Source organism: Xenopus laevis, chromosome 1L (genome assembly GCF_017654675.1).
Source record: "Xenopus laevis strain J_2021 chromosome 1L, Xenopus_laevis_v10.1, whole genome shotgun sequence".
NCBI lineage: Eukaryota > Metazoa > Chordata > Amphibia > Anura > Pipidae > Xenopus > Xenopus laevis.
The window spans coordinates 21,614,143-21,758,321 of record NC_054371.1 but is presented as its reverse complement, the minus strand read 5'-3'; the positions used below and the strand labels follow the sequence as shown (position 1 = coordinate 21,758,321).

Sequence of the window (144,179 nt, the reverse complement as noted above, 5' to 3'; positions counted from 1 at the left end):
CTTTATGATTAGACTGCTGGTCCCTGGGACAATGATTGGATCAGGCCAATTAGGCTCAGCCAGTGGGTGGACACATTGTGCCGAGATCTGCTTGTTTGCTGGACTTGCTAAACGGGTGGACCTCAGAGCCAACTTTAAATTAAGGGATAACGACTGGCTTACTCTAATTCCAGGAGGAGTCAAACATTTAATATCTCAGAAACGAAGAATAAAATAATAAAAACAGAACGTGAAGCAGATTTAATAAACACAGACTACAGTTTGGGTGCATTTGATATCAATTTTTGGAACATGCCTTATCTAAATATGTCTCTTTGGCGTGAGAATGAATTCCCCCTCCTGGAACCTTTCCTTAAACCAGAGACACACGGTTAAAGAAACATTACCTGCTGTGGGATCTTCTGGGAGCAGATTTGTTACATTTTTACAGCATTCTCCTATTGCAAGTGTCTATAGGAACAGGAAGAACAGACCAAGTTCTGCTCTTTTATTAACCAAAAATATTGAAATCTATTCCCATATACTTGCAATTGCAAAAGTAGGGTCAAAGGAAGGGGAGTGGGTGTTACATTGATCCAAATTCCTCAACAGATAAAGCGTAGGTTAATAAATTGTATTCTATATACTCAGCCATTGCTGCCTCCTTAAGCAAAGGGAAATTATTTCTTATAAAGCAGTGAGTTGTGTCACACTAATGACATCACTAACCACAGGTTATAACGATGACATCACTAAGCTCTAAGGTTATTTGCAGCTTTAGAGTATGGGACCTGTTATCCAGAAGGCTCAGGACGTGGGGTTTTCCAGATGTTCTGGATCTCCCTACCTTAAGTCTACTAGAAATTCATATAAACATGAAATAAACCCAATAGGCTGGTTTTGCTTCCAATAACGATTAATTCTATTTTCGTTTGGATTAAGTACAAGGTACAGTTTTATTATTACAGAGAAAAAGGAAATCATTTTGAAAAATTTAAAAAAAATGTGATTATAATTAGGGATGCACCGAATCTAGGATTCGGCCAAGATGCTGCCTTTTTCAGCAGGATTCAGATACGCCCTAAACCTTGCACTTGGCCGAACTGAATCCGAACTCTAATTGGGGCGGGAAGGGGAATCACGTGACTTTCCATCACAAAATAAGGAAGTAAAAAAATTTTCCCCACTTTTTCCTTTCCTGCCCCTATTTTACATATGCATATTAGGATTAGGATTCGGTTCGGTATTCGGCCAAATCTTTCACAAAGGATTTGGAGATTTGGCTGAATCAAAAATAGTAGATTCGGTGCATCCCTAATTATAATGGAGTCTACGGGAGACAGTCTTTCTGTAAACTGGAGCTTTCTGAATAATGGGTTTTCGGATCCCTGTATTATAATTGTATTTTTTGTTTGTCAGCCTCCAGAGGCATAAAACTGAGTGTGCTGTATGTATTTTGCTATAACAGGTAACTATAGAATGTCTCAGCCCCAGTGGCGGAACTACCGGGGGGCCCACCGGCGGTTCGCGGGCAAGCGGGGGCCCAGCTGCAGGGGGTAGTTACGTTACTGCTCAGCCGCTGACTTACAAGTCTTTCTGTAGGCCAGGGAGTCACTGGGGCTTCAGCACTGAGGAAATGGGAATGTGAGTAGAATGGATGTTGCATGAGCTCCCAGGAGATTAGGCAGTGTGAGCACTTTAAACTTGTGGAGAGAAGCTTAGTTTCATTCATGTCTCCAGAGCTGCAAGATGATGAATGGCCTGCGCCTTCAAATTAACTCCAGACAAAGGGAGTCACGTGGCCGTTCCTACGCGGGCGAAGGTTTCCACGCTCCTGTATAAAGAAAGCTGAATTAAGGCCGACGGGTCTATAAATGGAATTTTTATGTACCGTATTTATTGCCTGCAAACTATTCTCTACTGTAACAATAACCTTTCTGTGCTGATATCCTTAACTATAATGCCATTTTAATTACAGAAATCCACTTTATCATGCACAGACTCACAGAAATTAGAATATTCTATTAACCTTTTTTATTTGTTAATAATGGAATTAGAAATGAACCCTAAAAGTAAGGTAATTAGGCAGAGCAAAGCTAAGGGGCCATTTAGTACAGTAATTGCAGATATGTCATTAGTATACAGTATCTAGTACAGGGATGGGACCTGTTATCCAGAATGCTCGAAACCTGGGGTTTTCCGGATAAGGGATCTTTCTGTAATTTGGATCTTCATACCTTAAGTCTGCTAGAAAATCATGTAAATATTAAATAAACCCAATAGGCTGGTTTTGCTTCCAATAAGGATTAATTATATCTTAGTTGGGATCAAGTACAGGCGACTGTTTTATTATTACAGAGAAAAAGGAAATCATTTTTTAAAAATTGGATTATTTGGATAAAATGGAGTCTACTGGAAATGGCATTTCCGTAATTAGGAGCTTTCTGGAAGACGGGTTTCCAGATAACAGATCCCATATCTATAGTGCTAAGTCTAAAGCAACGAGACCTGCTGAGTTATCAGGAATAGGTTTCCCCACTCATTCCAAGCATTTTACATAGAAGAGGGATTTGCCATGTTGCTTACCTGCTCTATGTGATTCCTCATAAACGTCATCAGAACAGCGCCATCTAGAGGTCAAATATAATACGTACCAGTTCCCAGTTTAGCTGGTTTTGTTTATTGAAACGCTGGATGTTTTCTTATAGTCGCACTTGATTGTTTTGGCTGACTTCCACTAAACAATCATTTCAGCAGTACCCAGGCTCTATTGCAAGAATGATAAACTGCAGGAGCGGCATCTGGATTTATTGGCAAATAGAAAAGAAGAAAATGGAAAATATATAAAAAATATGTTCAGTTTATAAACTTTGTTTCACGCAAAAGTATCTTTTGTCAGTTGTGTTGCTGTTGCATTAGATCATGGTATTTGCTTGTGTTGTGATACTTTGAATGATTTCATTGGCTGCAGGTTGGCCCAACCATGAAAATATTCTCATACGCTCATTGGCTACTTATTAGTTCTACCATATATATATATATATATATATATATATATATATATATATATATATATATATATATATATATATATATATATATATATATATATATATATATATATATATATATATATATATATATATATATATATATATTCTCTTGCTCTGATTGGCTGCAGACCATGTGAATGTTCTCATGTTCTGATTGGCTGCAGGTCAGCACAAAATAGTCTCATGCTCTGATTGGATGCTCATTAGGCATACCATATAAATATTCTCTTGCTCTCATTGGGTGCAGGATGGCCCAGCTTTGCCAATATAATTCTCTAATTGTCTGCCAGTCATCCCAAAGATAATCCTAAAATCTTACTGGCTGCAAGTTGGTACGCCCCATGTAAAATATGCTCATGCTCTGATTGGTTGCAGGTTGGTCCAACCAGGTAAACATTTTAGTGCTACAGGTTTCTATTGTATTTTTCTATTTACACTTCCTAAGCTTCCTTAGCTTTGCTGCTCCTCTCAAATACAAATATCAAAGGGGCTGTTCACCTTTAAATTGACTTTTAGTAAGATGTGGAGAGTGATATTCTAAGACAATTTGCAATTGGTTGCATTTTTTCTTATTTGTGTTTTTTGAGTTATTTGCCTTTTTATTCAGCAGCTCTCCAGTTTTCAATCTGGTTTCTAGGGTCCAAATTCCCCTAGCAACCATGCATTGGTTTGAACAAGAGACTGGAATATGAATAGGAGAGGGTCTGAATAGAAAGACGAGTAATAAAAAGTAACAATAACAATAAATGTGTAGCCTTACAGAGCATTTGTTTTTAGATGGGGGGCATTCAGAAGATGGCAAATAATTAAAAAAAACTATAAAAAAAGATTGAAAAGTTGCTTAGAATTAGCCATTCTATAACATACTGAAAGTTAACGTGAAGGTGAACCTTTAAGAGTTACAACCCACTAGTGATACTACTAACCAAACAACATTTACTGACCTGTAATAGCAGTGCGTGACCACGGATAAACATTGCCCTTCAATTCTCAATGGGTTTTTAAAGCAAAAGGAGTCAAATAAAAAAAAAATGCCTTCCACGCACAAACCTTGCTCTGGGGTTAAGTACTTGAGCAGAGATTCCACTGCGTAATGACATATCTAAAGGCAAGCTGAATTATGATTATTTCCATCTGGTATATGATAATAAAGGATAACATATGGCCACTCTGTGGATACAAAGCTTCCTTCTTTATTTCAGCACAGCAGTCAATCATAAACCATTCAATGACTCTGTACTATTAGTATGTAATCCACTTAAGAGAATTCTGATGTACTTGTCACTACGCTCACAAATGCTGACGCTCCAATATGGTGAATTGCTCATCTCATTGGTTGACGTTTTACTCTGGACAGTGTTGTGTTTTATGGACCAAATAACAGTTGGTAACAGACTCACACTATAACGATTAAAGACTTGTACTCTGTGCTATAACTTGAATGCCACCGATTTGCTACAATTCTAGCTTTTTAAAATGTGAAGTCCATGGGATGTGGCCCAAAGAACTGGATCAGTCAGGCAAATTTGGGTAAGCTTCGGGGGTTTAAAAAGGCTGGGTCCGAAAAAAAGGGGTCTTGACTCCCGTGTCAATTTTGACGCTCGTATCAATTTTGACATGCCGTTAAAGTCAATGGGCGTCCAAATAGTGTTGACGCAAAACGGTTTTGACGCAAGCGACTTTTCCCACACGCATCCAAATTTTTATGATGCCAGGAGTTTTGCAAATGTATTCGCCAGCGCCGAAATGCAGAAATTCAAATGGTGAATTTATTCGTCCATCACTAATGAAGATATCATACAAAGAAGCCTATGGAGCACTTGACCAGATGAGGGTCTAAAAGATTCCTTGGAGGGCCATATTTGTCCCCCCGACCTCCAGTTGGACATTCCTGGTCTAGACTTTTCAGCAGTTTCAGCCTCCCATCAATGATTTCCTAGTTTCTTAAAGGGTTGTTCACCTTTAAAGTAACTATTAGTATGATGTAGAGAGTGATATTTTGAGACAATTTGCAATTGGTTTTTATTATTTACAGTTTTTGAGTTATTTAGCTTTTTATTCAGCTGCTCTCCAGTTTGCCGTTTCATCAATCTGGTTGCTAGGGTCCAAATTATCTTAGCAACCATGTATTGATTTCAATAGGAGACTGGAATAATGAATAGGAAAGGGACTGAATAGAAAGATGAGTAATAAAAAGTAGCAATAACAAAAAATCTGTAGCCTTACAGAACATTTGTTCTTTGGATGGGGTCAGTGACCCCCATTTGAAAGCTGGAAAGAGTCAGAAGAAAAAGGCAAATAATTCAAAAACTATAAAAAAGAGAAAATGAAGTCCAATTGAAAAGTTGCTTAGAATTAGTCATTATATAATGTACTAAAGTTAACGTAAAGGTGAACAACCCCTTTAAAGGAGAAGGAAAGGCTAAAATTAAGTAAGCTTTATCAGACAGGTATATATAAATAAATCAGTAAACCCTCAAAGTAATGCTGCTCTCAGTCCTCTGTCAAAAGAAACACAGCATTTCTTTCCTTCTATTGTGTACTCATGGGCTTCTGTATCAGACTTCCTGTTTTCAGCTTAAACCTCCAGGGCTAGGGCTTGAGCATGCTCAATTTGCTCCTCTCTCCTCCTTCCTTTTCCCCCTCCCTGCTGTAATCTGAGCCCAGAGCTATAAGTGAGCAGGGAGAGACTCAGGCAGGAAGTGATGTCACACCAAGCTAATATGGCAGCTGCTATCTTAAACAGAGAGAGCTTCTAGAGCTGTTTACTCAGGTATGGTAAAGCATTCTACAGAATAAATAGTGTTATAGCTTGCACTATTGTGGCTAATCTATTGACAATAAACTGCTTCAGTAACTTTCCTTCTCCTTTAAGGAGTAAATAGTCAAGCTAAATAGTGTTTTATTCTTTGTGAACGTTTACAGTGAAACTTATCTCTAATTAAATATATCTTTCATTATTATATATTTATTGCAATATGGGTGCCTTCATAACATCTAGAAGTTCCTGAAATGTTCCCCAACCAGTCAGGCCATATGATCCAGCTCCCACTTATAGTAGCCCCCTTTCCCCTGTGCTGAAGTGCCAGCGATAATGTTCTTGTTCAATCACCCAATAGGCTTTCCAATACTTGTGAGGAGCGACTCATACACATTGCTTGGCTTTGGCACTGTTCTGGTGCCTTCAGGCTGATGCATAAGGTTATTCATCTGATTGACAGAAGCTGCCCTATATTGTTTCAAAGTACCTTTGTTTGTATCTAAATTAATTAACTTGATATAAATATTGATATGTCAAAGATATTTACATGCTAGACCACCTTTAGTGTTTTCAACAAGTCTTCACTCTGGAAGTTGGAGAGACAGCCCTACTTGTGAGTTTGTATACTTTGACACTTGGTTTGTGACTGTAGATGGATCTAAAGGTGGCCATAGACGTAGAGATCCGCTCGTTTGGCGATGTCACCAAATGAGCGGATCTCTCTCTGATATGCCCACATTGAAGTGGGCGATATCAGGCTGATCTGATCGTGGGCCCTAGGGCCCAATGATCGGATCAGAATGGATCCGAAATTGGCGGTCAGATCGCAGGACCGCATACACGCACAGATGCTTGACCGAGACCTGATCTGGGGATCATTGATCACTGTGGTAAGGTCTTACTAGCATTTCATACTTCTATTGTACTAGTACTGTAGTACCAAAATTATTTAAACACCACCCTTTCTAATGTCTTATCATTAAACTCAGGTTAATAATATGAAGTTGGTTCTGTATTTGGGGCAATTGCAGTGCACAGCATCGGAATGGGGTGAGCCACTATTGGTTTGGGTAGATGAGTCAGAGTCAGGCCTCTGTACATACATGTCAAGTTCCTACACTCACATCTCAGAATTTTTTTTTTGCATAGTCCTCCCATAGGGGCATTATTGTAAAGAAAGAGGGAAACATGGAATTGTCAAGAATGTAACATTTAGTGATAACGTGTTCTACAGGGGCCCTTGCCCAAACAAAGAAAAATAGCCAAACACCAGTCTTTCTCCACCGCTGAACTTCACAGTCAACATAACAGTTTCTGGCAGGTAGAATCTCTAATCTCATCTTCCAAACCCAGCCTCCATTCCATAGAGTTCTTTACTGCTCCAGGGTTCAATGGTGAACCATTTACACCACCGCACGCTCCAAACAACTCTTGGCATTGTGAAATGTAATGATAGACTTGACTGTGACTGTTTGCCCATAAAAAAAAACTGTACTCACAAATAGTTCTTGCGCTGATGTGATTCCAGAAGGAGCGTCTGGTTACTTTCAGCCATATTGTCTGCCAGGAGAAGATACTTTTGGCCTCAAAGTCTATTCATAGGACACCCTCTATAGCAGTGATCCCCAACCAGTGGCTCAAAAGCAACATTTTACTCACCTACCGCTTGGCTGTTGCTCCCAGTGGCCTCAAACCAGTTGCTTATTTTTGATTTCCAGGCTTGGAGGCAAGTTTTAGTTCTATAAAAACCAGGTGTATTGCCAAATAGAGTCTCCTGTAGGCTGCCAGTCCACATAGAGGCTACCAAATACCCAATCACAGCCACCCAGGAATTTTTTTATGCTTACGTTGCTCCGCAACTCTTTTTACATCTGAATGTGGTTAAAAAAAAATAGCCAGTGATGATACAGAGAGATAGATAAACCCAACAGTAAAATATTTGCCTGATCTCTCGTTGTCAATGGGACCATAAAACTTTTCCGCATGCTGATCTATTAAAGGAGATTAAACCGTAAAAATAAATATGGCTAAAAATGCCATATTTTATATAGTGAACTTATTGCACCAGCCTAAACTTTCAGCTTGTCAATAGCAGCAATGATCCAGGACTTCAAACTTGTCACAGGGGGTCACCATCTTGGAAAGTGTCTGTGACACTCACATGCTCAGTGGGCTCTGATTGGCTGTTGAGAAGCTAAGCTTAGGGGTCGTCACTAATTATCCAGCAGAAAATGAGCTTCCCCTGTAATATAAGCTGATGCTACAGGTTTGCTGATTATTAAATTCTGATGCTAATTGCACTGGTTTCTGTGCTGCCATGTAGTAATTATCTGTATTAATTACTAATCAGCCTTATATTGTGACATTTCTATTCTATGTGTACTGTATATTGTGAGTGGGTCCCTAAGCTCAGTAAGTGACAGCAGCACAGAGCATGTGCAGTGAATCAGCAGAAAAGAAGATGGGGAGCTACTGGGGCATCTTTGGAGACACAGATCTTTACTGCTAAAGGGCTGTGGTTGCCTTGGGCTGGTACAGAAGCACAAAACATCATGTACAACATTTCTAAATTCTAGCTACTTCTTTAGTTAGGCTTTAGTTCTCCTTTAATGTGGCAATTAGCACTAAACACAGTTTTTATGCAGTAGCAACTAAGCTCCCGTTCATTTCCCATATAACAATAATCTTCATTTCCCCTGTTAAAATATAAAACTCTCTTGGGATGACGGAAAAAAAAATAGAATATGAAAAGAACAAAAGAATTTTAAATGTAAGTGTAGCAATTTCAACATGAAGACACAAGATCAGTCTAGCTAAAAGATGTGAATGGAATAGAAATAGGAAGGGTTTTAATGACATGAAATCCCAATAATAATCCTATGTTGCTTTAGGGATTGGGGTGTTACTGGGTGGTTTCCAGTTTGCATTTCCAAACAGTAATGTATTCATGTAAATCGGGGCCGATCATCCACGTTTTCCAAGTTCCTTCCAGCTCTGCAAGGCGTCTCTTAGCTGAAGTGTTTATCGCCACCCAAATTCAAAAGCCTTTATACTAGTACAGGTATAGGACCTGTTATCCAGAATGCTCGGAACCAATGGTTTTCCGGATAACAGATCTTTCAGTAATTTGGATCTTTATACCTTAAATCTATTAGAAAATCATGTAAACATTAAATAAACCCAATAGGCTGGTTTTGCTTCCAATAAGGATTAATTATATCTAATATTTTTATTATTACAGAGAAAAAGGAAATCGTTTTTTAAAATTTGGAATTTTGGAATGGAGTCTATGGGAGACGGCCTTTCCATAATTCTTTCTGGATAATGGGTTTCTGGATAACGGATCACATACCTGTATATTGTATACACATACACACACACATATATATGATAAATATTTAGGGATGCACCGAATCCTTCTGCCAGGCCGAACCGAATCCTAATTTGCATATGTAAATTAGGGGCAGGGAGGGAAATCGCGTGACTTTTTGTCACAAAACACGGAAGTAAAAAATGTTTTCCCTTCCCCATAATTTGCATATGCAAATTAGAATTAGGATTCGGTTCTGTATTTGGCCGAATCTATTGTGAAGGATTTGGGGGTTCGGCCGAATTCAAAATAGTGGATTCTGTGCATCCCTATAAATATTACTTTGAAGCTGATACTACATTTAAAATTCAGCCTATGGGCCTCCAGTTGGACAGCACTGATATAGAGGCATTAAATAAAGCAATTTCATTGGCTATAGCAGGCCATACAGGGGCCAACTCAGTCCCTCCATGCCAAGCCGGCAGCTTCTTCCATACCATCCAACATCCGAAAATTGGAAAGAGGGACAAAAAGTTTTGCTGCCCGTAGCACAATGACATAAACTGGGACTGTGTCCTCACCCAATCTCTGAACCTTCCACTTTATGTTCCATCTGAATTGGCTTAGCGTGTGAGTGACCAAATCGAAAACATTTAGGTTGGTGTTATTTGGTAGGTGGTTTTTTTTATTACATGTTGTAATAATGTTGTGAATATGTTAAAGGTGCAGTACTTTTAAGCTATGAGTTGAACGAGAAGCTGGGCAGTGCATGTTGGGATCTAGTGTTGCATTTCATACCAGGGGCTGTTTCCAGTACTGAAATTGGAGACACGGGACAGGTGTATTGAATGGTCTCTGGCTGGTTGTGTATTGGGGGGAAAATGTCCCTTTAGCAGAAGTCAATGAACTCGCCAGAGAACTTTATTTTGTGTGGTGAAAACTTTAAGTGGGGCAATATATGTCTCGCTTTTATGACATCTAAAGCTGGAAACCATGTCTTCATTGGCTCCTAGTGATCTCAGTGGAAACTGTTTCTGCCTGGTTAACGGGGCTCCTTAAATGGATTGTTCACCTCCCAACACTTTTTTTCAGTTCAGTTGGTTTCAGATAGTTCCCCAGAAATAAAGACTTTTTCCAATAACTTTCTATTTTCAACGTGTGACTGTTTTTCTAATATTGGAGTTTAACTTTTTTCCTTCTAAAGTAGCTCTGGGAGAGGGTGGGGGTCGCCGACCCTTTAAATTGTTCTTAATAGAATCCCTGAGTTTCATGTTAGAATTGATACAATAGTTGCTAATACTCCAGCGATGCTGCTGAGAAATGTATCAACTAATGTAGCAAAATTGTAACTGTTTAGCATCTGCGCCTGAATTACTGAGCTACCAGATTGAAACACCGGAAACAGAAATATTAAACTTAGATTTTGAAAAAACAGAAAAAAATAAAAAATGGAAGCAATTGAAAAAAGTCTTTATTTCTGGGGAAAAATCTGAAAACAACTGTTTGGAAGGTGAACAACCCCTTTAAAGACACACTATTATCCAAATACAATATTCGGTATTATGTTCCCTTTAATTCTTCCACACTGTATCTATGTAATATAAACATAGTCATAAACATATATCTCTGCACCTGGAGGTTTGATTTGAGCAATGTGGCCTAGGGCTCTGGAGCAAAGGGTTTATAGTCTCCAATTCTTTAGTTGTGTGTCATCATGTGATATATGTTTTTATAAACGTCTTACTGTTCTATAGATACATATATAAAGAGCAATGGAATCACAAGCAAAGGGCAGCCTTATACGCCCACTAGTTACCTCCCACAAGCCCAGCAGTTACCCCCTAGGGGCAAAGCTCTTGTTAATGTAGTTCCCAAAATGTACTCACCAGTATCGAATACATAAAGCCAGGACTGCGACTATAAGTAAGCCAATGCATCCACCAGCAACACGAATAAGTATTTTCATAGGGATATCTGCAACATGACAAACACATATGTTACTCATTATATAACCAAGTGCTAGAGAAATGCATGGGGCAAATTCACTAAATGACGAAGCGCATTTTCGTTACTTCGCCGATTCACTAACGGACGCTGGCGTAAATTCGCTAGTGTTACTTCGCACCCTTACGCCCGGCGAATTTGCGAAACAGATGTAACTACGCAAATTGACTGACGCGCGAATTATTCTGAACGCTACCTTTTACGCCAGACTTCGTTTGCCACCTCAGACCAGGCGAAGTGCAATAGAGTAGATAGGGATTGCTTCAAAAAAAGTTAAAAATGTTTCTAAGTCCCAAAAAACGCTGGCGTTTCTTATGGGTGATAGGCTGAAAAAGATCAAAAATTTTTTTGGGGCTCCCCTCCTTCCCCCTACATTTCCTAACTCATGGCACCTTAACTATACAGTGGGCACATGTGTAGGGCAAAATAAAAATTTTATTTGCTGTTTTGAAGGTTTCCCAGGCTTGCGTAGTGGTGCTACATATACCTCCATTGTAACTTCAATTTGGCGCCGTATGCAAATTAAGCATCGCTAGCGTAACTTCGCTTTGCTTGGCAAATTAACACTAGTGCAACTTCGCAACCTTACGCTTCCCCTGAGCGCAACTTCGGATTTTAGTGAATTTGCGTAGCGCTGGCGAAAATACGCCTGGTGAAGTGCGGCGAAACGGACGCTGGTGCAACTACAAATCTTAATGAATTTGCCCCATCATGAGTCTAACATGGATTCCTCATCATATAAAGAGACATTTTAGTCTAGAGCTGAGAGGGAATAAGTCCTGGGCCCACAGAATCAAAGGGGCCTCTTGGCAGAAAGATGGAAACTTAAAAAGGAAATATTACATTGTGTAACAGTTAATGAAGGAGAATAAATAATGAATATAAGAGACAGATAAAAGCCACAGAAATCTTACCAATTCCATATACACTGATGCTGTCAGTAATCTGGATGGGATGCCAATCTGGGGGGAAAAAGGAGAATGTAATGAGTTCAGGAAAGAAACTTTAAGTTCAGTGAATAGATATTACTGTTAATACAGTCATTTAATTAATAAATGGACAGGAATAAAATATAAAGAATAATATGAAGTGTCACATGGGGGAAGCTGATGGTCTCCTGAGATGGAGAGAAAAGGAAAATAACAGACACTCAGTATTTAATAATGATCCAATTACCTATTTGTTTCATAGTATCAGTTGTTGTAACCTCTGCCTCCTGATCATTGGGTCCTATAAGAAATAAACACAATTAGTTGGAACATTACAATAACATTAATGTAATTAAAATAAAATCATGTGTACAGGCTAATATACATTATATACAGACACTATTCCACAGTTACATCCCCTTTTCCTTACACCTTCTCACATTACTATACATAATACCTATCACTCACATCCCTTTCTAGATAAAACATAAATATAAATACAGGATACGTTACCATCCAGTCTACCAACTGGGAAGCCCGTAGTTAAAAAGATAATATTGATGAATAATAGAAATATAAGAGTTTTGCTGAAGATAAAACTTTGCATGTCTGCTTAGTTCTCTCTTCCGCTCCAACTGACGAATGTGTTGTTTGTGCTCAGGATACAGGATGGTGTCACATGTCAGCGCATTGTGATGTCACAGCTAGGGATGTAGCGAACGGCGGAAAAAATGTTCGCGAACATATTCGCGAACTTGCGTCAAAAATGCGAACGGTTCGCGAACGTCGCAAACCCCATAGACTTCAATGGGAAGGCGAATTTTAAAAGCTAGAAAAGACATTTCTGGCCAGAAAAATGATTTTAAAGTTGTTTAAAGGGTGCAACGACCTGGACAGTGGCATGCCAGAGGGGGATCAAGGGCAAAAATGTATCTGAAAAATACATTGTTGACACAGCGCTGCGTTTTGTGCTGTAAAGGGCAGAAATCACACTACGTCACTCAGGTGATGTTTCTGGACACGGAATGTGAAAAAGCTCACACAGCTAGGTGGCACTTGGTTAAAGACTGGGCAAACAATGCCTGCAAGGGCAACGTATACAGTAGTGGATACGGAATATATTATTGCTGCTGTAAAAACATCACTCAGGTGATGTTTACGGACACGGAATTATTATTGTTATTTAGACAGAATGTGAAAAAGCTCACACAGCTAGGTGGCACTTGCATACCTCCCAACTGTCCCTCTTTTGACCACTCAACCCCCTGTCCCTCTTTTGTACTGGAAAGTCCCTCTTTTCTCTGCACTGAACAGCCAGAAAAAAAACAGTTTCTAACTTAATTAGCTTTTGGCAGAGAGCTCAGAACAGCTAACAGGTGCAAATAAGATACTTTGTAACAATTTTGACTCTGGTTGGTGCTGGTAGTGGTGAACTACTAGGAGGAGCAGCACACCAGTCCCTCTTTTCTCTGCACTGAACAGCCAGAAAAAAAACAGTTTCTAACTTAATTAGCTTTTGGCAGAGAGCTCAGAACAGCTAACAGGTGCAAATAAGATACTTTGTAACAATTTTGACTCTGGTTGGTGCTGGTAGTGGTGAACTACTAGGAGGAGCAGCACACCAGTCCCACTCCCCAACACAGCTAGACTAATAGCACTGGGCTCTTACAGTAGCAAAGTAAAAAAACAAAAAAGAAAATAAAAGCAGTCCTTACAAGGACTATTGGGTTACAGGCAGCAGTCAGCAGATGAGAGATCAGCAGCAGTGCCCACAGCAGCTACATACAGAGCACTGCAGTAGAAGGTAGATTACTAGCCAGCAAAGCTACCTAACCTAAAATGTCCCTCAAATCCCTGCAGAGTTCTGTCCCTACAATACAGAGCAGTATCAAGTAGATTACTAGCCAGCAAAGTTACTATCAACTGTCCCTCAAATCACTAACAGCTCTCTCCCTACACTAGCTCTTCCAAGCACACACAGGCAGAATGAAAAAACGCTGCAGGGCTTCAGTTTATATATGGAAGGGGAGTGGTCCAGGGGGTGTGGGGGTGGTCCAGGAGGGAGAGCTTCCTGATTGGCTGCCATGTATCTGCTGGTCTGGGGTGAGAGGGCAAAAATAAGCGCCAGCTAAGGCGAACCCAAATTGGCGAACGTCGTGCGACGTTCGCGAACATTCGGCGGACGCGAACGGTCGATGTTCACGCGAATTAGTTCGCGGGCGAACAGTCCGCGACATCCCTAGTCACAGCTAATAGTGTCACATGTCTGTGCATTGTGATGTAATCGCTAATAGTGTCAGTGCTGCAGTATGGCCAGTAAATGTCACATAACAGTTACATAGAATGCCAAATGAATATAAGAATAAGAACTAGGGATGGTTTATGTGAATAAAATACACTTATAATAATAATAATAATATCATTATAGTTGTTCTGTAGTTTTATCTTTCTGATTTTTTTGTCTGCCCAACCTTTCTGATGAAGGTTCTGCCATCTTCTGTGGCACAACCCAGGGCAGCAGGCCAAAAAAAAATTTCGAAACGGATGCATTTTATCAACTTTTACAAATACTGCCTGAGTTTTGATTAAATTAGCGTGAGATTGTATAAATGTTTTTATAAACCAGTAAAGAAGCAAATCCTTTATTTCAGCATTTAATGAGCCACCCAAGCTCATTCTACTGCACGTTAGTCACTTCCAAGAAGTAAATATTTTTGCAGCTTTACGTGTAAACATTTAAGTAGCTGAATGTTGACGTAACCTATAGTTTGTTGAAACGAGCGATTAACTTCTGCTTTCATAAAATGGTTTAATAAAACTCTTCCTTGGACTCCTATGAAACCCTTTCCATGGGAACAAGGGAGTGAATCGATTCCGGGGACACCTCACTTCAAACAGGCTGAGCCGAGGGCTTGAGAACGACTAAATTAAAAATCAATCGTTTGTTTGAGATAATAATCAGAGGTGTTTTTGTAGTGAAAAGAGCCATCCAATCCCCCAAGCAAAAACACAACATGTCCAGGTTAGAGAAACACTGGCCTTAATCACACTACTTAATGCAGCCGGGCTGTAAGAGATACCCACAGACCCAATGTTTTTGTTCCTTTCAAACCTACAGGCTGTAATTTCCTCCATGGAAAGACTATGCCCCGGAGTGACCGTAAGTAAACACTGAGACATAAAGAAATGGAATTTGCAATGTATAGCCCTCCCTGTGTCTAACAGTTCAGATTTTAAAAAGTCTACTTGTTATCCCCTGTGAAAAAAAAATCTTTTTGTTGCATTAACCTCTAACCGTTTGTATTCTTTCACTCAAGATATATGGTGAATATTATTAACACAAAACTGTTCCATTAAGTGCTAGGAATGGCTCATTCCAAGAACTGGTTTTCTTATCAATTTTTTTAAAGGAACAACCTTGCTGGAGCTTCTTTTTCATTTTTTAACAAAATACTTGGGAAATATGAAAGTGCAGTGTGAGACTGGCCCACCTGGATGCCAGGAAAAACCCCAGTGGGCCCAGGTATCAGTGGGTCCTACTGCTGACCCAACAATTTGGCCTGGTATAGCTATCCCATGGCCAATTTATATATATATATATATATATATATGCGTCCTGTGGGTATCAGCACTCGATACTTGGATGAGTTTGAGGTGCAGGATCAAATTAATGATACAGGTAATGTAAGGATCAGCACACTCATTTGTAGAAAAGCAAAGTGTATTTTATTTCAACACAGCATTGTGTCCAACGTTTCGGTTCCTCCTGGGATCCTTGATAAAGGAACCGAAACGTTGGACACAATGCTGTGTTGAAATAAAATACACTTTGCTTTTCTACAAATGAGTGTGCTGATCCTTACATTACCTATATATATATATGTGTGTGTGGAAGGAAAAATGGTACTATGTAAAGAGAAGATACTAGGAAATAAAGTCTGGAAAGTGGTTTGGTGGTGTAAGGTTTACTGTGTACATCTGTTTAGGTCCTGGGACTTCTAATAATCCCACCATCTAATTCTGTTGTAGTTAGTATGTAGTAGTATATATATATATATATATAATCAAGAATGTCCAACCTTGAAGGTCAAAGGTTCCCTGCCTTGAAGGCCAAACATCAATCTTCTAGATTTGGTGTAAATAAAGCACCTCAGGCAGACCTTGTTAAACATGTTTTTTTTTAATATTCTAGACTAAGGTTTTCTGGTGGGCACTTGGCACCCCACTCCAACACTTTGAAATCGCCCTATAAAGTAAGTCGCAATGCCCCCGTGTACAGCTGTTTAGGTCTAAGGCTTCTAATCCCACCATCTAATTCTGCTGTAGTTCCTTCAGAGATCATTCACAGACGTAGATATCTGTAATCACGATTGTCCAACCATGAAGTTCAAAGGTTCCCAGCCTTGAAGATCAAACATCAATCTTTGGGGTTTGGTATAAAGAAAGGGCATCAGGCAGCCCCTGTTCAACATTTTTAATATCCCAGACCATATTGAATTAATTTCCAAGTCTTAACATCTAGCAAGCTTGGGGTTCTAATGTAATTACCTTTCATTCCATGCACAACATTGGAATGAAATTGAGCATCCCTGCAAAATACCTCTTCTTTTACATTATCCCTTTGAATTTATCTAATGGAAATATCAAGAGAAGAATTCATACACAATTGTCCCTAGTTTCTTGAAGCTGAAATAGCACAAGCACACTATACTGTCTATGGGGGCAGATTTACTAAAGGGCAAAGTGACTAACGTTAGCAAAAATTCGCCAGCGTGGCGTCATTTCATTACTTCGCCGATTTACTAATGGACGCAGGCGTAACTTCGCTAGCGAAGGAGAAAGACTCTAGCAGTAATTCGCTCCCTTACGCCTGGCGAAGTTGCACTCTGGCGAAGGGACGTAACTACGCAAATTCACTAAGATGAAGATTTTACTGAACGTTACCTCTTGCCCCAGACTTGCCTTCGCCACCTCAGACCAGGCGAAGTGCAATATCGTAGATAGGAATTCCTAAAAAAAATAGTTGACAAGTTTTCTAAGCTGGCGACTTTTCTTTTTTCAGGGTGATAGGCTGCAAAAGATCGTCATTTTTTTCTGGGGTACCCGGCTTCCCCCCAACATTTTCTAACATATGGCACATAAACTGTACACTGGGCTCATGTGTTGGGCAATATAACAACTCTATTTTCTTTTATTAAGGTTTCCCTTGTGTAGTGTAATTTATTGGGTGCAACATATACGTCCATTCAACTTAAACTTCCCGGCGTATGCAAACTAGCCAACGCTAGCGCAACTTCGCCAGCGTTCGGCGCCCTAGACGTAACTTTGGATTTTTGTGAATTAGCGTTGTCCTGGTAAATCTACGCCTGGGGAAGTGTTGCGATGTGTGCGAAGTCTACGCTAGGGCAAATTCGGCGCTTAGTGAATCTGCCCCAATGTCTATCACTGGTCCTGTTACAAAAGGACATGGGCTATTGGCAAATTCGGTGTAACCCGGTGGCATGACCAGCTGTATATAGGAGTTAGTAGAAAATTGTAGGCATAGCTGCAAAACAACTCCCTAACTTTGCCTATACAGGGATAACTGCAGGCAAAGGAATACTTTCAAGACAAGTCGATAACTGTCTTCCCTTATTAAAGTCTTTTGAATGAAGGGATAGGAAAACGTGGAGAGGTTGGGAACAGATCCTAAAAGAGGTGAAATGGATAGAAATGTAATTTAGAGTTTAGTGACTACAGTAGCAATTAAGTGATTTTCTTAGACGAAAGAATGGCAAGTGCAAAGCTATGGGGATTTAGTAAAAGGATTAAAAGGTATAATCAAATGAGATAAGTGAATCTTGCCAATAACGCGGCTAAACAGACGCCAATACACTTGCGTTGTACTTGCAGATCTCCTTTATTTTCTTTCCCACTCATTTTTTATTTATCTATTTATTGCCCATTTGTATTGTGAGCTGCACATTTCACAACTTGGTTATAATATACAGTTGCTGATTCAGAAGTAAATCCAATCGGATTATAGGTGTTTGCCCCTAGCTGGAAAAACATTTTGCCAGTGCCTCCTCTCTTTGTAAAATGTCTCATCTCTCTCCCACCTTTTGCTGACATTCATTATTGTCTTTGGATGAGATTCAGCTCAACCTTTGGATGATTCCCCCCCCCATATAAACACTTTCCAGCTCTTCTCTATGTGACCTAGTTATTGTCTCTGTCAGCTAGAGCTTCCTTTTGTCTGCATGTTCTAATCCCATAGCTGGAAGATCATTTACCGATGGTGATAGAATTGGCTGAAAACACTGACGAAGCAGCGGTAATTAATAATTCTTTCAGCCCGAGGCATGGATTCAATAACAGATTGTGAAAATCCTTTTTTTGGTGAAGGTTCTTGCATTCATGAGTAAAAATAAATGACATACGGAGAACTGGATTGCCTGGGAGTCTGAACATCAAGACGGATTAGTTACTAGAATGAGATCAGCCATAGAAGTCAGCAATAACGTGCTGGGTGTCACCGAAATGTTTGCCAAATATACGCTATAAAATGACAGATATTTAATGTATCATGGATGTTTCAGTGAGCCTTGCTTTCTTATCTATATTCTGATACATTTCCAATACCTGACGGTATTTTAGATATTGGCCTTCAAGTTCTGAAGTTCTCTGAAATTAGTTTATAATGTTTTTCACCAATGGTGAAATTCCCTCCCAAAATGCTTTGGTAAATAGGCTTCAAAATTATTTAAGTGGAGGTTTTAGTAAACCTACCCCAAAGTGCCAATGGCCGTTTATTAAGAGTTCAGGCAAATAAACTGCTTTTAACTGAACAACCCCAACAAAAGCCTTGCCATTCCTGGGCTCTAACTAGACACCAGAATTAAGGCCCTCACTAGTACCAGTCCCTTACTGGGGATTCCAACAAAGAGGCCAAAATATTTGCAATGGTTCACTGTACCTTATGCACAAACAACCACCATTTTGGAGTCCTTTTTAGCAGTCTTCTGCTCTTTTCTACTTGCTCCATCCAGAGAGACTGCTCTTGTCTCTGGCAAAGAAACTTCCACGCAGGACCCCCTCATTCCTAGCAAAAACACTTCCACTCAGGACCCCTATAGTGTAGAGACTCCCCTCTTTAAAGGGTAGCATGTTCTCCCCAAATAAAGCCTAATTATCAAGATTATAGAGTAAAAGGCCACCTTTTCCTGCCAAGCCAAAAAACAGTGAAACCGCTGTAGTCTCCTGGCAGATGCACAAATCTCAAAGCAACACACACAAGTGCCACAAGTGCCCAATGTGGATGCACTCACCAAGTAGAATCAGTAGTCCAGGTGCTCCGGCCCCAGGCCCTCAGCTTAAGCTGGCCATCGATGCAAAGTTCTGATCGTATGAATCCTCGATTCATGCGATTTTCGGACCATGTGTAGAGAGTCACGACATATTTTGTCGCATGGAGATCGGTCGTTTGGGCAGGTTAAAAGTTTTCTGTTGGCTCACGATAATATTTCTGCAGTGGGAGACTGTCACCAGCTTTTGTCGGACATAAACTTTCGTACGATTGCTGTGAGGGGCAGAACATGGTCTGATCTGTTCTTTTACTACTTTATTTAAACTGAAGGTTAGTGGCAGTTCTGGAGATGGGGAGGTCCGTTCGTTCGTCTGATATTGCAGGTAAATCTGCACGCCTATGACCACCTTTAGGGAGCTGAAAACCATTAATTATGTCAAGAAGCAGATGCTGGCCTCCCGGCAATGTAGGAAGTCCACAGGGCCACAGATATAAAAGTAAAAACTACTTTTATTTAAAAAAACATGATCATCTCCAGAGGCCCTACGCATTTCGTGCTCAACTAACACTTAGTCATGAGCACGAGTCCTGACATACATGCCATGGAGCTTTAGCACACTAGAAAAGGGTGTCAATCTAATTCCCTATAGTTCCAACCACCATTAGCCATTTTTGGAATGGTTAGTGGTCTGTGACACAGTCCGGGTGACACTAAAAAGATGAGGCAAGACAAGGAACTGGTCTACTGATGAGCCCACATTTTTCAAAAAGAGATGCAAGAGAGGGAATCTTTTTAGCAAAGGAGGGAATACAGGGTTATGGAAGATAGCTCATAGTACAAGTTGATCCAGCGACTAGTCCCATTGCATCTTGGAGTCAGGAAGGAATTTTTCCCCCTTTGAGGCAAATTGGAGAGACTTCAAATGGGTTCTTTTGTGCCTTCCTCTGGATCAGCTATCAGTTAGGCAGGTTAAAATTGAGTTAAAAGGTTGAACTTGATGGATGTGTGTCTTTTTTCAATCTAACTTACTATATTACTAACTAACTAACTAACTATGTTACTAACTAACTATGTTACTATGCCAATCCAGACCCATAGTGATATTCCTTCCTTTGGCCCCTAATGCAACTGACACTACTGTGTTACAAGTGGAGGGGATTTAAAGCTTGTAAGCTCCACTGAAGCAGGATCTTATAAACAGTCTCTGGGAATGATTGTATAATTTGCTGGTGCTGTATAAACAAAAGATGGTAGTAATAAAAAGTAATTCCGCTTCCTATAGTGACTCATAGTTGCAGGATTACAGAGAAGAAATAATTACAAATGTGTTCATATAATACTTGCTTTATGTGATGTATAAAGAAGATATCATGCGCAAATTACTCTCACAATGAATGTCAGTTTTATATCTAGCTCATTAAAAATAATAAGAGGCAAGATGATAAAAAGGAAAGCTATAAATGCCTTATTTTCCCCGCCATCTGTCCGTACGCTAAGTCACTGGTAGACACACTCATTAAATATTAGCGTGGCCTAATCCATTGCCAGCAGAGTAACATTGTCCCGAAATTGCTGGCACAACACACAACACACAACGTTGTCTCACTTTTATTCTTCTGCTTTTGCTTCTGATTTAATGAACGTGCTGATTTAAATAGTTTAAAAACGGACATTTTTATGAATGCTCAACCCTGACAAGTTGCTACAAGAAAATGGTTGTTAGTGAGAGAAAGCAGATGATGTGACTGCTGGGGGTCCCAGGAGATAGACAGGGCCCAGTGGCTACTGACTCATGAGCAATTGCAGTATACTGTAAGTCTATGGAAAAGTTAAGGTGGCCATAAGATGATTTTTGTTTGTGGCACACAAAGCCTTCTAGTTACCCCACTGTCCATGCTAAGAAATATAGCTTTTAAGTATAGGTATGGGATCCTTTATCCAGAAACCCAGAAGCCCCGGATTGTGGAAAGGCCACCTCCGATAGCTTGAATTTGATCCCAACTAAGATACAATTCATCCTTACTGGAGGCAAAACAATCCTATCGGGTTTATGTAATATTTTTAAATATTTTTTACAATTATTTTGAAGTGTATTTAAGGTATGGAGATCCAAATTATGGAAAAATCCCTTATCTGGAAAACTCCAGGTCCCAAACATTCTGGATAACAGTTCCCATATCTGTATATGTTTCCTTCTAAAAGGGATGGCTTGGACAGTCAAGGGGTCTGCTGTATGCGTCCAGCTCCTCCCTGGCTACAAGCAAGCACGCATGGAGGTGGGTTGGTCAGTGGCTGAGGGTGTGAGCGGCTCCCACCGCTTTATGTGGTGATAGTCTGGAATTTTTTTTTACTGTAGGCACCCAAATGTGCTGCTACTGCATGATGTCTTTCTAGCAGCTGAGTGGTGAGGTGCCAGAAGTAATGGAAGAGGGTCATGGTTCAATACCTGTTTCAGGTTCTTGGAGACTCATCTGACTGCCCTGTACTTATAGTTAGGGATGTACAGAATCCAGGGTTCGGTTTGGGATTCGGACAAGATTCAGCCTTTTCCAGCAGGATTCCGATTTGGCTGAATCCAAGTGCCAGGCCGAACTGAATCCAAATCCAAAAAGTCACACAAACAAGGAATTCAAAAATGTCTTAACCGTGCAATGCATGCCTAGTTCTCTTTCACCCTTTCCCCCCAAATTTACATATGCAAATTAGGGTTTGAATTCTGGTCAGAATCTTTCACAAAGGAATCTGGATTCAGACGAATCCTTAAATACTGGATTCGGTGCATACCTACTTATGGCACCAGACTAAGATTTATGGGTTTAAAGGGATTCTGTCATGATTTTTATGGTGTCTGTTTTTATTCCTAAATGACACTGTTTACATTGCAAATAATTCACTTTACTACATTTGTAAAATTTTATTCCAGAACCAACAAGTGTATTTTTTTTAGTTGTAATATTGGTGTGTAGGTGCATCACTTTTGCCTGGTCATGTGCTTTTCAGGAACTTCATGATGGAACTGCTTTTAGAGCAGTTTTTAGGCTATAGATTCTCCTACTCAATGTAACTGAAGGTGTCGCAGCGGGACATGGATTTTTACTATTGAGTGCTTAGATCTTAGATCTACTATCTTGTGTTGAGGAGCTGCTATCTGGTTACCTTCCCATTGTTCTGTTGTTAGGCTGCTGGGGGGGGGGAATCACTCAAATTTGCAGTACAGCAGTAAAAAGTGACCTAAGTTTATCAGAGCACAAGTCACATGACTGGGGGCTCCTGGGAAACTGACAATATGTCTAGCCACATGTCAGATTTCAAAATTAAATATAAAAAAATCAGTTTGCTCTTTTGAAAAATAGATTTCAGTGCAGAATTCTGCTGGAGCAGCACTTTTAACTGGTGCATTTTGAAAAAAACATGACACTATCCCTTTAATTACTGTGCCTGGAAATGCCAGCAAATGTGCCCCACTCCCCCTAATAGTACAGATGGGATAGAAAACACAGAACTTGCCATTGGTATTTCAGGCATCAGTGAAACACATAATATAGATTTCATAATTCCATTTTTTTCATAAAATATCCTAAGGAGTGCTATACGTCTCCTCATTATTTACATTCTGGAAATGGCCACCCTCACCAGGAGCTCCCTTTCTGCGTGGACGACATAGCACTCGCTACTAGAATTTTTTTGCAAGAATAGTATTGTTTTTCCATTTCTATTCGCCTAAACAATTTTTCCTTTGATAGGTGCCCTTTAAACTCCATTATGGGGACCAGTAGCGCTTGAGTTGAAAACTCAATGGGAGACAAGTGCCCCTGTAGACACCTCTGCTCCAAGCACAGAAATCTGGTGAATCTTACAGAAATGGCAGAATTGAATGAATATAAAGAAATTAAATATCATTTGTAAAACCAACAATTGTAGGAAAATTGTCCTTTTGCAGTTCAAACTGTGAGCGCTGCCCCGGGACAAGTTAACGCTGGTTTTGTTCAAATAAATTACTTCTGAAATTGGATGACAATTGTGGTTTTGTTTAAAGCGAATATAATCTTTCTCTTCCTCCCATCAAAAAACATTAAACAAACTTTTTTTTTATTTTTTTGCATTGACTCAATCTTAAATATCGTAGCATGGAACTGGATAATAATAATTAGGGAAGTCTTTTTTTTTTAACGTGGATTCGGTTACACAAACCTTTACACGACTTTCTGCTCTGAACTGTTGCCATCAGCGTTAATTAGCAAAATGGCTATCAAATGTCTCGTAATCAAGTACAACTTTGCGGTGAGCCGGATTTTCTTTTTTCAGGAATATGGGCAGAATTCTCAGCTAAAATTATGTAATATTCTATATAACAAAATAAAAATTCCACATGACCTGATTATATATATCTGGTGTTAAAAAGCATAAACACCAGTGGTTCCTTCCGGGATTTGCCCAGTATCGCATGTCATTGTAAAGACTTTCTATGGAAGGAAAGGAAATATGTCCTGGATTAAGCACTCAGAGAATATCCACATTCACAATTTAGAGCACCAACACGCAACTGCTAATTATGTATAAACTGTGTATAGAAAGGCTTTTGTGTGCATTGGATGAATAGGCTATTTCCAGAACCGTTTATCCTCACTAAGAAAATATGTTTCCAAGTTTACATTCCTTTTTCCCCTTAAATGGCATCATAGTACCCAAAGGTTGGATATGAAACAAATGCTGGGGATACATACAGCTATGTTAGGGTTTGGGGAGCAATCTGGGACATTTTAGACATGTAAATAGGTGGCCATGAGCAAAGTTGGCTTGTAAGTCACAATGAAATAAGCCTAGGTATGTTTGGGGAGGTATAGGGGCCCCATGAGGCCCTAATTCATATACAATTTTAATAAATATTGGAGAAACAAGTCAACCTCTAAACATTTTGCGGGCCTGAAAAATAATTTGCTTTGGGGCCCAGTAATATCTAGTTACGCCACTGGTTATAAATAAGGTAGGTTCCAGTATAGAACCTAGAGAACCTAAAGCATAGAAGACTTGCATGTCAAATATTCCAATGCTAAGCCAAATCCAAAATACTAAAAACATTTGGCTGAATGTAAACACTTGAATATCCGGGTTTGAACACAATTGAATAATTTGTTATATCTTGTAACATTTTTTGGCATTCAGTTCAGTTCAGAATTGGTTGACTAGGCAATAAGGACTTTTATGAGCCCTGGGGAAAGTGCATGGATCCAGTTGCATCCCAAAGCGAATCCTGAATTTGGTACACCAAATTTGGTATTTAACCATTAAAGAGGACCCATCAGCCTAAAAAGTTATTCCCAATCCTATTTTATCACATTGGTCAAGCAAAATGAACTTTGATTGCACTAAATAAATTATTTCCTTTGGTCTGGCAACTCATATTTACAGGCCCGGATTTGCGGCAAGGCCGCATAGGCCCGGGCCTAGGGCGGCAAAAAAACAGAGGCGGCATGCCGCCCAGCCGCATTATGGGGACGTGTGCGTCCCCATTAAATTACAGCAGCTGCGCCAGCTTTTTTTTGCCGGCGCGCTGGGGAGGTGAGGTGGGCGCTAGGACCGCACGGCCGCCTGGTCGGACCGCGCGGCCTAGGGGCGCCAGTCATTGAAATCCGGCACTGCATATTTATAACAAGCAGGCAAGAGCCATTTTGTGCACACTGTTATTAAAACAAGCCTTGCATCATCTCAAAATCTTATTTTTGCACCAAAATAGGGGACCTGATGTCCATCCCCAAGCCCTGGATGCACAATTAAATGCTGAAGAGAACTGGGGAAATGTTTGGAAAGTTGTGACATGTCGGAAGTGCTGAATGGAAAGTGAAAGTAATTGCCTAAGGCATAGAGGAGGGGCAGACAATATTTGATTGACAGCTGAGATTCTTAAATGAGTTTACAACAACTATGAATGTTTTAATAAACAAAAGAATTTGGATTTCATGTTTAATTTAAAAAGGACTTTTATTATACAGCTTTTTTATTTCTGGGTGAAAGGTCCCCTTTAAATGTAATGCATATTATATTAAACACATAGTTATGGGATGTCATATCAGGTTAAATAGAATATAGACTTTGCAGACACAAGATCCCTTTTATGCAGGTCTTAACACTCTCTGTGGTCCCTGCGGTATCTCCCTTGTCCTTATTATGACTACTAGATTTTCTGTCTACGTCCGTCCTTTTTCTTTATGTATTTTATCTGAGAGGTTCCATATTACTAATGTATGTGCATTGTCCCACCTTGCTCTTGGAATCAGTCTACAGCTTCTCCAGGGGTTTGTTAAAACAGCAGCCATCCCCTTAGCTCTTTTCTACCCTCAAGATTACAAGCAGTTAATTTTCCTTGAAATGGAACACACATCCTCGTACATGCAGCAGCAAGAAAATCTTTTACAAATTTGCATTTTGCTAACTCTCTAGTTGTCTCCTGTGCATGGTCCTATTGAGTTGACCTTTTACAGGTACATTTTCTTCAGACTTAGGAAGCATTTATAACCCCAGACTTGATATATTTTAAAACCATTTACCTTACTTTGAAAACGTAAGGTGTTCCCATAAATGTTGCTAAAATGTGTGATATTTATGCAAATTTCTGCTTCAGAGGTCTAGTCCCAGATTACTTATTAGGACTGACAGCAGTTCACCCCTTAGGCGCCTCTTCTCCAGCGTGAACAACCCCAACTTGGCCAATCTTTCCTCATAGCTAAGATATTACTTTTACCAGTTTAGTTGACCTTCTCTGGACCCTCTCTAATACAATAATGTCCTGTTTGAGCTCTGGATTTGAGACCCTGGTCAACATTTACAGTAATTTGGTGGCACAACCAAATACCAAAAATCAAAACATTGGAATTATAATTTTTTTTCCAGTATAACTAAACTAACAACCCAATTTGAACACATTTGGGGGAATGTAATAAAAGTCAGTAAAGGAAAAAATGTTCGCAATGCGAAAAGTCATGCCTTTGTGCAAACAAATTTTCCAGAATTTAGTACAGGTATGGGACCTGTTATCCAGAATGCTCGGGACCTGGGGTTTTCCGGATAACGGATATTTCCGTAATTTGGGTCTTAATGCCTTAAGTCTACTAAAAATTCATTTAAATATTAGATAAACCCAATAGGCTGGTTTTGCTTCCAATAAGGATTAATTATATCTTAGTTGGAATCAAGTACAAGCTACTGTTTTATTATTACAGAGAAAAAGGAAATCATTTTTAAAAATTTGGATTATTTGGATAAAATGGAGTCTATGGGAGACAGCCGGAGCTTTCTGGATATCGGGTTTCCGGATAAGGGATCCTATACCTGTATAGATTTTGGAAACTGGAAACTGTTTAGCGACCGCTACCAACAGGGGAAGAAGGTTTGCGAATTTTATAGTTTGCGCCAGAGCGCAGTGAATGTAATAAAACTTCTTACTGAAAAAGTTGTTATGGTTGTTCCAAAAGATTACGACTCCTTCTACCTCTTCTTAAAAGTGGACAATGCGCAATTAAAATTCGCAATGTAATAACCGTTTAAGGAAGAGTATTACATTGCAAACTGTTATACTCTTTGCGACTTTTATTACATTCCCCCTATTGAATGTAAAAAAACTCTGAAATTTTAAAGAAAACTGGACCGGGAAGTAAAGATTGTTTATTGGTATAAGAAGGGACAACTGTCTGAATTCTGTGCCATCTGCTCAGTCAAGTTGTGTTACCGCTCTTGGTCAATGTCAATAAGTCTAAGTGCGATTCAGTTTATAAATATAATATTATGAATGTGGAAATTTATAGCAGTCAGTTCGTTTCGATTAAGAGGTTGTAAGTATGCAGCCACCTGAAAGAATCTTTGTCTGTTGCCTTCAAAAAAGACATTTATGAGCCAGGTAAGAGCTGGCATTTTTGGAAATACAGAGGCCAAGGCAATTTCCTCTACCTGGGACTAAGCAAGCGAAATGTATCCTGGAACACAGATACCACCATTGTGCTCCTTTCACTGCCGGACAAATGAGAGGAGTTTGTTCACACAGCTTCTTTCTTCAGGTGTCGGGCGCGAAATCCAGCCCTATGTGTAGTTTACACGGCCAAGTTTTGTGACAGGCCCAGTGCCCCCATCTCCTACATTAACCATATACCTAACGGGAAGAGAAAAACAAATAAAAGAAAACAAAAACAAAAATAAAGCTTTGGTTTATGTTGCAGAAGGAAATGCGCACTGTGCGCCGACTCATGTGGCCGTGGCTCCCTCTAATCTCCCGTGGGCGCCATTTTGTCAACATGAGTCTGGTTTCCTGGGTAAACAGAGAAAGCTTCCTGGAAAATACTGAGCAATGGCGAATGATTGATTTCACTTCTCTGGAACAGATTGGACATTTCTTTTTTAAACCTCAGAGATTCACTTCAGGGTTGAAAATCTAGATAAAGATACAAGGGACATATAATGTGAAGCGGATATGAATATTTTATACTCATGGCTGCAAATTTATTGTTGTATTTCAACACCCAGCACCCCACCGTTGGAGTTGGTAGGAGTTTCAGTTAAACTACAGTGGAAGGCTGCAGCTTGGATATCCTTGATCTAATTTTCTCCTTTAAATTGGATCTCTGATTTTCCTACATTGCCAGGAGCCCCTTCGTCTCTGCCTCCAACCCGGTTCTCTTAAGAATTTCTCATCTCTTAAAAGCCAATACGACGCCTGTCTCAAAGCGCCGTCATTCGTCTAACTCTTAACTGATTGTCGAGCTCTTATTAACTGTCGGCCTGACACTTTTATACCATGTCAGAGTGAGAGAGACGGTGGCTGGAAGAACACGGAGATACTTTAATATCTTCTAAGACCTACTGATTTTAAAAAGAAAATCTAAAGTCCAATATATATAGGGGGAAATGTTGTAGAGATGTGCCTGTGTCAGTTTTCTTTTAATAAAATGCTTTTGATTGAACTGCAATAGCCACAGGCACATCTGTACTTATCCTCCCTATTCACATTGACCCTGCTGTCCATAGTCTTTCAGTCAACCCGCAGAGGTGAAGGACATCATATAGTTACGTGACAGTTGTGAGCAGCCAGAAGTAGGCTGGAAGAGGAGAGACTGCTAAAGTAGCCCAGGTACAGGGAGTCAGTGCCCAGATTGTGTCCTGTAGCTCTTGGGTCCCAGTGTAAAGGAACCTGCTTAAAGGAGAACTAAAGTCTAACTGAAGAAGTAGCTAGAAATGTTCTGAGCTTCTGTACCAGCCCAAGGCAACCACAGCCCTTTAGCAGTAAAGATCTGTGTCTCCAAAGATGCCCCAGTAGCTCCCCATCTTCTTTTCTGCTGATTCACTGCACATGCTCTGTGCTGCTGTCACTTACTGAGCTTAGGGACCCACTCACAATATACAGTACACATAGAATAGAAATGTCACAATATAAGGCTGATTAGTAATTAATACAGATAATTACTACATGGCAGCACAGAAACCAGTGCAATTAGCATCAGCATTTAATAATCAGCAAACCTGTAGCATCAGCTTATATTACAGGCCAACCTCATTTTCTGCTGGATAATTAGTGACGAGCCCTAAGCTTTGCTTCTCAACAGCCAATCAGAGCCCACTGAGCATGTGAGTGTCACAGACACTTTCCAAGATGGTGACCCCCTGTGACAAGTTTGAAGTCCTGGATCATTGTTGCTATTGACAAGCTGAAACTTTAGCCTCGTGCAAGAAGTTCACTATATAAAATATGGCATTTTTAGCCACATCCATATTTAGGGTTTAGTTCTCCTTTAAAGAGACCATTGAGAACATATTGTCCACACTACAGTGTCAAGGGATCATTTCATATAATTAGTATATTAAATACCCATAGTGGTTTAGATACAGACATTTTTGGTTTTATGTATTTTGGGTCAATGCTTTTTTCATGTTGAGCCCACATGTATCTGGTCTCTTTTTGTACCGCTGGTGGTCTCATTAAGTTTATACTGAACAATCAACAGCAGAGGAGTTAATTCTAACTGCTGATTAGTTGCTATCAGTTACAACATAGTTGCGCTTTTTAAAAGCCAACAAAATCTTATCCTTAAACGTGAATATATGTATAGGATCCGTTATCCAGAAATTTGTTATCCAGAAAGCTCCAAATTATGGGAAGGCCATCTGGCATAGACACAATTTTAAGCAAATAATAAAAAAAAAATTAAAAACAATTTCCTTTTTCTCTGTAATAATAAAACAGCAGCTTGTACTTGACCCCAACTTAGATATAGTTAAACCTTTAAATGATTTATTTTTTTTCCTTGGATCTGCCGAGCAATCAATTAAACATACATGGTGTTGTAAATAGCTGCATAGACTCACACCTTGGGGCAGATTTATCAAGGGTCGAATTTCGAAGGTAAAAATACTTCTAAATTCGACCATCAAATTGGAATACTTTGGAATATCGAAGTCGAAGTTTTTTTTACCGAATTTGACCGTTTTTTCGGTCGAAGTAAAATCGTTCGATCGACCGATTAAACCGTTTGAATCGAAGGATTTCAGCGATCGTTTTTTCTTTGACTTCAAAAAAACTGCTCTAGAAGGTCCCCATAGGCTAATATAGCACTTCGGCAGGTTAAATATGGCGAAGTATTGAAGTTTTTTTTTGATGGTCAAAGTATTCAAAAAATGACTTTTTAAATTTTTTTACTTCGAAAATTCCCTCAAATTCACTTTGACCCTTGATAAATCTGCCCCTTGTGTCTTGTACCCTTTTGCTTTTAGATTGTAAGCTCTTTTGAGCTGGGCTCTCTTTACCTCTTATGTTAGTTGTATTTTTGTATGTAGTCTGTATGTTACAGCACCGCAGCATATGTTTATGGTTTATTGTTATGTGTTATTAATAATAATAATAATAATAATAATGAGACATAAATTGGTGGGGTCCAGATCTCCAGGGAACCTGCCACTAGTCAGAAGCTCATATTATGGAGCATTAAATCTCGTTCATTTAAGAGCAAGCCATTACTAGTGATGGGCGAATCTGTGCCGTTTCACTTAGATGAAAAATTTGCAAATATTTTGCCGTTTCTCTAATTATTCGGTAAATTCACAAAAACACAGAGAAATTAGCGAAACACTAACGAATTTTGACGTGCGACGATTTCTATATCCACGACTATTTTGTCCAAATGCATTAAAATCAATTGGCGTCAGAATAATTTTGACATGCAGCAATTTTATGAGTGCGACTATTCTGATGTGCCACCATTTTTTTTATTGCAGCCAATTTATTTGCTGGAGGTGAAACGCTGAATTTATTCGCCCATCGCTAGCCATTACATATGGCCCTTGACATGATATTTGCAGGGTTTTTATGTCCAGTATTTTGTTAGTAGTAGAAGTAGAAATTTTAATAACATAGATTTCTGGATAAACAATGATAGAATGAAAAAGCAAATAAACGTAAACACATACACAAAAATTAGACCAACAGCAAATAGTCCCAGAATACCTGTCTAAAGCCTATTCATTTAAATGTAAACATTGTCCCTTTGTAGTGTTTTTCCCATAGCGTAGCTGCTGCTGGTACAGATTCACTCCCGTGTGACTTTTTCTGCCCAAACTGTAATATTACAGGTTATGTTCTGTATTTTTGGCCGAGCGGTGTAGATCCCTAATGTGGAATTTGGAGGGTTTGAAGTAATAATCACACACCGGAGGTGTAAAAATAAAGATCAGAGGAGATGGGAGGATTTTTTCTTCTTTCTTTTTTTCCAACCTCAAAAAACCCACAGTCAGCCACATACAGAACATATGGAAACTTTATGTGAGCGTGAAAGGGCATGTTGTAAAGGGCTGAGGAGGAAACTTGTTCCCATCCATATCATCTACTTTCTAAGGAATGAAGCACAACATTGTCTAAATAGTTTGTTTATCTACTTAAGCTCCCCTTTCCAACCCAGTAAGGGAAAAATGGCCATGGGAATAAAAATGGTGGGAAGAAGAGAAGGATACATTGCTGGCTCTGCCTGATGTAGACTTTCCTTTCTGCTAGGGATGCACAGAATCTAGTATTTGTCCTAATCCCAGTTCTCTTGAGATCTGGATTCAGGTGAATTGATAGTTATTACAATCTAACCCATGATTTTATATGTCTATGGTGACCCACGGTTCCCAACCCATATTTTTGTCCTGTAGATATGGGTCACTTTGGGAACTGAGAAGGTTTGACAATGTTGGTCATTGCATGGTGCATGAGATGGTGAGGAACTGCAGCTCCTCTTCACTTCCAGCTGTTCCAGGCCTTCATGCTCTTGGCACAAATGATGAGAACAGTAGAAAGGCGTCCATAACATGTCAAGCTCATCATACACTCTATGTCCAAAGGGCTGTGGTCTGTCAGAAAGTGTAATTGTTGGCCCTGTATGTGGATGCCTTAGGGGTTGTCAAACCTAAGCTGTCAAAGTGGTAATAGAAATAGTTTGCCTAAAGGAATTCCCTATTTATACAATACTGATGACTGTCAAGTTGAACTTCTTTATCCTTCAGTAAGAGTCAGTAAACTTTCTCAGGTCTGAGCTGTTTCAGAATTATGAGGCTGTATCCGTTCTGGAAGCATAGTTGGCCAGAGGGACACTCAGGAGACATCTGCATGTTTCTACCATTACATTCATTCTATGGGGCAGATTTACAAAAGAGTGAAGAGGCTAACGCTACCGACTTTTCACCAGCGTTGCCACCCGCAGGGACATCGCCAATTCACTAATAGGCGCAGGTGCCAATTCGCTAGCGAAACAGACCATCGATATCAGTCATTCGCACTCTATTGCCAGGCGACTTTTCACTCTGGTGAACGGCCGTTACTCAGCAAATTCACTATATAAACGTTACCTCTTTCGCCAGAGTTGCCTTCACCACCTCAGACCAGACGAAGTGCTAAAATGAAGATTCATCTTCCTCAATCTTCTATCACATCATATCCTGTGAGCTGAAAATGCATCAAAGTTCCAAAAACGCTGGCGACTTTTCCTTTTTTCAGCGTGATTGGCTGCAAAAGTCCTAACAAACTTTTTGGGTAACCGGTTTTCTCCAGACATTTCATAACATATGAAACATTCATTTTACAGTGGGCTCATGTGTAGGGCTTTATATTAACTCTCTTGTCTTTATTAAGGTTCCCTGGACATTTGTAATAAAAACCGGTAACTTAAACCATTTGCACCAATATTTATAATAAAGACGTCCATACAACTTTAAATTACCCGCCGTATGCAAATTGACCAGATCTCAAGATCACTAGCGAAGTTTCGCTAGGCAGAAATGAATGCTAGCACACCTTCACTTTGAAATACTCGTAACGATAGCGAAAAGTCGCCAACATTCGGTGCCCCGGAGGAGGAAACTCTGCATATTAGTTAATTGGTGTAGTCTGAGCGCATTTGCTCCTGGCGAAGTGTTGCGATTAATGTGAAACGGACGCTGTCGAAAATTCTCCAGTTAGTGAATCTGCCCTTATACAGTATGTGTAGCACGAGACACACCAACAGCTTTTGTTTTAAGACGGCTTTACACTTGCATTGTAAATGGCTCTTTGACTCCTTTTACCCCTTCTCATCCGAACAGCAATAGTTTTGCCATTTGATTGTTCCTACTCTTCATAAGGCGTCTGAGTATGTTGCACTGATGAGATCTAAATGGCTCAAAACAGACAAATCCTAACCGCACACTGACCACAGAGAAATAAAGGAGTCATTTGATTATTTCCACCCATCTTGTTTTAAGGCAATGTTATATACTGTATGTAACATGATGTATGTGATTACCTTTTTTATTAAAGGAGAACTAAACCCTAAAAATGAATAGGGCTAAAAAATCCATATTTTATATAGTGAACTTATTGCACGAGGCTAAAGTTTCAGCTTGTCAATAGCAGCAATGATCCAGGACTTCAAACTTGTCACAGGGGGCAGTGTCGGACTGGGGGGCCCGGGGCCCACCGGGACTTCTGTCCAGGGCCCCCCTTGCTGCGCCGCACCTTACCGTGCAGTGCGCTCCCTTCCTTCTGTGCGGTGTGCATGCGCAGACGGTGCGGTGCTGGCGCGCATGCGCAGACGGTGCGGTGCTGGCGCGCATGCGCAGACGGCGCGGCGCTCCGGCTTTTTTTTTATTTTACATAACACGATTGGGGTCTGGCCCGGCGGGGGCCCATGACGGGTCGGGGCCCACCGGGTTTTTTCCCGGTTTCCCGCCGGGCCAGTCCGACCCTGACAGGGGGTCACCATCTTGGAAAGTGTCTGTGACACTCACATGCTCAGTGGGCTCTGATTGGCTGTTGAGAAGCTAAGCTTAGGGCTCGTCACTAATTATCCAGCAGAAAATGAGCTTCCCCTGTAATATAAGCTGATGCTACAGGTTTGCTGATTATTAAATTCTGATGCTAATTGCACTGGTTTCTGTGCTGCCATGTAGTAATTATCTGTATTAATTATTAATCAGCCTTATATTGTGACATTTCTATTCTATGTGTACTGTATATTGTGAGTGGGTCCCTAAGCTCAGTAAGTAACAGCAGCACAGAGCATGTGCAGTGAATCAGCAGAAAAGAAGATTGGGAGCTACTGGGGCATCTTTGGAGACACAGATCTTTACTGCTAAAGGGCTGCCGTTGCCTTGGGCTGGTACAGAAGCTCAGAACATTTCTAGCTACTTCAGTTTAACCTTCCTTGGCCTTTAAGGAGGCTCTTACTGCTTCATTGGGCAATCTGTAGAATTCAATGCTCTCAATCTTTCCCTTTTTAAAATATTTTAAACTATGTTACATTTCATGACAATCAGCATCAGACTGGGGGGAGGGGGGTCTGAGGCCCACCAGAGGCATCACTCCAGGGGCCCCTACACACCCCCAACCCTACTTGTCCCCCAAAATACCCAACACCACAACATACCTCTCCCGCCACCCCGTGTGCCGCAATTGGAGGGAGAACAGGGGAAGTTCCCATAGTTTTATCTGGGATGAAGTTCTGGGTTGGTGAGGTTTTTTCCTGGTTTGCCCACTGGCCCAGTCTGACCTTGATGATAATTAAAAAAGCTTAATAGACAGCTTTAATCTCCCTTGAGTAACCCAACTGAACCCAGATTTGATCCATACAGTCTCACAGAAACCAGGATATAAATTCCTGAAGAAACCCTGTTATTTGTTGTATTCCTACAAAATATGGAAGGATCAGGCAACACTGTGAGCCATAGGAATGAGCTATAATCTGCGCTAATACCAGGTAGCATTTACTAGCACTTGTAAGCAGTACATCTGGTTTCCTGCCCTTCAGGCTGTGGGTGCTAATAGGTATCATTGAACCAAGGCAGATTTAGATATCTTTGATTGACACAATTGTTGCTTTCCTGTAGTGTCTGCAATAAAAATGTGCCTGTAAGCTCCGTCATAAAACATGACCAGACTGCTGTTATTCTCCTTACAGGAAGCAAGCTAATACAAGCCGGGCTTATCCTGAAATATGCTTTTCTACTCTAGTCTAAAATATAATTATTATTTAAAAAGGATAGTGTGTTTTATTGCAACACAGCCCTTCTGAGGTCTATAATTATTTTTATGAGAGTGTCTGTTCCATCAATTTCAAGGAAGAGTTTGCTGTCATTACAGTGAGCTTCATTGGACAGGCTGATATTATTCAGCATTCGCTCTATTGTGCGTCGTTGAGGGAAGAGCTGATACAATGGTTTTTCTGAACCCATGAAGTTTAAATGTCTTATTTGCAACAATTAAAAAAGATTTCCCTTATAATGTGAGGCAGACGAGGGAAATGTTAGCAGATAAACGTATCCATAAACTTTTCTTTCTTCTTTAATGCTACAGGAACCTCAGTTGGCCTTTAGTTGGATATATATGGGCAGATTTTGGTTGTAGACATGGGGGCTCATGTATAAATATGGACAACTAGGCAGTAACCCATAGCAACTAGTCAGATTTTTTTTTAGCCAGATGCAGGCTGGACAATAGACGCATACATCTCATTGGTTGCCATTGGTTACTGCCCAGGTGCAAATCTGCCCAATGTTTATAAATGAGGCCCCAGTCGGTCTCAGTGTGAGCCAGCCAGAAAAGTGCTTTCTCCAAAGAACAATGTCCAAACATGCCTGGTCTTGCTCCTGGTTGGCTAGACAACTATTGATGCACCAAATCCACTATTTGGTCGGCCGAGTCATTTGTGAAAAATTTGGCTGAATACCGAACCGAATCCTAATTTGCATATGCAAATCAGGGACAGGAAAGAGAAAAAGTGTTGCATTTTTTTACTTCCTTATTTTGTGACGAAGAGTCAAGTGATTTCCCTTCCTACCCATAATTTGCATATGCAAATTAGGATTCGGTTCCGTTAGGCACAAGGATTTGGCGAATCCGAATCTTGCTGAAAAAGGCTGAATCCTGAACCGAATCCTGGATTTGGTGCATCCCTATAGACAACATCACCAGATCTTAGTGCTAGACTTATTCACACAAGTTATTGACAGTCTGCAACCTAATAATGGGAATACATACTCAAATTTAGGCAAATGATTTCAGTCTTACTGGCCAACCATCTTCTGCATGTATGGTCATCTGAAGGAATGGAAATCAGTCAGTCTTTCCAGAGAGGAAGCCTATAGATACTCATTCCCGCATTGGTTGGAAACAAGATGGGCTGAATCATTGGCCCAGTGAATTGGACAATTTTTGAGCATTTGCCTGTTATCTGATTGGTGAAGTTACTCTAAACTCTGCCTTTATTTTGCTACCTTAAAGGGATACGGTCATAGGAAAAAAAAATTTTTTCAAAATGAATCAGTTAATAGTGCTGCTCCAGCAGAATTCTGCACTGAAATCCATTTCTCAAAAGAGCAAACAGATTTTTTTATATTCAATTTTGAAATCTGACATGGGGCTAGACATATTGTCAATTTCCCAGCTGCCCCTGGTCATGTGACTTGTGCCTGCACTTTAGGAGAGAAATGCTTTCTGGCAGGCTGCTGTTTTTTCTTCTCAATGTAACTGAATGTGTCTCAGTGGGACATGGGTTTTTACTATTGAGTGTTGTTCTTAGATCTACCAGGCAGCTGTTATCTTGTGTTAGGGAGCTGCTATCTGGTTACCTTCCCATTGTTCTTTTGTTTGGCTGCTGGGGGGGGGAGGAGGGGGGTGATATCACTCCAACTTGCAGTACAGCAGTAAAGAGTGATTGAAGTTTATCAGAGCACAAGTCACATGACTGGGGGCAGCTGGGAAATTGACAATATGTCTAGCCCCATGTCAGATTTCAAAATTGAATATAAAAATATCTGTTTGCTCTTTTTAGAAATGGATTTCAGTGCAGAATTCTGCTGGAGCAGCACTATTAACTGATTCATTTTGAAAAAAATTTTTTTCCCATGACAGTATCCCTTTAAGAAACACAAGACTATCATCTCTATTACAGATGTAGGTAGTGATTTCATTGGGGCTTTTCTGCCATCACACACACTGCTCCTGCTATTCAAGGACACGAGCTAGGTGAATTCTGAAGAATTGGCTGTTGTGTTGTAATTGAAAGGTTTATCCCAATCCAATGAGTAAGATAAAAGATCATCACATGCCAGCCATATGATGCTTGAGCTAGCCACATACAGGACAATATTGGCTGTTGACTTGGCCAAGTCCAACCAGGATTCAATATCTTCTGTGCCCAATTTATATAAAAAAAAAACTGCTCACAGAGAGGTGAGTGGTTGAGAAGAATCATTAAATTGTGTATTTAAATACAACCCCCACCATACCCGCCTTCTTCAAACTCATACCCAGCCCCAACTGGGGAGCTGTTGTTTTTTATATACCCATGTCAGCTTGAATATATTGCAATATGTGGACAACAATCCCTGTTTTGTTTAAAGGGGAAGGCATTTTGTTAGTAGCTCAATTCTCTTAATACATTGACCATGTGTTGATTGAAGACCTCTTGTCTGTCTATAACCACGCCCCTCCCCATCTCTGACATCACTGGAGGGGGCGGGTCAGATACTAGTATATAAAAGAGCTTTGGCAGACTGGCATGAAGCCATGACTTAGTAGTGGTTCCTGAACTGTGGGCCTAGATATGGGCTTGTAGCAGTAGAAGGTTGGCTCAGCCTGAAGGCCAGTTATGGTGAGAATTGGGTAGAATGTCTATGTGTCCTACTAGATACACCTAAAAGCCTATATGTACTCATTTAATGAGCAATGGGTATCCCTGACTTAGGCTAGGATCAGATGGCACTAACGAATGCGGATTCTCCGCAGACGTTGAATCCGCTTCCCTGCTGCTCCCCTTGTTTTCTGAACTGTGGGCAGATTTTGGCGCGAAATGCAAAAGGTCGTGTTTCGGCGCCTAAATCCACTGCGGAAAAAAAGCTTCCTGGTACAGGCAAAGCAGAAGGGGAAGAGGAGCGGGGCAGTGGATTCTCAATCCGCAATCACCTGGCTCTGGCATAAGAGTTGGACCTTCAAGGAGCCTCGGACCAATGGTTGGACCTTCAAGTGGAGTTGAATTCAAAAAGTTTGGCTGTAGACCCTCTCTAAACATACTGGCAAAGACCTCCCAATGTGATCCAATAATTGTCCTTGAGGTTGAATGACTGGGTTGGTGTGATCTCTCCATGGTTTATACCGCTATGAATGTACGATGTGTGGTGCGTTTTCAGAAAGGGAAGAATGTCCAGCCCTTCAACAAAATCATTATTTTCTTTATTGTTTGGTAAAATTTCTCCTGTTAACAAAAATGTAGAATGGTCCGGGCGTTTGTCTCACGCCTTCACTACAGCAGCATAAGTCAGGCAAAAGTCCATGTCCCTAACATAGCCCCGCCTACCACACGAAAACTCCGTGTCACTTCAACAGTATAAAATGTAAGAAAGTCAGATTATTAAAGGTAAACCGCTCGGACTATAAAAACTATATAAGCGTTCAATAATAAATGTTAAGTTCCATGTCTACAACAGATACATCTTATCAAAACTCAATAAATTATATATTTATATTTATATATATATATATTTATAATATTTAGTAACATTTCACTTCATGCACAATTTTGTACAGTTTTTTTTTTGATTTTTTCGGTAATGGAAAATGCATTAGGTACTGGGAATGTACACAATTAGCAGACATTTGTAAGAAAATAGTTTTTTTTTTTAAATTTAAATAAAAAAAAACATCTATCAAGTACATAAAAAAAACCCAGAAGAAATGGAAGAGAAAAAAAAAGTTCACTTTTTTTAAATTTTTTTATTTTTTTTAACTTAAAACCCTGCCAACGTGGCACCGAGCTGCCACATTTCTTGACCTGGCTGATGCCGCCATAGAACAGCACCCCCCAGTGGTCGTAAACAGATGGCTCTATGGAGACAGGCCTGGCAGAGGCAAGCAATGCGGCAGCTCCCAGTGCATTTGTTTAAAGGGAAACTACCGTTCACTGCACTTGTTTTTTTGTAAAGTTATGGGAAGTGAAGATAAACCCTACATACAAAAAGCAAATGTTTGCACTCTAAATTAAAGGCAACATTCTGCTGTTGTTTTTGGAATGGAAAACCATGACCTGTTAGAATAAAAGAAATGATGTATCCTTACATTCATCTTGAGAAGTTTCATTGCAATCCAGGATAATCTGATTAATGGGTTATAATAGGGCCCATGCTTCCAATAAGGATTAATTATATCTTCGTTGGGATCAAGTACAAGCTACTTTTTTATTATTACACAGAAGAAGAAAAAATATTTTTTAAAGATTGGATTATTTGGATAAAATGGAGACTATGGGAGATGGACTTTGCTTAATTAGGAGCTTTCTGGATAAGGGGTTTCCGGATAACTGATCCCATACCTGTACCAGGACCAGTAACATCAAATTCGTTAGTATACCATGAAAAAAAACCACCAAGACAAATTAAACTTTAAAATCGCACAGCCTTTATTAAGAAAATAACTCACGAAACTCCGCTTGTGCTCCTCTTCAGAAAAGGCGATCCATGGTGGGGCGCTTGATTTCTCCTCCCTGCTTTCCTTATAGGAGATAGCCAGGGAGGAGAAATCGAGCGCCGCACGATGGATCGTCGCCCTGTCGCCTTTTCTGAAGAGGTGCGTAAGCAGTTTCCTGAATTATTTCTTAATAAAGGCTGTGCGATTTTAAAGTTTAATTAGTCTTGGTGTTTTTTTTTTTTTTTATAACGAATTTTTTTAAAGATAAGATTTTGATGTTACTGGTCCTACTGGGGGCAATTCTGAACCCCATAAATGCGCCTCTTTTCATGCCTTGGCCAAATGTTCATTCCACCTATGATTCACTTTGCCAAGAGAAGCATCATTATATATACCACCCGGGAATAATTTTTTTTTTTTTAAAAAAAGTATAAATTAATACATTTTGGAAGCTGCTGTAAATAGGCCTTTTTTAAATGTCTAGTTGCTACAAAAATGGCCAATATATAGATATACAAACCCCCCTAGTCCCGTAAATTAAATGACGTTAGTTATTTAGAGACTATACATTTTTTACATGTTCTTTTTTTTTTTTTTGTGGTTTTATTATAAACAAACACACAGACAAGCGATATATATATATATAGATTTTCTGTTAATAAGTTAAAGGTATAAATCTGTGAATGAACGCTGTGCACTATAAGGCTATCCTGTCTGTAAAGTCTATAAATACCTTTACAAATATACACGTTGCAAATTACAATTTTTAAAACAAAACTGTTAAGCGTTTTTTTTTTTGCCCGGGATCCGTGTTATCCTAGATTGCAATGCTTTGGAATACTAAAGGGGAAATCGATGCATCTCGTACGATTCTCCATTGAAATAAAAAGCGTTATTTACACTATGTAAATTATTTACAATGCACTCGGCAATAAAGGTTTGGAATATTCTGCTTGGAAAGATAAGAGGGTTTAAGGCAGGGGGTGAGCGGTCTGTGTTTGCTGAACTTCTATTCCCAGCGTGGGCGAGAGCTTTGTGTTTGCGGCCGCTGGTTCTAGTAATGGAGAACAGTCACAATTGGTTCATTCTTTCGCCGTCTACAGCAAAATATGCCAATATGGCAGACAATTTTCTAAAAGGATCCTTCAATGTCAATGTAGTAACAGACAGAGGGTTTGGGCCAATCAGATGCTTTGTTTCATTATTCTAAACCCAGCAGATCAGTAAACGATCAAAGCTGATTGGAGCGATTTTTTTTTTCTTTTGCGCCTGTTATTCCATTAAAATGAACATCCAGAAAGAGCGAGGGGAACTGTGCACGTGTGGGAGATTCCATACTGCTCGGCTCGATCGGTGAATTCTATACAGAATCAAAAGCATTGATGTATGACCACTAGGGGTGCTGTTCTGTTTCAGTTTAGGCAACGTGCCTCTACCATACAGAAGCTTCCACTTCACACATGTACAAGAAGCAATGTTCTGTTCCCCCAAAAAGCAATGCCCTCCTACTTAAAGGAGAACTAAAAATGAATAGGGCTAAAAATGCCATATTTTATATAGTGAACTTATTGCACCAGCCTAAAGTTTCAGCTTGTCAATAGCAGCAATGATCCAGGACTTCAAACTTGTCACAGGGGTCACCATCTTGGAAAGTGTCTGTGACACTCACATGCTCAGTGGGCTCTGATTGGCTGTTGAGAAGCTAAGCTTAGGGCTCGTCACTAATTATCCAGCAGAAAATGAGCTTCCCCTGTAATATAAGCTGATGCTACAGGTTTGCTGATTATTAAATTCTGATGCTAATTGCACTGGTTTCTGTGCTGCCATGTAGTAATTATCTGTATTAATTACTAATCAGCCTTATATTGTGACATTCCTATTCTATGTGTACTGTATATTGTGAGTGGGTCCCTAAGCTCAGTAAGTCACAGCAGCACAGAGCATGTGCAGTGAATCAGCAGAAAAGAAGATGGGGAGCTACTGGGGCATCTTTGGAGACACAGATCTTTACTGCTAAAGGGCTGTGGTTGCCTTGGGCTGGTACAGAAGCCCAAAACATAATGTACAACATTTCTAGCTACTTCTTTAGTTAGGCTTAAGTTCTCCTTTAAGGGGAAACCTATATAAATTTTTTTTTTTCCCTATAAAGCAGGGCATTTTCAATGATCCTTACTAAAGTCGTGAATGTAAGTGGGAATACCTTTTTGATCTTTGCTTTCCCACCTATTCCCAGGATACATCTCCCAGCGTTCACCGGCAGCCACAAGCTGGGGTATGATGGGAGTTCAACATTCACGGTGAAGTTATCGATTAGCGATACATTACATGGTGATGATTCAACTGTGCGTATTAAAAAAAAAAGAAACAATCCCACCCCTCCCCCCATAGTGTAAATCTGTAAAAATTGGTGAGCACGGTGACATGATCCGATCAGAGTCGCCCAATCACGTTGATCATATTGCATAAAGAGAAGAGCAAGGTTTACATTCTATAGAATCGCAGTTCCTCTGCGGAACGTCAGTCTCTCACATGTCAGGCACGGAATGGTTGTCTCTGGCACTCTATAGCATATGGCTGGAGGTCACCCTGTCCGTCCTCCGACCTTTAACATTCTCTCTCCCACTTGTTTTTTTTCTCTCAATATATATATATAATTAGATATTTTAACATTTTTGTATTTTGGCACAAGATTAGTTCCTTCAGGTGAAACAGTGCTTCTTGACTTTGAGTACAGCAAGTGATTTCTACGGCTCAAAAAAATACAATCCAGCTGGGGGAGCTTCCTCCTTGGGCTCAAGTCTACATTCCTTCAACGTTCCCGTTTCTATGTCCCTCCGCAGTCATGTTCGGATGGCGCCGTTGTACTGCTGTTGTTTGGGAAGACACGGTTCATCGGGTAAAATGTCATGAGCAAAGACTGAGTCGTCCCCCGAGGAGCAGGTGCTGTTACTGTCTTGGCCCGCCGGGGAATACTGCTCGAATGGTACCGACAGGTCCAGGTACTCCTGAAAGACAAAATATACATAATTAGTGATGAGCGAATTCATTTGCCAGCCATGGATTCGTCATGGAGTCTTTAATGCATTAGAAAAACCGCCCATTAATGCATTTGGAGAAAAAAGTTGCCATTAGAAAAAACGCCTATTGACTTTAATGCATTTAGAGAAAAAATTGCCATAAGATTAAAGGTTATGTAAAGGCAAAAAAATAAAATCCCATTTTTACTTTCTTTAATGAAAAAGAAACCTATCTCCAATATACTTTAATTAAAAAATGTCTACTGTTTTTATAATTAACCTGACTGTATGCAGTGAAATTCTCCCTTCATTTACTGCTGTGGATAGGAATTGTCAGATGGTCCCTAACTGCTGAGCAGGGAAACAATCATACTTATGAACAGCAGGGGGAGCCCCCGCCTTACTTCCCAGCCATGCAGAACTCAAGCAGCTTTGTTTATGACGATCCCTAAGCAGCCCAGACCACACTGAGCATGTGCACAGTCTTAGTCTTGCAAGGATGTTTAACAAAAGTTACAAGATGGTGACCCCCTGTAGCCAACTTTGAAAGCATAAATTATTTGTTTGATTAGGCTTGTGGTGCAGTAAGTTCATGTTTATATTTAGTATACAAAATACAGCATTTCTAGCCTTATTCTATTTTAGACTTTACATGCCCTTTAAACGCCCATTGACTTTAATGTATTAGTACAAAAAAGTCGCCATAAGAAAAAACACGCATTGAATTTAATGCGTTTGGAGAAAAAAGACACTATAAGAAAAAATGGCCATTGACTTTAACGGGGAGATTAGTCGCCCAGCGAAAACCTCCTCTTTTTCGGGCGACTAATCTCCCCAACTGCCTCCCCTTACTTCCCATTGGCTAAAATGTAAATTGTCGGCGGGAAAGCACACGGAGTGTTTCATTTTACGAAGTTGCCCGTTTACATTTTAGCCAACAGGAAGGGAGTTTACGGAGATTAGTGGCCCCGGAGAAGAGGAGATTTGTCGCCGGGCGACTAATCTCCCTGAATCTGCCTGTTTGCCCTGACCCTAATGCATTTGGAGAAAAAAGTTGCCATAAGAAAAAACGCTTATCGACTTTAATGCATTTGGACAAAAAAATAGTCATAGGAAAAGACTAGGGATGCACCGAATCCAGGATTCAGGATTTTGCCTTTTTTAGCAGGATTCAGCCGAATCCTTGTGCCTGGCCAAACTGAATCCGAATCCTAATTTGCATACGTAAATTAGGGGCAGGTAGGGAAATCATGTGACTTTTTGTCACAAAAGAAGATTTGTTTCCACTTTTTCCTTTCCTGCCCCTAATTTGCATATTAGGATTCGGTTCAGTATTTGGCCAAATCTTTCACCAAGGATTCGGCCAAATCCCAAATAGTGGATTCGGTGCATAGGAAAAACGCCCATTAACTTTAATGCATTTGGAGAAAAAAAGTTGCCATAAGAAAAAACGGCCATTGACTTTAATGTATTTGGAGAAAAAAGTCGCCTTAAGAAAAAACTATGGATGCACAGAATCCTAATTTGCACATTGACATTAATTTATTTGGAGCTAGAATAATTGTTGCGATCGTAAAAATTTGTCGCTCGTAGAAACGTCCATTGACTTCAATGCGTTTCACGAAATGTCAATGTTTCATGAATTGTTTCGCATTTTTGCAGATTAGCTCATCACTACACACAGTTGTATGTACAGTACAAAGATGCAAACTATACAGGTGCAACTGGAACTAGATGCCCAGCCCAAGTATCACTGATGCTCTTAAATCCAGTTCCTCCTCCTCCAAATCCGAAGCAACCAAAGGGTAAATAATGAATATAAATCAACAGCAACACTCCTTGTATATATATATATATATCTTTATTGTATATATCTATATCTATATATATCTATATATATATATATATATATATCTATATATATTATATATATATATATATATATATATATATATATATATATATATATATATATATATATATATATATATATATATATAAACACACACTTACATCAGTAGATGTTACAGTAAGAACGCGGTCAAGGTCTTCAACCAGCTGCTTGAAGGTTGGTCTTTGCGATGGGACAGCGTGCCAGCACTCTCTCATGATCATATACCTGAGAGCAGGGGGGAAAGAACAGACTGAATCTCACATTCTACAACAGGAATAGCCTGCTTGGAGCTGAAGAACAAATAGAGATGAAGGCAGTCGTATGAAGGCATGCTGGGAGTTGTAGTTAATATATGGCTGCAGAACCTCAGGCTGGATACCCTTTTTCTATAGGAAATTTGGGAATTAACATAACATTGATGCTTGACACGAGGCTGTCATCAAAGGCGCACAGGCGCAGCTACTGATGGCAAATGACAAAATCTATATATAGCGTTAGGCAGAAAAACTTTCTTTCATGTTTTCCATTTCACAATACTAGTCTTGGTTTGCTTGGCCTTTAAAGGGCTGCTATGCCCTCAATTCTCCTGTCTGCCTAGGAGAAGACTTATAGATTTATGGCATCTTAGAGGAGATTAAGTTACATCTGTTGGACTTTGGGAGTTGGGGTCTATGGAAGCCCGAGGGACATGGACCAAATCAACACCTACTTCTGGTAAAGATTTTATCATTTTCCCTATTGCTATATGGCAGATATCGGTCGTGCAGGCCCATTGTTGTCCCTATACACTGAGCAATACGATGCAAACTCAGCCTGTAGGGACAGAGTCGGCAGCTTCTATTGGTCTATTTAAAGGAGAAGGAAAGCTATGGAGGCAATTTATTGCCAATAGATTATTTGCAATAGTGCAAGCTTGAATGCAATATTTATTCTGTAGAATGTAAATGTGAGTAAACAGCTCTAGAAGCTCTCTGTATCTTTAGGATAGCAGCTGCAGTATTAGCTTGGTGTGACCACTTCCTGCCTGAGTCTCTCCCTGCTCACTCATAACTCTGGGCTCAGATTACAGCAGAGAAGGGAGGGGGAGAGAGGAGCAAACTGAGCATGCTCAAGCCCTAGCCCTGGAGGTTTAAGCTGAAAACATGAAGTCTGATACAGAAGCCCATGAGTACACAATAGAAGGAAAGAAATGCAGTGTTTCTTTTGACAGAGGACTCAGAGCAGCATTACTTTGAGGGTTTACTGGTGTATTTATATAGACCTTTCTGATAAAGCTTACTTAATTTTAACCTTTCCTTCTCCTTTAAGGATTAAACATCATGGAAGCTCAACAGCTATGGAAAAATAAACATTCACTCAACTCTCCTTAGTTCCATTAAGCAAATCCAAAGTGAAAAAAAAAAAACCCCAGGAAGGTATAGTGGCTCTTTAAGTGTCTGTATATGAATGGAGCTAGTATACGCAAGACAAAAGGGCTGCAGTCACTTACAGTTCATGTGTGCAGTTTGCTGGCTTGTCCATTCTGTGGCCTTCTTTCAATAGTTTAAAGAGTTCCTCTACTGGGATCCCTGGGTAGGGCGAGCCCCCCAGTGTAAATATCTCCCACAGCAGCACTCCGTACGACCATCTGGGAATTAAAGAGAGACATTTCCCATTCACAAGGGATCCTTTCTGTATGAGGACCAGGGTTTATTTGCGGGCAGCCATGCATAACTAACAGAGTCATCAGCACCATGACTAATTGCCCGGGCAATTTTTTTTTTTTACTAGTTACTTGGAGATCTCTACCGGCCGTGCTCAATAGCAAAGCTATAATAAAAAAAAACCTTTAGGCTGAAATTGAAATGAGCATTTAATCAGACGGCTGACAGCTTCTCCATTACGCCAGTCCCCTCTTTGTTGAGATTTCCACCAGTCTCAGTGAATGGAACAAATCAAATTAGCCATGCACCGATTCCCTCTGCTGAATTCCAGCACAGTGGGACGTGAATGGAGCGACAACCAAAGCTTTGAGACCGGCGCATCCACGGGACGCCCATGAAAATAATTGCCCACCTTTATTCTACAGAGACCGGGACTAAGGAAATCCATCAGTAACACATTAGATTGATAGAATGGGGTCTGCTGTAGGTTTAACTTTACTCATTGCTCAAAAATAACAACTCACCGATAAATATACTCACGGTAAAAAGGGCAGACCCAATTGAATAAAGAAATTATCTTTATTATATATATATTTAAAAAAAAAAGTAACACTTTTGCCTGATGCGTTTTTATACCATAGACAGTCAGAGGCCCAAAGTGTTAGGGTTTAAACACACGGGCAGATTCGCCTGGCGACTAATTGCCTCTTCTGCGCAGCGAAAATCTCCCGAACTGCCTTCTGGCTGCTATAATGAGAAAACGCCAGCACCAATGACTGTCGTCCGAAGTTGCCTCACAAGGAAACTTCGCCGGGTGACTAATTTCGGGCAACTTCGGAAATCAAAGCGCTGCGAGTGCATTGGGGCTGTCATTTTCTCATTATAGCAAGCGGAAGGCAGTTTGGGGAGATTGTTGCCCCGCAGAAAAGGCGATTAGTCGCCAGGCGACTAAATCTCCTCGAATCTGCCTGTGTGCTAGCTCCCATAGGCTAAAGATGTGTTACTGCTTTTATAATAAAGATCATATCTTTATTCACTAGCCTGGATTGGAGCTGCCCTTTAAGGGCAGACACACGCTTAGATTCGGGGAGATTAGTCGCCCGGCGAAGTTTCTTTGTGAGGCAACTTCAGAAATCTAAGCGCCGCGAGTGCATTGGCAATTTCTCATTACAGCAGGGGAAAAGGTAGTTCGGGGAGATTGTCGCTCCACAGAAGATGCGATTAGTCGCCCGGCGAAGTTTCCTTTAAGCAAGTTATTGCTCTGTCCCTGTGTTTGTGCCCTTTCCCCAGCTCTTGCACCCATTGTGGACAGCTTTTTAACCCATTAAACACTTAAAGGGCAAGCAAAGAAAAAAAATAAAGACCAATTGAAAGGTTGCTTAGAATAAGCCATTGTATAATATACCAAAAGTGGACTTAAAAGTGAACCACCCCTTTAAAGTTGCTTCAAACTGTTTTTTCCAGATTCACAGCAGGGGGTGCGCCAGGAGCACCTAAAGGTGCAATACACAGGCAGATAAAGCTGCCGATATCAGTCTTTTAGACTAATTCCGCAATTTATCTGCCCGTATATGGGGGCTTCCGACGGGTTGGAAAAATGAAACCTTCCCGATCAATATCGTGGCCAGATATCGATCGGGAAGGTTTAATTTTTCCGCCGACCAACCCGTCGGAGCCCATTGCTCCTCGTTGTAATCCGGTTGTTCAGCCCTAGGGCCGAATCTTCGGATTACCCCAATATAGCCCTGCCGTTAGTGGGCATATCGGTGAAAGATCCGCTTGTTTGGCGATTTTGCCAGACGAGCGGATCACTTCATGTATGGCCAGCTTTACACTTTCTAGAAGATGTTATTTTGCATTGGTTACCCATTACTAGCTGGATAAACTACCACTCGTTTGTTCTCAGAATGCTTAGTGAAGGAATTGTGCCTTTGTGGGCAGTTAATGCTTACACATCGCTCTGATGAGTGTAGATACGGTCGAACAAAGCTTCCGGAGCCATCCATTTGACTGGCAGCCGACCCTGTAATTGGGAAGACAGAAGAGATTGTTACGTCAGCACATGGGAGCAGTCACAATGGCACCCTCCAATCTCCCCCTATCTAACACTTCCACCCGCTGACTTCAGCCTCTTTCTGGTTACAGATAATGGGTGCGGGTAAACAGATTAACAGTGAATAAGTGACTCCGCAGGGTGAAAATGCTTATTTGTGTTGGCTATCATCATTGGCTCTCGCATAACAGTGGGAAAACATGGCTTTATTGTAGCAGCGGAACAGAAACACAACTTGATTAGAGAATGTACTGCAGTTTTAGGGCAGAGACAGACGTGAAGATTCGGGGAGATTTAGTCGCCCGGCGACTAATCGCCTCTTCTTCAGGGGACTAATCTCCCCGAAAAGCCTTTCCACTGGCTAGATTCTAAATCGCCGGTGGGATTGCACTCGGATCGTTTCGTTTTTCGAAGACGTCCGAAGTTTTCTCATGAGGCATTTAGATTCTAGCCAGTGGGAAGGCTTTTCGGGGAGATTAGTCGAACAAAGAAGAGGCAATTTGTCGGAGACTAAATCCCCCCGAATCTTAACGTGTGCCCTTAAGGTGGCCATACACGGGCAGATAAAGCTGCCGATATCGGTCGTTTGGACCGATTTGACAGCCTATCTGCCCGTGTATAGGGGCTTCTGACGGGTCTTCCCGATCGATATCTGGCCACGATATCGATCGGGAAGGTTGGATTTTTATCCGACCGACCCGTCTGAGCCGCTTAGCGAATCGTAATTCGATCATTCAGCCATACGGCCGAACGTTCGAATTACCCCCGATATAGCCATGCAGTTTAGTGGCATATCGGGGAAAGATCCGCTCGTTTGGCGATGTTGCCAAACGAGCGGATCTTGGAGTCTATGGCCACCTTTACTCTCACACTAACTAGGGCATTTATGTTGACCAATTGCTGATTTTCTTTAGGTGCAGTAACACAGGCAGTGATACCAAACATGTGGCCCTCTGTAATCTTGCTCCCCGCAGTCTCACAGCAGAGACTCTTAAATGTGGTTGTTCACCTTTGCGATAACTTTTAGTATGATGTTGAGAGTGACATTCTGAGTAAGGATGGACGATTTTTTTCGCCTTGTTTCGCCGTGGAAACGACACCCATAGACTTGTATGACGGCGTGCGTCAAAAAAATGTCGCAGCATGACAATGTTTTTGTGGCCCGTAGACTTTTGGCGAAACGAAACGGGTTAAATTCGCCCATCCCTAATTCTGAGATATTTTGCAATTGGTTTTAGTTTTTCATTATTTGTGGGTTTGGAGTTATTTCGTTGTTTATTAAGCAGTGTTAACAATCTCATTGCTATGGTGCAAATGACCCTAGCAACCATGCAACAATTTGATTGAGACTGGAGTATGAATAGGAGAGGCCTGAATTGACAGAGGAGTAATAAAGAGTAGCAATAACATCTGTAGCCTTACAGAGCATCTGTTTTTTTTAGATGAGGTCAGTGATCCCCATTTGAAAGCTGTAAAGGGTCAGAAGAAGACGGCAAATCATTTAAATACCATAAAAATTAAATAATTAAGACCAATTGAAAATTGGCTAAGAGTTGGCCATTCTGTAACATACTTAAAGTTGACTTAAAGGTGAACCATCCCTTTAAGACCTGAGCTGCTGTTGCTATGCACAAGTGCTGCAGCTACAAAGACAAGACGATACAGTAGGCAAAGCACCGGCCCCATTGCTGGAGTTCTCGGAGGTCTAAGGATTAGATTTCATGCTTCTGTCAGCGGCCCCTTTAGTGGGGAAGTAAACCTCCGTTTTTGGCATGGAAAGTGTCCGTTCTGTTTGCATTACTTACATTTGTTGTTTTCTTGTAATAATCTATGTTGTGGATGTCCCTGGCCAAGCCGAAATCTGCAATCTTCATTACGATGTCATCTGTTACTAACACATTTCTGGCTGCCAGATCTCTGTGAATACACTGGGAGAAGAAACACAACAACATGTCAGTACAAGCGGCGCTGAAATAAATATAAGCAACACGAAACTCCTCACTCTTAAAGCTACGGCTCTGTGCACCTGACCCTCGCCCACCTGCTGTCCCAGAAATCCCCGAACTATCCCTCATCCTGAAGAATACAACTCTCATTAGTCATTAGTGCTGCAATAAAGCTGGTTGCTGACACAAGCAAGATAACTTTCCTATGTTTCATTGCCATCTAAACTATATTGTCTATTGCCAGTGGTTCCCCAAACCTCAAGGGCAGAGACACACGCTCAGATTCGAGGAGATTATTTGCCCATCGACAAATCTCCTCTTCTTCGGGGCGACTGAACTGCCTACCGCCCACTAGAATGTAAATCGCCGGCGGGATGGCAATCAGGGCGGTTCATTTTCCGAAGACGCCTAAAGTTGCCTCACGAGGAAACTGCGGACGACTTTGGAAAACGAAGCTCTACGAGTGCCATCCTGCCAGCGATTTAGATTCTAGCCGGCGGGACGCAGTTCGGGGAGATTAGTCGCCCCAAAGAAGAGGCGATTTATCGTCAGGCGACTAAATCTTCCTGAATCTGAGCGTGTGTCTCTGCCCTAAGGCTAAATTAACCCTATACACTCATTATACACTAATAGGTCCTTATAAACTAATAGGTCAGCTTGGAAGCCCAGCTTGAAGGTCAGTTAGGGTGAGATTTGGGGTGCACAAATATTTGCAATCCTAGATAATCTTGTGATATGGGTGATGTTTAGCTATATCTTTATAACGGGGGCCCTAACCTAACACTGAACACTGTGGTTTAAGCTGAAAAGGTCTGACCACCACTGGCCTACAGGATAATCGCAGGGTCATAAGGCTGCAGGGGATATAGGTGATTCCACCAGTCCCAGATTAATTAGCCATTTTAACACATATTGGTAAAACAGGATAACCTCTGGTCATGTTGGGGGCCCTAAAATTAATTTGCAGTGGGGTCCAGTAAGGGCAGGGGCACACTAAGCTAATGGGGGAGATTTAGTCGCCCGTCGATAGCTCTCCTCTTCTTTGGGGCGACTAATCTTCCCGAACTGCCTCCCACCGACTAGAATCGAAATCACCGGCGAGATGGCACTCGGAGTGCTTCATTTTGTGAAGTCGCCCGAAGTTTCCTCGTGAGGCAACTTTGGGCGACTTCGGAAACGAAGCGCACCAATTACCATCCCGCCAGCGATTTACATTCTAGCCGGTGGGAGGCAGTTTCGGGAGATTGGTCGCTGGGCAACTAATCTCCCCGAATCTGAGCGTGTGTCTCTGCCCTAACATTCAGTTACTCCACTGGATAATCTAGCTCTGTCAACTTTGTATTGATCTGTCTGGTTGCTTGCCAACATCAAAAGCACCAAAAGTGTCATTACAAAATGAAATGCATTTTTTGGAGCATTTGATGGACAAAATGAAGCTGATTCCAAACCCCCGGCTAGCTCTGATATAGTATATTTCTCTATTTCTGTGTTGTTCATTGTGAATGTATTGGGATTGGTCCATCTCCCGACTCGCTCGATGTCTACAAACTACTGATTGCTGTGATTGTTCCCGGGAAAGGCTGTGGCATTATTCCCATTATAATATGATGAAAGCAGCACATGGGAGCGATTATGGTATGACCAGAATATTTGAGGGAATAAGCCTGTGTGCCTTACTCATTCCTATTTATATAATGGGGAGGGGGGTTGATCTATAAGTATTGCTTGTGTATTTTTGTCTGTATTTTTGTGTGCTCAATACACCTTGGTCTTTAAAAAAGAGGCTTTAGGTTCAATTCTTCTCCTGGGGAACAAAGAACAGCACTAGACCAACATCTCCCCCACCCATCTTTAATTTTTGTGATGAAATAATCTCTAGGAATGATCTACAGCACCAACAGAACTGAAATCCACTGAAGCAGCCCATTAGCAATCTGCCTAAAGGAAAAGAGTTTGGAAACGGATACAGTAGGGACATCTAACTGCACCTCTACATCGGATTTCTTTTAGGATAAGGGTCGATTTTCAGCTGGTGTAAAACATCTCAAACCAGCAATGTCATCAGTGACTATAATGAAAACCCACAAAAAGTGGATTTGGGGCAGGGTTCAATGACAGACGTCATGGCTGGGTCTATGTGTCTTTCAATAAGTCTCATGGCACATGAGGTGCTTTAGATGCTGCACCACCAAGAATCATCTGATCTGTGGTTTAAAGTCAGGTATGGGGTATGAGGAGCAGCCTCTGGAAAAGTATTTGATATAGTTGGGGAGGAGGAAGAAAGATGCATGCCGGAGTGAACTTTTTCAAACAGGGTAGGCGGGTATATAATATGTGCAAAACTCACTTTTTGCGACGCCAGGTACTCCATGCCACGAGCTACCTGGTAGGCGCAAGAAACAAGGTCCTTGAACGTCAGCTGCTCAGCTGGAATTTTGCAGGTGTCAAAAGAATAATCCATTCCTGGGGGGCGCCGTGCCTTTAAATACTCCCTGAGGTTCCCTTTGGATGCATATTCCACAAGAACGTACAGTGGTCCTGTGTGGTGGAAGAAAATATATTTACAGTGGTCGTTAACACAGTCCGACTCAATAAAAGAAAAATGCAGGGCAGCTTTTTTTTGGCTTCCTGTGTGAAATGACCACTAACCCCAGATGGAGGCTGAACTGCAACTCCCACAATCCTCTAATGCTGGAAGCTGTAGTTTATCAACATTTAAATTAAGCATAGGTCACAATGGGAGATTAGTTGCAGCAAAGTAGATTCCATTGTTTCACAGGTTAGCATCATTAGATAACTGTGCTCTATTATGTAACTTCCTATTAGGAAAAAGGGGTGTATTTAATTGGACCTGCATTCATTGCTAGAATAAACACTATTTGTCTTCTACCCCATTTACCTGCGATATAAGCCCCATGGGACAGCAGTTGCTGCTCAAATGAGGTTGTTTATTAAGGTTGTTATTGGTGTGTCTGGGAAGCCATTTGCTCTGCATCATTTACTAAAATGCACTGCACGGGGGAAATAAATAGTACCCATTGGTCTGCTACTTAAACCCACACTAGCACATCAGCACGTTCAGCAATATATATATAAACATATATATATATTTTTTTTCTCATCTTCTATGAACACTTAAAACTTCAGCAACGTGGGAGTCAACTTATTCATAACACTTGCAGCTATATCATTTACAGAATATTTATAGCAATATGTAGGACGCAGGCTGACGTACCATCCTGAGTGCATGCTCCTAGCAGATTGATGATATTTTTGTGCTTCCCAATCATTTTCATCATCTCCATCTCCGAGACCAGATCGGAGAGATCTTTATCTGTAGCATCATCTGCAAACAAACAATAAGTGTTACTGCATTCGTGCCCCACAGATGCTTTAAAAGGAAAATAGTCAATCAGTCCATGGTTTGTGTTATCAAGGCTTTGTGAATTCAGGGCATGGGCTTTGTTATCTAGAATAGACATTCTAGAAGTTTACTCATAGATTATTCATTTGCCCTCACCAAGTGAGATAGGTGACAAGAGCCAATTGAACCAATACCACCAAAGACTAATCATTGCCCATACTTCTGAGATCATGTTTCACCCCTCGTACCTTTAAGCATCTTTACAGCTACAGTAACAGGCTTATTTGGCCTTTCCTTATCAATGCCAATTGCTTCTGCCATCACTACTTGACCAAAGCAGCCTTCTCCAAGGGGCTTTCCTAAAGTCAGCCTGCAAAATTAAGAAAAAGAACTTGCCGTCAGCATGTAAGGTATCAATCGATATCAACATCCCGTCTATGTCGAAGGAATTCCACTTACCTTGATCTCAATAACTCCCACTTGGGATCCAGGGGCAGGCCGAGCTCCGACACATTAGCCAACATGGTTCCGTCGCTGGAGGACAGGTGAGTGATCCTCACCAGCGGGGTGTTGGAATTCATAGAAGAGTTGGACTCTAGAGACACCTGCTTAAATAAACCAAACAAATGTGTATTATTGCCAACTGCTGCACCTTGTCTAAACCAAAGAAAGCACCAAAGTGAAACCTCAACATGGGTGCTCCACAATCCACCATATGGTTAAAAGTTTGACTGTTTTTTACTTCTCCTTGTTATAGGTTATTAATTATTGTGCTACACCTCTAAAACAAAACAGATTTGCCCTTATGCAACCTAGTGTCTTTTAGACAGACACCTTGGGTCTGTAGCTGGCGAGCAGCTCCGTAAGCAGCATAAGTGAGCATTGATAAAATAAAATATTTCTAGAAAAATAGATGATCTGTAAAACAAATTTATTGAGGATAGGGTACACTATAAGCTTCAATGCAAGGACCTCACATGCAAATTTGCTCATAACTACAGATTCTAATATGATGTTCTGTAATGATATATGAGCACTTCATTGTAAAGCCCTTGGGATGCACATGCCCCACCTATAGTGTCCGGTAATATACCTACTCTTTATACTGACTGTCATCCGGCACAAAAGGAAAAGAGGCAGCAAAGAGAGAGATCTTTAGGAGGAAAGGTTCAAGGGGTTAGGATTAGAAAGGAAAATACATGTATTCAATCAGAACTGAATACAAGTTAATAGTCAGTAAAGGAATTATGAAATAAAAAGGCAAAGGAGATACATGTAATAATGAAAGGTGAATTAGCACTTATTACATGTGATATAAACGCATGGAACCGAGTCTTGTTTAGTATTTTAATTATTATTTAAGCAGGGATTATCTTCCAATTATTTTCCTTTAAATAGAGGCCTTCCTTATGTGTAGAATATGCTTCACCTCAAATAAACTATTCATCGTTATATCATACCAGCTTACGACTTGCACTGAAAGGGAATATACTGTATTATAATTATTTATGTTGAATGTTGACAATGAGAAGCCAATGTAGTCCCTATAGCCATCTCTACGGCACAGGACCTTCATATTGGGCTATAAATGCTACAATACTGGTTATAAATGGCGCTACGGCTTCACACAATATACTTTTTTTCCTTTGAAGGTAATTTCTCATGGTGCCACAGATAAACCCTAGTTTCCTTTTCTGACTGAGCATGGTCATCAAACTGCAAATCTAGGCAGGCTGAATGGGATTCAAGGGCAAGGAAAGGCTAAATCTGGCAGGGAATTGATGGAAGGTTCCCCTGATATCCTTCCACCAATCCCCTGCCAGATTTAGCCTTTGCTTGCCCTTAACCAGCTTGGCATCCAATACTGATGCAACATAAATGGGTTTGTTACTGAACCACAATTCTTTCTGGTCGGGGTTTTTTTGGACAAAAAAAATTAATTTATCATGGAACAAAGACTCAAATTGTTCTAAATTTATTATACTCCGAAACTGCAAAAAAGTCAGAATCCGAAAATATGCCATCTTAAACTTGCTGAGGTCATGTAGAAGTCAATGGCAGATGTTCCTTTTACATTTTGAAGATATCATGGTCTGCACTGGGTTTCTATAATCTGAAAAATTCAGGGGTTTCGGGTGATACCCCAAAAGAATTGACTGATTTGGGCATCAAATCCGAAAATTTCATACAGTTCGGGTTTTTGCTCCATTTTATCCCGACCCGACTTTGTCGAGTTATTTTAGTGATAAATAAGATAAAATTGTGGATGTGAGCTTGGTCGAGCTTGGTTTAGTAAAAATATGAGATAAATTTGTGTTTTAGTAAATAATAGTAAAGTGTTGGCCTTAAGTAAGTAAAAATTAAAGCCCTCATAGATAAATTTCTATTTAAAGAGAAAATGGAAGATAGATTCAAATTATCCAAAGTGAATCATTTCCCATTAAAGGAAACAAAACACCAATATCAGACCACCTGCCCTGCCAGCTGCAGCAACTGAGAAGATATGAGGACCCCAAATCCTGCAGAGCGGTGGGCATGCCGACTCTTCCATAAGAATAAGTGGAAATTCACCCTTGAGGAAAGAAAAAGAGAAATAGAGTGTAGTAATCTTGTATCTACTTTCTGTTACCTGCCGCTTGAGCGGGAACTTGGAGACTTTATGCACCGGCGGGGTGCTCATTGCCTTCTTAGAAGGGACCTTCATGCGGTAGGTGATGACAATGATAACCAACAGTATGAACACAATAGTCGAGGTGACCACAATAAGAACGGTGATGGAGCTGGAAGATGTGGTTGCTGGCTTCTCCACTGGTTCTGCTGAGGATAGAAAAGAATCAGATGCAACCGAAAACCTGCACTTCTCATAGAATAATCCATTAGTGTGGAATGGGAAGGACCTACTTTTAGCCTTTTAGCTAGGATCAGATAGGCAGCCACATGCCTACATCTACTCTACCCATTGTAAAGTCTATTAGCGCTATGGAAGTGGTTGGGTAGGTGAAAGCAAGTTAAAAACTGGGGCCAATTTACTAATACAGGTGTTAAATGTCACCAAACCTCCTTCCAACAACACCCAAGGGCAATTTATTTTGATCACGCTTTTACTGATCAGTGTTCCCTACAGGGCATGGTCTGTACATAATGGCTTGAACCAAATAAGTCCAAGATTGTATTATCTTCTAACTACGAAGAAAGCCTCAGGCACGGTAATCCTCATGGCCCCTCCTACTCATGTATTAATACAATTATTGTATTCAAAAGAAGAACCAGATGCTCATTACGTGGACAATTTGAGCATATTAACAAGCTAAATCTTGCCTTTAGTTAAAAAACTTTAAACAACCCCTTTAAAATACTGATTAATCAAGAGCCAGAATTCCCTATTCTCATACATTAAACGCTACAGGTCATTTTGCTCTTCAGTTCATGTAAGGGATTTATTGAACACTTCCAAATAAACATTTTTCTGGCAAAAAATTGGAGTATGGTTGATTATTGGTGGTTAAAATGGCTAATTATTGATGGGTACAATGACTGATTATTGGTGGGTACAATGACTGATTATTGGTGGGTACAATGACTGTTATTACACGTTTTTCTTTAGTGCAACACAATTGTTATTAACAATACAGAATAATTCAGTAAACAATCCATCTTTCCATTCATTCATTCTGCTAAAACGGATATTTGATAGCAAATAAAGAAAATGAAGAGGAGCCAAGAGTAACAGAGAGCGCTGAGAGAGAGGAAAAAAAGGCATTTTATCCACCACCTCAAGGAATGAGACTCAGGCCATTAACCGATCCAGTGCCACAGTAAGACCAACACTGAATATGTTAACAGCCCATACACACATGGTAGTACTATAAAGATTCAGTAAGAAGATCACATGTACAGAAATGCCAAACCCAGTCAGGTCAATTGACGTGGAAAACTTACGGGAAAACTTGCATAACTTGATAATCCCTTGCCTTCTAGGTCCCTTCTTAATGATCAGGGTCACATTATTCTGCTCATGGCACTGAGGTCTATAAGATCCCAATCTGTGGTGATTGCCAACCCAGTGAATGTGGATGGGGGGGCTCAATGGTCAATTATGGAGCTTTCATTAATTAGCAGAGGTGCAATTCTGCATCCCCTTGGATGTTGCTCCCAGTGGCTTCAAAGCAGGTGCTTATTTTTGAATTCCAGGCTTGGAAGCAAGTTTTGGTTGTATAAAAATCAGGTGTACTGCCAAACAGATCTCCTGTAGGCTGCCAGTCCACATAGGGGCTACCAAACGGCAAATCACAGCACTTATTCTGCATGACCCAAGAAAAGTTTTCATGCTGGCGTTGCTCCCCAACTCCTTTTACATCTGAATATGGCTCATGGGTAAAAAAGGTTGGGGACCCCTGCTCTAGTGTATCTAGTATGCAGCCACAGTGGCTGAATTTTTTAGGAAACTACAAGGAAACTACATGATTCTACTCTTTCATGGGAAGGAGCCCATTCATTCTGAAAGGAGACATCTGTTTGGCATTTCTAGGGTACATGGCAAGCGCCACCGAAACAGTGTGATGAGCAAGAATACCTGGGAGAACCGTCAGCCAAGCAGTGTGATGTGAATAGCCAATAGAATTCCCAGCCAGACAAGTATATTCCCCAGCATCCTCAAAGGACACATTGCGTAAAACCAGCACCTCAAGATCCTTATCCGAGGAGTAAACACCAGTAGGCTAAAAAAAGATCAGAGAAATTAAAGATAAAGGAAAAGGGAACAAGGCACATGGAACAAATCAATGAAAGACAGCCCCGATTCTCAGCACAGCTCAGGACACTGAAACACAAGAATAAGAAACCATAGCAGATGGAGTTTGCAAAAGACCTAAATGATGACACCTGTAGGAATAAAAAAAGGACACCAGCTCCCTTCACCAGCCTTTTATACACCTGTAAAGAAAAAAAAGCCACCAGCACCCTTCACCAGCCTTTATACCTTTTGCCCCATGGCAGCATGCATGCAACGGGCGCCTGCAATAACTGACCCACAACACAACACGGGCAATGAGTACATGAGATGGGGGAACATTGATGGAAATGTTAAAGTTGGCTCTTGAATTGATGTTCAGTTTGTACTTCTATAATGAATACAACGGTACGAGGCAGTGCTCAGCTAGGTGCCGAATTTGTGCTAAATGTAAACAAGAGGTTCAGTGGAATTGTCCGGATCTCATGCTCACTCGACACACCTTGAATACATTTCTTCCTCTGCAAATTGTTATAAATCAGCGTATGAGTGGATGTCAGTAATACAATAAGTAACATAATGCAAGTAATACCATACACTTAGAACAAAGTGTTATGGCTTTGCAAAGGGATGGGCCAGTCTATAGGGAGGACCTCTGTTGAGGTAACTAATAGGACAGCCTCAATAATAGAAATAAGCAGAGGGGATGATTTATGCATAGTTGTAAAGAGAAACTATACACTCTAGGGGTACAGTTCCATTACACAGTGTGGATACATTCATTTATTGACTGGATTTAAATGCACTTTAGATCCAAATAATACACTGTTCCAAAAAGTCATTGTATCTCATGCATTAATCCTAACTTTATGGCAAAGTAAAGGTTAGCTGGTTGTGGGTCCTGTTGTGCGACAATCTATTGTATTTCAGTGTTGGAGAGGCAGAAAGAGGTGCAGATGTTAAATCACCCAACGACCCAGGTAGATTTTGACCAGAGCACCCAAAGACTTGACTGATAAAGAACTCCTCTCCCCACTCACATGGCTCATTCTTGCAACCATACAAGACCATTTTTTTGGGGTGGGGGGGAGACAGAGCCTATAGTTTTACCTGGTGCTGGTTTGTAAATGTGGAGCCAAAAGGATGCCTCGGCTACTCCTATGAAATTGTTGGCTCTACACACATACTGTCCTTCATGGGTCTCGGTCACATTTTTTAGACTTAAGGTAGAATCGACTTCAGTGCCATTGGTGAAAGACTGCAGGAACAGACAGATGCTGTGACTTCAGTTAGAGGGCAAAAAACACATTGCTATGGATATCTGATTGAGAACACATTGTATTGCTGAGACGGCCAACTGCTCTTGGGCCCCTCAAATAATAATGGAGCCTGTGGCCTGCTACCTATATATGTGTCATTAAACTCCATATTGTCTTCTAATATTCTCAAATTTTCCAATAATAGGACATATCTTTATAATACACAAAAGCCATGAATATCTTGTAAATATATTCTTATTAACGGTGACTAGTGATGTCATCAGTTATAAACGGTGAGTAGTGATGTCATTTGTGTCACATGACTCACTGAAACTTGTGTATTATAATAAATAAAGTACCACCGGTTGTAAAATATGAGGATATTAGAAGTTACCTTGGAGTTCCATGACCTGTATAAAAACACTCGGCCTTCGGCCTCGTACTTTTATACGGTCATGAAACTCCTTGGTAACTTATAATATCCTTATATTTTACAAGAGGGGGTACTTTATTCACTATGTATACACAAGAGCCATGGATATCTTGTAAATTATATCCTTATAAATGGTGCTTAGTGATGTCATCGGATATAATCGGAGCTTAATGATGTCATTTCTGTCACATGACTCACTGAAACGTGTGTATTATAATAAATAAAGTACCCCCTGTTGCAAAATGTGAGGATATTAGAAGTCACCTCTGAGTTTTTTGAACTGTATAAAAACAGTCGGCATTCGGCCTTGGTCATGGAACTCCTTGGTAACTAATAATATCCTTATATTGGTACTTTATTCACTATATAAATGGACCTTGATTCCTGTTATAACGTATAAAAAAAGCATACCCTCAAAATATACTGTAGGTGTTCTGAAATCATGACTACTAAACCATATGTAGGTCAGGTTGACATTAATGTAAACACAATACTTTGGAGGCCATCTTGAATATAACCCACAATGCATTTTGCCCCAGAACACTGAATTCTGGGATTGGAACTGAAGGCAAACTGTGCCATCTACAGTACACATGTCAGACACACAGATGCAAATATAGTTGCGGATAATATTGGTTTATAACAAATTATTAACAAATATAGAGGCAACATCTGTAATTGCATTCTGCCAAGATGATATTCAGCAAAGACAAACACTGGCTGGGAAATTCAGCTTCCAACCCGCACCAGTATAAATGCAGTTTCAATTTCCCGGATTTATAAATAGGGTCCGGAGACAAAATATAAGCAAAAGCCGCTGTCTTAAACTGCCAGTGACGTAGCCCTTTATAAATAAGCACCAAAGAGGAGAGAGGCTTTTTCATATAATCCAATATATCCCAAGCTTTATGTACAATCCCAAAATTGAGTAGGAGGCGATGGCATCGAATGCAAGGGAGTTATTAAAGGGGTAAACCTGTGACAATAGTATCCCATGGTATAGACATTCCTTGCACTAAAAACAACAAATTCTATTTTAAAGGGATTCTGTAATGATTTTTGTGATGTCGTTTCTATTTCTAAAATTACACTGTTTACATTGCAAATAATTCACTCTATGATATAAAATTTCATTCCTGAACCAGCAAGTATATTTTATTTTAGTTGTAATATTGGTGTGTAGGTGCATCTCAGGTCATTTTGCCTTGTCATGTGCTTTCAGAAAGAGCCAGCACTTTAGGATGGAACTGCTTTCTGGCAGGCTGTTGTTTCTCCTACTCAATGTAACTGAATGTGTCTCAGTGGGACCTGGATTTTACTATTGAGTGCTGTTCTTAGACCTACCAGGCAGCTGTTATCCTGTTCTAGGGAGCTGCTATCTGGTTACCTTCCCATTGTTCTGTTGTTAGGCTGCTGGGGGGAAAGGGAGGGGTGATATCACTTGCTTGCAGTACAGCAGTAAAGAGTGACTGAAGTTTTTCACAGCACAAGTCACACGACTGGGGGCAGTTGGGAAACTGTCAATATGTATAGCCCCATGTCAGATTTCAACATTAAATATAAAAAAAAATCAGTTTGCTCTTCCAGAAAAATTCTGCTGGAGCAGCACTGTTAACTGATGCATTTTGAAAAAAACATTTTTATCCCATGACAGTATCCCTTTAAGATCAAATGATACAGAACTCTAAAGAAAAAACAACCCCTCTGACAATTCCTATAGGGCAACTTACTTGCAGCACTGTGACGTAAGGATCTCCGTCTGGGCCGTACTTGCTGCCATTCACTTCCACGTGTTTAAGCCACTGAATATGTGGCTGTGCGTCACTGTAGACTTTGCAGTGGAATTCCACGTCGCTCCCAAACACCACCGTCTGGTTGGCGGGTAACCCGGCCTGAAGGATGGGCCGGTGAGAGGACCTCTCTGCAAACCAGAAACAAGTTAGGATGAAGGGCTGTATACATGGCAGCTTCCACTCCTATTTATAACTACAGTTATATTCTGTGCAAACAACTGCTATGTGCTCAACTAAATTTACAGTGCTAAAGTCTGACCACTTGGGGCAATGTGTCTCAATAGCAAGGACTTCCATCTTTGAAGCATACCATCAAAATGGCAGCTCCCACTTATACGTGTACATGCAATGCAACCCAACCGCAAAACAAGCTCTGCACCCAGAGTAAGTTATGCTGTGGATTTCCCATATAAAGTGGGAGGTGTATTGTCCATTTTAATGTATATACATTGCACAGGTCCATTTAGAAACCCTACAGAACGCTGGAGACGATGTGTCACTTTCTTTGGCCTCCAAAAAGGAGGCATGAAATAGATAAAAATAAATGTCCGTGGTTACAGTGAACATCATTGTTGTGTCTCCTGACATTTTTCCATGAAATTATAGACTCCACTCCTGCTCCAAACCTGAGAGCCTTCTTCATGCCTAAAAGCCATCTCCAAGGCCACAATATTTTTCAAACAAACTTCCATTAAAATATTTCGTTCCCCCCCCCCAATCTTTAAATAAACAGTTTTCAAGGTGTCCCTGCCAAAGTCTTTTTTTTGGCAGATCCTTTACCCTTTCACTGGACCTACATGAAAGCTCCTTGGAGATGTTGTTGTACGTGAGGCCTACAGACCCGAATCCCTCCATTTCCTGAGGAGGCATTGTACCACCTGAAGCTCATAAGAGAAACCTCTATGAAAAGCTGGCAAGCCACCGCAACATTAGACCTGGAACCTGCCAGCAATAGAGTTATGTTTCCCGGGATTTAGGCAACCATTAGAAACCTATTGTAGGGCTGCCAGGAACATAATCTCCTCACCCATCCGCAGCTATAAGAGCATAAACAGGACAACAAACAAAACAGGTATTGTGACCCCAGTACACATATACTGAGCTCCTTTAACAGGCACTAAAGGGTGAGAGGGTCCCAAACAAGGCAAGTGTTCAGGGCTTCTCATGCATATGAATGATACAATTTACATGGTATAAGCCTTAGTATGAATGGGCCAAAAAAGCTCAACTTGTTCTAAACAAATGTCTAGACCATCTTGACTTTCCTAAAAGCCATCCCTGTACAGCAGCCAGCATAGGTAATACCCGGTAGGCTTACCCAGGACATCAAGTTGATAGGTTTGACGGATGCTTCCATATTTGTTCTCCACTACACACGTGTAGTTGCCTTTATCCGATGGAACTACGCTCTCCATAACGAGGCTCCACTGCTGATGTCGGAGCTACAACATGGAAAACATGCAGTTAATATTATGGGCCTCTTCCTGGATTGGGGATTGATAAAACAGTTTCATTAAAAGTACTTATCTTTTATATATATATCTATATATACCTGATATACTGAAAAGGTTAGAAAATCCCATTGGACAAGGACTGCATTGGATGTTGATGTCACGTCTCACTAGACACCCATTTTGATCTAATTGTTGGTCCAGGTAAGCAGAGCTTGTTGGAATAGTATGCAAGGGTTTTTTTTAATCACTGTTGGCAAATAACATTAATTTGATACCTTTTTGCTTTTATAAATATGTATGGGTGCAGTTACACTGAATTCCTTAGATAAGGCATCCTCCATAATTGCCTTTGTGCTACCAGCATGTGTTGCTAACCCCTAAGGGCGGTGTCCTCTTATATTTATTAATTATTACTCTGCTGAGGCATGCAAAATAGATGCTCAAACAGAGCAATCAAGCTACTGTACATATTTGCATTTTTGCTGTTGAGGACTGTCTCTTGAGGTGGAGGGGCAAAACACATTTTGCTGGAACCCATTACTTAGGGTGGTGGCACATGGGGTGGACGGGCACAAGGTTGCTTAGGTTGTCAAAATTCGCCTGCAGTTTCCTCGTAATATCCCCACAATAGTGAATATTTAGTGCAGGAGACTATATCCCCCCATTTGCCACCACCCTTATAGGACTTTCCTACCTATAGCTCTTCAGGTATTGTACTACAATATTACCATCCTCTGGAAAGCTTTTTGAGACTATTATCCACTGTTACTATAGACACCATCTCTCCCTACTATACCTCCTATCCCACAGTCACACTGCCTTCCCAGACACTATTATCCACTGTTACTATAGGCACCATCTCTCCCTACTATACCTGCTATTCTACACTCACACTCCCTTCCCAGAGACTATTATCCCACTGTTACTATAGGCACCATCTCTCCCTACTATACCTGCTATCCCACAGTCACACTCCCTTCCCAGAGACTATTATCCCACTGTTACTATAGGCACCATCTCTCCCTACTATACCTGCTATCCCACAGTCACACTCCCTTCCCAGCGACTATTATCCACTGTTACTATAGGCACCATCTCTCCCTACTATACCTGCTATCCCACAGTCACACTCCCTTCCCAGAGACTATTATCCACTGTTACTATAGGCACCATCTCTCCCTACTATACCTGCTATCCCACAGTCACACTCCCTTCCCAGAGACTATTATCCACTGTTACTATAGGCACCATCTCTCCCTACTATACCTGCTATCCCACAGTCACACTCCCTTCCCAGAGACTATTATCCACTGTTACTATAGGCACTACCAGAGACTATTATCCGACTGCTAATGTGAATAAGGTGTTTCATTGAACCTTCCCAGTAAGAAAGCTTTGGTTGTTTGTGTTCCTGCTCAGATGATAAAAATTTTATACTACACAGAATAAAACTGCAAAGCAGCCAGAAAATGTGTGTCTGGAGCTCATCAGCTGAAAGCAGCCATTGTTGTTTGAAGGGTCTACTAAATAGTGTAAGGGGAGGTCAAGCATTGCCTTCAAAGTGCAGCTGTTTTCCTTACTACTCTACGGATCTTTGTTTAAATTTCTCGCTATCACAAGGTTCCTTCTGTTTCCCTTCATGAAGTCTGACTAAAAATTGAGGGGTGACATCTCAGCAATGACAAATGTGTTATCCAGGGATTCTGGGAGCAGAGCCTTCTTTAGCAGTGGAGAAGCTCAGAGAAAAGCAGATTATTTGGGGTCTGTTATTTAAGCTAAATATGGTCTAAGCCATAGGTCCTACTCTATATAACATACTCTATATAAGGGCTTTATAAGGTTGTTGGGAAAATTATCAAATTGCAATAGTGGGAAAATGAGTCATTGCAGCGGGAACTGAATCAACTACCAGAGGTGTCCCTCGTCCGGCTGAAGATTAAACCTGCCAGATCAACATCGGGCAAATTTTCAGCCAGATATCAGTCGGGTGGGCGCCATACAGATAAATTGCTGAAGGACCTGAATCAGCAGCTGGAATCTTCCCATGTATGGCCACCTCTACTCTGAAGGGGTTAAAATGAGAGTTTTTTTATTTTTTACATTTAATAAGACTTTTTTTTTTTTGCATTTAGAATAAGGTTGTGGAATTCTTTCCCCGAAGAGGTTGTACTGGCAGATATAGATTAGATCATTTCAAGAAACTGTTGCATGCCTTTGTAGTAAACCAGAAATGTTTGGCCTGCGATGAATAGAAAGCAGAACAAACAGATAAGGGGGTCAGAGGCAGCAAAACAACTTATCCCCACTGCAACCTTTCACTTTCCTTGTCCCGATAGCCCCTGTCACAAGATGCTCCTGTTTTGACATTCCAAGAAAGTTTCTGGAAGCATAACATTTTCAGTGGTTTTCTAAGTCATTTGCAATTGCAGCTGAAAGCATTATTTATTTTTACCTTTCCTGTTCCCTGGTTCTAGAGTCACAACCAGCAGTACAGAGACTATAACAAAGCCAGACAGACACTGCTTTTAAAGGAGAAGGAAAGCTTCCAAAGCAGTTTATTGCCAATAGATTAGCCACAATAGTGCAAGCTCTAACACTATATTTATTCTGTAGAATGCTTTACCATACCTGAGTAAACAGCTCTAGAAGTTTTCTCTGTTTGTTTAGGATAGCAGCTGCCATATTAGCTTGTTGTTACATCAATTCCTGCCTGAGTCTTTCCCTGCTCACTTATAGCTCTGGGCTCAGTTACAGCAGGGAGGGGAGGAGGGAAAAGGGAGGGAGGGAGAGAGGAGTAAACTGAGCATGCTCAAGCCCTAGCCCTGAGGTTTATGCTGAAAACAGGAAGTCTGATACAGAAGCCCATGAGTACACAATAGAAGGAAAGAAATGTGGTGTTTCTTTTGACAGAGAACAGCATTACTGGTGTATTTATATAGACCTTTCTGATAAAGCTTACTTAATTTTAGCCTTTCCTTCTCCTTTAACAGCAATTATATTTACAAATAACATGGTTTTATTAAAAGTATACACATAATTTCATTAGGCCAAACTGCAAATCCAAGTGTCAGCAAGGCAGGCGCATACAGGTTAACGGCGCGGCAAAAAAGGATGCGTCACCTGGGCCAACCTTTCAAATAATAACAGTGTAATTCACAGCGAAGCAGCCAGTCTAAACAAGTTAGAAGAACAAGCAATTAGTCTGTTGCCTAAAAATAACATTGTTAGCTTTGTTTAATCATGTAAAACTCATTGTGATTAATGCAGTTACGAAGGATGAGTTACATGTGCTCGGTGTTTACCATTGCAGTGCTCTGAATTTAACCCACTGACTACCAGAATGCTGCCATACCTGAATGGTGGAATGGTAACCCTTTCCTAAACAGCCTTTTTGAGCCACAGAAGTAACAGTGATCCGTAGAGTAATGCAGCGGTCCTCAACCTTTTTTGCTCCACAGACAGTTTAAAGTAAGACAATTTTGGGAGGACTGGTTGGGGGCAGGTTTATGCATTTCAGGCTTACCAAACAGTATTTTGGTCCCTGTTGCGATCAGTAGAAAGTTTCCTGGCCTTTGCACTGCACTTGTCATGGCTTGTCAGGGAGCTAAGATTGCAGGTAATTTGGGCCTTTTTAATTGTATTTGAAGCTATAATAAGCTGCAGCCAGGAACAGAGGAGGCCGGCACTGGTTCACGGGCCGGTGGTTGGAGAACCCTGGAGTAGCGAACAGGAATAACTTACTTTGATGCCACCAATACGATGCTCTCCCCTGAATTCCTTTCCGTTCTTAAGCCAATGGATGGTAGGGGTGGGATTCCCCGCGGCTGGGCACCGGAATCGGATTGTGTTAGCGGCAGGGACTGCAATAAGTTTCTTCTCCATCTTCTCAGGTTGGGTCCAGCGAGGAGGCTCTAGGATGAGAAGGAACAGACAAAGAATTGATGAAGGTTGGATAAACTTATCCCAAGATTGATGATGCTCTTGTATTGTGAGCCAGCTCTTCATCTGACAAAGTCTAAAATGAAGGTGGCCATACACATAGATCTCGAAATCCCCAAATGAGCGGATCTTACCTGATATGCCCACCTTGAGGTGGGCGATATCGGGCTGATCTGATCGTGGGCCCTATGGCCCAACAATTGGATCATAATGAAAGGGATACAGGTGGATGGATTGCAGGACCGCATCAATGAACAGATGTGACCCGCGATCCAACGGGATTTGTAGCCCTGTCCGATCGTCAAAACCTGTTGGAGGGCCCCATACACGGGCCAATAAGCTGACGACTTTGGTGTGTCAGCAGTTTTTATCGGCCCGTGTTTGGCCCGCTGTTGATCTTCTTTTCAAGGTGGTATACACTGTGCCACATTTATATTCCCCTTTATCATTTCTAAGGCTAAATAAATGTAAGATTATATAAATGAGCTATATAAATAAAGAATAATACCGATTAACATTCATTAACAAAATGGCCAGACATGGGGTTCAACAATAATAACAACACACAACTATAAAACTGCAACCTTTGAGTTGTAGTTCAACAACAGCTGGGGAGCTGAGCATCCTGGTCTAGTAGTAAAACAAAAAACTTCCTTTAAATGGTCAAAGCGATAAAATAGCTTAGAAATTCCATGCACACTGGTGTCGTTCTGTGATAAAGAACCGGTGGCAAACAGCCTGCTGGATGCAAATACTCGCCTTGTTTGCTCTGTTGTATAATCTTGCCTCTGGTATGTACGCAGCCCGATTACAGCACCAGATTGATGATTGCTCATTGGCTGTATCTCCCATTTTATTTACAGTGTGCCATTGGCATGGGATACGCCTCTGGACAATATTAGTATAGGGCAGCTCGATATTCAGATCGATTGGACAAAAGATGATAAATATTAGAGTTTCATGTGTAACACAGAGATATGTGTGTCCATGTGCAGAGTGATTCCCAGCGTTTGTTTGATGCAGGACACTACACGCAATTATATCACGGATACACTCATTTATGGCTATCGTCGTTTCATAAGGGTAAGGATACACGGGCAGATTCGGGGAGATCAGTCACCCCGGCGACAAATGGCCTCTTCTTAGGGGCGACAATCTCCACTAACTGCCTTCCCCTACCTTCCGGGATGGCACTCGCGGCACTTTGTTTTCCGAAGTTGTGTCACTAGAAAGAGGGATCGGGAGACTAATCTCCCGGAATCTGCCCATGTGTCCTTACCCGGCAAGGGTAAATAATCAGTTTAGAACACTGTTCTTTTCCCGCAGACCTTGGAATGGAAATTTTGCTGGAATTTGGTGCACTGTAGTTAAACATTAAACCGCAGCAGCCTAAGCCAGTGATTGGAGTTTTTGGCAAAGAGAGTTTATTTTAATACAGGTGTGGGATCTGTTATCTGTAAACCCATTATCCAGAAAGCTCTGAATTACGGAAAGGCTGTCTTCCATAGACTATTTTATCCAAATAATAGAAGTGTTTAAATGTGATTTCCTTTTCTCTGTAATAATAAAACAGTATCTTGTACTTTATCCAAACTGAGATATAATTAATCCTTATTGAAAGCAAAACCGGCCTATTGGGTTTATATCATGTTTAAATTATTTTCTAGTAGATTTCCGGTATAAAGGGCCAAATTACGAAAGATACGTTATCCGGAAGACCCCAGGTCCTGAGCATTCTGGATAACAGCTCCTATACCTGTAATAGGTATCATGGCCACCTTTACTTATTTGCTTAGCTTTATCTTCCTATTCATCTTCCATTCACCAATGAAACCTCTGCCTGGGTTGCAGGAGTTAGGTGGAACCCTAGCAACCAGAAAACAACATTTTCTGTACACCAACAACAGCATGCTCCCTATGAGGACAAATTTAGGGAACCTATGGTTGCTAAGCCTTTTCACTCCTTCTTCCATCTGCACAACCTGCACCAACACGTACAACGTCCTACTAGAAGAATGCCTTCACCACCTATAGAACGTAAAAAAGGCAGCGCACAAGGTTCTGCCATTTGTTGCTATGAGTATATTTACATGCAGGTGGGTATATACGTATATCATGTATCCTGCATACAAAAATGCCCACAATGATACTGTCATGGGAAAAAAATTTTTTTCAAAATGAATCAGTTTATAGTGCTGCTCCAGTAGAATTCTGCTCTGAAATCCATTTCTCAAAAGAGCAAACAGATTTTTTTATAGACATTTTGTCAATTTCCCAGCTGCCCCAAGTCATGTGACTTGTGCTCTGATAAACCTCAATCACTCTTTACTGCTGTACTGCAAGTTGGAGTGATATCCCCCCCTCCCCTTCCCCCCCCCCCAGCAGCCAAACAAAAGAACAATGGGAAGGTAACCAGATAGCAGCTCCCTAACACAAGATAACAGCTGCCTGGTAGATCTAAGAACAGCACTCAGTAGTAAAATCCAGGTCCCCCTGAGACTCCTTCAGTTACATTGAGAAGGAAAATCAGCAGCCTGCCAGAAATCATTTCTCTCCTAAAGTGCAGGCACAAGTCACATGACCAGGGGCAGCTGGAAAATTGACAAAATGTCTAGCCCCATGTCAGATTTCAAAATTGAATATAAAAAAATCTGTTTGCTCTTTTAAGAAATGGATTTCAATGCAGAATTCTGCTGGAGTCGCACTATTAACTGATGTGTTTTGAAAAAAACATGTTTTCCGATGACAGGATCCCTTAAGAGCTGAGCACATCCCATGCAAGCCCTATGGTTGGGTGCACAAACATACTCATGAAAGTGACTACAGTCAAACTCTCTGGCGTGGAACACTGGCAAATTCATCAGCATGGCACAATCAAACTCCTCAAAATGGTACATGCCAGCGTTTCTTAAGCTGGCCATACATACTGAGGGAGACCTGTTTGTTTAGGTTGTCAAATGAGAGGATCTCTCCCTGATATGCGCACCTTGAGGTGGGCGATATTGGGATGATCTGATTGTGGGCCCTAGGAGGACCTAATCAACGAACCAATGCAGTCCTCGATCCGAAGGGATTTTTAAACCCGTTCGATAGAGATCTGGCCGACTTTCGGCCAGATATCGATCAGGGAAGCCCGACTGAGGGCCCCATAAACTGCCCAATAAGATACTTGTATATGGCCTTTAGTCTTATTCTCATCGGGACCCAAACAAAGAATGTGAGTCATATCCACAATCCAAGGACTTGTTTACAATGAATAGCCTTGTACTAAGAAATCCCACCGCATAAGAGGTGATTATGGATACCCACCATGGATGGGTTGGATGACACATTTTTAGGTTGTGACGCACAGGGTAGGAATCCCAGGTGCAAATAAAACAAAGAATAAGCTATATCATACTACGATAAAATCAACAGGAACTGTGACGCAAATGAAATCAAGTGTCTGCACCCTGCTTGGTGGGTGCAACTGACAGCTGCCACCCATTGTAAGGACCTAAAATGAAGGCAGATAAGTAGGTCCCACAAATTAGCATACCATATGTATACAATAAGGTGCTAAGTGCGGAACACACCAACTGGAATAAATTTCCATTTTAAGCATTGTTAGTTGAATACATTTCCATTTATATTGTGTACAGTATTTCCCCAGGTAATTGGCGTGAGCCTTTTTACTGGAGATGCCTGTTTGAAGGCTTTTCTCTCTTCCTCGCTTTGATTTTTCCAGGAAATCTATAGAATAAAAGCATTTAATACAGTCAGCCTTACAGAATGGCCCAGTTGTGGTCAAGGCAGTGCCGCTAGTGAAGTTGTGTAAGGCATACATTTAAGGTTGGGTCAGATAAAAGCACACCTAGAATAAGTGCAAATCCAAATATTCAGCAAAGAGATGCTGAGATCACACCAGGCACTAAAGGCAGTTTGCTGTCCATGGATATAAAATAATTCCTACCTATAATCAGGGAAAATGTTCCCTTTAAATGGTAAACCCCAAAGATGCATTTCAAATAGGTTGCCATGGTGCCATGTAGATTAATTGTAAAGTTATATACATATGTACTTTTATAAAATAATGACGTGCAAATCAGAACTTATGAGAAGAGAGTTATCTGTTAGAAACATGTGACAATTATATCACAAATATATCACAGTTTGAACTAGGTCAGTAACTCAAAGCAACCAATCGGAAGCTTGGTCTTGTAGAGTTAGGATAATCAAACTCAAACTATGACTGGGTTCCTATGGCTAACTGCAATGAACTTGGACGGAAAATAATGAAATTGAGGAAGTCTAAGCTGCCCAAAAAGCGTCTGCCTGCTATATAGCCATATATAATTATATGTTCTCCAATTGAAAGCCTTCTAAGGGTATTCCAAATAAAAATGTCACATCTAACCCTGGCAAAATACAGCCCATGATAAACTGATCTGTACTCAACAGGCTTCTGTTAAGGATGGAAGTCCTAGGCAAACCCCAATTTTTGGAACAGTTAAATTATTTTTTTTAGAGATCCAAGCTTGGAATGACAGGCCGACATCAGGTCCCTGCCGAACTGCCGCTGCCTTGCAATTTGGCTCCTGCATTTAGAAGGCAATTGTCTTTCAGCGTGAAGAACGGCTGCCAACTCTGTAGATATGTGAAACAAACAAGGTTTTGTAGAATGACAGTAATGTTTTTGCTTTGTGATCTGCCTCCATCCACACACAGCAGGATCCCTGCCGTTCTGAGGAGAGGGCGAGGCCCTATAGCAGGTGTGGGACTTGGAGGTTGTATTCCTCACCAAGTCATTTACAGGTTGGGTAGGAGAAATAAAATAGGAAAAGGTGCTCTGGAAATAATTTCAGCTCATGCAGTTCTTTCCCCACCATCCAATGCTACAAAGTCGACACCAATGAGTGTATTTATAGAAAGTTAATAAAGCTTGCCTTCGTCATATCTCAGGAACATAAAGGAACCATCTGCTATTACGTATTTGCCAAGATCCTCGAGAGCAGATGGTCAAAGATCAGGCAACCGCACTCTCCCAAACAATAGATGGATTGAAGGCGGAACATCACATGAAGGCTCATGCAAAGGATTTACACACAGGTGACGGAACACCGACAGTTTCATTCGAATAAATGAAGGCTTGTAACCGGAGAACATCATCAGCGATGGAAACATTCTCAGCCGTGCTAAGGTGATAAACCTTCTGCAGTACAGGTCCTGGCAGGGCAATCATTGATGCTCTCATTCTAACAGGACTTGGCAGACCTTTAGCAGATCACCTCTCTATGGTACTAATACTCTTTATTTGAAGGTCAGCAGATGGACGAGACAGAGTTTCTCACAATGCATTTTTGCTAGTTTTTTAAAATGGTCAATGAAAATACTGGGGGTAGTCAGCCAGTTGTGATATTTGCTATTTAGCCACTCGCTTCTCAGGTTTTTTTTTCTAAGAGTTTGGAAGAGAAACAGGGTTGCCGTCCCAGGATTCCCTCTGCTTTGCACACAAATGTGAGTAGGGTCTCCTGACTCAAATTGCTCTTCATTTGGATCCACTTATCTGACTCTACATATCAGAAAACCCTGTGCTACGCAGATAAGCCCCTATAAGGGTTTCTGGTTGGAAGCTGATCATGAACCCAGCTGTGGAACTTGAACCTATGGGTTCACTAAAAAAGGCACCAGTAGAGGGTGCTATTCTACTACTCCTGCCCCAGTATTTTTAAAACTACCCTGAGCCATGACCAGTAACAGCTCAAGGAATACCAGCTTTATTAGCTGCTCATAGTCAACTTTTCTCAAACCAATAAACTTCCCCGAGGAGTCTGCAAAATGGAACCCTTGGATTCTGGATTGCCGGTAAAGCAACTAGAAAAAAAAAACACTTCAACTGTTAAATATTTTCACAATATGTTAAGCTTGAAGCAAGATCTCTGTTCTGGCATTAGATGAGAAAGAGTTTCTAGCACAAGTCTGCCTATTGCAGTGCACACAAGGACGCGCAGTACTTGAAAAAATAAGATGTGCATTTCAATGTCTCCTTCCTACAATTTTCTCTTAAATAAATTCTGTTTCTGTCAGACTGTGGGAGAGAATCAATTCTGCCTGAAACCTTGAAAGCAAAAAAAAAAAGTGATTATAGCAGGAACAGCCCAGTCTAGAGGAGCACTCTGCCCAGATGTTAATGAAATAGCAAATATATTACCCAACACTTGCCTATACCCTTAAGGAAAATGAACATTAATGGAAAAAGAAGAGATAAGCTCTTCCCTGTCTTTGCCTAAATACATACTATCAATCAACTGAGCTACTGAACTACGAGACAATGTAATTGAAAAATACTCGCCTTATTGCTATGGGGAACACAGAGTATTGGATAAGCTTTCCAATCACACAATGGTCTTTATAAACCACTTGATTCTCTTCATAATCCAGAGACAAGAAACTCTATGCTCCATAATAACTATATCATCTGACATCCCATGCTTTGCTGAAGTCCATTATCATAACATATCTTCTCATACAGTGCCGCCAATCTACTGGGTGCCATCAGCAAAATGTCAAAGGGGCCTATGTTGTTACCTTTAAACTCCCACAATCACGTCTATGAGCCACAATAAGTATGTTCTCATACCATTGACTTGATTTATCGTAATGGTTCATTTATCAACACTGGGCAAATTTGCATCTGGGGCATACCTGATGGCAAGCAACCAATTTTTCCAGTTTTTGGCATTCTGACTTTAATAAATAACTCCCTTAGACTACCAAACAGAACCTCCTGCAGGCTACCAGTCCACATAGGATTACCAATAGCCAATCACAGCCTTTATTTGGCATCCCCAAGAACGTTGCTCATGCTTGTGTTGCTTTCCAACTCTTTTTATATTTAAATGTGGTTCACGAGTTAAAAACGTTGGGGACACCTGGATTAAATTCAGGTTGTTGTTAACTACAGCTCCCAGCATCCTCAGACACAGTGAGACTCATTTATAAACACTGGGAAAATTTGAACCTGGGCAGTAACTTGTCGCAACCAATCAAAGATGAGCTTTTTTTTAGCCAGCTGCAGGTTGAACACTGAAAGCAATAATCTGATTGGTTGCCATGGGTTACTGCACAGGTGCAAATAAGCCCAGTGTTTATAAATAACCCCCAGTAAATTTGACATCAACCTCAAGTTAGGCATGGATGGCCTAAAACTGTTAAAAGTTGAATTACCGCCATTATTTTTGCCTTTAAAGAGATTAAAGTACATTTCTGTATCAGATTGGTTGTGCAATTCAAGTGAGCATTTTCAGGCCATAATCCACCTGTATGTTTTACAACTGATGCCACAGCTATAATAATATACTTTACAGGCTATCTATGGTCAGCAAAAGGCAGAGCTGACATAGGCAAGACGAAGACTGCTTAGTTTCCATATTGTTCATGAGCAACGGCGGCCATGACGGCCAGGCATTTGGAGAAAAGACACCACCAATTAAGGTCAACTGTGGACTAAAAGATATCTGTGCACTGGTTCAACATGCAAGACTATACACCGTGCAAGTATCCATCCAGGGTATGCTGTGAGTGTTATCAAGTATAGACCGAGGACCCAACAGAGAGTTGTGATGGTCAGTTTGTGGTTTATGAGGACACTTTAGGCAAGTACAACCTCAAATTTGCTAAAGAAAAATCATCACAACCTGTGAAACTTTCTACACATTACACGCCAACAAAGGAATCATACACCCACACATGTGTAAAAGAACACTCAAGAAATATACAGGTATGAGATCCATTATTCTGAAAGCTCTGAATTATGGGAAGGCCATCTCCCATAGACTATTTTTTCCAAATAATAAAAAAAAACTAAAAATCATTTCCTTTTTCTCTGTAATAATATAACAATAGATTTTACTGGATCCAAACTAATACATAATGAATCCTTATTGGAAGCAAAAGCAGCCTACTGGATCTAAATTATGGAAAGATCCAAATTACAGAAAGATCCCTTATCTGGAAAATCCCAGATTCTGAGCATTCTGGATAACAAGTCCCATACCTGTACTGACTCATATAAAATATGAACAAATCTACATTGTGAGTCCGTGCACGCACAATGAAAAAGGAGCACTCGTTTTTTCATCTTATCTCCTATTTAGCAAGCTAGGTCACCAGGAGAGTGAAGTAAGCCTTTCTGCCTACGCACTTTATTTTCATATAACCCATACTGTATGATTGTATATAAATGCCAGGCACATCAATGAATGCAAATTTCCAGCAAACTCTAGATTAGATGGCTAATCTAATCTGCTAAATATTTACATCCATGTAGGACGTGGACAACAGCAGGTTCTGTAGCAGATGACCCACTAAATTCTTGTGGCAGGTTGGTGGAGAAATACTTCAGCTTGTGTCACAGGAAACTGTTTATTTGTCTAAAAGAAAATTATCCCCAAAAAAGCAAGCACTGATGTCAAAGGCTGGCACCATCCAACCCTCAATTACTTTCAGGCTCCCCTTTCAGAAACACGGGAATAACAAAAATGTATTACAGAGGAATGCTTGTATAATGCCGATTTTAGGACAGAATTATGTCATCATGTAGAATAATTAACCACAGGCAACACAATATTGACCTGCTCACTCCTCACATCAATTCCACCCACCAGGAACTACCAAATCAACAGAATCATTTGAGTAAACAAATTATACAATATATAGTATAAAAAAAAAGGTATATGCAAATGAGGGGCAGGATAGGAAAAAATGTTACTTGTTTTTTGAAGAAGTCACGTGATTTCCCTCCCCTAATCTGCATACGCAAATTACGATTTGGATTCGGTTTGGCCAGGCACAAGGATTCGGCCAAATCCTGGATTTGGTTCATCCCTACTAGCAAGGAAGTCTGAATACAGGACACCATCAGCTAGAGTCAAGTGCCAGATATAGTTCACATGATTAAATTGTAGTTCATTATGCCATTTAAAGGGATACTGTCATGGGAAAAAACATTTTTTTCAAAAAGCATCAGTTATTAGTGCTGCTCCAGCAGAATTCTGCACTGAAATCCATTTCTCAAAAGAGCAAACAGATTTTTTTATATTCAATTTTGAAATCTGACATGGGGCTAGACATATTGTCAATTTCCCAGCTGCCCCAAGTCATGAGACTTTCGCTCTGATAAACTTCACTCACTCTTTACTGCTGTACTGCAAGTTGGAGTGATATCACCCCCCTCCCTTTCCCCCCCAGCAGCCAAACAAAAGAACAATGGGAAGGTAACCAGATAACAGCTCCCTAACATAAGATAACAGCTGCCTGGTAGATCTGAGAACAGCACTCAATAGTAAAAACCCACTGAGACACATTCAGTTACATTGAGAAGGAAAAACAGCAGCCTGCCAAAAAGCATTTCTCTCCTAAAGTGCAGGCACAAGTCACATGACCAGGGGCAGCTGGGAAATTGACAAAATGTCTAGCCCCATGTCAGATTTCAAAATTGAATATAAAAAAATCTGTTTGTTCTTTTGAGAAATGGATTTCAGTGCAGAATTCTGCTGGAGCAGCACTATTAACTGATTCATTTTGAAAAATGTTTTTTTCCCCATGACAGTATCCCTTTAAGGTATGTATAAACCTAAGTTTGTTACATAAGAAATCACAAAACACAACACATGAAATGCTCAAGGTTCCCAGCCACCTCAAAACATTACTTTATTTTTTCAAGAAAACAGCGAGCTGTATATATATATATATATATATATATATATATAATATTATATATATATATATATATATATATATATATATATAGCACAAATCTGTATTTTTACAACAAAACAACCGGTAAAATAAACACACTAAACATTATTGATGGGAGTAGGGTCTGATAACCAAGTTCAGCCTAAACTTTCTTCCCAGTTCCTTAAACTTGGCAACAGATTTCACTATTTTTTGAACATTTATTGGACATGGAAATCTCCCATAAACTCCAATAATACAGTTCTCAGCTGCTAAACCTATGAACTACATCTTGTTTAGAACCAAAGTTAAATTATACACAGATGATATTGTGTATAAGAGCCCATGGATGGCAGAATCCAGAAAATCCATATATTTGCTTTCATCCACTTGTGCACTCGCACATCTGTGTATAATTTATATTACACGCCAAACCAAATCTCCAGCAGTATAAAGACTGATCAGGTTTTTTTTTTTTCATTGGAAAACAATTTATATTGCGTCAAAAGAACGAAACCTTTTCCTAATTAAAAAGTCAATAGAGATTTGTGCTGTTTTACATATGAGTGGCTGGGAACTCGAGCTACAAGAGAAACCTGTTTTGAAATATTATATTTCTAAAGTGCAGAAGTATAAATGAACCAGCATTGTATGGGCATGTTTAGTTTTGCATACAATGATACCATAAATAATTGTGATTTTGAAGATGATGCAAGTAGATGAAATACATGTGTCTCATTGAATAGCATACCTAACAATTCAATCAGCTCAATCAAACTAAAGAAACACTATGGCTACTCAAGCTGTTCTGAAGAATAAACTAGTCAGCTCAAAAAGGACCAACAACCTACAAACAAGGGATGCACTGAATCCACTATTTGATCAAAATCCCAAGTGTCGGACTGGGATACCAGGGGCCCACCCAAAAACTTTAGACCAGGGGCCCACCAATAAACCTTAGATGAGGGGCCAACTTTCAGTACTATTATTCTCCCTCTACTCAGTCAACCTCTATTCTCCTAGTCTCTTTTCTTTACATACAAGAATCGATTATTCCATCTATTTAGCCTCTTTGTTCTCCTAGAAATAGGAAATGACCATGAAATAGGCCAAATGTTTAGCAGCACAAGGGCTCACTGACACCTGGGCCCAACGGGAGTTTTCCTGGTATCCAGGTGGGCCAGTCCGACACTGCAAATCCCCAAATCCTTCATGCAGCGAATCCAAATTTGCATATGCAAACTAGGGACAGGAAGGGGGAAAAGGCATTTTTTACTTCCTTGTCAAATGCAAATTAGGATTTAGAATCCTGCTAAAAAATGTCGAATTCTGGATGAATCCCGAACCGAATCCTGCATCCCTGCTACAAAGACCGGTCATCCCAAAGGAAGGATCAACTTGAAGTTTAAGTCAAGTTAAACGTGTATCTATGACAGGTGGGGAAATCAAAGACTAAAGTTGGCCAAACACTGAAAGATCCACTCATTTGGCTAAAGGTGGCCATACATGGAGAGATCCGCTCGTTTGGCGATGTCGCCAAACAAGCGGATCTCCCTCCGATATGCCCACCTTGAGGTGGGCAATATCGGGCTGATCCGATCGTGGGCCCTAGGGCCCAACGATCGGACCCTAACGATGCCTAACGGGCGGTCGGATCGCGGGACTGCATCAACGAATAGATGCGGATAGATCCGATCAAGATCTGGCAGACTTTCGGCCAGATCTCGATCGGTGAAGCCCGTCTGGGGTCCCCATACACAGGCCAATAAGCTGCCGACACGGTCTGTTGGCAGCTTTTATCGGCCCGTGTATGGCCACCTTTAACCAAATGATCAGATGAGCTTTTTAATACTGCCTGATCAATGTTTGACTCATTTTTGTCAGAGGATCCCATACACAGGCAGATAAACTGGCAACTTGGTCTCAACGAGCTGAATAGGCAGATTAAAGCTTAACATGATTAAAAAAACTGGTTAACTTAAAGAACGTCGGAAAAATATGTCAACCAAAAGAAAGGACATGGATCCAATAAACTCATTGATGCAAGGCAAAACTAGTCGACTCAAGTTAAAGAAGGGGAAACCCAAAAAAGCATTAAGATAGTTACAAAGACCGAGCAACTCAGAGAAATGGCTGGTATTCAGACTGGTCCCACTCAAAAAATGAACAAACATGGCTACAATAACAGTCAGCTCAGTCTGAGCAACCTTGCTTGATAAAGAGCATATGTGGCTCCTGTTTCATTCCTTGCTTCATCTGAAAGTTGAATGTTTACTGAACAGAAAGTACAAATGACAAAAGGAATGGCTTCTTACAGTTGTGATAAACTAGGGAACTAGAAAAGGAAAGCCTCCAGAGGCATGAACATCTTATAAATGAAAATAAATTCTTCTTACCTCTGTCTTCGGTTTCATCATCGTCATCCTCATCATCACCGGACGATGGTAAGTCTAAAAGCAAGAGAGAATATAAATAAACTGATAACGTTTCTGAATAGACTTAACCGTCCGGCTTCTTTGGCTTCGGGAATGTAACAAAAGTTGCAAGGTCTATTAACTTATAGCAACCCATCATATGTTTGCTTTCCAAAGGCATCAGTTTGAAATAACCCAGTTATGACACATTTTGTTTAAAGTGAAAGTGCCCAAAACACATTACACATTATCAACTACAGGCTGCTTGACTTCTGGCAAACACCTTAATCTAACGAGAATTTGATAAGCACTCAAATATTAGCCAAGACCTTCAATTTCACATTATGTTTGACACTTTTAACCCAACAGTTTCCGTAATAGCACATCTTGTTCTATATTACAGTGTAAAAGGGTAAATAAAGACATTTGCTGAGCTTTTCAAAAAACATTAACAACCCTCCCCCCACACCTCTAAGAGCTGCCTGTCTGGTGCTTTTATGCATAATATGCAGTTCCATTCTCTTGCTATTTTAGCTTAAAGTGGCAATTTTCTTTCATATATATATATATATATATATATATATATATATATATATATATATATATATATATATATATATATATATATATATATATATATTATTTGGGGGGGGTCTTAATTTAATATTGTTTTTAAATACATTTTAAATACATATAGTCAGTACTAATACAGGGACACTGCCACCAAAATTACTCTAAGTAAATGAGCCTTAAATTATTTAAAATTAAGTTGCGAAACATCAACAGTATTTCTTGGGTTCAAATAGGTAAGAGTAATCAGATGGTTCCCTTCCTTTCTCTCTAACTACAGCAGTTCTATGGTGCTTTATGGCGGATAGTTTAGCCATTTTTTATTGCAGGGCGTTAAGGCCACAGTACTTGGATCGGTCTCGACACCTAAAAAACTCAGTAAAGCCCCACATGACAGTGAGAGATCTTTCTTAATTCTTAAGCCGACTATTAACTGCCAACTCTGCTCTTCCAGGCTGAGTTGTACCTTTTTGGATATTCAACAAAAAAAGCAGGGCTGTCCGGCGCTCAAAGGGATCTACAGGACCAAAATATTTAGTTTATTAGTCAAAGTTAAAAAAAATTATACTTGCATCTCCATCGCCCCATGTACCTTTGTTGTACCTTTTAGGCCTATGCATGGACGCACAATGATTGTCTGCCCTTGTTAATTCAGGCCTCTCCTTCACTTGGGGCCAAACAATTATATCAAGAAAGCTCCCAATTAGGGGAAGATCATCTCCCATAGATTCATAATAGTTGTAATTTTTATAATTATTTTCGTTTTCTCTGTAATAATAAAACATGGATCCCAGATTGTAAATAATGAATCCTTATTTGTGGTAAAACAATCCTATTTGGATTATTTTAATGTTAAAATGATTTTTAGCAGACTTAAGCTGTGGCGATCCAAATTAAAGGAAAACTATACCCCCCAAACAATGTAGGTCTCTATAAAAAGATATTGCATAAAACAGCTCATATGTAAAACCCTGCTTCATGTAAATAAGCCATTTTCATAATAATATACTTTTCTAGTAGTATGTGCCATTGGGTTATCATAAATAGAAAATTGCCATTTTAAAAAATAAGGGCCGCCCCCTGGGATCGTAGGATTCACTGTACTCAGAAACATACCAACAAACCATACATGGTCACATGAGCCAATTAACAGACAGAGTTGTGTCATTGCTTCCACACTTCTTCCTGTTACAGTTAGAGCTGCAGTATTTCTGGTCAGGTGATCTCTGAGGCAGCACACAGACCATCACAAAATGGTGGCTCAAGGCAAGAGATGTAAAAGGGCAATATTTACTTAAATATATATTCCAGTTTGGTAAGATTCTTTAATATGCCACTTAATATAATATGAACTATCTGTTGCTTAAGTGTTCATTTTGGGGGTATAGTTTTCCTTTAAAGAAAGATTCCTTATCCAGTAAACCTCAGGTTCCAAACATTCGCATAACAGGTCTAATACCTGTATTCACAAACTAAGTTTTGAAGGATTTTTGCTGCATTTTGTCTCTTCACAGGGTTGACTTTTGAACAAAGCAGAGCTTTAAGGCAAGATATATGCAGAAGATAGAGATAAATACTATACATAATCGGCACCATATTATGGATTGGCAAGAAAGGCCTATACAATCTTTCCAGTCTTGTAGATGGAGGCAATATTAGTACAGACAGTAAATCAGGAACACATTACAGTTATGGCTTAATGATTAGCTAGTCCAAAAGTGTATAAGGAGGGCCAATCTGTTAAAACATCAAGATGATGGTTCTTCCTACGATCCAAACATATCTTTGATCTACCATCTTCCTGGAGTCACAGCTGCTTTTTATTGAAGACACTGCCAGCCCGCCCAACTATTGCCTCCGAATTGCCCCTTGATCCGAAGTATTTTAATGCAATTTTATAGACAAAAACACATTTTTAAGGAAATAATAAGTTCTTTGGACTCTTCTCCTGTTACAGCTTTATGGGTCTAAGGAGGGGTGGGAAGGGATCGAAAAGCTCCTTTGACTATTTAATTGATCTGACCTCGAAATGTCTCCTAGAATCTTAAATAAAGTGTGATTAAAAGCAGATGTATATCAATCTGACAGAGTGAGAGAAAAAGAAATAGCAATCCCCCCCTTCTAAAGCCTTTGTTTTTTTATTTTTAGTGTTTAATCCTGGCCAGAGACAGGCACTCCCCTGGAAATTCTACAGGAATCCCACAAACTTTGCTGGGCTGGTAGTAAATGCAATGGAAGAAGGAAGGAAAGCAACGGTTACCCTTCACATTAAACAAAAAATATTGTCCCATTGCTGTACCGGATCTCCTTAAAAGTAGAAAGATGTGGGCTAATCAACTATATCAACAGCTGGCTTTGATAATTAATTCCATGCTCTGCTAATTGCTTTTTAACTCAGGGATAATAACATTGTTGTGGTTTGGGCTTTGTACACACGATGCATTCCATTTACAGGAAAAATAGGGACGAGTTCTTATGGATGTGTACACACAAGCACAATTAAATGCTATATGATCAACAGGTATAGAAGACAGAAAGGTCATGCATTATTCATTTGTGTAGTTTCTAGTCCCGCGTTTATGTAGCACTATGGATAAACAATTCCTATTTTTCTTGCAGAGAGGGAAAAACATCTTCCGACAGAGTTAAAAAGACTGTATGCATGGTCTATGCTAGAGACTTCAGATTTATTGCCTGCATTTTGATCAGGAAAAGCCAAAGCAAAGATTAATTACACACACACACACACATATATATATATATATATATATATATATATATATATATATATATATATATATATATATATATATATATATATATATATATATATATATATATATATATTGATGCAAAAAGTGGTAAAAAATGTATTTGACGTTTCGGTTCAAATACAAGAACCTTCCTCAGGTGGGGTACTACCCACCTGAGGAAGGTTCTTGTATTTGAACCGAAACGTCGAATACATTTTTTACCACTTTTTGCATCAATAAGTCCTTATATCTTGGTTGGTGGCTATTACAAGGTGCCGATTTAGTAATACAGAGAAAAGAGGAAATCATTTTTAAAAATTGTAATTATTTGCTTAAAAAGGAGTCTATGGGAGACGGCCTTCCCGTAATTCGGAGCTTTTTGGATAATAGGTTTTCTGGATAACGGATCCCATACCTGTATATAAAAAATATAGGAAATAGTAATAATAATATCTAACATCACAGTAACTGCATGTCCTGGCTCATTATCGTAACAAGCAGCCGTCAATGGGTGTACTGTTATAAATGTGTAAAGTTTACACCAGGACTAAGAAACTATTGCCACTAGGTATGCACCGAATCCAGGAGTCGGCCTTTTCCAGCAGTATTCGGATTCGGCCGAAACCTTGTGCCTGGCTGAACCAAATCCTAATTTGTAAATGTAAATTAGGGCCAGGAAGGGAAATCACGTTCGTTTTCGTCACAAAACAAGGAAGTAAAAAAAATTTTTCCTTTCCCTTCTCTAATTTGCATATGCAAAATAGGATTCAGATTCGGTTCAGTATTTGGTAATTGCCAGCCATCATGGGTATTCCTGGGTGCCCCTGATGATTTGCCATGGGTAACTAGCCCTGGTATAAACATTACAACCTTATAGCAAATACCCCTACCCAAATCAGAGAGGGAAATCATTCAAAGCAGCTTCAGAATCAGACCATTTGCACCCAGACACAAAAACAGAAAATGGCCAGCGTAGATGGAAAGTGTACAAACATTATGTGCCCATGACTGCCAGGAACTGGAACATAGTAATTACCTGTTACTCTGATGGTAAAATTGCGCAGAATTTCAGTAGAATGCCATAGTCTGCAACTGTATATCCCAGAGTCATCGTATGAGATGTTGATAATCTTCAGCAGGCCCTGCCTCGTACTTGTTCTGTTGTTCGGCACAATGCCGAAACCATCCTTGAACCACTTGGTGGTCGTGGATGCATCTTCCGCAGAGCAGGACAACTCAATGGTTTCTCCAATTGTAAACATGAGCTCATCGAATGGGGGCTGTTCTACCGTGAGATAATCTGAAAGAAAAGGAGGAGCTAACTTGAGTACACGGAGAAAAAAATATATATACAGTATACGTAAGGATACAAGTTCAGTAGAGCAACATATATCGTCATGTAGTGAATCCTATTGGCATCAACATGCAGACATCAATGGCACTGAAAATGCTAAATGAAAAGAATAAGGCTATGTAATAACAGGGTAATGTTTTGCTCCATGCCTTGTAACCCATAGCAGCCAGTCAACCTTAAAACAAAAACTATTAAATGCTGATGGTTGATAGAGGTTACCAGAACAAAACTCTTATTACCCTCAAACACTCACAAAGCTACTGCAAAATGAATGCAAAATCTTTTTTTTTTTTATAATCTCTTTTATTTTTCAAAATTAGATACATTGACAGAGGATAATGTAAATATCATTTTCAGTACAGAACATTTCAACTGGTTCACATCAGTACAACTTCATTCAGTATAACATACATCAAAAGCATTGTCTTACTCAAGGTTGTAGAAACACATTCCATGGGGCCCAAATTTGTGTATGTTTCTCTACCCTGTCTTCTAATAAAGCCGTTAAATACAACAGATTCTGTGTTTGGGTAATTTTTGCAATTACGGCATGAACATCTATAGTGTGTTGCAGCCAGTGTTTCGCTAAATTGGTTCGTGCAGCAGCTAAGATTTGTCCCATCAAGGTATTCTGGAGCTTCGTGAGGCCTTTGGATGGGCAAGCTAAAAGAGTCGTAGTGGCCTCAGGGACTATATGCGTATGAAATACTCGCTCAAGTAGGCTATAAACTTCTGCCCAATATTGCTTTGCCACAGGACATGTCCACCAGATATGCAGATAATCCCCAACTGCTGTACAACCCCTGAAGCAAGAATCGGGAGTGGAAGGATCAAAGCGATGTTTCCTTGCCGGTGTGAGGTGCCAACGCATCAGTACTTTATATGTAGATTCTTTAATGGCAGTATTAGGGGATATCTTGGAAACAGTAGTCCAAATTAGTGACCATTCTTGCTGAGATATAGAACGCCCCAAATCTTTCTCCCAATCTAGCATATATTTAAGGGGCTTTTCCACATCCGTGGAGACTAAATATTTATATAGTAAAGAAATAGTACCTTGCAGTTTCCCAGGTCGTTGAGAGCAGGTTTCTAACAGAGTTGGAGGTCTAGACTTGAAGGAGGGGTCAACAGAACGAATGAAGTGCAGTAACTGTGAATATCTATAAGTTTCGCTCTCTGGCATAGATTTTACAAATTGTAAATACTGAAATGATTTAACACCCATAGTCAGTAACATATCTTGTATTCTATTGATGCCATTTGCTTTCCACCATTGAAACGCCGGAGTAGCATAGCCAGGGAGAAAAAGCGGGTTATTATGTAATGGAGTGAGAATACTATGAGATCCGGCCGGTTGAAATTTCCCTCGGCTGTCATGCCATGTCCAAATGGTGTGTTTCAGCACAGAGCTAATCACGGGGACAGACTTAATTTGTGTTTTATCCGCCCATAGATAAAATGACAGGTCCGTGGGATGTGCTAAAAGCGTCTCTAACTGGACCCATCTATTCTCATGAGGCGGTAGATGCCATTGTGTGGTCTGGGAGATCCTCGCAGCCTTATAGTACAACAATAAATTAGGTAAACCCAGACCACCTTGTAATGGAGGTCTGTGCATAGTTCTCTTATTTATACGTGGTGGTTTATGGGCCCAAATGAATCTGTTAATTTTAGTTTGAAGGTAATTAATATCTCTTATCTTAATCGCCACCAGCAACGTGCGAAACCGATACAAAATTCTAGGTACTAAGGTCATTTTTACTGAGTGGATTCTCCCAAAACACGATATAGCGTACCTGGACCACTCTTCAAGGTCCTTTGCCAATTTCTTAATTAGGTTGGGATAATTACATTTGTAAAGAGATGTATATACCGGTGTAATATTAACCCCCAAGTACTCAAGAATGCAAAATCTTTTAAAGGTCCCACCTGCAAATGAGTGAGTTCCGTACCAGGCATTTACTTTGTCCTAATAAAGTCAATTTTCAAGTAATACAGTAATTAACGCCTTATTAACTTTTTGAGGAGTTCAGACAATCCTATTCTTGCATTGTTTTATACCCTATGACTGGGGCTTCACGTGTGCGACTACCTTTATATAACTATCATTTATCATAAACTCTTCGTGAGCAAACTTCATACTGGAATTTCTTGTTCTTGAATCCTCACCTATAAACCTTGCAGAAGATTGCGCATTGCTATAGCATATCGGATCAGGAGCTCTATGGGAAACTCGGTAGGGCACTTGCATTTGTAAGTAACCCTTTATACTAGTGATCCTCAACCAGTGCTCATGAGTAACATGTTGCTCACTAACCCCTTGAATGTTGCTGCCAGTGGCCACAAAGCAGCTTATTTTTGAATTCCAGGTTTGAAGGCAAGTTTTGGTTGCATAAAAACCAGGTGTACTGCCAATAATAAGTGCCAGTCCACATAGAGGCTACCAAATAGCCAATCACAGCACTTGTTTGTTATCCCAGGGATAACGCCATCTCTTTTTACATTTGAATGTGGTTCATGGGTAAAAAAAAGGTTGAGGACCCCTGTCTTATACTAATTCCCCTTATTGTGAAGCCCCCGAGTTCTAGCTTTTTATGAAATGCAATATTCCATAACCCCCCTGTGCTAAGATGTAAAAGCCTTAAGGTAGAACTAATATTTAGCTGCCTACCCAGCTAACGCCAAAACTACCTGTAGGTGAGAGGTGAAGATTGCAAGGACAGCAATAACTTTCTGTCAGTCTAGAAATACATAGATCTCTAAGAACCATCAACAAGTCTTAGAGTTGCATATTAGGCTGAGATCCCTGAAGGCAACACTCAACATGCTTGTCAGCTTAACTCAAAGTTGGCAAGAAAGCAGTTTCAACGCTCCGGTAAGAAGCCATGCTTTGCTTTGATTAACTTTTCTCGTACGGAGGACAAGCCTTTTCAAGTTGTTCAGTAGTTGTGCTCACCAAAACACTTCAATTTGCATGGTTAATTAAATTTCACTTTTTCTTTTTTGGAACAACAAGGTTTCATCTGCATCACACCCAACTCGATGGTAAAATTAAAAACTGTTTTGCGAACCTAAGCTGATAAGTAATTGCAACTGTGTGTCTTTTTATTTTTCCTCTCCGATTTACATAAAACATCCAAGGGCTGCTTATTTTAGCTGCCCTTGACTTCAGATGACGGCTAAACCAATTTTAAAAAAATCAAAATAAACAAAAAAGCTGTAAAAATGTGCAGTTGATTTACTCTCTGCTCATGTTTCCCTTCAAATAGTTTTTGTCAGGGCGACGTTTACACATTCTTGGGTTTACAAATCTGCCCAGAAGGCCCATCACTGTGCAACGCTTTGGATCAAGCTTGTCAGAATAATTACGCGAGTGATAAACAGTTTTTCATTGCTAAATGCTCAATTTTCTTTTCATTCCTTACACACAAAAAAGCTACAGAACGAGAAACAAGATCTCTCTCGTTTTCCGCAGTAGAGATGTTTGTGTGAAGACTTCACTGATGCTATCACTTTGTTAAATGTAAATGTCATGAGCTAGAATAGGTCCTTGTTGAGTAATGACTAAAATATTGGAGCCACCAGCAACTTTTTCCTTAGCGTTCTTCTTGTGAAATGATTGGGCTTGCCCCAAGTTTCATTAGAATAAAAAATATATAGATATTATTACCCTTTCAAAGCGATCTTTTGAAGAACATATTCATAGCACAGGTACTTTTTTGTTCTGTTTAGGATAGAACAAAACATGTTGCCCCCCAGCAATTGTTGAGTTCCACCAGCTTTCTAGTGGTTCCAGGGAATGTAGTTGAACAATTGTTGGAGAAGCACAGGCTCATGGGTAATCCTATTAACGATCTAAAGCAGTGATCCCCAACCAGTGGCTTGGAGCAACATGTTGTTCTCCAACCCCTTTATTGTTGCCCCACTGGCCTCAAATCAGGTGCTCATTTTTAATTTCCTGTCTTATAGACAAGGTTTGAAGGCACAAAGACAAAATTGTACTTCCAAATAGAGCCTGCTGCAGGCTGGGAGTCCAGAGGGGCTACCAAATTGTCAATCACAACATTCATTTGACAACTCACTGGAGCTTTTCTCATGATCGTGTAACTCCCCAATAGTTTTTACATTTAAATGTGGTTCCCAGTTAGAAAATGTTGGGGACCCCTGATCTAAGGTATACCTTGACATTAAGCCCTTTGGTTTAACTTGTCAGTAGACCTAACATATACAGAGCTGTATAGAGGAACATTAGGACAATTTAGAAATCACCCTCCACAGCTCAGAAATGGCATAATATACTCTGTATCAATAAATACAGAATAAGGTAGACTGGCTTTGGTGTTATGGATCAACACCAATCTGCAAAGGAATGATGCAAAGTGATTCACAAACTCAAAATCATTGCAATGAAATCTAGAGTTGCCCAATTCACACTGTTCATCTACAGTGGTGGACTGAGGGTAGCCATAAAGAGATTAAAATTACACAAGTCATATTAAAATTTTTTAAAGTATGTTCTATGTATGGGGAAGGCTTACTTCTTTCTGCTCTGCTACTAAAATTGACTTCTATTGCCCATCAACAGCGTGACAGATGGTGGGGATGTACCCTTTTTGGATTGTTCCAAATACGTAAAAGATTTAGGTGAATCCTGAAATGAATCAAACTGAATTCAAAGTGACATGACTTTAAGGGGGTTGGCTGAATCCAAATCCTGTGAAAAGGGTGAAGAGTTGGCCGAATCCTGAACCAAATTCTGGATCTGGTTCTTTCCTAGTTGAGAGAGCATCTTCAGAAGAAGAAAAAATATATTTTGTTTATAAAGCAAAGCTTTGCTAAGTAAAGAAGTTGTTCTTCTGGGAAGAAGAGAAATGTTTGGGCTAAAAGCCTTTAAAGAAAAAATGATGTGGCTAAAAGATCTACCCTGGCTTCAGCAAGAGTTGAACAAACAGCTGCCTTATGGGCTTCCAATAAAGAAAAGACTCAGTGTAACAACCTTCCTGCTGTTTCTTTGCATTTTTTGGTATGTAACTAATCTTGGCAGATCTGTCTAAGAACTGTAACATCAAAGTGTATTTACAGGTAATGTACTTACAGTTTTCGCTCAGCCCTTTCGCCTTTTGAACATCACCATCAATAACAGACCCAGTAAATAAAAACACACGCTTCAAAATCTTATACATACACAACGCTTGTTGCAAGACCAATTCTGACCTTTTCCGAAAGCCTTAGAGTGAGCGGACATTAGTTGGAATTCTATAAGCCACTTCATAATGAGTTAATTATCTCACTTAAGCACATAAAACCTAGAGGTTGATAGTTCACCGTAACCTTTGGCTGGGATATATTTTTGTTTCTTTGAGAAAATATTCAAGACTCCTCAATGCACTGATTTGGGATCCTTTCAGAACAGTTAAGCACTTATCAACAATCTAACAGATTAAGCATTGTATCATAAAGAATTAGGAAAAGGTCCTTCAAGAAGAGCCCACAAATAGGCTTTGTGAATTGTTCTTTAATGGCTTAATGCTTTATGGTCTAAGTTCAAAATCAAAGGTAACCAAACTGGAATGTAGACCATATTAGTGGTCCTTTCCAAACTGATCATCCTAGGATTCCATTAAGTCCAATCCTTGGCCTTCCAAGTGGCTCTTCAAGGGTATGGCCACATAACTGCAGTGTAGGACTCATGTACAATGAGGGGCCTTGATGTCCCCACGTAAGCTTAAATAATTTTCCCAAAGCTAAGCACAAAACCTTTGTTATTTGTGTAAATTATAAAGGGTGCTTCTAGCTTGGTAAGATCAAGTATTGATGATGTCTTAAATTCAAGTTCTGTCTACTTCAATGTTGTTTACACAGGGACACATGAAGCAATACATAACATTAATCTTACACAGACTTTTACAGAAGTCCATTTTCAATTCTAAGGATTGTAAATCATTAGAAAGTCCTTTAAGGTGAAGAAAGGCTACTTTCAAGAATTTTGGTATCTACCATAAATATATAGGAACCATTCCTTTCCAGCACTGTGGAACATTCCTAATGCCCTGTGGAACATTCCTAATGCCCAGACTATAAAAATATCATTGAGGTTCACCAACGAGAGGAAAACTTGCCTCTGCAGTATTACGCATTTAGAACAGAATTATCGTATTCTTGCATTTTCACCTCATTCCTGACTCATGTAAATGTCAGGCTTTTTATACACTTTTTTTTTTGCTGGTACCTGCGTGGCCACAGTTATTTCCAAAAGTCAACGAATGAAAAGGTTTAATTCCTTCTTTTATAGATATGATGAACCGTGGGCAAGCACAGTGCTCTGGATCCTCTAGAGAGCCTCTACTAAGGGCCCAACAGAACAATAATTGTGGCAGGGACACTCTAGTCCTTGAGTGCAACTACAACAATTGAAGGGGAAGATGTTGTAGTACAAGCGCTAAAAGTGCACTGGTCTGATATATTACCTTTTTATAATAATTTTGGACCCACTTACAGTCTATTTAGCCCCCAGGTCACCCAACAACTAAAGATACATTTGCCTACAGATGGACTGCAGCTCCCAGCATCCCTTGCCAGCATTGGACCGTGACTCTGCAGGTTGGCTATTCTTTACATAGCAACTTTATTCTTCCACTGAAGAGAATCCTGTTAATATTTTTTGGTGGATTATGCACACTAGCTAACCACCTACACATTATAAACCCCCTTCCGAGGTCTGCAGTTATTATCTTTCAGAACAAATTTCAACTACAGAATAGGAAGCAGCAAAACGTTTTCAGTATCATGCATATTGGATCAAATAGGGCACTCAAATAAACACACTCTCATTCAGAGAGCATGGGAGGAAATGATGATAAATCTGCCTGCCTTCCATCAAAACCTTAAAAACTAAGGTTCTGCCTGCCTTCCATCAAAACCTTAAAAACTAAGGTTCTGAGGTCCTGCCGTGATATCTAAAGGACTAATCATTGTCTTTAAACTCCTGTCAGATTTGCATACAGTTGCATAATAACCAAGGATGAAAAACCAAGACACGGCCATCAAGTTTAACCTTTTATCAGCTATTAATACCAACAACCTCAAGGCAAGCAACACTTTCTTGAACGTGTCTACTGTACCTGCTAGAGCAACTGCTCCTGAGAGAAAAGCCACAAATCCAAAATTCTACCATTAATATAATATAATGCAACTCACAGCATCCTGAAATAGGGCTTGACATCTACAGGTTAAGTTAAATCATAAGATGTGGACCACCACATGAATGATGCAGGTTTCTGTGCTCCATTTTGTGGTGTAGAGAGCTGTGGCGATTCTTCGTGGTACAAGGCAAAGTGCAAAAATCATGGAAGACTACCCATTTTTTGCACTTTGCACCCCTACCCTGCATTAATAGGCCCTATTATTTATGGTGCCATTTGTAAGGCAGCTTTGAGGTTTTTGCATCAGTCTGAACCTGTAGAGAAAGACAACATAATCTAGGCCCTCGTTGTTTGCTCACAGTTGAAGGCAAAAGAAGGAAAGATAACCCTAACATGTAATTATGTGATACAGGAAACATCAAATTTTCTGTGATTCTTTGATGCAGAATCACACATTTATAATTGGCAAAACCCACAAGTACAAATTACATCTTCTACAGAAAATCGACATTAGAACACCATCACTATCATCATGCAGAATTTTAGTTTCTTGGCTGAGCAATTTTAGAATCTATGTATGAGCAAAATGCTCCTATGTTTTGCCAGCTGCTGCTGAACTATAACTCACACATACAGACATAGATCTATAGACTGTCAGAACAAGATTCCTGCATGTTCAGTCATACATTTGAATCCAAAATGTATTTCAGCCAACACAGAGTCACAAACAAGATACGTGTACTAGGGATGCACAGAATCCACTTCCATTTTGGATTTGGCCGAACCACCAAATCTTTTGTGAAATATTTGGCCGAATACCAAACCAAATCCGAATTTGCATATGCAAATCAGGTATGGGAAAGGAAATTTTTTTTTTCTCTTCCTTGTTTTGTAATGAAAAGTCATGTGATTTAAAGGATTTGGATCAATTTGGCCAGGCACAAAGATCTGCTGAAACGGAATCCTGCTGAAAAAGGTGGAATCCCGGATGAATACCGATTTGAATCCTGGATTCAGTGCATCCCTAATGTGTACTAGAGTGAGAGAGCTCTGAGATTACAGGAGAATAAAGAGAGATGAATCATTCACCCTCTCACTCCCTAAAGGCGTCATTGCATTTAATTTATTGCTGGCAATTAGGTTCTGGGAGCCAAATTAAAGAAACCACTAGAAAAAAAGAGTTGATCAAAAAAACAAAACAAATATAGACACTTTAATTCAAATAACACGGAAAGTAATGCTTTTTACAGAGAGGAGTAAGTAACAAATAAAAAGCTGAGATAGATGAAACAAATCTATATCTTTGCTATGATATCATAGCGTGGGCCAAAAAATGCACTCGATTTACTTTTACATCCCCTGATTTTATGTTTTCCCTGATTTTAAATTTTCCTGGATTTTACACCATTTTTTTCTGGCCCCCTGAAATAAATGTAAAATGGGGTTTCCACTATATATATATATATATATATATATATATATATATATATATTCCTCGTCACAAAACAAGGAAGTTTGCATATGCAAACAAAGGTTTCAGGGGTTCGGTGGAATCCAAAATATTGTATTTGGTGCATCCCATATATATATATATATACATATATATACATATATATACATATATATATATATATATATATATATATATATATATATATATATATATATATATATTTTGGCAAATCGGAATCCTGCTGAAAAAGGCCCAATCCTGGCCAAATACCGAACCTTGGATTTAGTGCATTCCTAATTATGGTTGCCACCTGTCCGGTTTTGACCCGGACAGACTGTTTTTTGAATGGCTGCTTAGGTCAAAACTGCCTGCCAACTAACGATAAAAGCTGCTCTGCAGGGCCGAGCCGGGCCTGTCAACCAGTTTACAGCTCCCTATAAGACAGCTTATGCCATTCTTCCCATTAACTGAGAGGGAGGCACAACTTCCAGCTCTAATGTGCCTAATGTTCCCTCAGTGCCGGCAGCTGTCTGCAAATATCCCAGGACAATGAGCATAATCCTATGTATCCTGGAAAATCCAAAGCACTAAATGGGAGTGAAATAAAAAGGACAGCCTGATCACAGTGAGCCGGGGGAAATCTAAGATACCAGGAGAGACAAAAAAAGCCCTGAAAATGGAACAATGAGCTCAATTTTGCTGGTCCCACTAATTAAAAGCGGAAGCCAGGGGCCTTTTAGAGTTAATGTTGTGCAAGAAGTTTGTTTCTGCCTATTCAATGGCGCCCCCCAACCGGGACTATATTCAGGGAAAATTAATTATCATTCCGACTACGAGTGGCCTACTTTCACAGCAAAAGCCATTCCTCGGCATGAGGGCACAGCTAAATATGGAAAGAACGCACAGTCTTAGATTGCCTTTCTAGGCATAAAAACTTAGCGATTCTAGTGTGTATCCCAAACAACATATATTTCTCAATAATCACGGCATTACTACATTTTCTGTGGCACAAAATGTCAGAACACAAATCACCGGCCTTTATTTTAGGCTTTTAGACTCCTCCTACTTATATCAGATCACACCTTTTCCAAACATCCTTCACTAAATCTGAATCTGTCACATGAGCTAAATGAATAAGTGAAAATGGAACACAAAACAATTAACGCGACACTTCATAAAAAAATCACTTGATACAGGATCCACTTCTTACTCATCATGCCATTCAAATTGTTCACATGTTAAAGTGGATTTAGTGACAGAACTCCTTATATAAACGGTTATAGGTACAACTGATCCAATGACAAATAAAAATAACCATGGCCAATGCCAACTTCCTGTTTTGCTGCTTCACTGCATTACTGCACCACAGGAAGTCTAATTTCCATGGCGACTTAGCACCTATGTTAGTAAACGTATGTATGGATACACAGAACCCAGCATTCAGTCACATTTTAGCACTCTTTTGTAGGATTTGCAATACACTTGATTCATTATTATTATTCAGATGGACCAAATCACATGACTCTGGGCAACCATTTTGTGCAACCAATTCTGGTGATTTTGGTGCATCCCTACTTCAGTTTTTCATTTGATTTAAAGCATACCTCCCAAAATGTTGTATATAAAAATGTACTGTATAGATTTGCTTGAATTCTTTGTTTCTAGCGGAACACAAAGGAAATCCTTATAGTCAAGTGACTTTATCATGCCTCCCAACTGTCCTGTTTTGAGTGGGACAGTCCCGCTTTTGACAACTCAACCCACCACTCCCATTTGTGTGACCACACCCCCCGATTACCATGTTCATTTTACAAATTGTAAATAAGTAACAGACACACATACAGACACAAACACAGACACACAGTGACACACACACACAGACACATGTTATGTTTTGGGTAGCCGAGGATGAGTAGAGTATATCAGTGCTTTATTAGCAGAGTCATGAAGGCATTACACAACAGGAAGCAACTCTTATTTCACTTTTAAGCAGTCTAGATAGTATTGTGTATTCACAGTAGACAGAAATGTTATTACTGTAGCTGATGTTATATGAGAAACAAATGCAATTTCAGGCCATTTACTGTAATAGTCTATCAAGGTTATAGCAAATCTACAGTCTATAGGAGCATCTGTAAAAGGACCGACAATATCAATAGCAAGTTTTTCCCATGCTGAATCAGGGAATGGTACTGGTTTTACATCTGGTCTCTTGTGTACAAGGTTCTTTGCACAACCCAGTGAAGTGTTGCTTTGTGGTGAAATTTTAGACACTGGCTGTGTGGGAGGCATTGGTGCTGTAGTAATGAGACCGTCAACTAATTGTAGGTTTAATGCAGCAATGAGATCCCTTCCATGTATAGCAGTTCCCTTATTCACAATGTAAAAGTCACATTTTGCAGTATTTGATTCAAATTGTACAGTCGCTGGCAAGCAACCAAGCACAGGGATTGGATCCTTTAAGTAACTGACCAGTTTCAGGGCAGGTCCAACAAGCGGATCTTTTGCAAAAGTATTTCAAGAAAATATCCTTTGGTAGTATAGAAATAGCTGAACCTGTATCAAGCATCAGGTTAATGGAGTGTCCCTTGTCAGCAGAAGCAGTAATGACACTGACAGTGCATATAAACTTGTCTGGAATAAATGTACCAGCTTTATCCACACTTAATACTGTGACATTTGTAGTAGTGACTTCATGAACATCTTTAGCAGAACTACAGCAGATCTTAGCAAAATGTCCTACTTTTGTGCATTTGCGGCACCATTTAGCTTTTGCAGGACATGTAACATGATTTGCAGTGTGTTGTGTTGAACCACAGCGAAAGCAGTATTTTTTATTTGTATTTGCTGTATGGTTTTGCAGTGTAGGTGAATCCCTTTCCTTAGCACTGTATTTTGCCTGTGACTGTGCATTATTAGGCCACAGTGCTGAATTCCCAGCAGTTCCCTGACTAGTTGACTAGTATTGGTAACACTAGTTAACCTCTAATTTTGGGGGCCTGAAAAATAATTTGCTGTGGGTCCCAGTAATAGCTACTTACGCCACTGCCCATATATCAATATCTGCCAAAATCTTTGTCTAAAAGTAACTTATGATTAAATTCCAAAGGATCTAATCCCTGCCTTGGTGCACAAATCACGTCTGTTTGTCTTTCCTATTTGTTTTGTTCTGCAGAATACTTCTTTAAAGAACTGGTCCTACAACACTGATGAGAAACAAATAAAGTTTATGGAGATAGCACCACTTTCCATTGAATAATGAAGCTGATATGAGCCTCATGGACAGATAATAACAACAGACGTCTGTAAGTAGGTATAATCACGTCCTTAGATATAAGGACACTCCTCAAATACTTTTAGCTGAGTATTTCTAGAAAAGATTTATTTATTCTGATTGGCGTTTTTGACAGGGATGCTGAACCTAGAGGTTAAATCTTTTTTTCTGACAAAACAGCAGTTTGGTCATGCTTTATGGTTGAGATTCTAGCTATTTTTATAATACAGCATTCAGACCAAAGCGGACTGCGACCCTATCTGAAATTAACGTGGTTGTACATCTTTAAGTTAACTTTTAGTATGCTGTAGAGAATGATATTCTGATTTGCAATTGGTTTTCATTTTTTATCATTTGTGGTTCATGGGTGGAACTCCACAAACGTTTTTCGTCTGATCGATGTCTGGCAACAAAACGAGTGTGACAAGTCGGATGGAGACGCAGGCGTCAAGATTCTAATTGGACTGAATGAAAAGTCGCAGGTAAAAACTACATTACATCCGGCTTGAGACAATGGACAGATGTGGAAGCAGAAAGCAGCGTCTTCATTCGACAGTCGGAACGTGTAGTTGTTACATCCGACTTCACTTGCCATTCAGTCCAATTATATCTTCACTCATGCGACGCCATCTGACTTATAACTAGGGTTGCCACCTTTTCTGGAAAAAAATACCGGCCTATATATTTATCTTTTTTCCCTATTAATAACATTGGGATCATCCATCAATTTTTACTGGCCAGGCCAGTAAAATACCGGCCTACTTGTAGCATGCGTTTTATCACAGGGTGTCGATCCGACGAAAAACACTTGAGGAGTTCTACCCAAGAACCACAAATAATAAAAAATGAAAACCAGTTGTTATTTAGCTTTTTATTCAGCAGCTCTCCAGTTTGCAATTTCAGCAGTCTGGTTACTAGGTTCCAAATTACCCTAGCGACCATGCATTGATTTGAATAAGGAACTGGAATATGAATAGGAGAGGTCTGAATAGAAAGATGAGTAATAAAAAACAGCAATAACAATAAATATGTAGCCCTGCAGAGCATTTGTTTTTAGATGGGGTCAGTGATCCCCCTTTTAAAAGCTGGAAAGATTCAGAAGTAAAAGGCAAATAATTCAAAAAAATAAACTATAGAAAATAAATAATGAAGACCAACTGAAAAGTTGCTTAGAGTTGGCTATTTCTATAACATACTATAAGTTAACTTAAAGGTGAACCACCCCTTTGATTTTATATTAGTAAGAAAATAGTTTTTTAGTACAGGTATTGGTCCTGTTATCCAGAATGATTGGGACCTGGGGTTTTCTGGATAACGGATCTTTCTGTAATATGGGTCTTCATGCCTTAAGTCTACTAGAAAATCATATAAACATTAAATAAGCCCAATAGGCTGGTTTTGCTTCCAATAAGGATTAATTATATCTTAGTTGGGATCAAGTACAAGCTACTGTTTTATTATTACAGAGAAGAAGGAAATCATTTTTAAAAATTTGGATTATTTGGATAAAATGGAGTCTATGGGAGACTGCCATTCCGTAATTCGGAGCTTTCTGGATATCGGGTTTCCGGATAAGGGATCCTATACCTGTAGTAAGAAAAACGTGTAACAAAAAAAAAAGAGACAAGCAAATAAAAAAATAACAATTAAAAAGAAACTTTTGGGATTAAAGTACACAATATAAAATCTTCATGAATACATCACAGACTCCATGACCTGCAGCTTTGTACCCCAAGGAATAGACACTAATGATGACTGTATGCAGAAAAAAAAACAGAACAGGATCTTATTTTTTATATGTGGGTTTCAAGGGAATGTAACCCCAAAAAACTAAATTCTAACCATGAAAGACGTTCGTTGGCCTTATTCATTATCGCAGTTTTCAGCTCCATTGGTTCTGTCTCTCGAAACAGATCAGCCTTGAAAGTTTCTTCGTAGGACGGTCAGCTAGTTTCCACTATATTGTTTCAAATGTCAGAACCACCACGGCAGAGGACAGATACTGCTTTAAAGGAATTACATGTACACATAAGGCAAAAACCAATGAAAACTTCATACATATTTGAAAGTTCTCTGGAAATATAGTTTATGTCATTATGCAAATGTTTATTTTTGGGTTTACATCCCCTTTAAGCTTTTCATTTGGTTGTTATTTTTCCAGACCTGCCGTGTAACCTGCGGCAGAAGGAGAATAGCAGATGTTAAAACCCCACAGATATCTCTGCTACTTCGGAAAAGCTGGATAAGGCAAACTAAAAGGTGCTTTTCCTGGGGGAAATTCCACAAATACTGTTGATTTTCACCCCCCCCCTCTCTCCAAGTGATAAATTGTAGAACCTTCCACACCAGAAACCTGATTCAACAATTCTCCTAAGTTGTGGTTCCACTTTGTCTTAATTAATGTGAATTATGGCAGAGCGAGAGAACCACTAGCCAATAAGGTTTTTTAACTCCTCTTCTTTTGGAGACTTAGAGTTGACACTTGCATTGCCCCCCAGGAGCCTCCTTTTTTAAAAGCCGCCAACAAAAATACCTCCTTTCGCTGCCAATTACAAAATAACACATTTACTCAAAGCAGCAGTGTGAGAAATGAAAGGCTTCCCAATTCCAAATAGCTGCGGAATGTTTAATTCCATTCATGCGACAGCACAGACATGTGAGTTTCACTGGGTCTTGACTCCGCTCAGCTCCTTGTCAGATAGAACTGCCCAGACTGCCTTGCTTGTTCCATTGCTGCACTCAGCCAAGGTGTGGGGCCTTCAGCTGCCGTAACTACATATCAAGGGGGGCTGGAGTAACTCTCTTGAAGATTATAAAGGGGTACAATTATCGTTTCTTTCTTTAAATTTCTTAAATGCACAGTTGAGGAATGACATGTCACTTTCTGTTACAAAAAAAGATTTGGTGGTGGCGGTGGCAGGGAGTTCTTCGCAATATTGACTCTGAGATAAATTTGGCATAACATTTTCCAGAACATAATTGAACAATGCACAATTCACAGTCATCTGAAAGCCACGCTACACCAACATGTTTATAAATATAAAAAGCTGCAGTAACAAAATGACACCAATTTAGCTCCATCCTTCTGAATTTGACATTACGGGTACGGGATCAGTTATCTGGAAACCCGTTATCCGGAATGCTCCGAATTACAGAAAGGCCGTCTCCCATAAACTCCATTTTATTCAAATTCGCCAAATTTTTTAGAAGTAATTTTCTTTTTTCTCTGTAATATTTATACCCCAATACCTTGTACTTGATCCAAATGAAGATATAATTAATCCTTATTGGAAGCAAAATTGTGAAGGGGGTTGTACTCACACAGACGCATTTAAGCGCCAAACGCAGGTGGGACGCAGCATGTTGCATTTCACCTGCGTTCAGTGCATTCATGCGTCTGTGTGAGTACAGCCCGCTTCACAATAATTGAGTGCGTCCACTCAGGAAAAACCGCTTGCGTTATATATATGGTAAGGTATATAATGAAGATCCAAATTACGGTAAGATCCGTTATCCAAAAAGCCCCAGGTCCTGAGCATTCTGGATAACAGGTCCCATACCTGTACTAACACAACCAAAATGTATTAATGGAGGTAAAATACTCACACAAACTTCAAATTGTCACGAGTGACCGCAAAATCCTGCCCAATACATTCACAAAAACTGATGGGACACTCACAAGGCAGGTGACTAACAGTTAGTTTCTTTTACGCTAAAAGCTCACATTTGGGCACCTGGGCCTCCATACCATTGTAAAGCTGGCCATAGATGTTGAGATTTTTAAAAGATCAGATCCTGATCGTGAGACCACGATCTTCTCAGAACGATCGTACGAATTGACCATCAACTAAAAAGACCAATTTGCCAGGAAAACAAAGGGGAGCTGCCTGCTTGGCCCTGCAAACATATATAGATTGCACTGGGACCGACAAAGATTTTTTAACCTGGCCGATCAATTTCCTGACAGATGTCGGCCGAAAAATCGTAAGATGTACGATCGTTCGAATACCACTAACCGCACGATAATTTCGAAGGATTGGTCGGGCTTCCCTAAAATCGGTCGTTCGGCAAGAAGAATCGTCGCCTCTATGGGGAGCTTAAGTCAGTGCCGGTCATTGAGTATCCACCTCATTGTACTCACAACCCTATGCTGAGAAACCAAATAGAATACTAAATAGGGACCTCTTTATGGAGTATTGTTGCTTCCAGCAACTCTCCATACTATTATTATTATTAACGTGTATTTTTAAAACGCCAACATATTGCGCAGCGCTGTATATTCATGTTCAGCCTCAGCTTTGGAGAGTCTAAGGGAGGAATTCCACGGGCGATTCCGGCTTGATCCGATGCACAAAAACGCAGGCGTCAAGTCAGATGCGACGGAAATAAAGCGACAGAAACGTCGGATGGTGTTGCAGCGTTCGTCAGATGCAACACGACTGTCGGATGCAGGCGCTGCATGCTATGTCTGCATCCGATGAACGCTGCAACTTCATCCGACATTTCCATCTCTTACCTTATTTCTGTCGCATCCGACTTGACACCTGCGTTTTAGCAAAACCGCCCGTGGAGTTCCTCCCTAAATAGTCCCAGTGACAGATCTGCACAATCAGACCCCAGATGTTTCCCAGGTCAGCTCATCAACACATACGAGAACCTCAACTAAATGTACTTCTGTGTCTAAAGCTGCTCTGGAAGGTTTAATCAATGAATGAGTTGAATCCCATGGACGACAGCAGCAGCAGCTGGAGCAGACGTATCAATGGTTACTATAGGCCTTTTACTGAAAGCTCTCGGTAATCCTAAGATTAAAGGCCAGAGGATACAAAGACAAGCAATATATCCAGGGATGTAATATAAGGATCTTCAACACCAGCAGCAATGGGGTTTATCTCCTCAAGAACTGACTTTAATAGGCTTTACTTGAAAGGTCCTACACAGAGTATAACTCACTAATGTTTTTGCCTACAGTTGCCATCATACTCCTTTTAAGGGAAATTCCAACAAAATGTAATTCTAAGCAACTTTCCAATATAAATTCATTAAAAGGGGTTGTTCACCTTCCAAACACTTTTTTCAGTGCAATTGTTTCAGATTGTCCACCAGAAATAAAGACTGTTTTCAATTACTTCCCAGTTTTTTTCAAAATCTAAGTTTAAAGTTGAATGTTGGTGTCTCTGGTGTTTGAGTCTGGCAGCTCAGTAATTCAGGTGCAGACTCTAAACTGTTAAAATTTTGCTACATTAGTTGATCCATTTCTCAGCAGCATCTCTGGAGTATCAGCAACTATTGTATCAATTCTAACAGCTGCCTGTAATGAAACTCAGGGATTCTGCTCAGCAGGGACAAAGATAAGAAATGTATCAACTAAATGTTTCAATTTAGAACAGTTTAAAGGGTCGGCGACCCCCCCCCTCCTAGAGCTGCTTTAGAAGGTGAAAAATGACACTTTACACTTCAATATTAAAAAAAACCTGTGCCAAGAGGTCTGAGAGAGAAAAGAATAATACAGGAAGAATATAAACATTGGCTATCTAAGACCAAAACATAAAGCCTATATTGTCTTGGACTATCTTTAGAAGTAACTGCCCTGGGAGGTATAAAATCTTTACTTTTTTTTTTTGTTTTTTTATTTTAGATCTTACTCCTTAGAGAAGTATATGAAGATACAATGTATGAATACATCGGAAAAACACAATAATTAAAAAGAAGAAAAAAAAAGCATCAAACATAGAAAATAGAAAGTAATTGGAAAAGGTCGTTATTTCCGGTGAACTACCTGAAAACAACTAGGGGGCAGATTTATCAAGCGTTTGAAGTAGAAAAAGCTTAGAAATTCGACCATCGAATTGGAATACTTCGACTTCGAATATCAAAGTCGAAGTTTTTTTACATCGAATTTGGCCATTTGCGGTCGAAGTAATAGCGTTGGATCGAACGATCTAGGTATAGAATGTCCCCATAGGCTAACATAGCACTTCGGCTTTTTTCATATGGCGAAGTATTGAAGTCGAAGTTCTTTAAAGAGACAGTACTTCGATTAACGAATAGTCTAAGTATTTTTACTTCTAATCAAAGTCGTAGTAGCCTATTCGATGGTCGAAGTATCCAAAAAATTACTTTGAATTTCGTATTTTTTTAATTCGAAAATTCCCTCGAATTCGCTTTCGACCCTTGATAAATCTGCCCCTAGGTGTTTAAAAAGTGAACAACCCCTTTAAATTGAAAATGTGTGAAGTTAACCGATATTCACAGTAGTATCTGTCTTCCTTGAAGTTCACTGTGCTGCTGGTTCTGACTGCTGAAACAATATATCAGAAGCCAACCTTTAAAAAACAGCAAGACTGGGACTTTTTTCGAGGGCAGCCATCTGGCTCTGTATTATATACAGCATGGATGCAAACAGGGCAAGGGCGCACAGATGTTCTCCCTGTTATACAATAAATCACTTTTGGCAAGATTTATGAAAGTTGAGGAAAAGCACCAGGAAACTTCATACACAGGATCCAAGTGTGAGAATCACTGCTACAAATGACATCCATCTTCACTGAATTCAAATCGGTCAGTCGTGAGGGGGGCACAAAGTGGTTTTGGTCTACGCATGATTTATCAAAGGTCGGATTTTAGTGGTTTTATAGGTTTTTTGAAACCACGACTAAACTCAAACTCTAAGGGTAAGGCCACACTGGGCGTTTTGGGGAGATTTGGTCAACTGGCGACTAATCGCCTCGTCTTTGCGGCGACCAATCTCCCCAAACACCTTCCCTCACTCTGCGCCGGCTAAAATGAAAAAACGCTGGCGCTGATCCCATGCGGCAGTTTGTTTTCCGAAGTCGCCCGAAGTTGACTTGCGAGGAAAGTTCGGGTGACTTCGGAAAACGAATCGCCGCGTGTGATAAGCGGCGATGTTTTTTCATTTTAGCCGGCGCAGAGTGAGGGAAGGCGTTTGGGGAAATTCCCAGTGTGGACTTACCCTAAAACTACGAATGTTGTGAGATTTATGAAAAAATCTGAATTAAAAAAGTATGAATGGAAAAATATGTTGAAAGATGCGCTAAAAATACAAAAACCTCTAAAAATGACAGTTTTTCGAACAATCCTGAGCGAAAAAAAAAAATACAAAAACCTCTAAAAGTTAAATTGATTTATAATGGTTACAGAAGGTTCAGTGCAGCTCTCACAAACTTCTATAGGACTTTGACAACTATTAACGGGCAAAAGTGGTTTTCATGATTTTTACACTTCATAAATCTCAAAAATTTTTTAGAGTTTTTTTTAAAAAAAATTGAGAAAAGCATGAATTTTTAGAGATTTTTTGGGGGAAAAAAATCGAAATTTCTATTGTTAGTAAATGGACCCCTTAAAGATCACAAAGTAGTAACTGAAAACAGTTTTGTTCTGGTCAAACATTCCATCTTGGCCGTATGGAGTGGATTTTCAACCCATAGGCCTGCAAAAAGCTGGGTTGAGTACCCGGGTTGAGTACCCGGGTTGGGTACCCACCCCACCCCCCACCCGTTGGGCACCCACCCTCTCAAAGAACTAAATGTAAAGCTCTGAGCTTGTCCCACCAATCATGGCCCTGTATCAGGCAGAACAGGATGTTACAGAACTAAAGAAAGTACAGAGCTGAACAACAAAATTAATAAGGTAAATGAAGGGAAATTCTGCTTCTTTTGTCTAGAGCAGTAAGTACCTCCCCCCATATGGAAAGCACTTAGTGACAAGAGATGTGACAGCTCAGGACTGAAACAAGAGACTCTAACTGAGAGGTGAAAATAGGCAGAAATGTTTAACTTTTCTTAATGGTATGTGAAAATTACATGTATTTAAGTCAAATGCAATCCAATGATTCCCACATGAACTGAGAGATGTCAAAGATCACGCTACAGGTTAGGTTAGTGCTAAGGACCCCCCTCCTTTCACGGCACATACCTAACCCTGACGTTTATAGGGTAACTTCTGCACCATGTTACAAAGCAAGACCGTCCGTGCGCCTGAAGGCTAATGCACTCAAGGGATTTCAGGAGCATTACTGAAAAATGTAATCTGCACTAAAACAGCCTTATTCCACAAAGAGACCATAAGACTTGCCACCTTGCCCTCTTTTAAAGGAAAACTATAACCCCCAAACAATGTAGGTCTCTATAAAAAGATATTACATTAAACATCTCATATGCAAAACCCTGCTTCATGTAAATAAACCATTTTCATAATAATATACTTTTTTAGTAGTATGTGCCATTGGGTAATCCTAAATAGAAAATTGCCATTTTAAAAATCCCCGCCCCCCCCCGGGGATTGTAGGATTTATGGTGCACACAAACAAAGCATACATGTTAGGTTACACGAGCCAATTAACAGACAGAGTTCAGTCTTTTGCTTCCACACTTCTTCCTGTTACAGTTAGAGTTGCAGTATTTCTGGTCAGGTGATCTCTGAGGCAGCACACAGACCATCACAAATGGGGGATCAAGGCAAGAGTTGTAAAAGGGCAATATTTACTTAAATATATATTCCAGTTTGGTAAGATTCTTTAATATGCCACTTAATTTGATATAAACTATCTGTTGCTTAAATATTCATTTTGGGGCTAAATTTTTTAGTCACATAAGAAATGCACCTCCTGCATTCTAGTAGTTGATGCTGAAGACGTCACAATGGTTAGCACTGCTGCCTCACACCACTTCAGCCCTGGGGGTATCTGCATGCAGTTTGTTCTCTAATCCAATGCCACACTCAGACACCAATTTACCCCATGCCAGAAGGGTGATAATGAGCCAATCCTGTTTTAAAGGGGATATAAATCCAAATAAAATGTTACTTACTGAAAGAAACTGTTATTCTAAGCAGCTTTCCACTATACATCCATTAAACCACCCTCCAGTACATAAACAACCTGGTCTGCACCCAATGCCACACAGAAGAACGACGTCTCCCTGCCAGGCCTGTAGGGAAGGGGCAACATCTGGCAAAATAGAACTGTCAATTACCGCAGGAAGCGTAAGCTCTGCTTCATAAATCTGTCACTGAGAATTCTGCAACAAAATCCTGAGAGCCACTGCCTGGGGGGGCCAAACTGTGAAAATTCCCAGGTGTGACTGCGCTCTTCTGCTGGAAAAATATTACTAGGGTTTAACATTCCTTTTGCTTTTAGTTCTGGGTCTCTGTTATGATTTGCCTACAGGGTGCTGCTGCGGCGTAAGTAAGCAGCCGGAGTGCAGTAAATCACTGCTTGGAATTGGTTTGTAAGGGTCCTTGCACCTATTGCAACTCCCGCTGAAAGAAAAGAGATTCCATGTAATCATGAACACACCCCTGTACCTGGCCAATCTCTTCTAGGGTTTGCCAATACAAGGCTTTTAGCTGTTAGCAACTCCCAGCACCCCAGGCGGTTGTCAAAAACAGTAACAAACATACCACCTATGTCGAAAAACAAAAATACCACGGGAATACGTGCCTTTGAAAGACTAATACACAAGAGAATGCCCAAGGGCCACTTTAGGGATCCTAGTGAGAGATAATGGTAATTCCGTCATGGCTCCTTTTGAAAGGGTTAATTAAGCCGGCTCAGGGTCTGACCAGAATCGGAACCCCTTTCTGCAACTTAAATGGGTTGTTCACCTTTCAATTAACTTGTAGTATGATGTAGAGAGTGATATTCTGAGACAATCTGCAGTTTGGTTTTTGAGTTATTTAGCTTTTTATTCAGCAGCTCTCCCGTTTGTAATTTCAGCAATCTGATTGCCACGGTCCAAATTACCCCTGATTTGAATAATAGACTGGAATTTGAATAGGAGAGGGGCTGGATAGAAAGATGAGTAATAAATAATAGCAATAACAATAAGGGGCAGATTTATCAAGGGTTGAAGTGAATTAGAGGGAATTTTCGAAGTTAAAAAACTCAAATTCGAAGTAATTTTTTGAATACTTCGACCATCAAATAGGATACTACGACTTTGAATTTACTTCAACTTCGATTCGAAGTAAAAATCGCTCGACTATTGAACCATTCGATAATCGAAGTACTGTCTCTTTAAAAAACTTCGACTTCAATACTTCGCCAACTTAAACCTGCCGAAGTGCTATGTTAGCCTATGGGGAGCTTCCAGAGCAATTTTTTTTTGTTTTTTATTTTCGAAGGAAAATAAAATCGTTCGAATCGTACGATTCGAAGTAAGATTGGAGTACAATTGTACTACGATCGGAATACGATCGTACCATGATTAAAATCCTCCGACTTCGAATGTCGGAGGATTCTATTCGATGGTCGAATTTCGAAGTGTTTTCCACTTCGAAATTCGACCCTTGATAAATCTGCCCCTAATTGTGTAGCCTTACAGAACAAGTAGGTATAAATAATGAAGACCAATTGCAAAGTTGCTAGGAACAGGACATTCTATGACATACTAAAATTTACCTGAAAGATGAATCACCCCTTTAAAAAAGCAGACGATTTATAAGCTGAAGGAATGTTAACATGAAGCAGCCTTTACATAGAGCTAACAACAGACTGATAGATTGTAAGCTCTTGCAAACAGGGTATAATTGTAGCAATAATGGCAAAACTGAACATATTTGCAGCTGTAAAGGCAACCTCTCTCTGGGCATACAGCTTGAGCTCCTGTAATCTGATTGAATCACTCAATAGACGGGATATAGAGACAGAGTAGAAATACAATCCAACAGGAGCTCAGGTGACTCGCTCACGATTCAGTGGAAAAGACAACACCCGACGTGGACAGTTTATTTGGCTTCCTTGGTCCATAGCTGCTTTCACCGTGGGAAAAAAAAAGCAGGTGTATGTACAAAAAAAAAAAACACAAGAAACAATAACGACTCCTACTCCTAAACCAATGAGGATTCTGGGAGATGTAGTTATACAGATAATATCCAGCTGCATGAAATGAACAGGCTCAGAGCTTGTCTCCCATGATGGTTCATACTCCCAGTCCTTCCACCCTCTAAAAAAACAAATGCTCTGTAAAGCTACAAATGTATTATCTTTCTGTTCTGTCCTATTCATATTCCAGTCTCTTATTGAAATCAATGCATGGTTACTAGGGGAATTTGGACCCTAGCAACCAGATGGCTGAATTTGCAAACTGGAGAGCTGCCGAACAAAAAGCGAAATAACTCAAAAACCACAAATAAAAAATGAAAACCAATTGCAAATTGTTTCGCAATATCACTCTCTGCAGCATACTAACAGTTAACTCAAAGGTGAACAACCCCTTTAAAGTGAAACTGCCATGCTGAGTGCTCTGTCTAGATATTGGGGTGGCTCTCTTGCTTGAAATTATATATACAGGTATATAGACCTGTTATCCAGAATGCTTGGCACCTGGGGTTTTCCAGATAAGGGATCTTTCTGTAATTTGGATCTTCATACATTCTACAAGTTAACTAGAAAATCATGTAAACATTAAATAAACCCAATAGGCTGATTTTTTTTCCAGTAAGGATTAATTATATCTTAGTTGGGATCAAGTACAAGCTACTGTTTTATTATTACTGTTAGTAAGTTGGTGTTCAGACATTTCTGGCAACTGAATGTTTGGTCTGCTATTTGGGAAAAATATGGACGTGCCACATGCAAAAGCCCAATAATTAAATTAAAGCCATTTTGATGTCATATTTAAAAAATGAATAAAGAAAGAAAGAAAGGGGGTTTAACGGATTAACCCTTACTGTGCCTGCATGGGTGTAATGCCTCTGAGATTAAGTAGATGGCAGTGTTGAGAGGGCTATCATACATAATAGAAGAAACGAAGCTGCAACATACATGATGTCAATTTTTGCATTTTTCAATACAGTTTTGAGTACCCCATAAATAACCAATGAGTGATTGGCTTTCAGCATTTAAACTTTAGCCTCATAACCAACGTCAGTTGCGGATAGGTTGCTTTGTTATTTAGGGGGTTATTTGTGTTTTGAGTTTTCAAGGTTTATTTTTTTGGTCAAAAAACAATAATTTAGATTTATTATAACTAATAAATATAAAAGATACCATCTAAAACATGTTGAAGTCATGTAGGATTCAATGGCAGAGGTCCCTTGAACCATTTAAAGAAAAGCCTGCATGATGTTTGGTTTTTTTTTCGGAAAACTCTTATTAATTCAAGGTTTTTTTTACCCTGAAAACTTGATTAATTCAAGTTTTCTGGGTTTCGCAACTTGCAGAATCGAGTTATGGGTTTCGAACTCGCAGAATCGAGTTTTTTTCCATACCAGGTTTTTCTTAAATAAGAAACCATTCTAGTTGTCAGTTGATTCAAGTTCATTCAAGGTATAAAAACTCTAACATTCAACCTTCCATAAACAACCCCCTAAATGAACCCTGTCGGTGGCATTAAGGGTTAATATGCACAGCCAAACCAGTCATCTGCGCACTATTCAGCAGGCTTTATTCATTTCTATAGGAAAATGACAGAACACTCATTCCCTCCCTACCATAATTACTGATAATGGAAACATCTCTATGATGATGACATATATATATGTGTGAGTATGTTCCATTACTGCAATACAATGTACAGCTGAGCAAAATCTCGTACCAACCCAAAGCCAATCCCTCCCACCCCGGGGGTCTACATTGTTCCAGTACCCGCCGCATCATTTTCCAAAAAAAGAGCAGCAAATAAAAACATATTCTGGCAAATACATATTCATTGCCTGTTGAGCAGCAGCCAATGTATTTAGGGACACTGTCAAGAGAAAGATTAAGTGCAGAATATGAAAGGGAATTGGCCTCTGGGAGAATGAGAAGCAGCCGAGTTCTGACAAGTTGTGATAAGTAACGGCGATATAATCAGTACTATAAGAGCCACAGGTATATAAGAAACAGGGATATAATCAGTACTATAAGAGCCACAGGTATATAAGAAACTGGGATATAATCAGTACTATGGCAGCCACATGTATATAAGTAACGGGGATATAATCAGTACTATAAGAGCCACAGGTATATAAGAAACAGGCATATAATCAGTACTATAAGAGCCACATGTATATAAGTAACGGGGATATAATCACTATAAGAGCCACAGGTCTGTGTGACTGGCATATAACTGATACTATATGAGTCACACGTATTTACCTAACTGGGTTATAACTAGTACTATAACAGCCGCCGGTATACAAGTAACTGGGTTATAACCAGTACGATAACAGCCACAAGCATATAAGTAACTGGAGTAAAATCTCAGTACTATAACAGAAACAAGCATATAAATAACTGAAGTATATAATCTCAGTACTATAACAGCCGCAGGTATACAAGTAATGGGGTTAAAACTAGTACTATAACAGCCACAGGCATATAAAAAACTGGAGTATAATCTCAGTACTATAACAGCCACAAGCATATAAATAACTTGAGTATAATCTCAGTACTATAACAGCCGCAGGTATACAAGTAACGGGGTTATAACTAGTACTATAATAGCCACAGGTATATAAGTAACTGGGGTATCAGTCAGAACTATAAGAGCCCCAGGTATATAAGTAACTTGGTTATAACTGATGCGATAACAACCACAGGTATATAAGTAACTGGGGTATAATCTCAGTACAATAACAAGCACAAGTATATATGTAACTGGGTTATAACCTGTACTATAATAGCTGCAGGTATATAAGTAACTGGGGTATCAGTCAGTACTATAACAGCTGCAAATGTATTCTTTGGAATAATTGCAAGATGTGAAAACTTCAGATCTTGCTTTGTTATGACGTAAAATCATGGAAAGCCATAGCCAGTAATGAATTGCTTCCCTCCAGCCCAGTTTACAGAATAACCTCACAAGCACAACATCGCCTCTAAATTTCACCTAGTTACCCCTGCCCCAGTCTTTGCAAAGCAACACTAGTTAACATTAAACCTTTTGAACACATACCGGTACTTTATTCTGCATCTACGTATTTATCAATGTGGTTGGGAGATGCTGACGCACTGCTTTATCTACCTGGGTCAATGTAAACATACATCAAGTCAAATTAAAATAATATATTAAAATCTGTTTGTGTTTCACGCTGCCCGTCTGGACCAAGCGATTACTTAATGTCACCAATCACTCCTACACGGGACAATCTATGAATTATTAATCTATACGTAACAGGTTTTCATAATCACATAAAGGGGAAGTAAAAAAACATGAAAGACAAAGGTAAAACACTGTGCCTTATTGGCTTTCCCCAGAAGGAAGTAATTACTCCTAAAAGAGTCACTTTCGCTGCCTGACAAAGTCGGAGATAATGATTTCATGACAGTTACACTTATTACTCTCTCTGCTAACCATATCACCCTGCTTGTTTATCTCAGCGCAATTTATTGCTGGGAGTAACTGTGTATTCCATGAGGTCTCGGGCGGATCAGGTGGGATGCTGCCACCTTCTTTTTTATCTATTTATAACACCAGGTGACACCAACCAAAAGACGTTGGGGCTCATTTACTGCCCCATAGCAATTAGCTTTGATAAGTCTGCTGCAGGCGGAATACTAAAAGCTAACCGCAGAAATGTCAATCACCTTTAGGGATCATAAATACAGATTGAAGGAGCGTTACTCTGACCAGTTATGATAGGAAACTACACCTACTTTTCTTCCTGAGCACAACAAAGGCACCCCCAGTCTCTATTGCTAGATTAACCCACGCAACACACTATTTATAGGAATCTGACCGCTAGAGGGCGCTGTACAATTAGAATGTTTGTATGAGGTCACCTCATCAGAGAACTCACAGCCGCTTGCACCCAACTGCATACGCAGGGTTAACTGTGCAGAATAAGCTTGCCTTCTATTAAACATTGAGAGTGAAAAAAGAATGTTGTTTCCCCTTTAAAAAAAAACGGGAATGAATCACTTACAACGTTAACAGACAAAATATCAGAAGGGTTAATGCATACAAATCTTTATATATAAGTCAAAAAGCCATCAGCACTTATATGCAATGTGTTGGCAGTGAACCATGAGATTACTGATCAGCCAATCATTAAATCTTGGTCGTTACATAACGCATTTTGCACATTACAGCAATATATTTTTTTTAAACTCCTTTTTCCCCAGTTTTCACAGCATCTCCAAAGCACATTGCTAGGAAACTGGTTACACACCCTCACCCACCCCCCAAGATATGCAGAACTATACCTCCCAGTGCTCCACATCAGCCAGGGATGATGGGAACCGTAGTTCTAAACAGAGCACCAAACAGCACACAAAGCATAGGCATGTTTATATTATTAGTCTGACGGGGTTGATAATGGTGGTGTAATTGCGGGACAAGAAAATACAAAAAGGGTCTATAGGGTGAACCGAGCAGATTTGGCCACTCTCCAGCTCAGGATAAAAATCTGATGCACAATCACATAACACACACCTGATCTGGATCCCGATCCAGCAATGTTTATTGTGATTTTTCCTCCTGCAAACAGCGCACTCATGCTGTGAGCCTTGGCCTGATCACAGGAGCGATTGGCTTGTACCATGTACCAGGGGTGCCCTTTCTCTTCCAGCATGGGGCTGCCACTGGGCAATTGTGAATATCAAACACAAGACTGCAAGAGTGAACGGTTTGCACCTTCGCAAATGATGCAATGGAATAGCATCCTACTAATTGGCAGGATTTGTATAGATAAGACAGTTCTCCCATTCAGTGTGTATGTCTTGGCCTTCAGTGCACATGTCCATTCCACTGCTGAAATGAAGTTGTTTTGCTGGTGTTGAACTACACATTTCCACCCCCTAGTGCAGTATTTTGTTGTTCAGAATTACAGTTTTAATATATACCTTCACCAAGGGATCCAGGGCCCTATACTCTATATTCTAATGGAAGTTCTTATGGACATTTTGGGTAAAAAAGTGAACACTGAGCACCCTGACTCTACATCTCTCACCCATAGCAGTTTTATTATTATAATAAACATACGTGGCTCCCTGCAAGTTACTGTAAGCCCATTAGGCCCCATCAAACGCCTGTAAATGAGAAGAGTCTGGTCAATTAAAAGTAAAGGCGTTAATCTGCAACTCAGCCATCCTGATGATTAATTAGCCTCGTCTAACAATGCCCCCCCTGCTATTCTCTCCCAGGGCACGCCAGGGACAACCAATACATTTGCATTTCTCAGGAGGAGCTCCAGCAAGGGTTGGTTTAATCCATAGGCATCGCTCAAGTCAAACAACCCATTCACTCCCTGCTATGCCATTCTCAGCAACAACAATATCAGCAAAGGGTTTTTCTTTTTTTTGCTTTCTTTTTAACCCAGTCCTGTCCAAGCGAAACCAACAAGGCTAGATCCACATTTCCCTCTCCTGCTTACCTGATGCTTTTCTGTTTGCTCTGTCCTCTCCAGGGAGCGTAACTGGCAGTCGGGCAGCCGGGACACAGTTCACAGAGACCAGAAAAAAGCAGAGAGTGCAGAACAGGGTGACAATTCCCATATGGATCCCTTGATAAAGGGCAATTCCACAGCCCCCTCCAGCCTTAGACATCCTCTAGTCGCATACTTTCCTTGGGTGGGTAATCCTCTTTATAGTGCCCTTGTGCCAACCTAAAAAAGATGCACAAAGAGAGTTTTTCACTTTACATACAAACGCCCTCCCAGTCTTGATATTCAGCCTGCAATCTATTTTTACTGAACTACAATACCCAGCATCCCCTAACAGCCTAAAGCTTATCCCTCTATTCAGGCATTGCCAGAGGTGTAACTATAGAGGAAGCAGACAGACCCTGCAGCTGCAGGGGGTATAGGGGCCCCATGAGGCTCTAATTCATATACAATTCCGATAAATATTGGTAAAACAGGACAACCTCTGGATATGTTGGGGGCCCTAAAACTAATTTGCTGCGGGGCCCAGTAACATCTAGTTACGCCACTGGGCATTGCCTTCTACATGTCATACAAATGCCAGGTATCTGAGGTTAGTCCCTGCATATGACAGTTAGAAGTTGTAGAGACAAAAAATATGTTTAAATTAATGCTCAAAAGGCAAAATAATGAACACAAATGGCTTACTGAAAAAATGACTATATAGTGAATTCTTTTGATAATAACGACCATTCTATGGTCTCGGAACACTGTCCATTTCACTACTGTATATCACTAGCCTATAAGGAACCATTGTATATAGTACGAAATCCTACGCAGGCTGGAAATGTAACATTAGAAAGTGAAAAGGGCACGCTTATCTCACACCAGTTACCCTTTAAACTCTGTAGAGGTTTCCCATTACCAAATCCCCAGCAGGAAGCCTTCCCTCCTGCCATGATAATAGCTTAGATTTTATAAATGCATCATTGCCCACCGAAATCTGCAGTCGGCTTCAAACTTACAGAGCGCAGCAAATATTTATATATCAGCACTTTTTTTTTTTTTTTTTTTATAATAGAATAATCACAACAAATACCTGCGCTTTCATCCTCGCCAATGATTGTATTGAAATAATGTTCGACAAAAATAATTCTGTCAAGTCACAAAAGTGCAGGAAAGGATTCTCAGGCTTTGGAGGGATTTTTTTTTTTAACAAGGTAAAAGTTATTAATAAGGTATTTGTGCAGCCAGGATTTTTGTGCATTTGTGCAGCCCCGAGAGAGTGCTTTGCCCCCAAGTCAGAAAATGCTGCACTTCATATGTATATAATGTAAAAACACAGAAGTGATTTTGTGCACAGAAAGCAAGTCTGTAGCTGGGGGAGCATGGGTCTTGCAGATGGAGGTCTGCAAGGCGGGTGAATTTGCTGGGGCACACCAGGGAAAAGGGAACGAGACGGAATATTCACAGCAAGCAGTTGACAGCAACAAGCTCGTCTGTAGATCTGTAGCTAAAGCTGATTTGCTTCTGTTCCCTGTGGCTACAATGTACAATCAGGAGTCAGACTGCTCAGGGGATCCAGACTGGGCTATAGACAAGGGTAGGACTCCTATAAAGAGGTATATACCAGCCAGCTCCTATAGAGAGTTATATGCCAGCCAGCTCTATAGAGAGGTATATGCCAGCCAGCTCTATAGAGAGGTATATGCCAGCCAGCTCCTATAGAGAGATATATACCAGCCAGCTCCTATAGAGAGGTATATACCAGCCAGCTCCTATAGAGAGTTATATGCCAGCCAGCTCCTATAGAGAGTTATATGCCAGCCAGCTCCTATAGAGAGGTATATACCAGCCAGCTCATATAGAGAGGTATATACCAGCCAGCTCCTATAGAGAGGTATATACCAGCCAGCTCCTATAGAGAGGTATATACCAGCCAGCTCCTATAGAGAGGTATATACCAGCCAGCTCCTATAGAGAGGTATATACCAGCCAGGAATAAAGGAATAATAACCACTGCTACAAAGTGTCAGGTGGCCCTGGGCTTGTACAATTTGTGGCTCCTGTGTGGCCAGTGGAAAGGGTAGAATACAGAATGGAAGAAAGATCAGGTAAGCTCCAGACTCTAATGGATCAGCACTAGGCTGGCACAGCTGAAAGACAACACAACACAATGTAAGCGCTAAAAGACTCCTATGACAAGGGGTGTCAGTCATTCCCTGGGTGTCCCAGTGAATAGGGTGAAGAAGACGCGTAAGCACAAAACTGTCACCCTCAGCTGTCGGCTCAGAGATGCTGCAGGGGGACAAAGTTGCCAAGCTCTCCAGTCCCAGAGAGGACACCTACCTGCGCGCTCTTATACAGAGATCCCACCAAAAGGGCTGCACTCGCGACAATTCCTCCTGCGCCCGTAAGGATAAGCGGGGCCGGGAACAACCCTCCTGCCTCTGTCCCAACGTCCTACTCCTCTCCTCCCGCTTCTACTACACTACACTGCCGGCCACTCTGCGGCTCCGCCCCCTAACTCCAACTCCGGCGTGCTGGGCGGGGATACGGCAGTAGGACACGCCTCTCGGGAACGCCTCACTTACTCTGGTGACGTCAGCAACCCTTAAACCGATACCTATTAACCCGTGTTTATCTGCAGCGCTTTTATACGCTGGATAGAACCTAATCCATACCTGCAGAATTCTAGTCTGGCAGATCTCTAGGCGGTCAGCTCATGAAGGGGTGGTTCACCTTTAAGTTAATTTTTATTATGTTATAGAATTGTAAGCAACTTTTCAATTGGCCTTCATTATTTCTTTTTTTTTTTTTTACAGTTTTTAAATGATTTACCTTCTACTTCAGACTCTTTCCAGATTTCAAATGGGTCACTGACCCCTGGGATAGGGTTGCCACCTGGCTGGTATTTTACAGGCCTGGCCGGTAAAAATAATGGTTGATCCCAATGTTATTAATAGGGAAAAAAGATAAATATAAAGGAAGGCCGGTATTTTTTCCCAGAAAAGCCAGCAACCCTAACCCCATCTAAAAAACAAATGCTCTGTAAAAGTGGCTATACACAGGCAGATTAAAGATAATTTTTTTTTTTTTTAAAAAAAAAAAGTAGTTTGTATATAATGAAAAAAAACCACCAAGACATATTTATCTTTAAAATCCAGGGTCGGATTTAAATAGTGGGCGCCCCTAGGCTCACTGCCGTTAGTCGCCCCTGTCCCTTCCCCTTTATCCGTGCAAATTTTCATCATCGGAACCGGAGCAATGGGGATATGCGCACAGGACATTTAAAAAATGATTGTATCCCCAGTGTTTTTGGACCAATGTGGGTGTGGTTGGGCAGCATGCGGCCCCCTAAAATCCTGCCGCCCTAGACTCAAGCCTAGGTGGCCTTTCCACAAATCCGGGCCTGTTAAAATCGCAAAGTCTTTATTAAAAAATAACATACCGTAACTCTGCTTGTGCTCCTCATCAAAAAAGGCAACAGGGTGACGTTCCATCGTGCGGTGCTCAATTTCTCCTCCCTGGCTATCTCCTATAGAAGTCAAGGAGGAGAAATCGAGCACCGCATTGTCGCCTTTTCTGAAGAGGAGCGGAAGCGGAGTTTCGGTGAGTTATTTTTTAATAAAGACTGTTTGATTTTAAAGTTAAATATGTCTTGGTGGTTTTTTGTTTGTTATATACAAACAAATTTTATGATAACATTGTTTTGGCATTACTGGTCCTTTAAAGCTGCCAATATTGGTCCTTTAGGCCGATTCGCCAGTTTATCTGCCCGTGTCTGGGGGTTCCTGACGGGAAAATCGGGCAGATATCAATCAGTCAAGTTTGATTTATTTTTTTCCAAGATCCAGGACCGTATCGGCTAATTGACACGGTCCTACGACCCGTCGGTGCCCATTCGTAGAATTGTAATCCGATTGTTTGACCCAAGGGCCAAATGTTCAGATTCACCCGATATCGACCAGCCGTTAGTGGGCATATCGGGTTAAGATACGCTCGTTTTGGCAAATGGCCACCTTAAGGCTACACATGTATTATTATTGCTACTTTTTATTACTCGTCTTTCTATTCAAGAAGTGTCGGACTCAGGCCCGGATTTGTGGTGAGGTCACAAAGGCCTGGGCCTAGGCCTGTAAAATATTAGGGGCGGCATTCTGCCCAGCCGATCTCCAGGGAGCACTGAAGACCACAGCTCCCCAACAGCTTGCGAGTGCTCCGGTGCTGGCGCCCACGCATGCTCGCTGGGAGGAGAGTATGCAGGTGGGTTCTAGGACCACGCGGCCTCAGGGCGTCCACCCACTAAATCCGGCACTGGTCGGACTGGAGCCTTGAGGGCCCACGGTGGCTGCAAAACAAGGGCCCTCCTGGCAGTCCTCGGGGCCCCTCCTAATCTTAAAATGTTGGGGCCAACGTGCACATGGGCAAACATGGCGTGTGCATGCGCCAACGATGCAGTGCTGTGAAAGAAGGTCTTTATGGGGCAGCAGATCTTTTTTTTCCCTGTGTCCCGCCGGCCCAGTCCGACCCTGTATTGAGGCCTCTCCTATTCAAATTCTAGTCCCTTATTCAAAACAGTGCATGGTTGCTAGGGTGATTTTGACCCTAACAACCAGATTGCTGAAACTGCAAACTGAAAAGCTGTGAAATAAAAAGCTAAATAACTCAATTATTATTTATTAGTTATTGTTTCCAATGCCATGCAGGGTTGTATTAGTAATATCAAGTTATATTTTTGATTATGTACTTTTCTAACCCATCCCCATACATCATTCTCATGTCATATATTTATATAGGATACACCAAGTACAGCATGATATTCAATTTTGTGCCAAATATTATCTGGCATCGATTTTATTTGCACAGTAATAAATTATAATTCTTGTGATAAAACGTTCCAGAATGCAGCGGAATCAAATCGCTTGCGTCAAAAATGTATACACAGGGGATTGTGGGCTGGCGGAGACTGCTGGCACCCACACGTTCTTATCTAGAAGCCAGAGCATTGACTTGAGAAGGGAGTCATTTATATTATTACAGGGTAATCACATTTAAAAATGTCAATTTATCTAAAATTTATCCAAACCACCCTGACATTTACAATGAAATAAACCCAAAGTGAAAACAATTGTTTTTTTCAGTTGCAAAATTGTTGAGGGCTTGGATAAGAATGAAAATAGAGAATACGCCCTCTTTCTATTGGTCAGTGCTTATCTTACATTGCATTTCACTCAGCAGTATGAGGGCATAGTGTATTGTGCAGACAGAACATCCTCTCTCTTGCTATTTGTATATATATCCCTGTGAGTGGGAGCCGCCATGTTGCTTGCCAGAGCTAAACCATTATCCATAGTACTATAGTGTTATTCCACCCAGTTTTATTCCAAGTGGTCTTAGAGATAAAACATTTGCTTTCAATTGAAAGAATATTCTCAGTGCCCTATAAGCAATGCATTTAAACGTGATTCTGTATAACAGAACATTCTGTCCCAGTGGCTGTACAGATTCTATCTGATCCCCATTGTAAGCAGCAGTCCTGTCCTGCTTTATGGTTGAGATCCTAGCTATCTGTATAACAGAACATTCTGTCCCAGTGGCTGCACAAATTATCTATGATCCCATTGTAAGCAGCAGTTGTGTCCTGCTTTATGGCTGATATATAAAACACTTTAGACATTTTTAGGTGTGATTACCCTCCTATAAAATGGATCTATAAGGGCTTACCCTGGTATTTTCTTACTTTTTTCAATCAGAATCCTCGCGCGACATGGCTCTGCTGTTCTGTAGTTTGTCTTTGTATGGGATTCTCATTGGAGTAACACAATTACACTCTCTGCCTTATACAAAGGGCCTCGCTGCCTCTGCTGCTGCTGCTGGAAAATAACCATTTAAGAGCCAATAAGACTGAACATCATTGTTTATCATCCAGTATAAAGCACTTTGTTTCGTACATCAGAGCCAGGTACATTTCCAATTCAAATGAGGCTGTATTCTTCCCTCTGCCTGTGCGGCACTTTTATTTCCTAGAAAATGACATGAATTAATGACTTTTTAATAGCGAATGCTTGAATTATTATTATTTCTGTCATAATTCAAAGTAGACTTTTCACCCCAAAGAGCAGCCCTTTTTTCCTCTCATTCGGTGCCGCACGACATGAAAGGGAACAATAGGGGTTGTAGGCACGGCGGAACTCAGGCACACACACTATATAGACACTTTTATTCTGTCTAGTTTGCTTCCGTTGCATATAATAGAAGTACTTTCCATGCAGATCCCTGTAACGCTTATCCTGGCCACTGATTCTCTGGTTACTCATTTGCAGAGTCACATCAATTTTCACACTGACTGACTGTTTAGTGAAGGTATTTCTTATTGTGATTTATGTGCCTGTTGGAGCACTGGACATTCATTAATATTTCGTGTAGCAGGAACAGCCTAGGAACAAAGTGCTGTTTGGATATTGTAGGTGAATTCTGCACTGAAATCCATTTCTCAAAAGAGCAAACAGATTTTTTTATATTCAATTTTGAAATCTGATATGGGGCTAGACATATTGTCAATTCCCAGCTGCCCCTGGTCATGTGACTTGTGCCTGCACTTTAGGAGAGAAATGCTTTCTGGCAGGCTGCTGTTTTTCCTTCTCAATGTAACTGAATGTGTCTCAGTGAGACATGGGTTTTTACTATTGAGTGTTGTTCTTAGATCTACCAGGCAGATGTTATCTTGTGTTAAGGAGCTGTTATCTGGTTACCTTCCTATTGTTCTTTTGTTTGGCTGCTGGGGTGGAAAGGGAGGGGGTGATATCACTCCAACTTACAGTACAGCAGTAAAGAGTGATTGAAGTTTATCAGAGCACAAGTCACATGACTTGGGGCAGCTGGGAAATTGACAATATGTCTAGCCCCATGTCAGATTTCAAAATTGAATATCAAAAAATCTGTTTGCTCTTTTGAAAAAATGGATTTCAGTGAAGAATTCTGCTGGAGCAGCACTATTAACTGATTCATTTTGAAAAAAATTTTTTCCCCATGACAGTATCCCTTTAAGCTGAATTCATACAGGAAATAAGACCTGTTATCCTGAATGCTAGGGACCTGGGGTTTTTACAGAATCTCCATACCTTAAGTCTATTGAAAAATTACTTTATTGGTTTTGCCTACTGTAAGGAATAATTATATCTTAGTTGGGATCAGATACAAGGTGTTGTTTTATTACTACAGAGAAAAAGGAAATCATTTTTTAAAAATTTGGATTATTTGATTAAAATGGAGTCTATAGGAGATGGACCTCCTGTAATTTGGAGCTTTCTGGATAACAGGTTTCTGGATAAAGTATCCCATACCTGTATTTATAATTGGCTTCGCCTAAAGCATGTTTAAAGGAGAAGATATGCAAACATTAACCAGTCCACTACATTGACCCCCCCCCCCCCGTTCACTCCAACCACAGCAGGGCCCCCCTCTGCAGAATGGACCAGTTACCCATACCGATTGGTTTGTGGCTACCCTAATCATAACTGGCCACTTGATATCCGACCATTAGGAACACATCAGATTGTCAGGAGAAAACTAGTACAGGTGACCTCTGTCTTTCATTCTCTAGTGCTATGATCAGCTAGATCAGATATGTGTCCATAGTCTTAAGCTGTATTAAAAGGGGAATTGATTAAAGGGAGGAGGGGGTCATTCTTCCACTGTATAGAGCACTGGTAAGGCCCCATCTAGAATATGCTGTACAGTTTTGGTCTCCATCACTCAAACAGGAGATTATTGTATTAGAGAGGGGACAGAGAAGGGCAACTAAGCTGGTACAAGGTATGGAAAATCTTAGCTATGAGGAAAGACCACCCATTCCGATTAGAAGAAAAGAGGTTCCGCCTAAATATTGGGAAGGGGTTTGTTACAGTGAGAGCTGTGAAGATGTGGAATTGTCTCCCTGAATCAGTGGTACAGGCTGATACATTAGATAGCTTTAAGAAGGCAGTGGCGTAACTACCGGGGGAGCAGGGGGTGCAATTGGGCCAGGGCCCGCACCCCCTCAGGGCCCCCTGGCAACTCGTGCGGCATGAATTCCTGACAGTTCTGGGCTGATTCCCGGGCTGTTCTGGGTGTACGGAGGGGGGCGGGAGCCTGGCTGCGCATCCTGCGCCAGGGCCCGCCCCCCTCTAGTTATGTTACTGTAAGAAGGGGTTGGATGGTGTTTAGCAAGTGAGGGAATACAGGGTTATGGGAAATAGCTCATAGTACAAGTTGATCCAGGGACTGGTCCCATTGCATCTTGGAGTCAGGAAGGAATTTTTCCCCCTCTGAGGCAAATTGGAGAGGCTTCAAATGGTTTTTTTTTTTCCTCTGGATCAACTGGCAGTTAGGCAGGTTATATATAGACTTAAAAGGTTGAACTTGATGGATGTGTGTCTTTTTTCAACCTAAGTTACTATGTTACTATGTTACTAACAGCAGCCCCTTTGGCATTTGCAACAATCTGGCAGGCTTGAACCCTTCTACCCATTGGAAATGCATTTGAGGATTTTTGGAATATGGGGTGTTTTGAAGAGTGTAGTGCAGCGTCGGACTGGATGTCCGGAGGCCCAACTGGGCTTCTGCCACAGGGCCACCTGTCCCCCACCTCCAGGTTCTGCTGCCCCCCCCTGGGCCCTGATACCTCTTTCTCCACCTGCCTAGAGGCCTGCCAAAGCCACAACCCCCCTCTGAGACCCTACTCTTTCCTGTGTGGTAGTTGAGGCCTTGGGGGGTGCATGATCAGGGGGCAGCATGGGACATAGGCGGGAGCGGGTCTGAAGGGGCCCACAAGTGCTGGGCTCAGTGGCCCAGTCCGAACCTGTCGCTGTGGCTTTTATTTGCCTGGCTAGAGATAAAAGAGGGCAGCTGAGCATGGCCGTGAATTTATACCAAGTAGGGAGACAGGCTTCATGGCGCTAAAAATCCATGTTACTGTCTAAGCTGTCCAAGGACAGACAACATCGATAACGAGGGACTGACAAAGTGTAGTATAAACTCCCTGTCATTCCCCTTTAAACAGTCCGTATGTTACCTTGTATGGATATACAGCTTCCCATGTACCCTCTGTCTCACTGTCATAAGTGATATCTTAATGAAATGTGTGTATTTGTCTATGGGAGAGGGGGGCTGGTAAAGGCTCGGAGATTAATCCCAAATCATTTGCCTGCGGACAGATTCATTTCCAGTACAATGTGCTCTGTCAGTACCAAATGGGACACACTGACACATTCTGCAAACGGTAAATATTGTCTTTTACATTCACCGATCTCTGACAAGGTGCCTAGTACTCTGTTAGTTCAGCCCTTCTGTTGTATGAGGGGTAATGTACCCCCGAGTGCTTTTATACAGGTCGTGGAACCCCAATGTGACTTCTAATACAAAAGTCATATGGTCCAAATGACATCACTATACACCGATTATAACTGATGACATCATTACGCACTGTATATTATACCAGGATATCATTTACAGGATATTCGTGTCCCTTGTATATAACAAGAATACAGTACATTTTTCAGGGGACCAGAAAAAATGATGTAAAAATCCAGGAAAATGTAAAATCACGGAAATACATTATTTATTACAACCACAAAAAATGGTGTGACACTTAAAATCAGGGTATGTTAAATTGAGATTTTAATGTAGAGGTATGAGATCCATTATCTGGAAACCCGTTATCTGGAAAGCTCTGAAATATGAAAAGCCATCCACATAGACTCTGATTTAATTAAATAATTCCTGATTTTTAAAATTGATTTCCTTTTTCTCTGTAATAAAGAAACGTTGTACCTTGTACTTGATCCAAACAAAGATAAAATTAATCTTTAATGGAGGCAAAGCAATCCTATTGGATTTATTTGTTTATATTATTTCTGAAAAGACTCAATGTATGGAGATCCCATTTACGGAAAGATCCCTTATCCGGAAAACCCAGGTCCCAAGCATTCTGGGTAACAGTGGTGTAAATTTACTTTCTTTTCTTACCCCACACGAACAGGCAGGGAGCAGGAGAATAAAAGCTGGTGGGCAGGTGGAGGGAGGGCCCATGAAGGAGTTACTGTGGTGGGAGAAGGAGCGGGCAGTAGTGGGGACAAGGGTCAGGACTAGGGATAGGTGACAAAATACTGTAGCACCTCAACCTCCCAGTGTTGCACCCTAGGCAGACGCCCCTCTGCGTAACTCTAGTTTCAGCCCTAACATAAGCATTCCTCCAAACTGTCCCATTTTTCACGGGACAGTCCCAGTTTTGACAGCTCAACCCGCAGTCCCAGATTGTTACTGAAATGTTCCAACTTTCTCTTTGATCTCCTGCACTGAACAGCCAGAAAAAGATACAAAGTTTCTAAATATGTGGCAGGTGTACTTTTGTAACAATTTAAGATAAGCAAAGAAACAATTGTTACAATTTAAGATAAGCAAAGAAACAATTGTAACAATTTAAGACAATTCTTTTCTTCTTCGGGCAACTAATTTCCCCAAAATGCCTTCCCGACAGCTAGGATGTGAATCGCCGGCGGGAGAGCACTCGCATCACTTCGGCTTCACGAAGTCGCAATTTCGGAAAAAAAATCAATCCAAGTGCCATCCCGCCGGCAATTCGCGGGATGGCATTTCAGGGAAATTAGTTGCCTGAAAAAGAGGAGATTCGTCGTTCGGCAACTAATCTCCCGATTAGCAGTGTGTGACACTACCCTATAGGGCAATTCACCTTCATTAGCAAAACTGTAATAACACATAATAACCATAGAAATGTGTTTAAACTTTCATAATCTGCCAAATTCTGTAAAATTAACATGGTGATTAGGGGGTGTGGCCACAATATGGGCGTGGTCAAAAATGTTCACCACGCAAATCATCTTGTCCCTCCTTCTATTTCCAAAATGTTGGGAGGTATACATAAGCACAGAGTAGCGATGAGCGAATCTGTCCGGTTTCGTGGAACGCATTGAAGTCAATGGGAAGCGACAATTTTTACAAGCGCGACAATTTTTCGCTCTCCAAATGTATTAAAGTCAATGGGCGTTTTTTCTTATGGGATTTTTCCGCTGCAAGTTTTTGCCACAGTTCTGAAAAAACAATGTGCACATGGCGAAATGCGTAAATTCTCCACGAATCTATGGCTGCCGAAAAAATTCGCTCATCACTAGGTCAGAGTGAACTTTGACCCAACAAATCTACGTTCCGTGCCAAGTGCCAGATTTTCAATGGGGTACAAGTCAGCCGGACCCTCGATGCAAATGCTGCAGCTTATTTCATAGAGAGTATCAAGGAGTTTCGCAGTGTATCTAATAATAAGAAAAGCAGCCCATACAGTATAATCGAGCCCATGACTCCATCCGTGAACCGACACGTGATCCTACGACTGATTAAAAGCAATCTTATGGCCTGAGCTGGAATCGGACCTTCAGCTTTAATTATCCCACAGCTCTATGACATTTAAATAATTATCTAATAAAACAGATTTCAGGCTCCAGGGAGCTTCAGGGTCTCCAATCTTACATTAATTTATTACTTTAATGAGGCTTCCTGGCCCAATTATTATGGGATTTTAATAATTAGCGATCATAACAAGAACCAGTTTAAATAAATCCAGAACCTCTGAGGGCAAAGGGAAACATAGTTGCTTAAATACTTGTTGCTCCTACCTTATGTTAATATATAAATATATTTGTGTAGGCCTTTATGTCTCCAATTAATGCCTTGCTATATTTTGTTATAATCTTACAATAGGAATTCAGTAGTAACCTTGCTCTGAATATCAGTAACATTACACCTCTCATTCTATTATACCTGCTATCCCACAGTCACACTCCCTTCCCAGAGACTATTATCCACTGTTACTATAGGCACCATCTCTCCCTACTATACCTGCTATCCCACAGTCACACTCTCTTCCCAGAGACTATTATCCACTGTTACTATAGGCACCATCTCTCCCTACTATACCTGCTATCCCACAGTCACACTCCCTTCCCAGAGACTATTATCCACTGTTACTATAGGCACCATCTCACCCTACTATACCTGCTATCCCACAGTCACACTCCCTTCCCAGAGACTATTATCCACTGTTACTATAGGCACCATCTCTCCCTACTATACCTGCTATCCCACAGTCACACTCTCTTCCCAGAGACTATTATCCACTGTTACTATAGGCACCATCTCTCCCTACTATACCTGCTATCCCACAGTCACACTCCCTTCCCAGAGACTATTATCCACTGTTACTATAGGCACCATCTCTCCCTACTATACCTGCTATCCCACAGTCACACTCCCTTCCCAGAGACTATTATCCACTGTTACTATAGGCACCATCTCTCCCTACTATACCTGCTATCCCACAGTCACACTCTCTTCCCAGAGACTATTATCCACTGTTACTATAGGCACCATCTCTCCCTACTATACCTGCTATCCCACAGTCACACTCTCTTCCCAGAGACTATTATCCCACTGTTACTATAGGCACCATCTCTCCCTACTATACCTGCTATCCCACAGTCACACTCTCTTCCCAGAGACTATTATCCACTGTTACTATAGGCACCATCTCACCCTACTATACCTGCTATTCCACAGTCACACTCCCTTCCCAGAGACTATTATCCCACTGTTACTATAGGCACCATCTCTCCCTACTATACCTACTATCCCACAGTCACACTCTCTTCCCAGAGACTATTATCCCACTGTTACTATAGGCACCATCTCTCCCTACTATACCTGCTATCCCACAGTCACACTCTCTTCCCAGAGACTATTATCCACTGTTACTATAGGCACCATCTCTCCTTACTATACCTGCTATCCCACAGTCACACTCCCTTCCCAGAGACTATTATCCCACTGTTACTATAGGCACCATCTCTCCCTACTATACCTACTATCCCACAGTCACACTCTCTTCCCAGAGACTATTATCCCACTGTTACTATAGGCACCATCTCTCCCTACTATACCTGCTATCCCACAGTCACACTCCCTTCCCAGAGACTATTATCCACTGTTACTATAGGCACCATCTCTCCCTACTATACCTGCTATCCCACAGTCACACTCTCTTCTCAGAGACTATTATCCACTGTTACTATAGGCACCATCTCTCCCTACTATACCTGCTATCCCACAGTCACACTCTCTTCCCAGAGACTATTATCCCACTGTTACTATAGGCACCATCTCTCCCTACTATACCTGCTATCCCACAGTCACACTCTCTTCCCAGAGACTATTATCCACTGTTACTATAGGCACCATCTCACCCTACTATACCTGCTATTCCACAGTCACACTCCCTTCCCAGAGACTATTATCCCACTGTTACTATAGGCACCATCTCTCCCTACTATACCTACTATCCCACAGTCACACTCTCTTCCCAGAGACTATTATCCCACTGTTACTATAGGCACCATCTCTCCCTACTATACCTGCTATCCCACAGTCACACTCTCTTCCCAGAGACTATTATCCACTGTTACTATAGGCACCATCTCTCCTTACTATACCTGCTATCCCACAGTCACACTCCCTTCCCAGAGACTATTATCCCACTGTTACTATAGGCACCATCTCTCCCTACTATACCTACTATCCCACAGTCACACTCTCTTCCCAGAGACTATTATCCCACTGTTACTATAGGCACCATCTCTCCCTACTATACCTGCTATCCCACAGTCACACTCTCTTCCCAGAGACTATTATCCACTGTTACTATAGGCACCATCTCTCCTTACTATACCTGCTATCCCACAGTCACACTCCCTTCCCAGAGACTATTATCCCACTGTTACTATAGACACCATCTCTCTCTACTATAACTGCTATCCCACAATCACACTCCCTTCCCAGAGCTCATTAAATGCCATAATGTGGCCCCACAAGACTGTGCTCCCAGACTCATCAGTGTAAATAATAAGAAAGGGTGTACACATCAGCCATACTTAATTCCTTATTTCTGTTGCTGAGTTCAGAACTGGGTCAGCTTTAAATAAAAATTAGATTCATGAACGAAAATTATGAGATCATTTATCAATGACGTGTCCTAGATTCTGAGCTGGGAGATCCCTTTACATTATGATTAAAGCCAGAATGGAAGCTGCCCCTGTAGGAAGGGAAATGTAGGACTTTGTTCATCCTTCAGCAGAAACAGATGAGAAGCCGTACTGCCAATTATTTCTAGGCAAAAAAAAAAAAGAATTAATTATGATTTAGACATTGATATTCTGAGTCAATTTAAGATTCTCCTTGAGGTGTCTATATTTTTAGCAATTTTCTGTTTAAGTGATCTTTCTAATTTCCTTTTCCCTTAGCTGAAATGCAAATTACTGGATGTGATGGGTGGAATATTCATCTTTCAATCTGCCGTACACAATGGAGCCTGGTTGCCATGGTAGAACCGTAGCAACAACTGCATTTTGTCCCAGTAGTGAGATATGCAGAGATATAGCAGAACTCTTCTCATTAAGGTTCATAACTAGGCAGCCATCTGTGTCCTCCTTTGTAGCAGTTTCTTCAGCTTCATCTTTTGATGGTTTCTCTGCAGATCCCCAGATGTTTGGCCGCTGTTTATCTGGGATTCCATGACCCGGGTCAGACTCCCAATCTGTCTTGTTCCTGTGTTTGAAGGTCTCTGATGAACTTTGTGTGTTCAAATATGTGAGATTAGAGGTTTGTTATTAGAAAGTTGTGTGTCTGTGTTGTGCCCCTATGAGAGAAAGTGATTGGCTCCTGTACAAATGGCTTTTATTCTCAGCACAGGGCTTTTATTCTCCCCGCATTGAGCTAATTCTTGTAGTATGAACATATTTTCTCTCGGTGAGGCCATTGCTGATCCGAAACATCGTTGCTGCTGATATTTTGGTTTTCAAATTGTTTAGCAGCTCTGCCATTTGGCATTTGATCTTTTTTGTTAGGCTCCTATAACAACCAGGCCATCGTGGAAATAAACGACTAGTGATGAGAGAATCTGTCCTGCTTCGATTCGCTAAAAAATTTGCGAAACCCTCCCAAAAAATTGGAAAAACAGCAAATAATTTGTGAAATTAATTGAAGTCAATGGTGTCAAAATCATTTTGACGTGCGACAATTTTTCACACGTGCAACGTTGTCCAAATGCATTAAAATCAATGGGCGTTAAAATAATTTTGGTGCGCCAAATTTTTACACATGCGACTCTTTTGTCCAAATGCATTAAAGTCAAAGGGCGTCAACATTTTTTTTACGATCATCAATTTTTATGTGCGCAAATTTTTTTGTCACTGCAAATTTATGCAGCAGTTTTTGCCAGATGGCAACCCTAACTCTCTGGCCAAAAAACTCTGGGTGCTGCCCCCTAACCTCCCCATACGGCTCTAATTGTGGCTGCAAAAAATTAAGGGAGGGTAGAGTGGGGTTTTGGCTGGGAAGGGGGGGCCTGTGGGTGTATGCAGACCCCTGAGGTGGAAGCCCCAGTAGGCCCAGTGAAAAATTCGTAAAACGCATTGAAGTCAATGGGCGTCAAAGTAATTTTGACGCGCGTCAATTTAGGCACCCATGACAATATTTATACGTGCAGCTATTTTATCCAAATGCATTAAAGTCAATGGGCGTCCACATAATTTGGACGAGCGACAATTTTTATGCGCGCGACTGCTCTGACCCACAATCAAATTTTTTTACGTGGCTGATTTTTCACCGGTGAATTTTCTTCACAGTTTTGCAAATTTATTCGCCCATCACTAGTGATAAATACACCTCTAAAAATCCCATATGGGTGAATAGAAAGTGGGTGAGTTCTTTCTATGGTGATAAATAGTGATGGACAAATTTGTCATGTTTTGCTTCGCCGAAAAATGTGCAAATTTCTCGGGAAATTCTCAAAACTCGCTATTTTGTCCAAATGCATTAAAGTCAATGGGCATCTGAACTATTCCGATGCTCGCGCAAATGTTTTTGACAAGGCGGATTTTTCACCGGATTTTCTCAGTTTTCGCAGTTTCATCACTAGTGATTAATACACCTCTAAAAATCCCATATGGGTGAATAGAAAGTGGGTGAGTTCTTTCTATGCTGATCTCTAATGTCACATTTTGATAATTCTGCCCCTAAGGAATGAGCCTCAGTTTTTATGGAGCAGCACCTATAACTTAGTCTTTATCTGAATAACGAGAACCCTCTGTCTTGCCCTGGGGTCTTTGGGTAGATGCTAAAGAGACGCTGGACTTTCTGAGCTAAAATGACACAATAATATGTCTATTTTCTTTGTAGCACCTGAGTGACACAGCCAGACTGGATATACATTGTCCAATAATAGAATTTGTTTTGATCGTCGCTGTGTTATTTTTTTTGCCCCCGTCGTGCGCCTGTGTTTTTAGTATAAATACCAAAATAATTAAATTCCTGTTGTCAGACTCCCAACTGCTAAAGTGAGGAAACAACAACTCCCTGCAGAAAGCCAATACCTTATCTCTGTGTTCTTTTATTATTTATACCAGTGAGCCATCACAATCTCTCTAGTGAACCTCCAGCTGGTACTGAACACCCGTCCTCCAGGATATTACTAAAGTAGATGTCCACCCAAAAATGTATATAAAAAAAGTCATTTTCAAGGGTTTGCGCACCTTTAAATTAACTTTTAGGGGCCGATTCATCAAGAGTCGAATATCGAGGGTTAATTAACCCTCGATATTCGACTGGGAACTAATTTTGCGCAAATCCTGCGATCGATCGATCGAAGGATTTTAATCCAACGATCGAAGGAAAATCCTTCGATCAAAAAATCACAGGCAAGCCTATGGGGACCTTCCCCATAGGCTAACATTGACTTCGGTAGGTTTTATCTACCGAAGTAGGTGGTCGAAGTATTTTTTAAAGAGACAGTACTTCGATTATCGAATGGTTGAATAGTCGAACGATTTTTACTTCGAATCGTTCGAATCGTTCGAATTCGATCGAATTTAACCAATTCGATGATCGAAGTACCCAAAAAATACTTCGAAATTCGAAGTTTTTTACATTCGAATTCTTCACTCGAATTTTGTAAATCTGCCCCTTAGTGTAGTGCAAAGAGTGATACTCTGTTACAATTTGCAATTGGTTTTTATTTTTTATTATTTGGGCTTTTTTCATTTATTTATCTTTTTATTCAGCAGCTCTCCAGTTTCCAGTTTAAGCAATCTGGTTGCTAGGGTCCAAATTGCCCTAGCAACCATGCATTGATTTGAATAAGAGACAAGAATATGAATAGGAGAGGCCTGAATAGAAAGGGACGTAATAAGAAGTAGCAGTAACAATTAAATTGTAACTTTATTGAGCATTTGTTTTTAAGATTGATCCGCTTTTGAAATCTGAAGAAGAAGAAGAAGAAGGCAGATAATTCAAAAACTATAAAAAAGAAAAAAGAAAAAAATGAAGCCCAATTGGAAAATTGCTTAGAATCAGTAATTCTATTACATAATAAAAGTTAACTTAAAAGTGAACCACCCTTTAAAACCATTGACAATCAGTTTGGGGTCCCGTCTAAGTTGCTTGTTTGGGGCCCCCATTAACACAATCCCATATATCAACCAAATCCCTGTGGGACTTCACTGAAAGGAACTGGAAGATATTAATAAGTTAATCATATAACTAGTTCCATTAATTAAAGAGGTGGTTCACCTTTACGTTCACTTTTAGTATGTTATAGAATGGTTAATTCTAAGCATCTTTTTAACTGGCCTTCATTTTTTCTTTTTTTTTATAGTTTTTGAAATATTTGCCATTTTCTTCCGACTCTTTCCATCTTTCAAATGGGGGTCACTGACCCCATCCAAAAACAAATGCTCTGTAAGGCTGCACATTTAGGGGCAGATTTATCAAGGGTTGAAGTGAATTCGAGGGAATTTGAAGTAATTTTTTGGATACTTCGACCATCGAATAGGATACTACGACTTCGAAGTAAAAATCGTTTGAATATTCGACCATTCAATAATCGAAGTACTGTCTCTTTAAAAAAAACCTTGACTTCAATACTTTGCCAAATTAAACCTGCCGAAGTGCTATGTTAACCTATGGGGACCTTCTACAGTATTTTTCTAAGTCTTTACACATCGAATAAAAATCCTTCGATCGTATGCTAAAATCATTTGAATCATTCGATTGAACGATCTTTATTCGACCGCAGGATTGCCAAATTTGCTGAAAAAACTTCAAATTCAAAGTTTTTTAATTCGACCCTTGATAAATCTGCCCCTTATTTTCATTGCTACTTTTTATTACTCATCTTTCTATTCAGGCCTCTCCTAATCATATTCCAGTCTCTTATTCAAATCAGTGCATGGTTGCTAGGGGAATTTGTACCCTGGCACCCAGATTACTGAAATTGCAAACTAAAAAGCTGCTAAATTACACACTAAATAACCCAAAAACCACAAATAATAAAAAATGAAAACCAATTGCAAATTGTCTCAGAATATCACTCTCTGCATCATACCTAAAGTTAATTTAAAGGTGAAGAACCCTTTAACATAAAGGTAAACCACCCCTTTAAGCAAATTTCCGATATACTTTGATTAAACATTTTCAATGATTTAAAAGGTTACATGTAAATGTAATTGTTATTCCCAGTCCTGCCTCTTGTGCACAAGCCAGGCATGTTTTGGACATTGCACTAGGTCAGAGCTCTCAAGGGTAGGTGTCCCCTCTATACTCATTGCCCTGGGCAGGCTGGGCTTGATCCTTAGGAACAAATAGGTTTAGTTTGACCAGTTGCAGGTTAATATATTTCTGATATGGTGTTTCACTGTGGGATAGTTGATGTGCTATAAACACAGTACAGTTACGGGATCCATTGTCCGGAAACCTGTTATCCAGAAAGCTCTGAATTATGGGAAGGCTGCTTCCCATAAACTCCATTTTATCCAAATAATCCATTTTTTTTAAAATCCTTTTTCTCTGTAATAATAAAACAGTAGCTTGTACTTGATCCCAACTGAGATATAATTAATTCTATACATGTATGGGATCCGTTATCAATAAACCTGTTATCCAGAAAACTCAGAGTTATGGAAAGGACGTCTCTCATAGACTCCATTATAATAAAATTATCCAAATTATTTTTTAAAAAAAATGTTCCAACTTAGTTGATCCCAACTAAGATATAATTAATCCTTATTGGAAGCAAAACCAGCCTATTGGGATTATTTAATGTTTATATGATTTTCTAGTAGACGTAAGGTATCAAGATCCAAATTACAGAAAGATCCATTATCTGGAAAACCCCAGGTCCTGAGCATTCTGGATAACAGGTCCCAAACCTGTAATAATAAAACAGTAGCTTGTACTTGATCCCAACTAAGATATAATTAATCCTTTTTGGAAGCAAAACCAGCCTATTGGATTTTTATTATATATTATTATAATTATTATATATATTATATTATTATAGTTATTATATATTATATTATAATGTTTACATGATTTTCTAGTAGACTTAAATTACAGAAAGATTTGTTATCTGGAAAACCCCAGGTCCTAAGCATTCTGGATAACAGGTCCCATACCTTATAATATAATGGCTCAGGTCCCATGAGCATCTGTAGATGTTTTTGGAGTGAAAAGGAGAACAGACAGTGCAGTGGAACAACCTATTTAGATCTCATTTACAGTAAATAGGTCACATGGTGCTGAAACAGCATGCTGGGGTCTCCCACCTTCTGGTGCATTAATGTTTAGCTAATTCCTCCTACTTATTCATTATTCACGCTCCCATTGGAGGTGATCCATCAAAAGCCTCAGCAGCGAGAAACTAAGGGAAAAAGAGCCATCTGCTGCCACCAAATTTAGCATTCGGGTTAATGGGATGAGGAGGCCTTGACAGAAAGTGAAAGAAAGTTTTTGGTGTGAATAACTGAAATGAGGATTAATGGGGTTATTTTAGGGAAGTGGTTCAGGCAAAGCGTTAGCCTTTGGGTTTATATTGCACTGCAGTCACTGAGCACTGTGGGAGGCACATTTATCAAGGGTAGAATTTCAAATTCATATGAGTTTTTTTAAAACTTCCATAAACACCCATAAATTTGAAATTCGACCAATCAAAATTTATTGGTAAAATCAAATTTTCTCAACTCAACCCATGAGCTCGTAACGATTTCGATTCGAGTTTTTTTTGCAGAAAAAAACTCGAATGTCAGGTAGGCTGGCTGCAAACATCACTGGACCTCCCCCATTGAGTTATACAGCAATTCGTCAGGTTTTAGGTGGAAAATAGTCGAATTCGAGCTCTTAAAGGGCCAGAGTATGATAAATCTCTGAATTCAAATTAAAACTCAAATCGAGTTTGGATAATTCACAATTCGAATTTGAGAGTTTAACCAAAGAAAAAATTTGAAATTTCAATTCGACCCTAAATAAATCTGTCCCATAGAGTTATACTTTTATTAAGGTTCGAGTTGTTTTTTTTCCACAATAATTTGAGTGTTCGAGTTGTATTTTTTGGTCAAAACATTCTTAAAGGTTAAAAAAAAAAAACTTGAACATTCGAGATTTATTATACCTCGACCCTGGAAATAGCTAGAATCCGAAAATACACCACCGATGTCACATAGAAGTCAATGGCAAAGGTCCCTTGAACCATTTGAAGAGGATAACCGCCTGCATAATGTTAAAGTTTTGTTCAGAAAGCAGATACTGGCTGGAAACAAGCATGGTTGGTCGCTATGGGTATCAAGACCTGAGCCCTCAACATAGTGCAGTGCAAACGTCACTAGAAAATGGGGTGAAAAGGTGCAGAGGAATGAACTAAATAGTGTGCCCCATAATTGGTAAATGGGGCCTGGCATGGTTTACCCTTTATGCTGTTATTTATTATTTTTGATGTAAATATTTGTAATTTTAACATGCTGGCCAGTGGCAACAGAACTGCAAATGCAGCCCCAATTTACTTGCTGCCTCTGCTGTAGCTTCAAGCAGAGATTTTATTTATAAACAGGAATAATAGTATCACTGCTAGGGATGTAGCGAACGTCGGAAAAAAAGTTCGCGAACATATTCGCGAACTTGCGCAAAAATGCGAGCGGTTCGCGAACGGTTCGCGAACCCCATAGACTTCAATGGGAAGGCGAACTTTAACATCTAGAAAAGACATTTCTGGCCAGAAAAATGATTTTAAAGTTGTTTAAAGGGTGCAACGACCTGGACAGTGGCATGCCAGAGGGGGATCAAGGGCAAAAATGTATCTGAAAAATCTGCCTGTGTGTGCTTGGAAGAGATAGTGTAGGGGGAGAGCTGTTAGTGATTTCAGGGACAGATGATAGTAAGTTTGCTGGCTAGTAATCTGCTTGATACTGCTCTGTATTGGAGGGACAGAAGTCTGCAGGGATTTGAGGGACATTTTAGCTTAGGTAGCTTTGCTGGCTAGTAATCTACTGTTCTCTTTAAACAACTGCCATACGTTGACCTTGTAGGCATTGTTTGCCCAGTTTTTTTGGACGCAGCCACTGAAGCACAGTTGCCAGAAAAAATATGCCATATAAATGCTGAAAATAGTCATTTTTCGCCATACGTTGACCTTGTAGACATTGTTTGCCCAGTTTTTTTGGACGCAGCCACTGAAGCACAGTTGCCAGAAAAAATATGCCATATAAATGCTGAAAATAGTAATTTTTCGCCATACGTTGACCTTGTAGACATTGTTTGCCCAGTTTTTTTGGTTGCAGCCACTGAAGCACAGTTGCCAGAAAAAATATGCCACATAAATGCTGAAAATAGTCATTTTTTGCCATATACGTTGAGTCAACGTATGGCAAAAAATGACTATTTTCAGCATTTATATGGCATATTTTTTCTGGCCTCTGTGCTTCAGTGGCTGTGGCCAAAAAAACTGGGCAAACAATGCCTACAAGGTCAACGTCGTTGACCTTGTAGGCATTGTTTGCCCAGTTTTTTTGGCCACAGCCACTGAAGCACAGAGGCCAGAAAAAATATGCCATATAAATGCTGAAAATAGTCATTTTTTTGGTCGCAGCCACTGAAGCACAGTTGCCAGAAAAATTATGCCATATAAATGCTGAAAATATAAATTTTTTTGGTTGCAGCCACTGAAGCACAGAGGCCAGAAAAATTATGCCATATAAATGCAGAAAATATGCATTTTTTTGGTCGCAGCCACTGAAGCACAGTTGACAGAAAAATTATGCCATATAAATGCTGAAAATATAAATTTTTTTGGTTGCAGCCACTGAAGCACAGAGGCCAGAAAAATTATGCCATATAAATGCAGAAAATATGCATTTTTTTGGTCGCAGCCACTGAAGCACAGTTGCCAGAAAAATTATGCCATATAAATGCTGAAAATAGTAATTTTTTTGGTTGCAGCCACTGAAGCACAGAGGCCAGAAAAATTATGCCATATAAATGCAGCAGAAAATATGCATTTGTTTGGTCGCAGCCACTGAAGCACAGTTGACAGAAAAATTATGCCATATAAATGCTGAAAATATAAATTTTTTTGGTTGCAGCCACTGAAGCACAGAGGCCAGAAAAATTATGTCATATAAATGCAGAAAATAGGCATTTTTTTGGTCGCAGCCACTGAAGCACAGAGGCCAGAAAAAATTAAACCAGTAGGGTTTGCACCCTAGTTTGTAACGGTGGCGGAGGGAGGAGGAGGACGCTAAAGGACAGCTGTGTGTGGAGTCATGAGGCTTGAAGAGAAGGACAGCTGCATAGAAGTCAGAACAAGTCTTCCGGCGTGCAGTAACCCTCCGAGATCCACCCCTCATTCATTTTAATAAAGGTCAGGTAATCGACACTTTTGTGACCTAGGCGAGTTCTCTTCTCAGTTACAATCCCTCCTGCTGCACTGAAGGTCCTTTCTGAGAGCACACTTGAGGCTGGGCAAGACAAGAGGTTCATGGCAAATTGTGACAGCTCTGGCCACAGATCAAGCCTGCGCACCCAGTAGTCCAGGGGTTCATCGCTCCTCAGAGTGTCGATATCTGCAGTTAATGCCAGGTAGTCCGCTACCTGCCGGTCGAGGCGTTCTTTGAGGGTGGATCCAGAAGGGTTGTGGCGCTGCCTTGGACAGAAAAACATTTGCATGTCTGACGTTACAGACTGGCCAAAGGGCTTTGTCCTTGCAGGTGTGCTCGTGGCAGGATTACTGGCACCTCTGCCCCTGGAATGTTGATGAGTTCCTGAAGTGACATCACCCTTAAAAGCATTGTACAACATGTTTTGCAGGCTGGTTTGTAAATGCCGCATCTTTTCGGACTTGTGGTATGTTGGTAACATTTCTGACACTTTATGCTTGTACCGAGGGTCTAGTAGCGTTGCGACCCAGTACAGGTCCTTCTCCTTAAGCCTCTTGATACGGGGGTCCTTCAACAGGCATGACAGCATGAAAGACCCCATTCTCACAAGGTTGGATGCAGAGCTATCCATCTCCGCTTCCTCATTATCAAGGACTGCATCATCCACGGTCTCCTCCCCCCAGCCACGTACAAGACCAGGGGTCCCCAAAAGGTCACCACTAGCCCCCTGGGAAGCCTGCTCCTGTTGGTCCTCCTCCTCCTCCTCCACAAAGCCACCTTCCTCCTCTGACTCCACTTCTGGCACCTCTCCCTGCGTTGCAGCAGGTGCCTGGGTTCGTTCTGGTGATTCCGACCAGAAATCGTGCGCTTCCAGCTCCTCGTCACGCTGGTCTACAGCCTCATCTGTCACTCGTCGCACGGCACGCTCCAGGAAGAAAGCGAAGGGTATTAGGTCGCTGATGGTGCCTTCGGTGCGACTGACCATATTTGTCACCTCTTCAAAAGGTCGCATGAGCCTGCAGGCATCGCGCATAAGCACCCAGTAACGGGGGAAAAAAATCCCCAGCTGTGCAGATCCAGTCCTACCACCCAGTTCAAAAAGGTACTCGTTGACGGCCCTTTGTTGTTGCAGCAGACGTTCCAACATAAGGAGCGTTGAATTCCAGCGAGTCTGGCTGTCAGAAATCAAACGCCTGACTGGCATGTTGTAGCGCTGCTGAATGTCAGCAAGGCGTGCCATGGCTGTGTAGGAACGTCTGAAATGGGCCGACACCTTTCTGGACTGGGTGAGAACGTCCTGGAATCCTGGGTACTTGGAGACAAAACGTTGGACTATTAAATTTAACACATGTGCCATGCAGGGCACATGTGTTAAATTGCCTAGTCTCAACGCTGCCAACAGATTGCTTCCATTGTCACACACCACTTTTCCGATCTGCAGTTGGTGTGGGGTCAGCCACCGATCGGCCTGTGACTGCAGAGATGACAGGAGTACAGATCCGGTATGGTTTTTGCTTTCCAGGCACGTCATCCCCAAGACAGCGTGACAACGGCGTACCTGGCACGTCGAATAGCCTAGGGGGAGCTGGGGGTGCACAGGTGTGGAGGAGGAGAAGGAGGACCCAGCAGCAGAGTAAGAAGAAGAAGAAGACGAGGTAGAGAGCGATGGAGGAGTAGAGGTGGTGGCAGAACCGCGTGCAATCCGTGGCGGTGACACCAACTCCACTGTTGTTGTTGAGCTACCCATTCCCTGCTTCCCAGCCATTACCAAGTTCACCCAGTGGGCAGTGTAGGTGACATACCTGCCCTGACCATGCTTGGAGGACCATGCGTCAGTAGTCATATGGACCTTTGGCCCAACACTAAGTGACAGAGATGCGGTAACTTGGCTCTGCACATGTTGGTACAGGTGTGGTATTCCCTTTTTAGAAAAAAAATTGCGGCTGGGTACCTTCCACTGCGGTGTCCCAATTGCTACAAATTTGCGGAAGGCCTCAGAGTCCACCAGCTGGTATGGTAAAAGCTGGCGGGCTAAGAGTGCAGACAAGCCAGCTGTCAGACGCCGGGCAAGGGGGTGACAGTCAGACATTGGCTTCTTACGCTCAAACATGGCCTTCACAGAAACTTGGCTGGTGGCAGATGACTGGGAATGGGAACAGGTGGTCAAGGTGGAAGGCGGAGTGGAGGGTGGTTCAGACGGGTCAAGGAGAGCAGAGGTAGAGCAGTAAGATGCTGGACCAGAAGGAGTGTGGCTTTTAGTTTGCCTGTTGCCTTTGAGGTGTTGCTCCCAAAGTGCTTTGTGCTTGCCGCTCATGTGCCTTCGCATAGAAGTTGTACCTATGTGGCTGTTGGGCTTACCAAGGCTCAGTTTCTGACTGCACTCATTGCAAATTACAATGCTTTTGTCAGAGGCACACACATTAAAAAAATCCCACACTGCTGACTTTTTGGAAGTGTGCGATCTGGCGGTAACAGTAGAAGTTGGCGGAGTTGGCGGTATTGGCGGCAATGGCGGGTGCGTTGGCCGGCTGAACACAGGTGCCGATACATGTTGTTGCCCTACTGATCCCTGCGGGCTGTCCTCCCTGCTTCTTCTAAGTCTTATTCTCCTACTGCCTCTCTGACTCTCCGTCTCTCCATCTGAACTACCCTCCTCTTGCTCTCTTCTACTAGGCACCCACAAAACATCAATCTCCTCATCATCATTCTCCTCAGATGCATCAATTTCTTCTGACACATCACAGAAGGAAGCAGCAGCGGGGACCTCCTCCTCATCACTCATTATGTCCATCTCTATCGTGTTCTCTGCCAGAATTAAATCTGGTGTAAGGTCCTCATCTCCTTCATCTTCTTCTGGCAATAATGGTTGCGCATTACTCAGTTCAAGAAACTCATGGGAAAATAACTCCTCTGACCCCAGTGAAGAAGGGGCACCGGTGGTGGAGGAAGTGTTACGTGGGGTGGCCATAGCAGTGGAGGATGAGGAGGATGTTGTGGTAAAGTTAGAAACGGTAGAGGATGGGGTGTGCTGTGTAAGCCAGTCAACTACCTCTTCAGCATTTTGGGAGTTCAGGGTCATTGGCTTTTTAAAACTGGGCAATTTGCTAGGGCCACAGGATTGCATAGCAGCACGGCCCCTAGCACGGCCTCTGCGTGGCGGCCTGCCTTTGCCTGGCATTATTTTTAAAAAAACAACAACAACAACAAAAACTCAGTTGGTTTTTCTGGAAACGATAATACACACAGCTAGATGGCGGGTTGAAGAAAACACTGTGCAAATAATGCCTACAAAGTCAACGTATACACTACTACAGCGGTGGATACGGATTACGTAAAATATATTATGGCTGCTTGAAAAAAGTGACTCCGGTGTTTTTTCTGGAGACGGTAATATTATGGATATTTAGACAGAATGTGAACAAGGTCACACAGCTCGATGGCGGGTTGAAGAAAACAGTGTGCAAATAATGCCTACAAGGCCAACGTATACACTACTACAGCGGTGGATACGGATTACGTAAAATATATGAATGCTGCTTGAAAAAAGTGACTCCGGTGTTTTTTCTGGAGACGGTAATATTATGGATATTTAGACAGAATGGGAACAAGGTCACACAGCTCGATGGCGGGTTGAAGAAAACAGTGTGCAAATAATGCCTACAAGGCCAACGTATACACTACTACAGCGGTGGATACGGATTACGTAAAATATATGAATGCTGCTTGAAAAAAGTGACTCCGGTGTTTTTTCTGGAGACGGTAATATTATGGATATTTAGACAGAATGGGAACAAGGTCACACAGCTCGATGGCGGGTTGAAGAAAACAGTGTGCAAATAATGCCTACAAGGCCAACGTATACACTACTACAGCGGTGGATACGGATTACGTAAAATATATGAATGCTGCTTGAAAAAAGTGACTCCGGTGTTTTTTCTGGAGACGGTAATATTATGGATATTTAGACAGAATGGGAACAAGGTCACACAGCTCGATGGCGGGTTGAAGAAAACAGTGTGCAAATAATGCCTACAAGGCCAACGTATACACTACTACAGCGGTGGATACGGATTACGTAAAATATATGAATGCTGCTTGAAAAAAGTGACTCCGGTGTTTTTTCTGGAGACGGTAATATTATGGATATTTAGACAGAATGGGAACAAGGTCACACAGCTCGATGGCGGGTTGAAGAAAACAGTGTGCAAATAATGCCTACAAGGCCAACGTATACACTACTACAGCGGTGGATACGGATTACGTAAAATATATGAATGCTGCTTGAAAAAAGTGACTCCGGTGTTTTTTCTGGAGACGGTAATATTATGGATATTTAGACAGAATGGGAACAAGGTCACACAGCTCGATGGCGGGTTGAAGAAAACAGTGTGCAAATAATGCCTACAAGGCCAACGTATACACTACTACAGCGGTGGATACGGATTACGTAAAATATATGAATGCTGCTTGAAAAAAGTGACTCCGGTGTTTTTTCTGGAGACGGTAATATTATGGATATTTAGACAGAATGGGAACAAGGTCACACAGCTCGATGGCGGGTTGAAGAAAACAGTGTGCAAATAATGCCTACAAGGCCAACGTATACACTACTACAGCGGTGGATACGGATTACGTAAAATATATGAATGCTGCTTGAAAAAAGTGACTCCGGTGTTTTTTCTGGAGACGGTAATATTATGGATATTTAGACAGAATGGGAACAAGGTCACACAGCTCGATGGCGGGTTGAAGAAAACAGTGTGCAAATAATGCCTACAAGGCCAACGTATACACTACTACAGCGGTGGATACGGATTACGTAAAATATATGAATGCTGCTTGAAAAAAGTGACTCCGGTGTTTTTTCTGGAGACGGTAATATTATGGATATTTAGACAGAATGGGAACAAGGTCACACAGCTCGATGGCGGGTTGAAGAAAACAGTGTGCAAATAATGCCTACAAGGCCAACGTATACACTACTACAGCGGTGGATACGGATTACGTAAAATATATGAATGCTGCTTGAAAAAAGTGACTCCGGTGTTTTTTCTGGAGACGGTAATATTATGGATATTTAGACAGAATGGGAACAAGGTCACACAGCTCGATGGCGGGTTGAAGAAAACAGTGTGCAAATAATGCCTACAAGGCCAACGTATACACTACTACAGCGGTGGATACGGATTACGTAAAATATATGAATGCTGCTTGAAAAAAGTGACTCCGGTGTTTTTTCTGGAGACGGTAATATTATGGATATTTAGACAGAATGGGAACAAGGTCACACAGCTCGATGGCGGGTTGAAGAAAACAGTGTGCAAATAATGCCTACAAGGCCAACGTATACACTACTACAGCGGTGGATACGGATTACGTAAAATATATGAATGCTGCTTGAAAAAATTGACTCCGGTGTTTTTTCTGGAGACGGTAATATTATGGATATTTAGACAGAATGGGAACAAGGTCACACAGCTCGATGGCGGGTTGAAGAAAACAGTGTGCAAATAATGCCTACAAGGCCAACGTATACACTACTACAGCGGTGGATACGGATTACGTAAAATATATGAATGCTGCTTGAAAAAAGTGACTCCGGTGTTTTTTCTGGAGACGGTAATATTATGGATATTTAGACAGAATGGGAACAAGGTCACACAGCTCGATGGCGGGTTGAAGAAAACAGTGTGCAAATAATGCCTACAGGGCAAATAATGCCTAAAAGGTCAACTTATACACTACTACAGCGGTAGTAAAATAAAAAAAGTAAAATAAAAAAAAAATGAATATTAAAAAAAAAAATTAAAGTTGGTGCTGCTGAACTACTAGGAGCAGCAGATTAGCACACCAGTCCCACTCCCAACACTGCTAGACTAATAGCACTGGGCTCTTATAGTAGTAGTAGTAGTAGTAGTAGTAAAACAACAAAAAAATAAATAAAAGCAGTCCTTACAAGGACTACTGTTATTGCAGCAGTCAGCAGATGAGATCAGAAGCAGGACAGCTGCCCACTGCAGCTACATACAGAGCACTGCAGTAGAAGGTAGATTACTAGCCAGCAAAGCTACCTAAGCTAAAATGTCCCTCAAACCCCTGCAGACTTCTGTCCCTCCAATAACAGAGCAGTATCAAAACGATTACTAGCCAGCAAACTTTCAACTGTCCCTGAAATCACTAACAGGCAGCAGCTCTCTCCCTACACTATCTCTTCAGCACACACAGGCAGAGTGAAAAAACGCTGCAGGGCTTCGGTTTTTATAGGGAAGGGGAGTGGTCCAGGGGAGAGCTTCCTGATTGGCTGCCATGTACCTGCTGGTCTGGGGTGAGAGGGCAAAAAAAAGCGCCAACAATGGCGAACCCAAAATGGCGAACGTCGCGCGACGTTCGCGAACTTCCGGCGAGTGCGAACACCCGATGTTCGCGCGAACAAGTTCGCCGGCGAACAGTTCGCGACATCTCTAATCACTGCCATTGCTAAAAGCCAGTTGGAGATGTAGTTTATTAATAACTAAAGATCTTAGTGCTGGAATAGGGTCTCTGGATGGTTAGCTCTGTATCAAGTCAACAATGTACATTGAACTGAAAATAAGGATAAAGTCCCAACTTGTAGTAGATACTCCCAATTGCAGCCAAAAGATCCTTATCCTATGGGGGGATCGGCTCTTTGAGTAGGAAAAGCTGAAGAAGAACTCTCATTGGCTGCCAGGCACTTTGTAAGAAATATAAAGTAGAAAACCTTTAATTGTAACTGACATGAAGAAAAGTAGCCTGTGGTCCTGCACATTTATTTACTGATGTTATTTACATTAATTTACCTGTGATGTCCCATTGCTGCAGCAATAACAACATTAGATGACATCACAGTGCGCAGACATGTGATACTATTAGCCGTGACATCACAATGACACCATCCTGTATCTGACCAGTTACAACAAGACATTTGTCAGTTGGAGCAGAAGAGCAGACTAGGCAGACATGCAGAGTTTGATCTTTAGCAACAATCTTTTATTTCTATTATTTTTCATCAATTTTATCTTTATTGCTGTGGGCTTCCCAGTTCATAGACTGGATGGTAATGTATCCTGAGTTTATATTTATTTTCAAATCGATTTATTTCTTGTTTTTTGGTAGGACTGTGAGTGACAGTGCATTCAGTAATACAAGATGGGGTCGGGAGGGTTCTGTTATTGTGGGACAGAGTGTATATAGTAAGGTAAGATGTCAGTGGATAGGGTGTAATTGTGGGATAGAGTGTATAGTAAGGCAGAGGCTGTTAATAGAAGAAACCATAATCATGGTGTATATCTGATCTGTCCAATACCTACAACTGCTAGCATCACCCCCATTATGGCATTATGGGATAAATAGTTGTTTTTAAAAAGTGTGAGTTATTCTCTTAGTGTAATATATAGTAACTATTAACAACTCAGTGTTATACACAAAAGCACAGGCTCCTGTAATCTCCCTGTGAAACATGAAATAAATGTAATTTCTATATAACATTACACAGGAAGGTAAAATAACAACTATAATGATATTAATTTAATTATTAGTTATAAATGTATTTTATTCACACAGATCATCCCTAGCTCTTATTCTTATATCCTTTTGCCATTCTATATAACGGTCATGTGACATTTACTGGCCATACTGCAGCACTGACACTATTAGCGATTACATCACAATGCGCAGACATGTGACACTATTAGCTGTGACATCACAATGCACAGACATGTGACACCATCCTGTTTCCTGAGCACAAACAACACATTCGTCAGTTGGAGCGGAAGAGAGAACTAAGCAGACATGCAAAGTTTTATCTTCGACCAAACTCTTATTATTCTTTTATTTATCAATTTTATCTTTATTGTCGTGGGCTTCCCAGTTCATAGACTGGATGGTAATGTATCCTGAGTTTATATTTATATTTTTTTAGGAGGGGATGTGATAGGTAGTGCATATAGTTGAGAGGGTGTTAGACAAAGAGGCTTTAACTGTGGGATAGTGTATATATATGTGTGTGTGTGTGTGTGTGTGTGTGTGTGTGTGTGTGTGTGTGTGTGTGTGTGTGTATACTGTATATTTTTATTATATTTGTTATTGTAATGTTCCAACTAATTGTGTTTATTTCTTATAGGACCCAATGATCAGGAGGCAGAGGTTACAACAACCTATAATATGAAACAAATAGGTAATTGGATCATTATTAAATACTGAGTGTCTGTTATTTTCCTTTTCTCTCCATCTCAGGAGACCATCAGCTTCCCCCATGTGGCACTTCATATTATTCTTTATATTTTATTCCTGTCCATTTATTAATTAAATGACTGTATTAACAGTAATATCTATTCACTGAACTTAAAGTTTCTTTCCTGAACTCATTACATTCTCCTTTTTCCCCCCAGATTGGCATCCCATCCAGATTACTGACAGCATCAGTGTATATGGAATTGGTAAGATTTCTGTGGCTTTAATCTGTCTCTTATATTCATTATTTGGGCGACTTCTTCTATTTTTCTCCTTCATGCTTCAAATTTCTCACTTCATTAAAGGGGTGGTTCACTTTTCAGTTGAGTTTAAGGGGCAGATTTATCAAGGGTTGAATTTCGAAGTAAAAAAACGTAGAAATTCGACCATAGAATTGGCCAAATTCGATGGTCGAAGTTTTCTTTTTGAATTTTTTGGCCGTTTTCGGTCGAAGTAAAATCATCCGATCGATCGTAGAAATAGTTTGAATCGAATGATTGGAACGATTTAGTCGATCGATCGAATGATTTTCATAAAAAAGAAAATTTGACTTTTTAAAACTTAGCCAAATTTTGGCTCTAGGTTCTAGGAGCTCCCCTTAGGCTAACATAGCAATTCGGCAGGTTTAAAGTGGCGAAGTGGCGAAGTCGAAGTTTTTTTTAAAGAGACAGTACTTCAATTTTCGAATGTCGAATATTCGAAGTATTTTCAACTCGAATCGAAGTCGAATTTGGCCTATTCGATGGTCGAAGTACCCAAAAAATACTTTGAAATTCAACGTCTTTTAATTCAAAAATTCACTTCGACCTTTGATAAATCTGCCCGTTAGTATAGAATGAAGCATTCTAAGTAGGGATGCACCAAATCCAACATTCGGTTTGGGATTCTGCCAAGATTCTGCCTTTTTTAGCAGGATTCGGATTCTGGGCAGGCAGGGAAATTGCGTGACGTTTTTTTACAAAACAAGGAAGTAAAAAAAGTTTTCCCCTTCCCATCCCTAATTTGCATATGCAAATTAGGATTCGGGGGTTCGGCCAAATCCAAAATAGTGGATTCAGTGAATCCCTAATTCTAAGCAGCTTTTCAATTCGTCTTCATTATTTTTTTTTTTACATTATTTGCCTTTTTCATCGGACTCTTTTCAACTTTCAAATGGGGTTCACTTGGGTTCTGCAAAGCTACAAATGTATTGTTGCTATTTTTTATTACTGAACTTTCTATTCAGGTCTCTCCTATTCATATTCCAGTCTCTTATTCAAAGGCATGGTTGCTAGGGTAATTTGGAGCCTAGCAACCAGGTTGATGAAATGGCAACCTGGAGATCTAATGAATAAAAAACTAAATAACTCGA

The 144,179-nt window shown here is 40.6% G+C and overlaps 1 protein-coding gene across 8 annotated transcripts; it reads right to left on the bottom strand.

Annotated features, from left to right (window-relative positions):
• Positions 1-40,531: 40,531 nt before the first annotated feature.
• fgfr3.L (fibroblast growth factor receptor 3 (achondroplasia, thanatophoric dwarfism) L homeolog) lies at positions 40,532-114,291 on the bottom strand. Of its 8 annotated transcripts, none has more exon segments than NM_001096988.1 (18): positions 40,532-42,275; positions 44,301-44,406; positions 45,671-45,808; positions 47,777-47,847; positions 49,683-49,805; positions 52,171-52,361; positions 53,059-53,169; positions 53,436-53,557; positions 53,647-53,792; positions 55,817-56,004; positions 59,027-59,174; positions 61,339-61,529; positions 62,720-62,843; positions 66,597-66,766; positions 78,908-78,961; positions 83,285-83,548; positions 111,789-112,019; positions 114,126-114,231. In NM_001096988.1, coding segments are annotated over 17 exon segments (2,484 nt in total). In that variant the 5' UTR covers positions 111,961-112,019; positions 114,126-114,231; the 3' UTR covers positions 40,532-42,110.
• Positions 114,292-144,179: the final 29,888 nt, after the last annotated feature.

What these genes read in the sequence shown, in the direction of transcription:
- fgfr3.L (XM_041583282.1), bottom strand. Translation starts at nt 111,960, where the DNA reads ATGTCTAAGGCTGGAGGGGGCTGTGGAATTGCCCTTTATCAAGGGATC. An exon ending in CTTACGTCACAGTGCTGCAA is followed by an intron (nt 59,175 to 61,338) that starts GTAAGTTGCCCT and finishes CTGTTCCTGCAG; the next exon opens with TCTTTCACCAATGGCACTGA. An exon ending in ATTACAAGAAAACAACAAAT is followed by an intron (nt 47,848 to 49,682) that starts GTAAGTAATGCA and finishes TCCCAATTACAG; the next exon opens with GGTCGGCTGCCAGTCAAATG.